A 131,542-nucleotide genomic window follows, 5' to 3' on the forward strand; every position below is an offset into this window, starting at 1 on the left:
AATCAGTAATAGAAATTAGGGTTTTTTGATAACTGCTACCACATATAATTCAGATTTTACCAACTGCTACCAAAGTAAAATTTGTTTAAAAACTGCTACAAATATTGTTGGTTCGGTTTAAAACTAACTACCAAATTAACACGAACCACCTATTTATGCATGAAAAGACAATTATACCCCTATATGACTCCCTCACTCATATCATTCCATTACCCAAACTTATCCCCTTTTAATCAAGGTTAATCTCAAGTGGATTTCTTCAGTTTTATTAAAAGCATCTCTGGATTTCCCTCAATGTAATCAAATTCTATCAAAGTTATCTCCTTTTCAATTTGAGCATATTTTTTGTCAGCTTAGATCATCACATTCATTAATTATATCCCCCTTTAAACTTCTCTACAAACTCCCAATTAAATTGGGGATTCTGCAAATCAGTTAAATCGTCTAAAGTTCTTCCCCAGATCAGCTAAATCCCATATTAGGGTTACATCATATCTAAAGAACCCAATTTGTTCCTATCCCAGGTACGTTGTCAACTTCGATCAACTGCGAAAAATCGTCCATCATAGCATATAACATCATCAAATTGATTCTCCTTTCTCTCCCTGATTTCGATTATCTTCCAATTCTCATGACCCTTATTCCAAATAGCAATTTCACCATATGTATTCAACCCTAATACAGAAAAATTGATCCTCAACAACACCTTTTTTCACAGAAATTGATGAACTAAAATATTCGAAATCAAATCTACTATCTTCAGAAAAATATCAATCAATTTAAGACGATAAGATCGACACACCTCAAGATTTCGAAAACCCAGTAAATTAGCCCGGTTTTTGAAAAGCCTAGATGAAAAATAAAGCTTTTCCTTTGTTAACGGGTTCTAAAGATCCCACCTTTTTTACCAATTTCAGCTACTTTTGCAAGCCATGCCCTTTGTCGTTGATCATTTTTTGGAGAGATGATGGAAATTAGAGTTGAAAAAAGGGATAATTAGAGTTAATTAGAGTTATGAGGAGGGAGAGAAAGAGGGAAAATGTGATTTTCTAGAGCAGATGCGAGTGATCTCCATGATTGGCGGATATATAGAGCGAAAACGACAAAGGTATGCCCTTGTATTAAGTCGTATTATGGTGAGGGCCAAAACGTGATGAATAAATTAGAGGTGTGAATGATCTCCATGAATGATGAGAGGTGTGATTTTGTAGAGGAGATGTCAATGATCTCCATGAATGAGAGGTGTGATGAATGAATGAGAGGTGTGATGAATTAGAAACATACAAGGGAGGGGTAAAGGGTATTAAAGGAAGAAAAAATAGAACTTAAGATGAGATTTTGAGACGGACGGCTGAGATCATCTCTACTTGTTTCCTAACCTGATTTGGTAGTTAGTTTTAAACCGAACCAACAATATTAGTAGCAGTTTTTAAAGAAATTTTACTTTGGTAGCAGTTGGTAAAATCTGAACTATATGTGGTAGCAGTTATCAAAAAAACCTTAAAAATTATACTCCCTCTTATTCTACATAAACTTTTCCCTTTCATTTTTCATCTATTCACAATACCTTCTCTATTTTCTTATTTAGTAAAGTTTTATACTTATTTTAATCACCTTACCCACAACAATAACCCACCTAACCCCACAACAATACTTATTTTAATCAACCTACCCCACAACAATAATTATTTTAATCACCCACCCACAATAATACCCCACAATACCTTTCCTCTCTTCAATTACCAAACCCCACTAAAATACACTTTACCTTATTTTAATTTCTCTCCTTAATTCTAGTGGCTCCCATAAATAGGGAGGTTTATCTAGAATAGGAGGGTGTACTATTTCTCATATATCGAGCTAACCATTTTCGGATCAAAACACAATTACACATCTAATTTATGATTTACTTTATCTAATTTCCACGTTTTCCCCAATTCAATTAACACCTCAAAATTCCACTCGTATTTTGTCAAATTAGGTTTTCCCGAAGAACCCTAATTGGTGCAATTCGACTTCAATTTGGAGCAATTTAGCTGGTTTAATTTGGGGCTTTTGGTATAAAGGTAAATGCGACAACTTCTGGTGAATAATATTGTTGTTCTAGCTCGCCTACAGTGTGCATATTGTTGTTGATTGCATCTGGGGCACCGACATTTTGCTGATTTTAATTAAGTTGGTATGATTATTAGTGATCTTGCGGTTTTGTTTGCTCAATTTGTGTGATTGATGTTAAGTTTCATGCTTTGCGATTGATTATGTTTGTTTAATGTGTAATTTTGGTTAGTATTTAGCTTGATTTTGGTTCGAAAATGTTTAATTGATGCAAAAGGTAGTAACTTTTGGAGTTTTGATAAGTGATTGATTGTTTTTTTTTTGTTAAAATGTTATCTTGTGTTTGGTGGGAATTCGAAAATGTTTAATTGATACAAAAAATGGAAGCTTGTTGTTTCTGAAGTGAGTGTTATTATTACAGGATTGTTCGAAAAAAGGTGAAAAGATGTAAATTGGATGATTTGAAAATTTATCTTGCATCAAGAGAGTTGCCACATTAGCTTTCAATTTACATTGCTCGCGAATTTTTTTTTTTTTTTTTTTTTTTTGGTGGACATAGAATTTCGTTTCCCCCAAAGGTGTGATAAAGGGGATTGCACAGTTGCACTTGCTTGCAAGTTCGATTTTTGATGAGGAACTGCCAAAGGTATAATTGATAGTTGTAGGCATTGGATTTCTTCGCATTGACTGCTAGGTAAACGGTTTTTGAGTGCGCTCGAGTTGTAGCCCTTGTAGATATGGGTGCGAATATGTTGAACAGAGTTGCAGTTCGGTAAGGTGAGGAATCTGGTTATCTAATTCCTTTCTTTGTGGATATTTTCCTTGAGGAGGTATCTCGGGTTCTAATCATTGTCTTGAACTCTCATTAACCGGAAGTGTCTCATTTTCTTTTCTTTTTTACTTTTAGTTATTTGAACTGATCCTTACTTTAAGTAAAAATAGGAACACTGAACTGCTTTCTGCTAGACGCAGGCAGCAGGCTGCAGGTTCCATTAACGTTGTATTAATTTATTGTTTTTGGCAATTATGGTATTAAGAGATTTAATCTCTACCTTAAAAGGAGGTTTCGGTAACTCTGAAAACCTTGATAACTCGGTCGCTGTCTTATGTCTGAACGATACTGAATATCATGCTTGCAATTGCTGACATTATTTCTCTAGTTTGTTTTGATTGGTCATATGAAGTGGTTTTGTAGCTGCACTTTGCGTGATACCTTAAAGGTGTATTTTTTTAATGATAAACGTGTCATGTCCAGACTGTCAAGTCTGTGTTATCATGTAACAGTTCTATTTACGCCCTTTATTCCACGAGGAAATAACTGAGACTACATGAAATAATTTCCATTTGTGTTACTGTAGCTTCTTTACAGGCTGGCACAGATGTTTTTCTTCACATTGAAGCTAATATAAGTGATATAAGGTGTTGTCATGAACTCCTAATTGAAGCTCATGTGACTAATGCATTTACAGGTTTGGGGCATTCTGCCTGTTCAAAATGAATAATTAGGCACACATGTCAGGACAGTTCTCTGGGCAAGTACCTAACCAGGCTGCTAATCAGCTGCCTGGACTGCTGGAGCAGAATGGGAATTCTTTCCACACACAAGTGCAGAACTTTAATGGCCAGAATAATCCATCTGTGATGGACACAGAAGTTCTTAGAATAAGGCGCTTTATGAGAGACAAAATGTGAGTTTTTTTTTTTTTTTTTTTTTTTTTTTTTTTTTTTTTTTTTATCTTCAATATTGTTACACTCACAAACTGTGACGCCCATATACAAAATGAGAGGTGGATAAATACGCTCTCAAAGGTGGACAATTACGTTCTCAAAGTATCATGCATTTTAAAAATAGAAGTCTCATGTTTCTAGTTACTAGTTATGTTCTTTGATGAGTATGGCATGTCAAATCCAAATGTTTTTGTTCTTGTTTCCATACCCCTACCTATTGGGGGTTGGGGGTTGGGGGTTGGGGGTTGTAATGTTACTAGGAGAATGATTTTTCCTCGTACATGTTCTATCAATGGACCGAGTCTTTTGGTTGTGGCGGTGTATGGCTTGTTCAGAAGAACTATCAATGGTATCTAAAGGTGTAAAAATATCAAGTGTGGAAGTAATTTGTGTGTGCATCATTTGTTGGGATTGTCCGCATATAATATGAGATTTGGAGAGGCAAGTCGGTTTGTCCTGTTTCAGTTTCTTGTTACAAGCAATGGGTTAATTTTTAGGTGTATCCCTTCTTTTGTTTTTCTTCGCAAACAGTATCATTTTATTGCACACTTTAGTTTGGATGATAGGACTCAAATGCTTTCTATAATTTCTCTTATTGAATGCAAATTACTTGGCGACTAGCTTATTTCATTGATTTTAAAATGATCATATCACGGATGTGTCTCTGTACTGCTTCAATCATTAAGCTCCTTGCTTGATTGCTTATTACTATGGTTTGTGCTATGCGGCTGTTGCTACATGTTATCGTGATTGCAAAATGCAAACAAGTTGTCTTAGTTGTTAAACATTCACCATTTATGGAGATGGTCCTTTGAATCATTGGTTATTATTTTATACTCCGTATTTAGTTTGATCATTAACGTAAATGATAATGAAATGTAATCTTGCTGTATCCAGCTATGAGACTCTAATCCTGAGACAATCACAGCCCAATGAGGCTTTTTCTAAGAGATGTCATGATATAACAAAACGTTTGGAAGAGGGCCTTTTTAAGTCGGCTACAACAAAGGTATATTTTTTTATTCCTTCCATCTTTTGTTTTGGTCTTGGGATAGTGGGATGTCTTGTGGTATTTTCTACTTTTCTTCTGATCAGGTTTTCCTTTCACTTAATGCGGTCTCTTTTCTAGAGCAGGTTATATATTTACGAAGAAAGCCAGTTTGTTGTATTTTTTTCTTCCATTGTGGTGTCAGTTTTTGAGGATCAATCTTCTTATTAATCTCGTACGTTTCTTATTCACATTGGTTATTAGGAGGAATACATGAACATGAATACTCTTGAGACCCGCTTGCAAGCGTTGGTTAAACGACCTACACCAATTAATCATGCGCCTCAGCATTCACAATTTATAAATGCTACCATTCCTGGTGCTACAATGATGCCAACTCCCGGTATGCCACAAAATGGAAATCCCAATGTTAATGTCTCATCGGCTGTTGCTCCAACTATGATGACAGCTGGCACCGATGGTAGCATGTCATCCTCAATTCCAAACACTGGAAACCTAATGTCAACTGTAAATGGATCATTTTCTGGTATGCGTGGTGGTTCTTTCTGTGCAGGTGAAGGTATTTATATGTTTCTTTATTTTAGGTCTGTTTTGTACTGCAATGAGACATTTCGGACTTTTTCAGACAATTGTTTTTGCAGGATCTTTATCAAATGGTTACCAGCAATCAGCATCAAGCTTTTCCATGAATTCGGGTGGAAACAACATGATGATTGGGCAGAGACCTATGAGCCAAATGATGCCGACTCCGGGATACAGTGGCAGCAATAACCAAACGTTAATTAATGTGGAGAACACTAACAAGGGTATGTTTTCAGGTGCTGATTCTCCTGTGGTATCACAACAGATGCCCCAAAGACAAGCTAGTGGTCAGAACAGCCGCATGTTACAGAATCTTGGCAGTGGAATGAGATCTTTATTGCAGCATCGGTTCCAAAACGGTACTTTGAACAGTGGATTTGGAAATAGTGTTCAAATGGTGAACGGTTCTGGGTCGTCTGATACCTATTTGACCGCACCATCATTTGATGCCTCTTTTAGACCTTTGCTACAACCACAAGATGCACTTCAGCGGCCTGCTGTACAAGGTTCTTCTTATTTCCTTTCCTACACATACTTCTATGAGTTGGTTGGTTGCATACAAATATACAATCTACATTTTTGTTGCTGTACTCAGTACTCCTCATATTATAATCGTATTGATGACTTGTTTGTATGGATACAATCATCTTACACAAGGATTACTGTGCGTTTCCTCTTTGGTGTTCTTGAGGACTGTTGCTTTCATCAACATCCATTGGATGTAACTTGTTTGCCTTGCAGGTGATTCTTCGGGACCTGGAAATTTCTACAATACCGGGGCTTCAGTTGAGTCATTGATTAATAATCAGAATGTAAATCAAGTAAGATCGTCGTCTACGCCTAGATCCAGTCCCCTTGTAAACGTCCAAATGAATTCGCAGCCTTTACAGTCAGCTTCATATATGAGGCCTCACTCGGCTGAACAAGACGAAAAAGTAAATTTTCAGTCAACGCTGACACCGGTAGGAAACCACTCACAGTCTTCTACTACTCAGTATCAACAACATGTTCATCAGATACCACATCAGCAACAGTCTACTACATATGGTCAACAAAGGCAGCCAACTGAGATGACTCAGACTTCTGTAAAAAGTGAGATATTTCAGTCGCAATTTGTATCTGACTATGGTAATCATGTGAAGTCTGAAAATGGAATGGAGCACCAAAATGAGATTTTCCAGCCACAAGGTTCTTCAGGAAACCTTCCAAGGAATTCTCAGTTCCCTTCTCTTCCTTCTGCTTCTCAGGACATGCACTCAACACTCATGCAAATTCATCAGCCAATGATGACTGACGAACATACAAACGAGTTCAGTACCCAGCCTTATGAAGCTCAGTCAGAAGCATTACTTAATAGTCATTGGCATTCTATCAATGACAGAACATCATTGGCTGGAAATTTATCCCATGAACATGTTCAAGAGGAGTTCCGCCATCTAGTTGTTGGGAATGATGAAGCTCCCTGCATTAATTTGTCTTCTGAAGTCTCTAGTAATGGCCAAATTGTTGCTCCTGGAAGCATAGTAGATCAACCCAGGTTAGGTTGTGATGGTAGTTCTTTAAACGAACATCGTGACAGAAATTATCGAAACCAACTAAAGTGGCTTTTGTTCTTACGTCATGCACGTTGGTGCAAAGCTCCGGCAGGAAAATGCGCGGAATCTCGTTGCATTATGGCACAACAGTTGTTAGAGCATTTGGATAGCTGTAAGACAGTTACATGCTTATATCCTCGGTGTGCTCACACAAGGAGACTTCTTGCTCATCAAACAAATTGCAGGGAAATCAATTGTCCTGTTTGTGTACCTTTCAAAAAGTTTATATATGCGCAGAAAAAGTTGCGTACTTGCCAGGATTCGGATGGGTTGCAGCGTTCAATAAGTAAACAAAGCAAATCATCTGAAACCGGAGAACCCCAAACAAAAGTGACTGTACATCCCTCTGAAAAAGTTGTTGAATCTCCAAAGAATCAACCTTTTGTTAAACGACTGAAGTCAGAGCTACCTTCTCAATCTCTTACGCCCGAGTATGGAAGTATGTTTGCCCCGGTTAATGGTATTAGCTCATCTCATGCTCCCCACAGTGTGCAGTCAAATGAATATGAGAAAAATGATGACTTTTTGCATAATAAGTATGAGTATCCAGATTTGAAGGCAGACAATTCCAGTGGGTCACTCCATAATCAAAATGGTACTGAGATTAAAAACACAACTGCTGACATTGGTTCCAGCCACCGGTTTCATAGTGGATCTGCCTTAAATGATACCAGTTCGTTGCCTAAGGAAGAAACTGTCAAACTTGAAAAAGATAATGGCCAGTTCAAGCCAGAAGAGGTGGTTCAGCCTTCTGAACAAGGAGCTGGAACAAAGTCCGGAAAGCCAAAGATTAAGGGTGTATCTTTAATTGAATTATTCACTCCAGAGCAAGTTCGGGAGCACATTACTGGCCTTAGACAGTGGGTTGGGCAGGTCTGTCACTCCCTTGCGTTTATTTATTTCACTTGTTTATGTGGCCAATCTATTCTGGTTGATTTTCACGTTTTCAGTGATATCTGATTACTTGTTAATTTTGATAGTCATTGTTACATCATCTTGCTGCTGAATCTTTCTAGGACAAGTTTGGCTATGATATTCACCCTCCTTGAATAGTTGGACTTTTTGCTGACAGTTTTTCATACTACTATTTTTGAATCATTTGGTTGCTGTAGTTCTTGGAACAATTTTATTTATGGGTCATCTGGAAACAATTTCCATTTTCGCTAGAGACAAATTACTACTCTTGGGTTCCGCTATATGCTTGCATAAATTGTACTCATTTTTAATTGTGAAGTTGCTGCTAGTTGATGCAAATGAAGATCCAATATTTATTATAGGTCATTCAGAAATGTCTCTTTATTTTAAACACAGTGGTAAGGCTGCATACATAGCTTATTACTATTTCGTGACTCTGCTTGAGGCACCACGATATTGTTGTTGGTGGTCATCCAAAAACAACCTCGCTATGTTAAGATTTTACCTTTTACGTGGTCATCAAAGGGCGCCTTTTAGCAGTGAAAAAGGTTCCTTATTGATGGAGCGACTTTGATCTCCTTTACGGATCCTTATATGTAGCTTGAATTTTGAGAATATGAAGGTTTATATTGTTAGATACTTCTCCTATTCAGCTCCAAGTGCCACAAATTCAAAATCCCTCACAAAAAAAGGTGGGACTGGTGCACTTTGATTTGAATGGAAGGAGTGTGAGCCAGATGAAGGTATGGGATTTGGGAAAGCTAATGTAGCGTGAAGCGTTATTCTTGTACATTAATGGCACTGTCACTTGGACATTGCACACCTTAAAAGAAAATCTGGCATAGTCATCTGATCAGAGGTGACATAAAAGGCTCAGAGTAATTAGTTACTTATATCTACCTTTTTCTGCCCGTGTCATCTTGTACAGAGCAAGGCAAAGGTAGAGAAAAACCAAGCAATGGAACAAGCAATGAGTGAAAATTCCTGTCAGTTATGTGCAGTTGAGAAGCTTTCCTTTGAACCACCACCTATTTATTGTACTCCTTGTGGTGCTCGAATTAAACGAAATGCTCCTTATTATACCGCGGGAGCTGGTGATACACGACATTACTTCTGTATTCCGTGCTATAATGAGGCTCGTGGCGATACAATAGTTGTTGATGGAACTGCAATGTCCAAGGGAAGGATGGAGAAGAGAAAAAATGATGACGAGACAGAAGAATGGGTATGTTATTCTTGAATCTTGACTCATTTAGATTCATTTGACTTCTTAGATTTATTTGTATATCAGTATTGAATGTTTAACATGCTCTCCTTTTTTATTTTCTATGTTCATTTTTTCTTTATTATTCTAACTCTGTGTCTTTGAGTGACGCGTTGTTCATTCTTATGCTATTTGTTGCAGTGGGTGCAATGCGATAGATGTGAAGCTTGGCAACATCAGATATGTGCCTTATTTAATGGAAGGCGAAATGATGGTGGTCAAGCTGAATATACATGCCCAAATTGCTATATACTAGAGGTTGAACGGGGTGAGCGCACACCATTACCACAGAGTGCTGTTCTTGGGGCAAAGGATTTGCCAACAACTGTTCTTAGTGATCACATAGAGAAACGACTATTTAAGCGATTGAGACATGAGAGACTAGAAAGGGCAAGAAGCCAAGGGAAAAGTTATGATGAGGTACTCTTTATTGGCACATTGCTGATGTATGATTATTTGTTAATTTGTTTGATCTCTTGCGGAGGGGATGGTATGCTACCACATTCCTGATTAGTACATTTGATTTGTTTTGACTTCTGAGATTAACCTAATAGAAAATTCAACAGAAGTGTAATAGTTCTGTGTGTTTATTAGGTTGGCTTAGTTTATTTTGCGATATTGTAATTTGGAGTCTAGTGCTCCACTCTTTCTGAATTTAAGCATTTTTCTTTTAATGTAGACTTTAGTGCTCCACTCACACTGGAATTTTAACATTTGTTTCTCTTTATAGACAAGATAACTCACGATTGCTCGAGATCTTAATTTTCTTGCTCTTCTCTTGTAAATAGTGTCACCCCTCGTGTCTTTTGCCGCATGGCGTCACTTTCTTTGGTGTCTTTTAATCGATAGCATCTATTACTTAGTAACTTATTTTCTTTGATCTTCTTTTAGCAATCGTGCCATTCTTTCTCGATGACTCATCTATATGAGATTGATTATTAAATATACTCTTTCACGACATAAAATGTTCCTTTTTGTGAATGAGATATGCTATAGAGAATGGTTAAGAAGTGCTAGGACCTTATTCCCAGGCTATAGTGGCCTAGACATTTCTTTCCTAATTGTTGCAGAGCTATACCTTTTGCAGTTTATAGAATGCTGGATGAAAAATGTTATTGGAAAGAATGTATGTTTAGCTATTGCAGTCGTGTCATCAATAGCCCTGTGATTTAAGAATGATGATGTTTTTTGTTTGTTTGTTTCATCTGGTAGTTTTCTCTGATTCTGTATGTGAAATTGTCATTGTCAGGTTCCGGGAGCAGATGATATAGTTGTCAGGGTTGTGTCATCTGTTGATAAGAAGTTGGAAGTGAAGCCACGTTTTCTTGAGATTTTTCGCGATGAGAATTATCCTATGGAGTTCCCTTACAAATCTAAGGCTTGATTCTATGCTCTTATTCTTTTTCTGTAGCTTTTATCATACCTTGCAAAGTCCTGTGGTGTATCAGAGTGTGATTAGAATCTGCTTTTTCAGGTTGTTTTGCTATTTCAGAAGATTGAAGGAGTTGAAGTGTGTCTATATGGCATGTATGTTCAAGAGTTTGGCTCCGAATGTCTTCCTCCAAATCAACGCCGTGTTTATTTGTCGTACCTCGATTCAGTGAAATATTTTAGGCCTGATGTAAGAGCAGTGACTGGAGAGGCTCTTCGTACATTTGTTTATCATGAAATTTTGGTGAGTCTTGTATCTTTGATGTTTGTATCCATTGTGCATTTTAGTTTCAGTTCTAAATCTCATTGATGAAGTATGATTGCTAATTCATTTCACATGCTCATTAAATCATTTCACCATTGAAGATTGGGTACCTTGATTACTGCAAGAAGCGGGGTTTTGCAAGTTGTTACATATGGGCTTGCCCTCCTTTAAAGGGTGAAGATTACATTCTCTATTGCCATCCTGAGATCCAGAAGACGCCCAAATCTGATAAATTGAGGGAGTGGTATGATGATTTTTCCAATAATGTATAGTATTTGTTACCCCTAGTTCACGTGGATATTATTTTATACTTTAGTATGACCCAATCAATAGTTTTCACTTCCTTTTTAGGCATGTGCTGTATAGCGCATAATGAATACGAAGGCTTATTCAACCACTTGCTTCTACTTACATAAAAAACCAATCCAAAGGCAACCGTAAACAAGCAGTGGGAGACACAGAATATTTAGTTACTACTTCGTAACATTTAGTGGCATATCTTGGTTGAACACTTGCTTGCTAAATTAAATTATATGGATGATTCTTGCTCAGGTATTTGGCGATGCTTAGAAAAGCTATAAGGGAAAATATCGTGGTCGACCTTACTAATCTACATGATCATTTCTTCATGAAAACTGGCGAATCCAAGGCAAAGGTTACTGCAGCCAGGCTACCATATTTTGATGGTGATTATTGGCCTGGTGCTGCCGAGGATATCATCAATCAGATTAATCAGGAAGAGGAGGGTAGGAAACTGAACAAGAAAGGAACGATAAAAAAGACAATAACGAAGAGGGTTCTTAAAGCATCTGGACAATTGGATCTCTCCAGTAATGCTTCCAAGGATATTATCCTTATGCATAAAGTAATGTTCATTACACTATTAACACCTATCTACATATGCATAGTTGCTACTTGCTTTTGTCTTGGTGCTACTCCTAGCCATTATCATCTTACAGCATTAATCTCTTTCTCCTTTTAATTGTTGATATTTACCAAGAGCTCGTCTCTTCGTGGACATCTTGTAGTTATCAAGAACTCACATGTTGGGTGAGGGTGGTGATTAAGCTGATTTTTATTTATCATTGCACTGTGGCAAGATACTATGCCCAAGTTTATTGTTCGTATTGCTATAATACACTATGTAAAATAGTCATGGTTGATTTATAGAGTATTTTCATATTACTATTTTTTGAAAGTTTTGTATTGTATTTTGTGAGAAAATATTTGTCAAAGTTGAGAACATTTGGCCGCCAAAGTCAGATTGGGACACTATATTTGGGTTAAAGCGAGTAATTGGCAATCAACCTGTGTTGCTATATTATTAATTAAAATTCTCCCCCCTTTACTTAGGAATTGATCCATTTTCATTTTCTGTCTAATTGATGGAATTTGCCCTTTTCTAAATTTGGCAAATATTTGGATTTTACCCAACTAAAATAATACATATATCTAATGACCCACCTAATGAACCCTCGTTATTCCTTTCTTACCGTAAGTCCGTAACCATTTATCTACTTCGCATGCTCTCTTACATCTGCACGTGTCAAAGCAAATGGGTAGTTCCAAAGAGTAGGAGGATGTAATACTTTACTTGTTTTTATTTGTCCTGCAGCTGGGTGAAACAATTGCCCCGATGAAGGAAGATTTCATTATGGTCCATCTGCAGCATGCATGCACACATTGTTGTGTGCTCATGGTATCTGGAAATCGCTGGGTCTGTGAGCTATGTAAAAGTTTTGAACTTTGTGACAGGTAACTTTTTCGCTTAGCATGGCTTTTGTTTATGTATCACTGACAAGAGGATTTTTGACGGCCCAAATTGAGGAGGTGGTCTTGGAAGGGTGGTTTTCTTACTTTTTTTGGGCACATCATCCTCTACTTTTTTTTTCCTATCCTTTTTGATTTGGTATTCTGACTGTATTTATCTGCAACGTTTTTTTGGTGACCGTAGTTAAAGGGGAGGTCTTGGAGGGCTTCTATCGTAGTAGCTATTCAACTAGTTTTTTGGGGGATATTATTTTTCGGTTGTTTTAGCCTTTCTATTCCCTTTATCCCGTATATAGTTCCCATTTGACTTTGCTTGCCAACGTACGTCAAGTTAGAGTGTTACACTAATAGTTTCTCCAAAAATGTGTGGAGATATTATGTCCAATTTTAGTTATCACTTATTACTATCATTTTTGGAAACTCGTATCTATTGTATTTTGAAAAAAAATCATTAAAGTTGATATGGGTTGGCCACCTGTATTGTCCAAGAGCAACATTATACATTGTTTATAATGCTTGATGTTTGCTTGAATTGATTGTTATGGCAAAATGTAATGTTCTACTGCAGGTGCTATGATGAAGAACTGAAGCGTGATCTCCGAGAAAGACATCCCATCAATCAAAAGGATAAACATGGACTCAAGAAGGCAAGTTAATAGTCTGTGGTTCATCCTGTTTTGAAGATGTCTTGTACATTCTTTGGGTTTTTACTGTTTCATAAGAACAATAATAGGCCTTAATTCCAAAATTTATTTGGTATGAGTGGATCAGCTAACATAATCATCATTTGATCCCGCAAAGGCAAAGACCACAACATACCTGATAGATAGTCATTAAACATTATACATAGAAAGCTAAGACAATCATGAGAATTAGGTCGCAATATGCCGCAAAGACAGGAGGATTTTTTAAGAATAAAAAAGTTGAAAAAATAATAACAATACTCCGTGTAACTCTTTGGGATTGCCACAATTTTTTTTTTGGGCTCAAAGGAGCGCACTATGTCGCGGGTAAGAATCGAACCCCCAAGTTCATGGTTGGGGTAAGAGAGCTTTTACCACTTGAGCTAACTCTTGTTCTTGCCACAATTTTACTTCTGGCCTACCCTTAGAACTGCCCAGTTCTATTTTGGGCATGTTTTTTTGTAGTAAAATGACACTACCTTATTGGTGAGACCCACCGCACCACTCACATACTCTAATATCTGTGTCAAAAGTAAATGAGGCATTTCCAAAGAATTAGAGAGAGCGATAATAAATAATCAAACCTAAAGCGGTAAAGGCGATTCAGAGTTATGGTTCATTAAAACGACTTTTTTCCAAAAAATAATAATAACAAACTTGCTTAACGCTGACCAACAAATTCTTAGACAAATCCTTTTTTTAATAGATTTTCATGTTTGTTGTCTTGCTAACATACGAGTGCTTTTATTCATAGATTGAAATTACAGACGTTACAGAAGACACCAAGGACAAAGATGAGATTCTTGAGAGTGAATTTTTCGATACACGACAGGCGTTCTTGAGTCTCTGCCAAGGAAATCATTATCAATATGATACTCTACGGCGCGCTAAGCATTCATCCATGATGGTGCTATACCATCTTCATAATCCGACTGCTCCTGCATTTGTTATAACATGCTGTATTTGTCGCCTTGATATTGAGACAGGCCAAGGCTGGAGGTGTGAAACATGTCCAGATTATGATGTATGCAATGCGTGTTACCAGAATGGAGTTATTGATCATCCTCATAAGTTGACTAATCATCCTACCATCGCTGATCGTGACGCTCAGAATAAGGAGGCTAGGCAACAACGTGTTGTACAGGTACCAGTATTTGTACTCACTTTCATCTCTTATTCCTACTGAAGTTTATCGATGCGTAGCAGAGAACTATTCTATATAAGTTCTCGATGCAGTTACCTACTCGCTCCGACCACCTTTAATCTTGATGACTCCTTCAGCACAAGAATTAAGGAAGATTCAATAAGATATAGTGAAAAATGCAACTTTAGGACAGTTGTTAGCATGTGGGGTGACAAATCACATCCGAGCAAATTACATAAAAAAATGAAAAGTTTAAATATGGTCAACCTAAAACGGGGAAAGTAGGAAGTTTAAAGGTGATCATATCGAATAAATTTAGACCGTTTTGTTGTCTTCTCCTTTCTCGTCTTCTTACTGTTGAAGCTGTCTTGCCACTTTTTTTTGTACAAAATACTTGTATTCATCAGACAAATATGTTACTATATTCCTTTATTTATCGACTGGTTTGTTTGGAATACTTGTCTCAATATGCAAATATTAGTATTTGTTGTAGTAAAGTTCTTTCGTGATACAAACTATTGGATGAGAATGAGGCCACTGTGTTCCATTTTTTTGGCTTACATTATACGCAAATTGGATTTTGGTTCAGCCCCTTATCTGTTGTACATAAATTGACCACCCTCATTAGTTTTAGGACTTGTAGCTTTGATGACCATAATTTTTGCCGAGTTTGTTTTATGGCGTCATGTTGTGTTCATTTAACCACTATTTACCTTGCGGGAAGTGAGCCTCTATGGAGGAACCAGGTTAATGATGATTAAAGTCTCTTCTTTTAGTAAAAGTTGCAAAAAATGATTCGTTTTTTAGAACAGGTCCTCAGTGGACCCTGCTTCCCTATAGTTTACTATGTTTGATTTTATGCTAATGAGGAGTTTTTTGTTTGGCAGCTTCGGAAAATGCTTGAACTACTTGTGCATGCATCACAATGCCGGTCTCCAACATGCCAGTATCCTAATTGTCGCAAAGTCAAGGGGCTTTTCCGTCACGGGATACAGTGCAGAACTCGGGCTTCTGGGGGATGTGGTCTATGTAAAAAGATGTGGTATCTTCTTCAGCTTCATGCGCGAGCATGTAAAGAATCAGAATGTCATGTACCTCGATGCAGGTTTGTTCCTCAAAACTCTGTTTTTTTGTGTATAAAAAGGAGCCGGCAATTTTAGTGCATGAGTACCGCTATTTTATGTCTTTACCGTCTAGTTCTTGCCGATATAATGCGTGTACCTCAAACCAGTAGTTTTAGAGAAAATTCATTCTTAACTGTTCATCTATGTATTTTTTCGAATATACTGATCACAATCCGCTCATGTTGGAATGTTCTCTATATTCAGAGATTTAAAAGAACATGTGAGACGGTTGCAGCAACAGTCAGATTCTCGTCGTCGAGCAGCTGTTATGGAGATGATGAGACAGAGAGCCAAGGAAGTTGCCGACAATTCTTAGCTGATCCCATGTACATAGTTAGCAGACACTTGGAGATCGACATAGTTGGTGATGTTGGTAATTTTTTAGACTCGACTTATCCGTCTCTGGTTGAAAATCAGGGTATCCTGAGAATGGCAAGACAAGGGACAGCAGATTACACATTTGTACAAAGTTGACTTGCAGAAGGATATCCTGCTTCTCAATCCCTCAACCTCGGAGAAACTGGTGAATAATGTCAATATGTATCATGCTTGCTAATGTCTCATAACACCGGAGCTTGAGTGTTGATTCGATATTTATGTAGGGCTCGAGATGCATAGACGGATGGCAAATGTACTATAGGTTGTCTTCATAAGTTCCTTGATTTTTTTTGTGTAGTAAGAGTCGGAGGCGTCAATGCTTTTCCTCCATGTGTTGTTTTAGTATCCTTCTTTCATTTGGGTAAACGAAGTCGTCTCTGACTGTTCCCATTTCCGCTTCCATGTATTATACGGAGTATAACTTATCCTCGAAAGTTTATTGTAAAAAACATGATAATGTAATCTTATTATCCTTGTAGATTATGTTCAGTGATCATATTACATAATCGATTAAACTTATATCACTAGATTGATGCGGACACTTGTCTTGCTTGTGACGTCTCACAACCGTCTTTTCTTTTCAATGTTATTTCAATTGGGTATTTGGGTGTGAGTCGTTACAAGTAAAATTTGTGCTTTTCTTTAGTTTGCAACTGTTCAAGATCGTGATTGTTTTTTCAGTATTAGCTGCATTTATAGAAATGTTGTTTTGTAATTAATTTCAGTTTTTAGTTCCGTTCAATTCACATTAAAATCTTTAAACAAGTTATGTTCAGATAGTTTCAACCCAAAAGAGCGGGACTTAATTCAGCGATGACGATCATGACACAACGGATATTGTGGTCATTGTTAACAGAATCAACAATAATTAATAATTAATACAATGCTAAATGGTCATTGTTAACAGAATTAACAATAACTAATACAATGCTAAACAATTCCGAGATAAGACATTTTTTTTTGGTGTTGACCAGGAGTATTCCTACCGACAGTTGGGGCAATCTCATTCGGGATAGACATATTTACAAGATATAGAGAGGACAGATATCTCTGGAAATAAGACGAGGAAAAGAAGACGAATAAAAGGTGAAGAAACCACGGCCATCATGATGAAGTATCGACATCATAAACATCTGAAGTCGATTTAGAATTAGCCTCAAGGCAAGGCTTTTTATGGCATGGCGAAAACTCTAGATTGTCGACTTCATCAGCTTGGTGCTTTGTTGGCAACGAAGTTGAGGAATCCGTTTTGGACATAGCCGGTTTAGCTGGTGATTTGGGCGAACGGGGAGATGTTGGCCGTGTTGAGACTAAGGCACAGCGAGTTTTTTGCTGTTCCTCTAAGATCTTTTGCAGGTACCGGGCATGTTCTTCTATGCGTACCTGAAGTTGCCTTTGCACCTGTATGAGCAACAATTTCAGCACACTTTTCAAACCTATCATAAACAGCCTCTATATTATTCATACTCAGCTGCAACGCGCAGACACAGAGTATCAGTTAAGTCAGACACAGTAAATACCTCAAGTTGCTCATGCAGCTGTTTCTGCACTTCCATTTGCATCCGGAGAGCCTCAGTTATACTCCTACAAAAAGTAAATAAACAAAAAAAAAACACAGTAAACAGTTGCGTCAAAAACAAACAGGTCTCGCCAGAATTCAGGAAGCAACACGCTACACATACCCTTTACTTGATCCGTCAGAGGCTTTGTTGCTTGACTGGGTCCTTTTCTCTTCTGAACTACAAGTCTTCTTATCTGTACAACAAAAATTATTATCCATGTGTAGTAAGTACGCGATTATCTATTTATTTTCAAACACAAGACGGTGAATAAACAGTGTATTTTGCTGACCTTCCTTTTTCTCTGGTATATACTTCGCTACTCTGTACTTCTGCAGGAAAGAAAAATTGAACAGACTGAGCCAAAAATAACCGGCAGGAAGGAAAATTGAACAGACCGAGCCAAAAATAACCGACAGGAAGGAAAATTGAACAGACTGCGCCAAAAATAACCGGCAGGAAAGGAAAAGTGAACAGACTGAGCCAAAAATAACCGGCAGGAAAGGAAAATTGAACAGACTGAGCCAAAAATAACCGACAGATGGACGCAAACTTTACTTGAGTTTACACCATATCTACTTCTCGGTGTCTCATACCTGCAAGTGGCTTTTCACATGATAGATAGTGACTCCTTCAACGTTCATCAGCTTTAATACACCTTTTGGAGTCGCTTCTGAAATTTAAGGTACAATAAGCAATGCACAGGAATTTCAAATAAGGTAAAAGCTAAAAGAGATTTTTAATACAGAAGATACATACTTTCAGCACCATCAAGTTTGTTGACAGCATCTACAAAACGTTCATGGAGCTCAGGCGTCCATCTCATTCTCGTCCTATGAGGAGTTGTATTCACAGGTGCCTTGTGACTGGAAACAGCATTTACTGATGGTGGTGCAGATTTTGGGGTGCTATGCACAGCTGCCTCTGCTGGCCTTGATGCCACTGGCGATACCTCGTATATTTCCTTAAGAAAGTACAAAGGAATTCATTTTAGGAACAAAACAATCAGCTATTCAGCTTTCGGGAGGCGCAAATTCTTGTTACAGACGGCCACTTTTCGTCTGAAGCTTCAGACGGGCATATGTGACTATTTTATAGTTAAATGTAACCACAATGGTACGTCAGTGTTACAGTTTTTGGTAACTTGTTTTTCAATAGTGGTCACATTTGTCTGTAAAATGGCTACAAAATCCCGTCTTATTGTTTCAGACCAAAATGGCTCGTCTGAAGCAAGACCAACTGTTCTAGAGGAGCAAAGGGAGTATAAAGAACTCCCGGGTTATTGTTATCAAACTTACATTAATTCCTGGGTTTTCTCCGCTGTCAGTCATAGCAATGTGTAGTTCATCGGACAATAGCTGTAGCTCCAACTGCTCATTTAGAGCGTAAGAGTCGCTTCCACAAGTGACATCATCGTATTCTCCATCAGATGTATCTCCAGGATAATTAAGAAAATCTCTAAATGAATCCTCTGAGTGCCTTTGCTGATCATACAGATTGTCTGAATCATCTTGCGTGAGTAAATCAGTCTTGATTGAATGAATAGCAGGCGTAGATGGGGTTGGCAGAAATGGCAGATTTCCAAGCTGCCTTTGAGATTCTGAACTAGATGACGATGATTGATACAAATTGGTGCAGAACATTGAAGCACGAGATGGGCATTCGTTACTTAGACCAGATTTTTCAGGTAATGATGCAAGAACATGGTTAAGGGGTCTTAATTTTTCAATTTTTTTAAAAGTAGAAGGAAATGAAGATTCACTAAACACTGAACCTTGGCATGTTTCGACACATGACAAGTCCGCGTAAGGCCCTTTTTTAGAGTCATGTATAGTAAGGGATGCTGATGCTCTACCAGGGTGATTCATTGCTGAACACTGTGTATGGCTTTCAGAAATCTGAAAGAGGACGCTTAACCTAAAGCGTCAAGTTTATTGTGGGAAATTGGCTGGCAAGAACACATATCGGGATTGGTTGACAGATTGAAAGAGTGAGCGGTGTACAACTTGAGCACTGTAAATGAAGCTTACAGGACTTTAGTTAAATGCAGGGCGATAAAGAAGAGCTTAGAGAGCCGGAAACCAGTTGATGTAGACTCTGAGCAATACAATTAGGTCGGTTATGCATTTGTTTGCATTGAAATCACCTACTTTACGCCATAGTACTTCTGATAACCTGTGCATAGATACTCTCCTGCACAAAGACAGCAAGAATCAGAAAACAAGAAACTACAGCAAGCAACATAACACGGCCATGTCTTAAGAAAAGTGAATCAAAACTAATCATTTCTGAGAATAAAAATGGAACGCCGCAAGCAAAAACTATAACAGAAACACACAAAAAGATGAAAACTGATCGATTGTCCTTTTGTATTAGAAAATGGTATGAATACTTCTACAAATTTCTATAATGTGCAGAGAGTCTAAGTTCTAAAAACAGTTTCTTCTCGTAGTTCATGTCAGTCTATCCCAAATAACTTTTGGACTTTGAGCAAACATCGAAAACCAGGAATTGAACTGGAAGTTACGATTTCTCTTCAAGTTTGACAGAATGGTTGAAAATTAAGCAAATACTACAAGCTGTAGTTGAAAAATCACAATCTTAATATTCTGTATAAAAAGCTTGATTAAAGTTTCGACCTTTAATAATCCTGCTTCCAAAGCTTCTCTGAAATTTACTAAGCAACTTACCCAGTTCAGTTTTTCATATGTGATAAATTTGCCAGAATCAAGTAAAAAAAATCATTCAAATGATCAAACAACCAACATTTACTCTAATATAAGACCGTTTTACACTAACATTGTGTAGAACGGATTTACATATACAAATATCACGACACATTTAAGATTTAAGTAAAGACAACAACTTTGAAGCTAAAAACAAACAACACAAACTAACATTAAACAACAACAACAACAACAACAAAAAACATATCTCAACAACGACGACAACAGCATTACCCCAGTGCCTCAATGGCTCTCGGAAATTACGGTGTACCAGCAACAAAATAATACAATGAACTAACATTAAACAAACATACCCAGAAAAACATAACAGCAAGTCAGCGATTTCAAAATGCAGAAATTCAGAAAGTTTCAAACTTTACCTGAAAACCAGAAACATTTACTGTCTGATGAAAGCAGTAAAAATGAGCATCTCAGGTGACAGAACAACAAATAAGTAAATGGGTTTTGTTTGTCAGATGATGTAAAAAAAAAAAAAAATCAGACTTATAAAAAATCAAATTATTTAATGTAAAAAGACAAAAAAAACAAGGGAAAATAGAAGCCACACAAAGGAAAAAAACACAAAGATGTAGGAAATAATTGGAGTAATAATGTAATGATTATGAATAAGACAAATGAGACAGTCATGGTCAATATGATGATCATCTTATGGAGTTTTAGTCATATAATTAAACTCGTGTGATTATGTGATAATCAACTTGTAGAATAATATTATTATTCAATTAATCTGTCACAATTATCTACCATGGTTATCTTACTGTCTATGTTTTTTCCTTGGATTTTAGCCACTTCTCACTTGTAGTTTATTTGCAAATTGCAGTCTTTTTGATTAGTTTCTCGTAAGACGGACCTATTCGTCTTAAGAATAAACGGGCTAAATAACATTTCACTTGTATGGTTAGGATAACGTTTTGTTAATTTTTAGACATTCTGTTTTTGTCTTATTTATTTATCCTATTAACCTGTTTAAGCTTGAGATCAATATTTCCGTCTTACACGGAAAAATTTGTAGTGTTTTTAATTGGTTGTAATTTTATCCGTTGAAATTCAAGTTGTTGATTATGAGTTTCACTTTAAGTAAGCCATTTGATTGGAGCAATGAGTGAGTCCATATACAACTAACTAATCCTTGTTGCCCACTTGTTACTTTGTTAGTTCCTTGAATTTGAATATATAGTACACTTGCATATGATGTTATTCAGTTTGTGACTTGCTTCAAACGGATCATTTTGGTATAGAGTAATAAGACGGAATTTTGTAACTATTTTATAACCAAATATCATTATTGAAAAATAAGTTACCATAAGCTATAATACTAGCTGTATCATTGTGGTTACATTTAACTGAAAATGATCACATGTCCGTCTAAAAGCTTCAGACGAAAAACGACCGTTTGAAACAAGAATTTGCGGATGTTATTAGCAGCTAAACCGATTGAATCGTATTGTAACCGATTGAATCGTATTGTAATTACTTGTCAAAACATGGAATTAAGGTAATGAGTGATATTTATGACTTGGGTTTGAATTTCGACATTTTGTTCATATATAACTATGCTTTGTTATTTTTACACAACAACATTAAATCAATGTATTGAGAGTTTTTACTAATAATGATAGATTAACATACTAAGCAAGGTTAATAATGTAAGTCTTATCTTTGTATTAACAACCACGGAGTATAAACATTGTTTCATTGCTCGAAATTGCGATTATTAGATCGTTTTATATCTAAATCGTTAAAAAGAAATTGACAATTCTGATTGATATAAAGTATTGAACATTGGATCCAAGTAGGTAGTGCTTAATCCTACCTAATTAAGCAATAATGTGTAACCTAGTCAAGTATAAATATGATCATGGGAAGATTACTAAATAAATAGATTAACAGCTACTCTTGCTTGTGACGAGCTAATTCCGTCATAATCTTGTGACCTCTCACAAAAAGATAGAGGGAACAAGGTGGGGCACCCTCCATGTACTTCCCACTCACCTTTCAATGAGTATTTTGTGAGAGGAAACGGTATCCGTCATAAGCTTGTGACGGATATCGCCCGTCTTCAATGAAATTTTGTGATAGATTAATTAGTAGTATAAAGTAAAGTGAGGTCATCATAGAATATTCATGGTGTTGGTTTGCTGCCTCTAGTAGCCCTTGATACGGTACTTGTGCAATAATTGTGCTTACGCTTACCTCGCCCTTTTTTTTTTTGAATGATTATTGTTTAAGACGGTTTAAAATAAGACGGATTAAATATTACCATTTTTTTAAAAGAATGTAACTAATTAATGGCAAAATATTATAACTAAAATTGTCACTTTTTACTCTAAAAATAATGGTAATATTTTATCAGAAATCCGTCTTATTTCAGACGAAAAATAACTCATCTGAATTAAGAATTTGTGTTTTTCTATTGGCCTTAAGAGTGAGTGACTAAACTCTTCACAAGTTCAGTGATGTTATAGTGATTAAAAAAGTAGTCCATTTTAGTTTGAATTTGAGTTGGGTAGGACACCGTAACATTCTCTCCTGAACTCGATACCTCTAGGTAGAATAACCCTTACCAGTGTAGAATATTCTCAAATCAAACTAATCCGTATTTTATTTTTGGTTATTTTATAAGATAAGAAAATTAGATTGATACTCTAGGATAAAACCAATCTATTTCATCATTTCTCAAACAGAACTATGTTGGTTTGTAGTTTGGCCCTACTTTCTTTTTCAATTATGATAAAGTTGTAATTTATTCATTTTCAACTAAGTTTTAGGAGCAAGTGTCAATTAGTTTAGCCAGTAAAGTCGTGAGTGGTGATACTCATGATCCGAATTCAAATCCCGTGAGCAATCAACTTCATATTTGCCCTCGTTGCTCCCTTTACACATGAAACAAAAACCAAGTTTTATAACAATTTAATCCTTATAAAAACAAGTTGAGATCATTGTCCCTTTATTAGTCCACAAATTCTCATTTGTAACATGCAATATCTCACAAAGTACCCACTTTTTCTCTCTCTGCAACACTGTTCATGTGGTCCCCTTTCTCCACTAACCCATTTTATTACCATTTTTACTCACAAATTATCCGCCACAAATGGTAACCCGTCACAAGGGAGACCAATTATTATTAGTCTCATCTCATCTTCCACTAGCTTAATACGAAGTATATCCATACATCATCACACTTTAAATAATACTTAAAATAATAGAAAAGTGTAAACCTGTATAAGTGGATCTTACATAAATTTTGTCATAAATATTTGGAATATTCGCATATTATTTTGATCCCACATACAAGTGAAAGTGATCTATAACTCAGGTAGTTGATCATGGCTGCCAAGGACCACTTAGTCATTTTAGTAGGGATTACAAAATAAGATGTGTCCCAATAGTAAATTGTGAGATGTTATTTTTTTTGTGAGTCACTGAGTCAGCAAGGTATGGGACGAGTTTACGCAATAAAAGGAGTTTACGTACAAGTTTCTTTAAAAACCGTCTTTAGATATAAACTAATTTAAAAATAGAATATGTATCACTAATTAATATTGATTATCAATTGGATAAATGGGTTCTTTTACCACATGCCCACGTCAGATAATCGATTTTTTTTAAGCAAAACCCCTTTGAGGGAGTTTACGTACAAGTTTCTATAAAAACCGTCTTTAGGTATAAACTAATTTAAAAATAGAATATGTATCACTAATTAATGTTCATTATCAATTGGATTCTTTTACCACGTGGCCACGTCAGATAATCGACTTTAATTAATAATAAATCACGATTCGCAATACATATGATGTCGGAGTATAGGTAAACCAAGAACCTCGAGAACAACTAAAGAATGAGCGACCCTATTGAATTGCCTACGGGCAAAGGAAAAAATTGCAGTGTCAAAAAAAGAGCAAATGTCGTAAATATCATCGTCAATGAAAAACAAATCACTTCGTCCATGCTTCCTCTTTGAGAGATCTTCTACCACTGCCAGACAATCACGGTCGACCCTCCTCTCATAGTATAAGCAAAAACAAAGATAAACAAATACAGTAGCGAGAATGACTAGCGTAAGAGTTAGCATGGTGTAACAACCGGTAAGATCAAGAACTAAGCCTTCCATGGATTTCATATTGAACAAGACCCAGATTAACAACATAATATCTGTTTACGGGCCAAGTGTCGGTTTATCGTCTAAACTCGGACTATTGAGGAAAAATAATAGCCTCACTGAAATCATGAAGAATTTTTTTGAACTATTTCCCATTTTATTTTATGTAATATAGGGATGTGCACAAGTTTATGAACTATAACTAGATTTCAGGGAGTGGCTAAACATAGAACAAAAGAAATGGGTGGGAGAGCAGCATGCATAAAATTTTCAATGAGTTTCAATCATTCAAAAACTAGACAAAGAAATTAGAGAGAAAGACATGGAAATTAAAACAATGTTGCTTATGTTACATCTTTTTTGTTTTTTCAATAAAACTTTTTCGCTCGAATATGTTAAGAAACTCGGAAAACATGTTTGAATAACATTGTTCTTAACAACAATGTTCCTAATGTGTAGATCTTGTGGTGCAAATATATTATCAAATTAATCGATCACGAGATAATAAAAAAAAAATAAAAAAAAAAAAATAGGATGTGGACAGCAAAAGGGAGTGCAGGAAAAAAGGGAGGCTCAAATGGGGTGGTGGCAGTGGCAATAGACAAGGATAAAAATAGCCAATATGCCCTTAGATGGGCGGTTGATAACCTTGTTTCCCAAGGCCGGCCTATCATCTTAATTCATGTCATCGTCGACCCTAATTTTTCAGGTTTTATATTCCCCCCTGCCCTTCTCTTTCAGATTCTATTTCCTTGAACTTAGAAGGACGGGTTATGAGAGAATGAGTTATGCGGGTGGGAACTAGGAAGCTTAGTATCATCTGGTGGATGCCTAGGGGGTGAAGCCTATTTATCGTCTTATACAGAATAAAATGTGCTACCGAAAAAAAAAAAAAAATAAAAAAAATAAAAAAAAAGGTACATGATGCGCTCAAAATTCTGTTGAACTTCAGTTGTCCTATAGAGAGATTCCTGTCAAAAAACTGTTCAACAGGAAGCAAATTAGAACTTGAGAGAAACATCTCTCCAGGCAACATCTCTAAACACTTGACAAAATTTGGAGAGTATACAGATATATTTCACATGATACTCGTATTATATTTCAAGAATATGCAATGCATCAGCCGATATAGAGTTTTTAGCTTAGGCGCTGATATTTTCTAATATATTACTATACATAAAGGGTCTTTCAAAGGGTGTTGATTTACGCAGTACCTACAGAGTATGTTATACTGATATGACAGGCAACATGTTGCCATCACAGGCTTACTGTCATATCAGTAGCGTCTAATGAGGTGTTCAATGTTTTTACTAAATTGATATTCTGATTCTAGACTGATGTATTATAACCAGTTCTTCCAATGCCCCTCATATGACCATATTGACCGGTAAAAAAAACAAGCCATGCTATCATGATTCATGATAGTTACCCCCGATCATGCCTAGTACAGTAATTGAATACCTTGCAGAAAACGCTTTGTTCTACAATCTTTCATTGTTCAGGGAAATAATTCAGTTCCTTGTTTCGCAGTGAATAATGCCATTACATCAGCAAGTCCAGGAGCATCACCAGACTTCCAGCATGCTGATAAGCTAACAAAAGAACTATTCCTCACATTTCGCTGCTTTTGCACACGCAAGGATGTAAGTTTCTAAAGGTTTTGTACTCATATCTGTTTTAAGCTTGAGAGATTATTGAGCTTATTAGTTTTTTCTGGGTTTTATCAGATACGTTCCTTAGATATTACACTTACAGATACGGATGTCGCCAAAGCTTTATCAGAATATGCCAGCTACGCTGCCATTGAGCATTTAGTTCTTGGTGCTTCAAGAGGTGGACTTATCAGGTAATAACTAATAACTACTCACATTACTTAATGACAATATAACAGCGGAATTCATCCTCTTATGTGGTTCAAAGACACCGGACTGAAATAAAAAAAATATTTGGGCCCGACATGTGGGCCAAAGCCAGGCCCGGCTTCACAAGGAAATTCTGATACTGATGGGTTTGAACCCAGATCATGATTTTCACTAATTGACTTCAGAGGTTAAAGCTAGCTGACATTCACAGAAAAATGTATGATGATGTATTTCTATAATGATGTAGGAAATTTAAACAAGCTGATATACCGGCAATGGTGTCAAGAGGGGCACCTGATTTCTGCAACGTATATGTCATCTCCAAGTCTAAGATCTCATCACTGCGCAAAGCTTCAAGATCAACTCCATTCCAGTCTCCTCTTAAAAGCCAGTTAGACAGTCTAATCAAAGAAAAGCCGAGTGTTGTTGAGATTGTAGATTCACCTCCACGACAAAGTCTAACCATTCCAGGTATGTCTATTGCTGTAGTATTATGCTTTACTACTACTTCAAGATCTTCCTCAAAAAATGACAAAGTACCTGGATTTCCTGCAAACAGGGGAAAAGCCATTTCATAGAGCGCTAAGAGATGACCAGGACATAGGCAGGTAAGTCTGATGAGCTGGGAAATCTGTCTTTTTTTCCTAAGAATGCAAAACAGACAACCGTTTCCACGTTCAATAAAATACAAATACAAATACGAAAAGAAAGACAGATTTAATGACAAAAAAAAAAAGGCATGCACGAAAGTAGAAAGATAGTGATGATGATATGAGCTAAATATTTTACTGATGCTGAATCAGGTCAGGTAGAATAAATGAAAGGCTATTATTCAGTGAGCTTCCAGAAAGTGACACAGACCTCTCCTTTGTGAGCTCTGAAAGAACGAGTATCGACCACTTTTCTCCTTTGCATTATGACTACATGGATTCATCTCGCACGCCAAGGATATCAACCAGCTCAGATCACAGTTTTGGATCACTAAACTTCGGACAAAGAGCCAGTGACATGAACTCCTTCCGTGACTTCTCATTTATATCGCAAGAAAGCGGGATGTCCTCGATTGCTTCATCACACCATGGTGTAAGTAAATTTTAAGTTTCATCATATTATAGTGGACCTTTTCACCATTTCCGTGAATAAAAGATTGTGATATACCCAAGTTTCGACTTGTACACGTTTTCAAAAGTTCTACGCACCCTTAGTCTCTTACTCTGCATAGGTAGGAGGCATTGCGAAAATGTAAGTGTTGTATGGACCTCCACGATACATTACGCTCAACTAATTCTGGCAGTCAACCTATGTCAACTTTGACAGTTAATTTCTCCAACTGTGTGACAAGATACAAAGTAAAACCTATCATGTTTAATTTATCAAATCTATTATTTACATAATAATATTATCGATTTTGAAAATTTGTAGCTATTGTATTGTAAGTTGTTAAAAAATATCAGAAGATATTGTGCCTGCAACTGGTTCCCCATACGTGTAATCACAAAAGCAACTGTCTGTTTTTAAAATGAGCGCAGGAAGACGTGGAAAATGAGATGAGAAGGCTGAGGCTTGAGCTCAAGCAAACCATGGAAATGTACAGTGAAGCATGTAAAGAAGCAGTTACTGCCAAAGAGAGAGAAAGGCAAAGGGTAAGTCATAGTCGTCTGTGTAGAAAAAAGAGGGAAAAATGATTTTAACATATTCACTAGAGTTATTCATGGCCATTCCACCCACTGAGATTGGCCTGTCTGGTCCGTAAAACAACAGAGATAGACAATGCATTTAAAAAAATTTATGTAGGTGGCCTATTACCTTGTCTCAAACCCATTTGTCCAAAAATCCACGTCCAGCTCAAGCCCGCATTTGATCACAGTAATTACCGCTTATATATGCTCTTTATTGACCCAAGTGCAGGCGATGGACCTCCATCGATGGAGGCATGACGAAGATATGAAAATGGAATCAACAGTTAATCTTCAAGAAGCTTCAATGATGCTTGCTGAAAGAGGGAAAAGTAATATGACTTCAGAGTCAGGAAAAGAAAGAACACATGAACAATATACAGAGGACACATCAACATATAGTTCAATAAGATATAGAAAGTATAGCATTGAAGAGATTGAAGCGGCTACGAATCATTTCTCTGAATCTCTCAAGATTGGAGAAGGAGGGTATGGCCCTGTCTTCAAGTGTAATCTTGATCACACGAAAGTTGCAGTGAAAGTGTTACGCCCAGATGCAGCTCAAGGAAGAACCCAGTTCCAGCAAGAGGTAATCAAATCAGTTGCATAAACGTAGACAATGGCAAAACTGACTGGACACGAATTGACACAACCCAAAAAGTACAAACTCAAATTAAACTGAAACCAAAATGACCCCATCGTAGTTAACTGAACCCTAAATGACTTATTTAAAAAATAAACCGAACAATCACGACCCTAGCCATAACCACACTCTAAATGACACAAATCCCAATATGATACATACCATAAATGATCAGGCTTGCAACTAAACCAAATGACTTTGATTGCCAAGTCTACTTAATGCCAATTGTATAGAAAGGGTCCTTTTTTATGATATTTCATTTCCGGGTTTAGTAATGCAAGCCATACTAGTTGGTCATTAAAAAGGCAACTATAAACGCCAATAATACAGTATGACTGTCAGCAAGAACACATTTTCAGTGGAATCCGCCCAATGTGACTACATCTACTCAGAGGTAAACTTTCACAACGGGAAAGATATATAACTAGGCCAGATGAGTTTACCTAAGGGATTCTTGTAAAAAATACTCCCGCCATCCATGAGTTAACTTGTTTCTTTTGCACGAGAATTACGGAGTAAAAGTGTAAGTTAAGATTTGGTATCGCAAGATAAAGGAAGTATTTGAAGTGAGAAGCTTATTCCTGATTTCCTGGACACCGCAGGTAAGAAACAAGGAAGTCTGTCTTTTCATGGACAATGAAATATTAAGCAATTCTCTAACAAAAAAGGATTAATTATGATAGCTTTTAAAAACTTACCTCCTAAGTTGGTTTAATGGAGCCCCCATGCATACAGCACATAAAGCAATTGTAATGTTGTATTGTTCATATCTTACAGATCTACCAGTTCAGACATCGACAATGTATACTACAGTAGAATTCAGAAGCTTTAGAGATCCACATTAATTATGGTTAAAAGTAGATTATATATTTAAACAAATCTATTCCTAAAGTCTTCTTACCTTAACGGTGATGCAGGTGGAAGTACTAAGCTGCATAAGACATCCCCATATGGTTCTCCTTCTAGGAGCATGCCCAGAATACGGCTGCATTGTGTATGAACACATGGAGAATGGCAGTTTGGACGATCGCCTATTTTGTCGAGGTAAAACCCCTCCTCTTTGTTGGCAAGTCAGGTTCCGAGTTGCTGCAGAGGTAGCAACAGGACTGCATTTCCTCCATCAGACAAAGCCGGAGCCACTAGTTCATCGTGATCTTAAACCCGGCAATATACTACTAGACCGGTACTTTGTCAGTAAGATTGGTGATGTTGGATTGGCAAGGCTGGTGCCCCCTACAGTGGCTGATCATATAACCCAATATTGCATGACATCAGCAGCTGGAACATTTTGCTACATTGACCCAGAGTATCAACTAACGGGTATGCTTGGAGTCAAATCGGATGTATATTCATTGGGGATTGTGCTTCTCCAAATTATAACTGCCAGACCACCGATGGGTTTGGCCCACCAAGTCGGGCGTGCCATTGAAAGGGGAACATTTTCCGAGATTCTGGATCCTTTGGTGCCAGATTGGCCAGTAGAAGAAGCCTTATGCTTGGCAAAGATAGCCATTCAATGTGCAGAGATGAGACGGAAAGACCGTCCAGATCTTGGGAAAGAAGTTTTGCCAGAGCTTAACAGACTAAGGGACTTCGCTGATGACAGAACACCGCCTTTCATGTTTTATGTCAATGCAGGTCCCTTCCCTGCCCACCAAACATCCGCAACACAGGTCAGAGCTTAGGGTATGGTTGTAACGGTAAAATTGTGTGCTGGGAAACTACTATAGAACACAAGCTTTGCTTAGACCTGGCACAACTCACACGAGCTAAATCACCCGACGAGGATAACCTGACTGCAGACCTGAACTAGGTTAGAAAGAATAACTCGACATGACTGGAAACCTTAACTGACATATCTGACCGGTAGTTGATATGAGCCTTTTTTGCACCTAATACCTACCTGACCCAAAACCACCCAGCCTGAAAAATGACCTGATGTGATATGACACTGATTGATCCAAAACAACCAATTAGAAACTACACTTAAGTTACTTGCGAAATAAATGTAAAACATCGTCCTAAATGATCCAACCTAGACCCAACCTGACCAAAATGACTTGAACAGTTCCAACCTAACCCAAAATGCACGCTGATTTGAAATGTGAACCATAAAACTAAAGAACATATATCGTATTGTAGGCAAGTGATCCAGCAATGGGGCATTCAGCTGCAAGCAGCATGAACCCTCTCTCGTCTACATCATCACCAAAAGGTAAGCAGTAAAACGGTAGAGCTCAAATGCTCAATTATCATCACAGCTTTTCATCAAGACGACGACAAATATTTATTTTACTTTATCACTTATCTTTTCCTATCTCACCCTACCTTAACTACAGCGATTTCAGGTGAGGCGGAATGAGTTTGGTGCTGAGCTGGTTGCTGATTTTGGAAGCTATCAATCAATTTTACCAACAATGAGTCTTGTATGAGATGCTCTCACATGTGAGGCCAGCCAACATCCTCATTTAGATATAGGGTTAATGGTTCGGTCTCACATCTGAGACCTCTCATGTAAGTTTTTGCCTATTGATGAAGCAAGTTGATGAGTCTAGACATAGATACACCAAGTGCGCTTGTAGATAGAAATCCACATAATCCTCTTTCTTATTCATCACCCCATCTTACGTATTCCTCACTTAGATGTAGGGTTAATGGTTCGGTCTCACATCGACGACCTTTCATGTAATTTTTTGTGAAGCACCAATTGTTGAAGCAATCTGATGGGCGTAGGCATAGAATACATTCAGTGGGCATGTATATAGTAACACAGAATCCTCTTTCTTTTTATTCCCTCACCCACCAGACACAGAGAAAGAAGGAAAGATGTGAAGTATAAGATTTGCATCTTAATTTTTGGTACCCAAGTCCATAGTGAAATTGTACTTGCTTAACCTGGTGGCAACTCTCAAGGTAATGCAAGAAACTAAACCGATATAGGTCAGGCCTTTATTATTAAACAGGTGTAATAACTAATAAGTACTGATGTAACAAAATACATGATACACTCACAAGTTTTGCATGGCATATAATAAATCAGACAAAAGATTGAAAATTGTAGTTACCTAACTATCAGAAGATTTTAGACATAAATGCAACAATGCAAATTCACAAACAATTGAATGCTCCAAGAGTTTTTCTGATCACGCAGCAACATTTGAGTAAAATTCAGCTTAAAGGACCCTATTAAAACTGCAGAACTTCATGTGTAGTACCAGCGGATGGGTTGTTAGCAAAACATCTCTGAACAAAGAGAAGCATGTGAATTTTTCCCCCTCATTCTCTGTTGTTACAAAAATTAAGAGTATGTTCTTAATCGGCATGTGAACATCTACAATATTTTTAGAAGAACCTTCCATTCTAAGAAAATTTCACCATCTATTCTGGTAGTAAAAACTTCTGTAAGGAACAATTAAATTGATCTCACCTTCAGGTTTTTCTTCAGATTAACCTTTCATGTATCAAGATCAAGCAGTCAGGGACATTTTATTTTAACATGGTTGCCTTGTATTAAGGTCTTGCCTCATAATTATATGTCAATATGTAAAGCAATACCAAGAAATATAGACAACATAGGTAAATGCCAACGGTTGAAATACAAGGAAAATCAAGAAATACTTTACTCACAAAGACTTAGAACATTGCCTTAAGCAAAAATACAATGTTGATTTTAACATAAATTCCCCATAAAGAATTGTTTTATAAAGGTATTAGAAAGCCTGCAAATATGTTAGTGGCACAACCGACTAGAGAAGGATAGGTAACTGCAAAATTGGTCCGAATAAAGTGGATAGATTTAAACATACCGTGCCCAATGAGTAAGAAATTCCTGTTGCCGAACTCATACCTAGACCAAGCCTGCAAATGATCACTTGGAACTTGTATACCTTACAATCCCGCAAAAGTGCTGCTATCAACGAGAAAAACCCATTCAAGCGCTAGACCAGAGAGAAATCCAACCCAAACCCTTGCTTATGTCCACCAATCCATTGCTACAGAACCTGTGATTGTGGGTGAATACTTAAATTTGGTAACAAACTTCAGAAAGAATATTTTTTTCATACAACAGAAAAACAAAAAAAACAAGGAAAGCCCTTAAATCACTCACCCCCAGCACCCTCAATGACTCTTAGCAGCATCCTGACCCAAATGATTGTGTTTGTAGCATCAAAACCAGGTGCAGAATTGTATGATCTTGTATACAACCTGCATTGTCTCCTCAAATAAACTCTACAAGCTGGCATATACCACATTACCACCATAAATCGGTTCAGGAAACAGACATCAGAATATGAAAATAGGGGCTCACCATTAGGTTAGGTTTACTATGTCAGCAAGGATCATCCAGCTCCAGACCAAGGAACCATTGCCGACTGAACAACAAATCCTAATTCTGATGATGTTATGTCTCCCTAACATTCTTGATAGCATGGATTAAAAATATTGCGAAAACAAATACAAGACAGTCTTACAAGTCAGAACATCTAATTAACATAGAAGCAAATGAGAAGTGCACAAGTATTCGAGGTGGTCTCACGTCATGTGAGACCGTCTCGTACAAGACCAGTTGTAAAATTACATAGTCACCACAAAATATTGCAATGTTATAATCTCTAAACAAATGCAACAAGAGCAAGCTGATCAGGATGAATACGCCGCCAATATTAATTCCTTAGAAAACTGTCGCAGACATAACTTGCTGCATAATCTCTTGAATGATACAACATCTAACATACAACAAGGAAAAACAGAGAAGCCTAATTTAACTAAAAATCTGAATGACTAATATACATCTACATTATAAATTGTCTGTTTAATAGTCATCAGAAACCTCGTCCAGATCTAGGGGTACGTCATTTTCCTCGTCTGCTGATTTATTTTTGGACTTGGAAGCTTTCCCAGAAAGCTTTGCCTTCTTTACAGGTTTCTTTACCATCTCTGCCTGCATATCCAAGATTTTCTCTGAGGGTTTTCGACGTCTTTTCACACGCCCCCCATTAGTGTCCTCAGCAGAGTTATCAATACCTGTAAATTAGGATGAAAGTCAGGTCAGTAAGGTTGAAATTTCACAATTAACTTAATGTGTGAACTGGTCGTTACCAAATGATGTATGTAGTAATCAAGAGGGCAGTTAGCTGTTGTGAAAGAATACTGAAAGTATCCTACAAATGCAGAGTTTATACTACATATATGCTCTAACTGAAGTTCACAAATACCACCTAATTTTTGACTTCGAGCACATTGAATTATTGAAATACTTCATGCATGCAACTTTTGTAGCTAAATATTTAAGAAATTTCACAACAAATGAGGCCTCAAACATCATCGTCAGAGGGGGCACACCGCACACGCAAAACCAGAAAATTAAAAAAGAAAAAAAAAAGTGGTCTTCTAGAGTTATAGGAATCTAAACCTAGTGATTTCAAGCCTTCAATTTCATAACAGTAGGCCCTACATATTTTGCATTGGCAACTCCCAGGGCCTCAGCTAGGTAAGTACAAGGGGTAAAAACTGCTAGTCTGCTACCCCATATTCAAAATATTGGCTCTGCTGATCTGCTCCTAGTAACACCTTCAGTAGTTCAAAAGGGAAGCAGTGACTTAATACACAGAAGAGCAAAAGAGTTAGCATTACCGTCAATTGGACTTGACTCATGGTTCATAGCATGACCATTCATCAACGCTTCTCCAGAAAGGGGAGAGGCAGAATTATTATTGTCCAACATCTTCACAGAGTTGCCAACACATTTATCTTGCTGCTCAGGAGCATCAGGACAAGGAAATACAGGCAAGAACAAAAGTTCCTTGTGTGAAGACTCTGAGTCACTACAGGATGACTCATTCTCCACTGTGAGAATATCAACCTCTTCATCTTGGTTAACCTCTGACTCTTTCACCTGGCAGAATCAAACAAATTGTCAAAAAGCAGTCCTGAAATAACAGTTACAGCTAAAACTAAACCGTCACCGCCAACAACATTACCCCAATTTCTAGCTGGCTCCTGCTTGTGGGGGTTAAGGGAAATTGGATGTACGCGGCCTTACCCATGTGTTAAAAACACAGACAGGATGTTTTCAAATACGACATATTGCTACTTCCCCATACAAGAAAAATAGTGTGTTTAGTGAACGATTTTTGCTTTATTACATCTTATTCCAAATCCAAAGAAGAGAGTCTCTTTGGCACCGTTAAAAAAAGAAAGTTAAGCAATCATGAAAAGCAGCACAAAAAGGTCAGCTATTGGTAATTAGTTTACCTTTTCGGTTTCAGGCACAATATCAAATTCATCTTCTCGTTCCACATATTCTTCATTCTCTTCCAGCTCTTTGAAATCTGGGGCAAATGCACTCCAGTTTTCAGTGTAGTCTTTAGCCCATATATAGATCAAGCCAGTCAACGAGACTGAGATAACAATAGGACGAACAGGATGCCATGCTAGATCAATCAAGGCTTCTTTTGGCCCTTCAAGAATTTTCACAAGGTGCCCAGCACGGTCCCATATGTATATTTTGTGCTCTCCTTTGCTAGCAGAACCACCAATTACCCAATCACCATCACCACTAAACCCAGGTGCCTTCCAATGGATCCGGGTTACCGAATCTTGAAATTCGCGAAACAGCACCAAACTCTTACATCCAATGGCTTTCAGCTTCTCTACCTCATTAAGATCATTCAACGCTACACACATCTCATCAAGCGCCTTTAAGCCTCCTTTTGGAGGTAGCAAGTTCTCATAAACCCTAATAGTGCGATCACTTGAATTTGTGAGAAGATACCGGCCATTTCTGCAAAATACAATGTTCTTAATCACAGCACCCCCCGGGATGGGGATCACTGCACGAACTTGAACATTGCTGTGATCAATTATGAGGATTTCTCCCTTAGAATTTCCCAAATAAACCAGGTCACCATGCATATTAAAGCACGCAGGAGTCTGAGGAGCAGAATCGTCTGGAACTTTGTTACGTAATGGAGCCGAACGCCCATCTCCCTCTACCAGAACTGACGCAGGCAACACGGTAGTTTTACCGGTCAATAAGTCGACAATCAAAGGAGCGGAATAGACAGGACAGGCCAAGCACAGAGATGGAGTTGGGGAGCTAGGATGTAAGCGAGCATGCAAAGGGGTTTTCTCCAACACTGTCTGAGCTATTTTCTCTCCAGTAGCAACATCCCATAAGATTAATGCCTTGTCAGCAGAAGAAACTAGGATGCGATGACCGTACTTTGACCAACAAACGCTAGTTATAGCATTTGAACAGTCTTTATCCCGCAGCTCTTTTGCAATCCCCCTGGTTTCGAAGTCCCATATAACACAAGTTCCATTGGAGCAACCAGCTGAAAGAAATAAGCATTAGCCACTCAGCGGTAATGCAAAGACACGAAGAGCAACATAGGTTGATATATAAAATCATCCTGGCTATGAAAGTGCTTTAATCAACATCAAGCATATAGTAACACACTAACACACAAAACGACAAGAACAGAAGTCGACCAAAGAACATACATAATAAGCAAAGTTGGGTAGCTAAGTGAGGGAAGAAATTATTTTGTCAAGGCCTTGTTTGTCACTCCCTGCAATCCATTGAATTGTATACCTATTCCATTTGATAGTATATGTAACCTATTTTTCCGCCTCAACAGCATATTGAGGCTTCCACCTTTAAATTTTTTTCAGTCAATACATATCAAACAACAAAGTTCAAAATCATGGTCTTGCACTCCAAACATAAATTATTATTCCAAAAAACTGGTTTTACCGATAATGCAAATATAACCATCAGCAAGATCACACATTTTCGTTTCATAGTGGAAACATAACCTATTCCAAGCTCAAACTCAGGTTATAAACCTCAACGCCACACAGAAGCACGAAAATTATACGAAAAAGAACATTAAACACAGATAATAAGTAAATAATAATACCAGCAAGAAGGGTTCCGCGGCGATTAAAAGCAACGCACTTCATAACACCATGCTCCAAATACTCTTCTATCACCTCCGGAAAATCGCCTTGCAACGGATCTACACCCCCCCAATTAAAAATTAAGTTCAATTAAACAATGAAGAACGTCAAAATATCGAAATTAAACACTAAAATAAGAGAGAAAATCACCTATAATTGCAGAATTCATTGTGCATTACACAGCAACAGCAACAGCAACCTGATAAAGCAAAAGAATCAAAATATAAGAAATACCCAATTCAATACTCTTTAAAGGGTACTCAAATATCAAATTTAATTACGGAAAAAGTTCGGTTATATAATCAAATTCAAATTCTGGGTTGTCTATTAATTGGGTGTTCAATTAGATAAGGTTAGTACTTAATTAGGTAAAAATTCAAAGATTAAGTGTGAGAATTTAAGAAATACCCAGTTCAATGCTCCTTAAAGGGTACTCAAATATCAAAATTAATTAGGGAAAAAGTTGGGAAATGGAATCAAATTGAAATACTGGGTTGTATGTTAATTGGGTGTTTAATTAGGTAAAAATTGAAAGATTACGTGGGAGAGTTAAAGGAAATTACTTACGAAGTTAGCAGCGAAAAGGGTTTTTACCGTTTTTGATTTTGACTGTGGAGAAGCTGTGAATTATATGGGAAGGAGTCAAGAAAGTGTGAGGTTAAGATGAATGAAGAGAGAAGTTATTTGTGTTGTTTATGTGAACCCAGCAACTAAATTACGTAGATCTACATATATATTGAGTCGACTTACCAAAAAAAAAAGGGAAAATAAGAGGGGAGCTAGAGTAAATGAGTTCAACTGTTCAAGATGATCTAGAGTTCAAGACTTCAAATGTTTCAACTCTTGAAGCACTACTTAATCCAAAAGACGGTATCTCAGTAACTAAAACACTACATAAATATATGTGAAGTATTATGGATAACTAAATCCGATAAAAAAGACGTCATCTCTCCATTCTAGTCATTTGTTTAACTTTACTTTTGATACAAACATCAAACAAAGAGAAGAGAACCATTTGTAATACTCCCTCCAATTCACAATAAAACTCCTTATTTCCATTTCCGTCTATTCACAATAACTTCCATATTTCCTTTTTTGGTAAGTGTTTGTGTGGTCCAAATTTAATTGTATGGTGGGTAATGTATTTGTGTGGTTCAAATTTATTTATATGGTGGGATGGTGTGTTTTCTTAATTTTTGTGTCAAAATAAAATGGGAGGTTTATTGTGAATTAGAGGGAGTAATTGTTAATGGATGACAATTAACAAGTACTCCGTACTTCATAATAGTGGTCATAATTGACCATTTTGCCCTTTAGATTTCATCTCTCCTTTTTTTTTCTTAGTTTTGTTTTATGACCCTTTCAACTTCAACCACCACCATCAAACTACCCCCCACCGCCTCTACCCTACCCCACCACCGCATACCTGATCATATTCGCCGGCCAAACACCCCAGATCACCATCCCTAAATCGTTGACCTCATACTCCCACACCCCCAAATCCGCGTCACCCTCGCCTCTTTCCCATATTTGACCACCCCGCACCGCCGCCCCTTCCTTCCACACTATCTCTCCCATCACCCTGCCATTCCTAACCCTTACTTTAATAAATCTTAATCTCCTCAATTCTTAATTTAATTTATCTTTTTAACTTGATACAAACAAAGTTAGAGTCTACATATTAAAATTAGAACAATCACTCGATCAAAATGAGAATACAGGGTAATGATTGACTAATTTAATGAAATCTGATTAATTTTGAAGGAAGATGAGAAAAGGGGATTGGATAGTTTGTGCTTTACACCAAGGGCAAGGTAGGGAAAAAAATTATAATAAAGAGTCCATGAAAAAAAAAATAAGCAATTACGGAGTACGTTTTAAGAGAGTTCTAAGCGAAATCGCGTCACACCGAATTCAGTTCATAAACTATACATCTGAGGGAGTACCTCTTATTTTTTATTTTCTTAATTTTAATTTAAAGTTTTTGAGCACGTTTATTAAAACATTACACTAAAAAAATATAATATTACTAAAAAAACTATATTTATAAATGATAATATGCTCAGAAAAAATGTGTATATGCTCAAAAAATATCAGGTCTAAGATAGTGCCTCAAATGAGTAATCATTTTTCTCCACCGAATTAGCATAAAAACAACAATTAAAGATTTGAAGACATAAGTAAAACGAGTTATTACACTAGAAAAGTAGAAATTGTGTTCGAAATAAAGGGACACTAAAAGAGGGGAGGTTTAATTAGGGTTTAAGGAACTTGCACAGTTCATCCATGGAAGTTAAAGCTCAATTCTTTCTACACTATTAACAACATCAACACAAACAATAATGTTACCATCATCTCCAGCAACAACAACAATGTCAATTACTCCAATTTCAATACCTCCATTTTCACCCTCAATTTCCCACAAAAATCCCCAATTTCACAACACCATTTTCATCAATTTCCATAATTACCACAACCACCATGTAAAGACTATATCTTTTACCAAAATACCCTTCAAATCCCACCCTCCCTACCTACCCACTTGCTCCTCTTTCACCAATTCCTCCCCAATTGAGGACGAGGAGGCAGAGCTATTAGAGGGTATTTCAGAGATTTTACTCGAAGCCGGGGTTTCGAAGGAGGAATCATTAGAAATCGCTTCGAAATCACGTAAATATGGGAAGATGTTGAGGGATGGGGTTAAGGATTTGGATGAGCTTTCTTTGTGGAGTTCATGGATGAGGGAACATAAGAATGGTGAAGGGGGTGAAATGACAGATTTGCCCTTGTTGTCATTGAAAGAGAAGGTTAAGTGTATTGCTAGAGAGAAGGGTGATAATGGGAAAATACCATATTTGGAAAGTGTTGGGTTGAGTCTTTCTTCTGCTGTTCATCTGTCTAGAATTCTTTCTAATCACTCTCTATCTTCCCTTATTCAAAAGGTATTGCCTTTATTGATTTCGAGTTAGTTTTGTGCAAGACGGTTTTTTACAAACATAACCCATATCAGTGGGAAAGTAGTTAATAAAAGAATCGGTTTTATGATAAACTTGTGTAAGGCAGCCTCGTCACAAAGTATTTGTGATTTCTTTTAATTGTCATTTTTGTAAAATGATTGTTCTTGTTTCAGGTAATTTGGACTTACATTGATGTGATTGACTGATTGTATTAATTTGGTGATATTAGTATTACTCATAAGTCATAAGTTACCTTGTATATTATGATAGGGAATTAGTTGCAATTTCGTTGCCGGAAGTAGATTTTGTTGTTAGATTGATTTGAATTATCAAGGACTAAGTTTGGTTTGAAGTTTGAGCCTTGAGGAAGCTTTGCTTGATTATCAATTACGTTTGAAGTGTGAACATGTAGCCTTTGAGCCTTTGCATTTGACATTTCGGGTATGGAGGGTGCTTTGACCTGTCATGTGCAATCCTGCCAGCCCCTTGTGTCGAATTAAGGATTTTGGGGATACTGTTACGGGTCTGGTAATCTATGGTACACGAATTTCTGTTGAACCAACTTAAAATGAATCTTTATAGCTTAGTGGAAATTATTGGTTTAATTGAGATTTGGCTGTAGCGGTATCTTAGGAATGTGGTCGAGCCTGTGTGCGAAATGCTGCCTTAATAGTTTACGTCTACCCGCAAATTTTTGCGGTCTTTCTGATGCTTACTACTCGCAGTACTTGGAAGTGTCAGACTTTCAACAACAACAGCAACAAACAACAACTTTTTACTAATGACTCTAGGTCTCCCTCAAATTGAGAGGTAGAGGAAGGGGTCGAAGTTTGGGCGTACGCTATCTTACATTTGTGTTAACAAAACAAAGAGGCTGTTTAAGAATGACCGACCTTTAATGAAATTGTTTCAAGAATTGCAAGATTAGCTCCTACCTTCATAATGAGAAAAAGTGCGACCTTCTTAATAATATACCATCTTGCTTTATTTCATCAGAATTGAGAATTAAAGAACAGTGACTCTTTGGCTCCATTTGAACTGTAGTATGTGTGTGCTGGCACTATCTGAGTCCTTTCTCAGAGATGAAGTTAATGTTTCTACGTGAGTGTAGTTTGTAAATTCAGGCACAACTTTATCGAAAGTTTGCCATATTTGACTCCTGTGGATTTTCTAAATGGTTCTTATTATGTGTTTCTTTATAGGTTAAATATGTCAAGGAAATCTTCTTTTCTTCCAATGATGAGAAATTAGTTGGTAAATTTGCTCGCCGTATGATGCTCCACCTATCAATTTCAGTGGATGAGGATGTTCAGCAAACTTTATCATTTTTTGAAAAGGTTAGTCATGATCACGAATTCAGTGATTTATAACATTTCATCATCAACCTTATATTTGTAGTTTGTAACTACAATTGCATAATTACCTCCTTCAATTTTGTAAGATAACTTCTTTGTGTGTTCTTATAGATTGATGCAAGACGTGGTGGCTTGGATATGTTAGGATGTTATGATGCTTCTTTTAGGTATCTCATTGAGTCGTTTCCTCGTCTACTTCTCTTATCAGTGGATAACCATATGAAACCGCTAGTCAACTTTCTGGAGAGTGTTGAAGTTCCAAAAGATCGCATGGGGAATGTCCTCCTTTTATATCCTCCACTTCTTTTCCTCGACATTAAAGAAGTCATTAAAGCCAGATCATGGACCCTTGAAAAGGTACTTGCCTCAGTGTTTGATATCGGGACTTGGTTCACAGCATGATGCCAGTAGTCTATTTAGGTTTTCGCCTGTATCTCTTGAAGTTTTGGCGATGCATCTTACGTGGTAGTTACCTATTATCCAACTACATCTCATATTGCTAGTGAAATCTTTCTACCACTGTTCTGCCTGAGCTAACTGGCCAATACATTCCACTCTTCCAATGCAAAGCGATGCTACTGATGTTGGACATGTGTTTTTCACTTTTTTCTTAACTCCGCAAATCCTTCTATCTTCTCGTGGATAACTCATACTGGCATTTATGTTCTTTATTACTACCATACTCCTGAATATCTGATATTAAATTGCCGGCTGTGTTTCTGCCTTATAGACTGGAGCTTTGGACAAAGATTTTGGTAAAATGTTGGTGAAATATCCATGGATTCATTCAGCCGGTGTCCAGAAAAATTATGAAGAAATTGCCGCTCTCTTGGAAACTAAGAAGGTATGGCACTCAATGTGATGTCAGTCTGAGATTGTTATTGTACCTCCTAATTTGATTGGAATAAGATAAATCTTTTTGTTGCAGGTACCAAAAGACAGTATCGATCGAGCTATTATCAACTGGCCTCTCTTGCTGGGCAGTTCAGCTGACAAGCTGAAACCAATGGTCGAAGAATTAGATGAGCTAGTTGTAAGAACCAATAAGTTGGGTAAAGTCATAGCTACAAGTCCTCAGCTTCTACTCCGAAGAAAAGAAGAATTCTGGACGGTAACCTCGTCTTCCTCTCTTTGGCTGTTTACTACATGACTGTCACTTAACTGCATGAAGAGGGGCGAGATGGCCTAGTTTTCCTGCATGACTGTCGCTTAACTGCATGAAGAGGGGCAAGATGGTCAAATTTGTCATTTCGTTTTGTTAAAACTACTATTTTCATGTTATCTTTTTTAGTTTAGTCGAAAACAACTGTATATGTGGGAAAATCCTGGTAGAAATTAAGCAAGTCTAAGGAGGACAATATAAATGGGACGGAGAGAATAATTTTTATGCCTAGTATACTGTCAGTGATTAGTTTTTCTAAGTTTGTTTTTATCCTCGTTAATTGACTATTAACTCCTTGCCATTCAGATGCTTACTTTCTTGCAAGACATGGGATTTGACACGGGAAGTATTGGTAAGATCCTGGCACGCTGCCCTGAAATCTTTACTGTTCGGGACGTTACAACCCTTCACAAAAAACTGGAGTTTCTCGGTGGCTTGGGCATATTTAAAGAACAATACTGTCGGGTTATAAAGAAGTACCCTGAGTTCTTCATGTCGGATACTGACAACACGGTAATGCCAAGGTGAGGCTCATAAGTCATAGTAATTACTATTCGTATGTGAATTATGCATTTTGGTTCGAAGCTGCCATGGCTTGAATAAAGTGTAGGTCGGAGATTTAATTAAAATTTTAAAACTTGCAAGCATAAATACTGCGCTCATGACTCCCTTTACACGAGATAAAAACGAGGTTTTGTGACGATATCTGACGAGTGACAACTGATTGTTTCATGTGCGTAAATAGGCTAAGGTACTTGTTGAAATGGGGGTTATCAGAGAGAACTATCGCATCAATGGTTGTACGTTTTTCTCCACTACTCGGCTACAGCATCAAAGAAGTCCTAAAGCCGAAGTTGGAATTCCTGGTGAACACCATGGGGAAGTCGATCAAAGAAGTAGCGTACTATCCAAGGTACTTCAGCTATTCTTTGGAGAAGAAGATAAAACCCAGATATCTTGTATTAAGAGGTAGGAATGTAGACTGTAGTTTGGAAGAGATGTTGTCCAAAAACGATGAGGAATTTGCTAGCGACTTTTTAGGGATCGAGAAAGTGTCTGTATCTATTAGATAGATGAGTTGAGATGCGTCACTTCAGTAATATTAGTTGTAGCACACCGCAGTTTAGAACTTCTGTAAAGGAATATTGACAATGTCATTGTATATACAGAACCCAATATCTAGCATTAGGGGAATGGTTTTGAGATATCGACTTTTTTAAGCCGTCTCCAAAAGAGTACCTATTATTCGTGTACAAGATTGTTGTTGGAGATCGGGTATGTTTCAATACCATCTTTACATAAATTAGGCCATATTTCTGAACTTTCCAATGATTCGAGTTGCTTCAAATACACCCTACTGATTTCAGAGACGACACTGCTGATCCGACTCAATTTTCATGCAAGATCCAAACAAAGACATTGGAATGCCTCCGAAAGCGTCTTGCGCTACCTAATGTTCCTACGGTCTTCCTATCCTCACAAATCGGCCTTGCAGTCGACAAACTAAGCACATGAAATCGATACACTGTACGCAATATGATACAATCCCTCACTGTGAATACTTGTCAAATGCTATTGTAAATACTAGCTTTTCTGCACTGCAGCTGAACTATACAAATCTAGCATATTGCATTTCTAGAACCGCTTTACCGAAGAGGTCTTAACCATACACGATCAACACTCGGAAGATAATAAAATCAACAATTAATTAACATAAAATAGTCAAACATCCATAAAACTCCAATTCGAAACCAAATTACATGTCGACAAATAACAATAACGATAACGACAACGATAATAATTGAAAGACGATACGATTACACAACACGGAAATTAAACAGGAGAAAGAAGTTGGTAAAGAGTAGGACGAGGCTCAGAACGCATCCCAATGAAAATAATCAAAGGAATATAACCATAATGAACAATAACTTTAGCTTTCTTTAAACTCCAATTAGTCCATTCTTTAACACACTTAATCTTCGATCCTGCTCCTTGTTTGTTTGATCCTCCTCTTCCTTTGATACGAGCCGTGGGCGCCATTGTTGTTGCTGCTGCTGTTCTTCTTTGATCGGATCACTGGTTTTTGTGATTTGTGTGAGTGGCTTAAACCCTAACCCCTAATTTCTCCTCATTTTATAATGGTGGTGAAGTACATTCTAGGGACTTTGTTTTGGGCTGTTTACTCAATTTTAACTTTTCAGTTGCTTTGGGCTTCACAAGTACAACTAGACCTAAGTAATTCGGGGTATTTCGTTCGGGTTATTTTCAGGTCAACAATTTATCGGGTTATTTTAGGTCGGGTTATTTTGAATATGATCGCACCGGTTTGGATTATTATTTATTTCAATTCAGGTTGTTCTAGGTCACTTTGGATCGTTTCGCGAAGTTGGGATTTTTTCAATAATAATTCATTCGAATCAGTTTCGGTTTATTGGGTCACTTTGGGTCGGGGCACTTCGGGACTATCAGCTCGAGTTTGGATCAGTTCGGACCTCGGGTCAATATTATCGGATCGGGTTAGCTTTGTCAAGTCTAAGTACAACTCATTGCCATCTTCCTTTCATAAGAGGCGATTAAATTCAGGTTTTGAGGTCAAACTCAGGCCGGCTTAAATGAATTTTTATTGATATGCAGATTAATGAAGATTAGGTGATCATGTATTACTTGAAAAATACATTATTTAAAACGTTTTTTCCAGTTTGGCGAGATAGCTTCAATGAGTTGTACCATCCATGAAAAACTCTACTTTGGCAAAACGAAACATTGTCACGTCCACAAAATGTGGCCTGAACGCGCGAATCCAACAACTTCACTACGCGAGCGTTGTGCACCAGCCTATGTCAATAACGATGGGGTTTGGTGGGTCGATTGTTAAGCTGAAGGGCCAACTAAGATCAATAACGTTAGGGCCTAAGGGCATTAACAATAGACAAACCTTTAAGAGGTTTGTTCATGCGCACATGTTTAATATACAAACACATTTACCTACAAACCTCATCCCAACAATAGATAAACCTTTTCAAGGTTCATAATGTGGCCCACAATATTATTCCTCCTCTCACACTCTCTCACTACAAATCAACATACAATCTTGTAACTCTTATTAACTACAAACCTCAACACCTATGTCTAGCAATACAAACCTCAAAATTAGAGGACATGTCATCTTACAAACCATTGACAAACCTTCTATTGCTAGTGGGGTATTGGTGGATCGATTGTTAATATAAAGGATTATCTCAACTTTGTTAATTTTAGATTGGACTAGTACTTATAGGTGGTGTTTGACCTAACTTTAAAAGTGTTTTTGCAGTTGAAAAAGTATAAAATAGACCAAACACTATAAATTAGGGAGGATTAAAAGTGTTTTTTAAAAGCCAAAAGTTGATAACTAACCTTAAAAGTAGAAGTAGAAAATTGTTAGGCCAAACATAAATATTTATTAAAAAAAAACGTTTTTACAAAAGTTTGGCCAAACAGCCGGAATTGTTCCGAAAAGTAACTTGTGAATAAACTCGTTTTTAAAAGAAAATTCTATTTTACATAATCAAGGCCAAACAGCACCATAATTTGATTCTGATGCCTTCGAGTTTCTCTAACTCTACTTCGGTCATGTAAAAGTGGATTAACTCTCACATTAACGACGTAATGACTAATATCAATATAACTGACTTAAGCACACATTTATTTCAATGTACTTAACTACTTATTGTATAACTGTATTGTAAATAAAGTGAATGTTGGCAAAACTGTGCTGTTTTCATTTTAGAAATATAATTATTATTTTGGCACTCTATTACACTAATTTATTAACATGGCTACCTAATATCCCGGTTATTGAAATGAAAAAAAAAAAACTTTGAACTCCTGAGTCGAAAAAATCTCAAAATTTAAGTAAACAGCATATAAGAAATGAGAGGGGCATAATCGTCAATAATGTACTGAAATGAGTAAAATGCGTACTGCGAAAATCAACACCCTATTTAAATATGCGAGTAAAAATAATGTTAATTTTGAGTAAGACCTCGTTCGGTTGATGGAGGAATTAAATTCATGTGTTAGTTTGCAATTCATATGAATTTAATTACTACATCACAATTCACATGAATTGCAAAAAAGTATGTTTGGATGTCATGTGGGAATTTCTTTTTCCCATGAATTAAACTCCCATGGGTTGTTTGGATACATTATTTCAATTCACGTGATTTTGATCAATAAATAAAAATATACCCTTATTTAATACTATAAATTTCTATTTTTTTAAGGGCAAATTAGTAAATTTGGTGGGGAATGGATGTGGGAGTTTCCAATGACCATGAGGGGGTGGGTAATTAAACTCCCCCATTATGTAGGAGTTGTAAACTCCAAGGGAGTTTTAAATTCCACCATTTTAAACGTAATGTATTAGGAAATTTTTATGAATTGGTAAAACGTCATATATTAAAGTATGGAGGGAGTAAGATTTAGGGTAACCAAACAAGAATTCAAAAACACAATTTATGGGATTCTAAAACTCCCATGAATTAGAAGAGTAACCAAACGAGGTCTTGTATAAACCTGGATTTATGCGGAAATAAAATATGAAAAGGGTATATAGCAAAGTATAAAAATAGTCTTTATATACAGTATCCAACTAATTTTACGTGTAAATTACTTCCCCTAGACACATGGCAAATTGTAAGTGGAAGCCAACACTTGGATAATCTACCTGGCTAAATTTGATTGGATGACTGACATACAAGTATACAACACATGCACTTGGTAGGCCACTCAATCGAGTAAAATTGTTGATACAATTTTAATTCGCTTAAACTACTTGCTAATCCGGTTGCACTAATTATTTTATTAAAATTTATTTAAATAAAATAAAAAATTGACAAGGAAATTTGATTTACTTAGTTGTGAGAATAATATTATTATTTTACCGTTTTAATTATCTATATATTCTTTTGTAATCCTTTTATTTATTGTTATTATTAATCGTAACTCTAAATAATTATTGAGTATTTCATTTGATACGGAGTACGTGCATGTTTTCACTACAAATATACCTATTTTATCGTAAACTGTGTCAACTGTCGCAATTGATAAAGTCACGAGTGATGGTACTCATGACCCGAGTTCAAACCCGGGCTGCATCAGAGTCGCCCTTATATCTTAATTTACACAAAAAAAAGGATTATTATCGTACTCATTTTATTACCTCTAATACTCCGAACCATTTTCACGTTAAATATTTAAATAAATTGTTTATTGTTTATTATATGTACTCATCCCCTTATACTTAAAGAATAAGAGATTTTCCAAATTTTTCCGTCTAAATGAATTTGGCTATAATTGGGCTTTCATTTTACCATATCTGTAATTGAGCTTTTATTATACCATATCTGTAATTGAGCTTTTATTATATTATATCAATTAAATTATACTGAACTTTCCTTTTTTCACCCATTAATGCAAACCATTAATAATAATAAATTTTACAATTAAATTTCAAATTGAGTTAAATATCAGTTGTATAATTATTATTTTCTTTAATATTTCGATTCATTCGCGCGAGATCTATACTATAATTTTAAGTAATTGATCCCACATAAAATTTATTGAAATACCGTCTTTTGAAAATAAAAAATAAAAAATAAAAAATAAAAACAATGCACTCTCCTAGTAACTGAGACACCAAAACAATTCCATATTTCTACTTTCTCTCTCTAAAACTCTGTGAGGAGTTGCAGAACTGACAGAAGAACCGTTATTTAGCTACCGTATTTCCAACATTCTCACAAGATCTAATCTTCCATTTCATCATTTTCGTAAGTTTTTTCCATTAATTCTCTCAATTTCTTACATTAATCTTTAGATCGCTGTTAATTTTCTGATTTCTGTTGACTAATTTGATCTTTGTTTAATCGAATTGCATTTTTGAATTGATGTTGTTGATTGATTGACGCATGGTGTGAAATTTCATTAATTTGTGTTTTTTAGGGTTTTTATGTTGCTTTGAGATTGTTTATTTTGTTCGATTTGTTCTTGTGAATGTAGTAGCCGTACTGCCGTAGACGTTGTAGTTGAATGTTTAAAATTCTGCGAGACCGTCTCATGTTAAGATAATGTTAGACGGAGCCTATAACTACATTCGAAAATCACTAAAAAAAGAATGGCAAATTACCGATTATGTGAGAGGTCTCAAAATAAGCTTGTCATTTGACCGTCTCATATAAGAATTAGCGTTTTCTTTTTAGAAAAGAAGTGTATTATTCTATTTTGTTAAGCTTAATTTTTTTCGCGAATATTTGTATATTATCTGGTGAAAAGTTGTAAGCTTTTCGATAGTTAAATGACTGCTGATGTTATTTTTGTTTGATTCTTAATTCTTAGTTAGTCTGTGATAGTGACAGTAAAAGTTGTATGAACTCTATAAAGTATTTAAGATAAGATTTTATTGTATCATAAATATTTCACACTCCTATGTTTTTTAAAAAGAAAAATTAGTATTTATGTTTTAGAGAAGCGGAAAGTTCATGTCAATTTAGTATTTTGACCTAACCTAATGAGATTTATTGGGGTGTCATTTTACAGAGAAGTCAGAAAAGTTGGGAAAAATTGAAGTGGTTTGAAGTTAGAGGAAATTTGCGTTTAAGCGAGAACTAAGTGAAGTTACTAGGTTCATAATCGGGTAATGTGGGAGCTTTGGATTTGAAAGAGGTGATATTTCCCTGTTATCCGGACATCTTGGAATTGTTTGGGGGTTTGAGAAACAGCATTTCAAAATACAGCGACCGAGTTCAGGGGGTGAGTTCCCCCAAAGTGGCGAGTTCGGCACAATCCCTGTGGCCAGGAGGGTGAATTCCGTCCATTCCATCATGATGGCTGATATGGAGAGTGGTTCCTTGGGGTCTTACCAAGATAAGCCCCGTACTTTCCCAGACATGCGCACAAAACCTTACACTCCTTTGGTGAGACCTCTTTTTCCTAAGAGTGGCAATTTGGTGGACAAAGATGTTGTGATGTCTGTTTATGTGGGATTGATTTTGGTTTATTTTCAGCTTAGGTTTGTTTAACCTCATGCCATTTGGCTTCAGCAAAGATATCCATGGTTTTGAGTTTTACAGCGTTATACTTGGAAGTCTTGAATGACTAATTTATCCATTAGTCTAGTTTCTGTTTTTTCTGTATGTGTATATATATGAGTGGCTTGGCCCAATCAAGCGCGTCGAGTTGACTAGGTATGCTGTGAAAAGAAAAATTACTACATGTCCTATTTTGATATTGAATCCTGGATTGGATATTGATGGTAAGTTTCTTGGAAGAAAGGTAGAACGGGCGACGAGAGAATTTGAGAACTACAGCAGATGTGAGGAATTGGAATATTGAGAGAAGCTTTATTTGATTGGATACTCCCTCCTGGTGAAATTTTTATGTTTTCCATTTATGGATGTCTTAATCAAGTCTTTACATTTCCTTTCTTAACATATTTTTATTATATTACCAACAGACCCTTACAACACGAATGTGCAAGTGGGTCTTTAAAGAGTAGAAGAGAAAAAGTTACGGACAACTTTGTACTTTTGTTTTACACCTTCGACTTCATGCAAAAACCAAACGTAAAGAATTCACTGGGACGGAAGGAGTATGAAAACTAGGGGCTTGGGGGATCAAGAGATCTAATAAATACATATAATTGGTACTAAAGCTTAAGACCCCCCTTCCCTCCCGCATGCAACTACGTCCTTAAAGAGTAGAAGAGAAAAGTAAGGTTAACTTTATACTTTTGTTTTACACGTAGGATTTTGTGCAAAAAGAGAATGTAAAGAATTCATTGGCAAAATATTGGCTTAATATTTAGGAATAAAATGCTCTTCATTTTTACAAATGATTACTAGCACTATGAAGACCAAGACTTACGTGAGCGAATGTCATGCTATCAATTTGGACATTTGTACAATATATACTTCCCCCGCTCCATTGAATTATATACATTTTTCGAATAGCCCTCACATATGTTGAACAACTCAATGAAATGGAGGAAGTAGCATATTAGAGTTCATTTAGCTGATTCACATAGGTCTTCCTCTTATGCTTTCCCTCTCTCTCAATTCTTCCCTCAATATCTGTATAGTTGTCTAAAGAGGTGCCTGTGTTCCGGGTTGCTGTTGGCCTGTTCGAGGCCCTTCCGGTGAAGAGGATCTCTGGTTCCCCCGATGTTTATAGCTTCAAATATCAATACCCTGCTATATGGACGTATTTGGATGTGCATCATGTTTGATTATTGTATTAACTAGCGGCTTTTGTGCGTAACAATTTTGAGCATGTCTTTGAATGTACATGAAATGTGTTTCACAATACTGAACAGCTGTGTTTTGTGCAGGTTTTTCGCATCATTATGGGGTTAAACACTCGTGTTCTTTTTGTACTTATGCTTTTAGCCTTTGGAACTGTCTTCTATCTTGGAGCGCGCACATCCCCGATTATTGTATTTGTTTTCTCCATCTGCACCATTAGCTTTCTTTTGTCAACCTATCTTACAAAGTGGGTACTTGCGAAGGATGAGGGTCCTCCAGAGATGGTTCAGGTACAGGCTGAGCTAGTATTCATCCTATTTTTTCGCAGAGTCCACAATGTCCTTAAATATTAGTTTGCATGTAGCAGCTTAGCTGTTAGCTATGGGTTAGCTATGGTTTCTGTTTGATCGTTTCTATGAACTTTCTGTTCAAGAGCAAACTTATATGGCTGCTGCATTTCCTACATGATCATCATTAAATCAAAGTTTTCCCTTTTCAATGGAGCCCAAGACACATTATTTTTTTGGTCTTGTTATGATAAAACAAAGCAAAATGACTCGCTAAAATAGTTGCATTTTTTTTTCTATTACTGGTTTCAATTAATGTCCTGGATACCTACCGTACCATCTGAACTTGGTGAGCAAATTGGTCATTAGGTCAATATATGTTGATAGGACGTTTGGACCTCACTACTAGGCTCTTCCTACTAATTTTTCAATGAGACTTGAGTTTGTGTTGTAAAAGCTATGGTACTTGTCTTAACATTAATTTGGACTACCTCTTACAAATCAGTAAAATTATTGTTTGGATAATTCCGAGGGAGGGGAATGGTCCGGATGGTGCAGTACCTTTGTTTCTCTCACTTGAGAGTTGATCCTGCTAAGGGCCAATATGTCGTTTCTTCTCTTATCCTATTTCACCATGCTATTCAACTAGTGAAATATCTCATAAAGGCATCCACTGAGGCCATTTGTTATTTGGTTTGTATGTCAATTTTGCGGTCTTTTGTGAAGTATTTGGTTGATGAATGTCATCTGTCTCTTAATTTTATTTGCGGGTCTATCAACGTTTGATAAGCTTGTAATATTGCCAGATATCATATGCTATACGTGATGGTGCTGAAGGGTTTTTTAGGACTCAATATGGGACTATTTCCAAAATGGCAGTCCTGCTGGCAATGGTTATTCTCTGTATATATTTGTTCCGAAGTACTACTCCTCAGCAGGAAGCCGCAGGCATTGGAAGGTAATTTTATCTCATGCGCTCTGTTCATCTGCTGGCATACCTTTAATCACTAAATTTTAATTTCCAATATGTGTTACTCAACTCCTGCTGTTAATTCATGTGTGCTTATGCAGGGTTACATCTGCATTTATTACTGTTATTGCTTTTCTGCTGGGAGCATTGTGTTCAGGTGTAGCAGGATATGTTGGCATGTGGGTGTCTGTTCGTGCGAATGTTAGGGTTTCTAGTGCAGCAAGACGGTCAGCTAGAGAAGCCCTACAGGTTAATGATCTTTGTAATCTAGTAGCTAAAGTATGTCTATGCGTGTATCTTATACATCAACATGAAACGGCATGTGCAGATAGCTGTTCGTGCTGGTGGATTCTCAGCCATTATTGTTGTAGGCATGGCTGTATCTGGTGTTGCCATTTTGTATGCTGCCTTCTATGTTTGGCTGGATGTGGATTCACCGGGTTCAATGAAAGTCACAGACCGTATGTCTACTTTCTTTTCTATCTTTTTGGCGTTCTCTGTTTGAGGTGCTGCACAAGCCCGTCAAAACTTCAAAAGATGACCATACAAGTTATGATCTCATGATGTTTGTGTAAAGTTCATGCTTTTGTCATATTACCCTTTTCGTGAACTTGATACATTCTAAAGTCTTCAAGTGTTAATCAGTTTACAATCCCTTGTTGATACTATGGAAATAACTGTTTTGATTAATATATAAGTGACACGTGTAGCCTAGTAGCGCCAAACATATCAGTATTTCTTCATTATTCACCAATTGTTTTTTCCTTATGGCTACTGTTTGTTTTTATCTCATCGAATCTAGAGGTATATTCCATTTACTTGAAATGGGGATCCCCGTTTTAGCAGCAAAACAGTTTTACCTTGGTGTCTGATGTTTGAAATGATTCTCAACTTTAAGTAGCCCTATATTGATAAACTATAGCTGTATTCTCTGGTGACGCATCAAGGCATTATGTCTCTCATTTACCGCATTTCTAAACTCTGTTTAAATCCTGGATTGTGTTGGCGTAGTTATTGATTTCTTCTTTTTTGATTGATTTTTCTGTTTTTGAAATTTAAGGCCGTGGTGCCATGCCAAAAGAATACCTCTTGCCGGAATCATTATTTATGCGAATAAAATCATTTGTGCTGCTTCTTAGCTCACAAATAAATTCACATTTAACTGTTGGCATGAGGACTGACCTTTTAAATTATTCAGTGCCTCTTCTTCTGGTGGGTTATGGATTTGGTGCTTCATTTGTTGCTCTCTTTGCTCAACTCGGTGGTGGCATCTACACAAAAGCAGCTGATGTTGGAGCCGACCTAGTTGGAAAAGTTGAGCAGGGAATACCTGAAGACGATCCTCGTAATCCGGCTGTCATTGCTGATTTGGTATTTAATCCGCTAGTGTTTTTTCCCCATCTTTCTCTATCTGAAGTTTTATGTATGGTATCTATTGCCTTTTCTAATCTGGCCTTGTGGTGGGATTATGCGTCATAGTCCAATTTCCGTCTAAGAATCTTACATTGTGTGTGTATAAATACAAGTCCACTATAGCTTCTGGTCCTAGTATGATATCATTGCATTTCATGTGTTTGGTGGTTTAGTGGGGTTGTGGACTTGTGGCTGGAGACAATCAACAATTCAACATAGGCACATATTAGTTCGTTGAAAGAGAAGCTACCCGTGATGTTTAAATGTTTGCGGAATCACTTATTTTTCCTGCTATGTGAAGTCTTGTGGATGAGTCATTTTCATAGTACGAGGCACCAAGTTTCAGATATGCTGAAGAAGAATATATCTGCTAACTGTGTTGATTGTTTTATATTTTGATATTATCAGCAAAAACCACCTTAAGTTTTATGTCTTCCAATTTGTGTAAACCAACAGCAATAAAGTAACCTGTTTTTAAAACTAATTTGTTATGTATGGAGTATTGTTTACTTCTATTAATTTAAGATTACGTCCACTTGTCCAGTACTGATGTTGAATTGCTGCCCTGGACAGTGGGGCTTATAGTTCTATGCTATCTTCTCTTGTCATTGCTTGCTCATTGTGGAGCACATACTGCTTCATTTGTTCTTACATTTCAACCTTTATGGCTGAAGACTGAAGTATCATTCTGAAAGTCAAAATGTGATATGATATTACAGGTTGGAGACAATGTTGGTGATTGTGCTGCTCGTGGTGCAGATCTATTCGAAAGTATTGCTGCAGAAATTATAAGTGCAATGATATTAGGTGGGACAATGGCACAACAATGTAAAATTGAGGGTAAGTGTCATCTTTGCAGATTTTTTATTTCTACCAGTGTCTAAGATTACAAGAGACTATTACAAAACAACTGCATTTATGATTCTATTTTTTTTGCCTCTTGTTTTCTTATTGACCAACCACATTTTGTTTACGCAGATCCATCTGGCTTTATCTTGTTCCCTTTGGTGGTTCACTCCTTTGATCTTGTCGTTTCATCTGTGGGTATATTCTCAATAAGAAACACTCGCGAGACTGGTATAGGCATAGAAGATCCAATGAAAGTTCTTGAGAAAGGATATTCTATCACCATAGTGTTAGCAGTTTTGGCCTTTGGCGCGGTAAGTTCAAAAATCGGCCTTCCGAAATCTACTTTATGGGCTAGTCAGTAACTCAGTAACTTCAGCCTTCTGATGATCTCACTGGGCCCAATTAGTTGGATCTTATCTGACTATCTGGTTTTGATTTCTAAATATTCCTATTGTCCGTGTTTCTTGGTTACTTTTGCAGTCTACACGTTGGTTGCTTTACACGGAGCAGGCACCTTCAGCTTGGTTTAATTTTGCCCTATGTGGGTTGGTTGGGATTATAACAGCATACATCTTTGTGTGGATCACCAAGTACTACACTGATTATAAGTATGAGCCAGTTCGTACATTGGCTCTTGCAAGCACCACTGGCCATGGGACCAATATAATCGCTGGTGTGAGCTTGGGACTGGAATCAACAGCTCTCCCTGTCCTTGTTATCAGTGTAGCGATTATATCAGCTTTTTGGTTGGGCCGCAGTTCTGGATTGGTGGATGAAGCTGGAAATCCTAATGGTGGGCTATTTGGAACAGCAGTGGCTACGATGGGAATGCTAAGCACAGCTGGCTATGTCCTGACTATGGACATGTTTGGCCCAATTGCTGATAATGCTGGTGGCATTGTGGAGATGAGTCAGCAGGTTAATTTTAAAGCATCGTTATGCGTTTATCATTATCATAACTACATATATAGCGATGCCTGTGATCAGCTTATATGCTAAGTTAGTTGTTATATGCTTCTTTACAGCCTGAAAGTGTTCGAGAAATTACTGATGTTCTTGATGCTGTTGGGAACACGACAAAAGCTACAACCAAAGGATTTGCTATAGGGTCTGCAGCGCTTGCCTCCTTTCTTCTTTTCAGTGCTTACATGGATGAAGTGTCTTCGTTTGCCCGTATATCTTTTAAAGAGGTAGGAATACGTATAGTGTTGGGCGGATATGGTTATCCCTGTGAATTGGTGATGTTCTGCTGTTTGACTTAATTCTTTTCACTTTTTTCTCTTACAGGTTGATATTGCAATACCCGAAGTCTTTGTTGGTGGCTTACTAGGCTCTATGCTTATTTATCTCTTCAGTGCATGGGCCTGTGCAGCTGTTGGCCGTACAGCTCAAGAGGTGGTAACTGAAGTGAGAAGGCAATTTATTGAGAGGCCAGGTATCATGGTAAGTAATCATCTTCACCAACTTTATTACAATTTACAAACATATTCGGTGCTAGTTATTGATTATTGTCGTGAGTCGTGACTGCAGGATTACAGGGAGAAACCCGATTATGGTCGTTGCGTAGCTATTGTAGCATCAGCCTCGTTGAGGGAAATGATTAAACCTGGTGCTTTGGCCATTATTTCGCCAATAGTGATAGGTGGGTGCTACTTCTTTGATTGCGGTACCCAATGCGTTGTCCAGTATGCTTTTTTGATGAACACTTATATGAGACTGTTTCACATGCGAAACAAATCCATTAACCCTATATAACTAAATTACGATTACCTCAAAATTTAAGTTGGTCATACCTGTGAGACCATCTCATTCAAGGCTCACTAATGAATGAAAATTCCTGGCTTTTACAAATCACTGTCAAACTTGTGTTTTTACAGGTCTTGTGTTCCGAGTTCTTGGACATTATGTTGGGCATCCATTACTTGGTGCAAAAGTTGTAGCTGCCTTCCTGATGTTTGCAACTGTTTCCGGCATCCTTATGGCACTATTCCTGAACACTGCCGGTGGAGCTTGGGACAATGCAAAGAAGTATATTGAGACAGGGGCCCTTGGAGGCAAGGGTAGTGATTGCCACAAAGCTGCTATTACAGGAGACACGTAAGTTTATACGATTTATATTTGTCATACATCTTGACGATTCCCGTCTCTTACTGAAGTGCTCATTGTTTCAGTCATTTGGATTGGGTGTTTATCTATTACTCCCTCCATTTCATTGATTTCTCCCACTCCCAAAACGACAGAATACTTCAAAAGAAAGATACTTTGATAAACCCATTATGAGGATCTAAATCCGATTGTTAATATTTTGTTATCACTTGTTTACTGCTATTTATAATCAGGCTATTTTGCTATGTTACTCCGACACTTCACTTAAATGCCGTGTCGCGTGTCAGACACGTGTCGGTGTCCGACACGACACGACGCTTCGACACTTCAATTTAGACCACAGAACAGGAAAATTCACCCCAGATAACCGTGTCCGACACGCCGACACGTGTCGGTCGGTGTGTCTGAGTAACACAGCTATTTTGGGTCAGGTCTACTAGAATTTGTATTTTTCGGGTTTGGCTCAGTCTAATTATCAACAATGGCGAATATTCATATTCTGCCACTTGACTCACTATTATTCGGTTGCAGGGTGGGAGATCCGTTCAAAGATACAGCTGGACCTTCGATTCACGTCCTGATCAAAATGCTTGCGACAATTACTCTGGTTATGGCGCCTGTTTTCCTGTAAACTTGTCCATATCAATATTGCAGATTTAACTAGACGAGCACCATTCTCCTACCTGACATATTTGATGTAGTTTGAGGGTTGCTAAATTTGCGGAGATACTTATATTTAGTCACAGGAATTTTTGTTTCTCTTATATTTTGAATAATCAGCAGTCTCTTTTGCAGCAAATTACTACCTTATAAGTTATAAACTTATAATCAATCTACTCACTTTCTGAATACTTATTCTCAACACTTGAAAGGTAGATCCAGATACTAAGAAACTACGGTTCTGCTAATAGTTTATTTCGTCTTATAAACCTATTTGACATGAAATAACTCAGGCTAGATCTTTGCAACTGTTAATCTTTCAAGTGATCTTTTGTTACAAACCAGAAGAAAAACTTGTCAAAGTATTTGGAGATCTTAGTGAAATCTGCAATCACTGCCTTTCACCTTGTGAAACACCAGGCGAAAGTTTTCTGCATACTCGATAAGTAAATTGGTTAGCTTTTTGTCCTTTCACATTTTAACCATCGATATATTTACGTAACCGGCGAAAACTTCACAAGAAAAACTTATGATCTGAATTTGAATACCATCAATCATCACACTCTCCTAGTGCTCAATCAAATGATCACAAATTCTCATTTGTGACGGCCAATATCCCTCACAAGCTTGTGACGGGTCAAATAAAATCTACATGGAAGGATAAAGACAACTCATTTGTGATTCCCTAGGCATTCTACTTTTTGTCTTATTTACCCACATGAAAACTTCACAAGAAAAACTTATGATCTGAATTTGAATACCATCAATCATCACATTCTCCTAGTGCTCAATCAAATGATATTCGCAATCCCCTATATCAGTGGTATCAGAGCCGGCCTCAGAGTAGGTGGCCTGGAAAAGCCAGCCGTGACCCAACGAGGACGTTGGTCCTGCAGAAGGGACGAATGTTACAGGACTATGCCATTGCATTGTCCCACATCGATCAAATGGGGGGTTGATGTGGGATTTATATAGGACAAGGGCTCTACCACCCTTTGAGGTGGGTTCTCCTTTGTCCTATATACTACGCATATCAGTATATGCCAGTCAACTTAACTTATATATTTAAATATGTTAGTTTTCATTATAATTTTATCAAAATAAAATCAAAAACTTAATATCTCAATGTTTTTGCTTTGACTTTTTTCCTATTGAACCAGTCCTATACTATAAGACGGTCCTATAGAAGACTTGCTGGCTGAACTTTAATATACTTTGCTTGCATCCATAACCCATACAAACACCAACAAAAGCCCAAAAACCCAACTTTTAACCCAAAACACACACAATTCATCTTCTCCTCAACAACACAATTACTACATACACTCTCTTATCCTAATTTCTCTCTTCATTTCACCCCCAATTCATCCCAAATTAAAATCTAGGGTTTAATAAACTCCCCCAAATTTCCCAAAAATGGAGCAACCCAATTTCTCCAACACCTCTCAACCCCCACAACCACCACCATTACCACCTTCAAATCCCACCATTAACAACAACAACAACAACAACAACAACAAAAAGCAAAAAATAAAGATACCAACACCACAAGAACTAATAACACACTACGAATCCCAAGGCATGAACACACAAGAAGCTTCCATTAAAGTAATTGATGATCTCCAACACACTCTTTTTCGCGTAATCACTTCTAGAAAGGGTAGAAAAGATAAGTTTATGGGTGAAGCTTCTAGAAAGCTCGACGCAGCTTGTAATCGGCTAGCCATTGTTGAAAAGAAGGTTGATTCCAAACCAGGATATACTGAGAGTTTTGTTATTGGTGTCGCGGGTGCGTCTGCTGCTCGCGGGGTTTTTGCTGTTTGGCCGCAGGTTGCTGGCGGTTTTGTTAGTGTTTGGAATTCTGTTAGGGGGGTTAGTCAGACTTGAGTTTGGGTCGGGTTATTTCGGGTTTATTGTTAGTTCGAAATTGTTTGGAATTCTGTTATTGAGTCGGGTTATTTCGGGTTTATTGTTACTATACTCGTACTTTGTTTGGAATTGTTTAATTTTTAAATTGTACCATTTTAATAGGTCTTATCCTATGAATAAACTTAAATTGTTAACACAAAATCTCATTGAAGACGGCTTGTGACGGATACCATTTCCTCTCACAAAATATCCATGAGAGGTGAGTGGGGAAGCCCATGGGGAGTGCCCCACCTTGTCCCCTCTCCCTTTTTTGTGAGAGGTCTTCAGCACAAGCAAAACGCTTTGAATTGTTAAAAAGTTCGTAAGTCATTCTGTTAAATCGACATTGGAAAAGTATATTAAAAACTTGGTAGCAAGAAAAAGAGGGGTGAATGTTGTCATCTATCAGTTGATTATGCCGTTATTATGAAAACTCGTTTTACAATAAACTTGGAAGGCCGCTGTACACAAATACTCATATTCCTTTTAATCCAATTCAAATTATCCACTCGCTTTTTAAAGTTAACCTTGTTAAATTTTTTTAACATCGATTATATTTAGTCAAATTTTTAAAATTTATACGTAAAATTGACATATTTACGTTTGTTATAAAAAGAGGTTTTGGAAAATTATATTTTCGACGACAAAAAATAATACTCAATCTTATTCAGCCTATAGTTCCCTTTTCTCTAATATATGTGAGGAGTATTATAATGAAAGAGGAACTATATAGGCTGAATAGGAGGGAGTATATAAATGATGAAAAATGTGGTCAAAGTAGTGTCTCGTAAACCATGAAAAGTCAAATGGTAGTTTGGATTGGATTAGAGGGAGTATTAGTTATTTAAAGTTACGGCCAACCTTTGAAAACATATTCGTATCAATAACGGCATTGGTACGACCACTTAGACTAATTCACGTGAGACCGTCTCATATCAAAATTTGTAATGACAAAAGTCGAAAATAATTTGTAATGACAAAACTCGAAAAATACAAATGGCGACGCATAAAAAAAAAAAACACTATCTGCACAACTGAGGGTAAGGCTGATCAGTAACATCAGGAGAGCAACATTCACTGAAATCAGAACTAATAGCATCAGTTTCATCACCATTGTGAAAATGCAAGACTTTCAAAATCTTGTCGAAAATCGCAATTTCGCAAGGAAGTTTAAGAACACCTTCTTGTTGGAATCCAAATTCTTCCTCAGCTTCATTCAGTAAAATCTGAAATGATTGATGAGACAAGTAATGTGTTGGGATGACATATCTCTTGAGTTGTTCTTTCCCTACACATATTGCTAAGTACCCTTTTGGTACATAATCTATTGAACAAACCGAGTTTTCCGAAAATGATAGTGTTTTTTTCAGGAATTTTATGCTTTTGTTGTTTGTTTTTGCACTTGCATTAGCAAGTTTTCTCCATTTTTTGAGGATTTGATGAAGTTTTACTATTTGAATGATCTTGTTTGAGCCTTTTGAATCCATAACACTTCTACTTTGTTTGAAGTTTTGTTATGTATAACTTGATTGACAACTTCTTGTTTAAGACGGATGTATCTGTCTAACTGAATTCGATTAAGGGACCATATTTAAGGAGGTGTGAAGGGGTTAGGGGGCTGAATTAATAAAATATTTGTGTTGAATTTTTTAGGTACCATTATAGGTATACCTTCTTCATTTTAAATTGGTGGGCAAGTTGAAGTTATAATTTAGTTTTATCAATTGTTTCAAGTGCCCGAAAATTTTTTCCAGTGACTCAATGATTTCCGCAAATTGCAGGCTAAGGGGAGCTAGTCAGATGTACGCAGTCTTACCCTTGTGTTAGCAATATAAATAGGCTGCTTCCGAATGACCCAAGATAAAAATTGTACCAAGTATTGCATCGAAAGACCACTACATCACAATCACAAGAAAAAGAAGTGCAGCGTCTTAGTAAACCATTTTAATTTATTCTATCATGATCCATAAACCAGCAGATGCAATCTAGTAAGTAACAATTGAAGAGCATTTGCAGGCATGCAGATGCAGCATTCCAGTTGCATTCACTCCCATTGCTTTGGTATTTGTATCCATTATTGTACCACAAATGACATTATTAGTCCATGTTGGATGTTATGCTACTTGTTGCAAATTAATACTCTAGATAGCTGCCTTATTACAATGAGGGAATTTTATCAGCAGGAGGGTTATAACGTAATTTAAGAACCACTCATAAAAATAACGGAGTCTTACATAGTAAAAATCTGCATAACTTTAAACATGCTCGCTTTTTATATAGTAAGACTACAAAAACCTGTGGGATCTCGAGACAGCACTGCTTAGCTATCGGTTTTATGGCATCCATATGCATGCTACTTGCAAATTAACTTCGGTATATACATACAACGTTCTAATATGAGTTTTTAGTCTGATCATAATATTATAATCGACCAGTTTACTTTTGAGCTATGTCATTGTTAGGACAGAATTGCCAGCAAACTGTACTAAACTAGGAAATCCTGCAACCAAATCATGGATTAAAAGAGGCATAAAACAAAATTAATCAAATAAAGTAATTTAAAAAGCAACTCTTTATTTGTTTATACAACCATAATAAGTCCATAACAATCATTTGGTATCAAAATCAATGATTAGCTATGCACAAATGAAAAATAATAAATTAAATATTATGTGCAAAAGAATATGATCCAAATTAACAAGTCAACTAATCAAAAATAATCATTGAATAAATGTTGGTGTACAATTAAAAGGAAAATGAAGAAAAAACCAACATTACAGAAGGGCTTAATTCTGCAAGCTAAGACCACCTAAATCATAGATAATGACATGAAGCCTAAACCGTAATCACGATCGTCGATTGAACAATTAAAATCGATACCCTATTAAAACGCGCTAGCTAAAAGTTCTCAAACCTTTATAAATCGGTTGTGATACAGGTCACAGCCACATGAAACAACTTCTAAAGTTTGCAAAAACAACTAAATTGACATAAATTCAATTTTATCAAAGAAACAACGGAATGTGTAATGCGTTTTTAACTCATAGAGACGGTGTTTATTGATCCAGAATGAAGATTATTACATCGAAAAAAAACATTAAATTATACTCAAAATTGATACACCGCATTTGAATATATTACCCGATTTTTCTCCGATTGAGAACCTTTTTAAGAAGCGTCTCTCTTCCTGGAAACGGATTATAAACACCCGGCACCTCAACCTCTCCACCAGCACGGCTTCCAGCACCGCCTTTTCTCCCTTCTTCCTCGTCGTCCACATTTCTTACACTTCTCCTCATTCTCAACCTCTCTCGCCTCTCATTTCTCGTCTCTTCAACACTCAACTTCGCGTCATTCTTTTTACCAGAATCTCGACCCTCTGCAGGCCTAGTACTCCCTTCCTTAATTCTCGGAATCCTCCCACCTTTCGACGTCCCAAGCATCTGAAAATCAACCCGGCCCCACCCAGCTTTATCCTCATTATCCCACCCAAACCTCTGACTCAATTCAAGCAACTCATCAACCGGGCGTACACGTACAGACACAGAATTCAAGCCTGACACATTGCCATTCAGTAGCTTATCAGCATACTCCCACTCGACACGGTCATTGTAAACCGGGTCTTGGAGAACCTGATCAGCTAGGTGGGCCCACTCCTCAAAGTCCCTAGCTCTGAGATTATTAGAAACCCATTTAAGGTAAGTTGAGGGAAGCGTTCCGAGCATTCGGCCTTTGTATTTGCCAAAGTCTATGACCCTGTCCCTTGCTGGCAGTGATGCCGAAATGACTGAATTTCGCCATGGTTTCGGTTTTGGTACGTTGGGGAGGCTGAGATGTGTGTTTAATGGGTGTTTGCCAAGGAATGAAGACATGGTAAGGAAATGAAGAACAGATACGTACGTGTGGTTGATACTTGATAGCTATGTATAAGAACACTTATCTTATCCTTAAAACATCGAAGAACAATCATAGTTGGCTGATGTGACTGGTAAGAGCTCTCATCTCTTAAAGAAGTAGTCAGGGGTTCGATTCCCGACTCTTGCGAATGAAGAAGCCAAATTTGGAGGGATCAACCCATTAAATTGCCTTTAATACCCCGAAAGAGATTATCCGACCTGTCGGTAGGAGATACTCCTGGTCTAACACCAACAACAACAACATCAGAGCCTTAATCCCAAAATGATTTGGGGTCGGCTGACATGAATCATCTTTTCGAACCGTCCATGGGTGAACGCACGCCTCAAAATGCGAATAAAAAAAGGGAAAATGAAAAACAAAAAGGAAGAACGAAAATGTAATGGAAAGTCAAGGTGAACTTAGGGGTTTTAAAATCGATTCCGTCTTTCTTTTATAAAAACTTAAAATTTAAATCGAGAGAAAAAATTAAAACGATTTTTAAAAACCGAAATAGAGTTAAGGATCCAGAATGAACCAGGTAAAATCTATAAGAAAGTGGTTGGTGAAAAAGTGTAATAAAGGGGAGAAAAATAAATAAATTAATTTCTTTAAATTAAATAAAAAAAACACTAAATCTGTCAAAAAAAATCAAATACTACAACATTTACGAAATTCAATCACAAAAAGTCGAGCAGGAAGATTATGGTGAAAATGAGACAATGTTTTTTAGATACTGTATAGGGTTTTAGTCTCTTAAGCGCGCATTTGTTGCAAAAGAGCAACATATACAAAATCCACTTGCTTCAACTGTCTTACATACATAACGCTTAAACCATGCAGTCGCTCGCTCATCTAAGTATGAAAAGTAAATAAACTGTACAAAACGGCTACAAGTCTACAACTGTTGGGACTCTACATCCAGCAAAATACAGCATTGTCCATGATACAACTATCGGGTTCCATAAGAAGCTGCGCTAGATAGACGAGTGTGAACAGAAGAGACTTTGATCGTACAAAAGGGAACTCTCAGTAGATTCCTGGTATGATCCTGTACGGAACCCTCGTGCAGTATAATTTCCAATACTTGCCATACCTGCAAAGTGCAAACAGTCACCCTTCATATTAGGGGTTTTATAGACATGAAACATGTCTATTACGGAGATTCTTTGGGAAATTGCGACAATGAAACTCTCGGTTTTGAAAACAAGTACACTTTTGTAGTTTTTTTTGGCAAGATGGCCTAACAATAACTTCTCCCCTTTTGTTTTTCACTTTTTCTTTTCTATTTTTTCGCATTTTGAGGTGTGCGTTCACCCATGGACGGTTCTAAAGGATGATTCATGTCAGTCGACCCCAAATCATTTTGGGATTAAGGCTCTGATGTTGTTGTTGTTGTTGTGGCCTAACAATAACTTATTATCGCACAAGCCAAGTACTCATTTAGCAAACACCAAATCATATTTAATGAAACGAGTACTCATTTTAGGTTTTGTGTAAGACGGTTTTAACAATAACTTATTGTCAGTTTGTCACACCGGCATAGTAGTAATTTAGTGATCACCGAATCAGTTAATTAAATGAGTACAAAAATTAGGTTTTCTGTAAGAAAGTTTAACAAATAACTTATTGTCATACAGTCTTATACAAAGCAGGTAGAGCAATGCATTGTCAATTGACTTACTTGGATCGGCATCGATCATCATCCCTTTTAGCTCGGTCGACAAGGAGGATGGCGAGGAAGATCAGGTAAAAGTAGGGAAGAAACTGTAGAAAGTAAGCACAACAAAACACTTGAAATACATAAAGATAGAGAGAAATGGCAAAATCAGGACAGTTTTGAGGGGGATAAAATCGAACCACAACGCACAAAAAAAAAAAAAAAAAAAAATCCTTTAAATTTGCCTTACATGATTAAAAAGAACTGGGACTGTCCAGAAAAAAGCGGCCAAAATTTCAGGGAGGTAATGAAAATGTCGAGACAAACCCCACCTGAGAATGAATATAAATCAAACAGATAAGATATATGTGGAGATATAATTTAAAAAGGGGGAAAAAAGTTTGATTTATCAAAATGATAATTTTCATATTACGCCCTCTAATTCACAATGTTCGCCCACATTCCTTATTCTCGAAGGCTTTATATATTCACAAGAATATAATTACTTTTTTTCTAATTTGACATCTTTAGACCAGCAAGGTCAAATGGGGACGCTATAAATGAGATTACGGGAGCAAGTATAATATAAGACTCACCAGCCTGATGTCAATAGAAGGCTGTTTTTGGTCTCTCCGGACGTTGTAGTATACGAGGCTACAATCTGTACGCGATTTTCAATATATACCATTACTGTATTATTACTTGAACATGGAAAATAAAGTAGATGGAGAAAAAACAAGGGAAGCCAAGATATGTGGCGCACCTTAGATGGAGCTTTTCCCCAAACTAAGCATTTGCCATTGGTCCTACGGAATTCCTGTCTCTGTCTATCGCAGTCGTAATTGATAAAAATGCACAAGATTCCAGCCACGAGAATGGAAACTGAAAGCTGAAGCAGTAATCAGAATGTTAGGCCTCAGAGGAACCAAAATAATGTCTGCTTTAAAACACGATAATGTGAGGTATATTTTTCAGTTACTTATGCCGCAATTCCCAGGTTTTTACAATAGACAATCCCAATGACTTAACGAGGAACTTACTTGGGTTCCGAGATGCACAGGGTGTTTGACCAGATACATGCCCGAAGAAGTATAAATAGACGGAAGCCATGCCAGACAACCCCAGCATATGTAGAAGCCAGCTGCCAAAATCAATTTCAGAAATCACAAGATAGGTTCAGACTTCGGAACTAATCTAACATAAATATATCAAAAAGTCGCAAGAACCTTTCGTGGTTAATTGGTTATAATGTGATGGGACAAGAAACCGATAAGCAAGACTGCAAGACACTATTGCTCCAATTCATAATTCATATGACTACTAGTATAGATCCCGCACGAATGCGCGGTATTTTAGATAGAAACATTGAAGAAAGTAATAATAAAAATGATATTTAACTCAATTTGAAATTTAATTGTAAATTTATTATAATTAATATTTTGTATTAATCTGTGGAAAAGGGAAAGTTCAGTATAATCCAATGTAAATAAAATATAATGAAAGCCTAATAACAGATAATATATAATAAAAGCCCAATTACAGATATGATATAATAAAAGTCCAATTACAAATATGATATAATAAAAGCCCAATTATAGCCAAATTCATCTAGGCGGGAAAATTTTGGAGAACTCTTATTCTTTTAGTATAAGGGGATGCAAACTAGGCCTAACCTATTTTCAGATTGGATTTGTCTAGTATCCGCATTAATAGCCTACTATCGGTCAAATATCGGCTGTATTATTACTATCATTTAAATTCTACTATTTTTAGCAATTCTTCATAAATTGGAAAATATCGTCATGAAAAGTTGAAAATCCTTTACGTAAATGCCGATACATTACAGCCGATGTTGGATACCATGATCTCAATCCCAACATGCATGGCCTAAAAAGTTAGAGACACTGCAATCCTACATGGAGACACTAAACAAACAATGTAAAGCAAACTAATAACCTCATGAAACAAAAAAGAAGCAAAGCACAAAGGTAGCAAACCTCGGTCATGAGCAATGTCCATGGTATTCCAATATCCATCTTCCCACCAAAAGAACTTTGCGACGTATGCAATCATTAAGATAGCATTTATTGCCATGGAATCAGCAACCTTACCATAAAGGTCATACTGTTGCAATTGCATGAAAATAAAAGAGCGGGGTATCAGTACCAAGATAAAGTTGCTTACTTGAACAAAAAATACATCAATGCGATTAAATAGGCCTATACAAAAACCAGAAATGTTGACCAATGGAAGTTAATACAGTATTGACAAATGACAACCATGAAGTTAGTCTAGTCGTAAAAAGACTCGTAATCCTTATCGATCTCTCAAAAATCGATGAACCAAGCTCCAGGAGAACATCAGATCTCTCGTCAGGTCTTCACTCTACCTACTTACCAGAGTCCTCTCCTTACTATCCAATGGTGATGGTCACCCTCCTCTGCTTCTACATCAATGCGATTAAATGCTGACCACGACCCCACCGTCACAAGTCACTACATATATCCACTATATTATTTGAATTCTCTAACTATTTTCAGCAAAGAATGTTAACCTGAGCGTTAGGTTTCAATCTACAGTTTCCATATCATCTCTGTAGACAGAAATAATAGATAACTCGCAGAAGAACATGACTTCATGGCTGTAGCGCAAACTAGTTACACTAGACACATAGTTAGGCTGGACTCGAGTTTCTAGCCAAAAATAAAGAATATTAGGGATCATGATGTGAACAAGGAATCAAGGATATTATATAGCTGTTTCAATTCGTTAAGAAAAGTTTTCAATAAAACTGAAATGAATAAACAACCATTGTACTTCAATAATAAAGCCTCGACCTTAAATACTCATAGAATCAAACAGCAATTTCTGTACCAAATGATCTAGGATATAGTCTAGCCCCGACTATGGTTCATGCTATTTATAAGGTTACTCACTCCTATTCTGGGATACAATAACCAGATCATCTAAAAGAAACTTCTAGGCCGCATTCAAATTCCTAAATGTATTGGATAGATAGATGCATAGAATTCAAGTATACACGTTGATAATCAAATTATGAAAAGTGATTAACCTGCTTAAAGCAGTAGGTCAAAGCAAGAACTGCCCAGGACATCATCCCGAATCTGCAGTTTGTGAAAACTTTAATATCAAAGTTCTTACCAATTCGTGGATAGAGCTCCATCCCCTGTTAAAAGGTGCAAGCATTATCAGCAAGGCTTGATAGGCTATAGGAAATGAACTCTACGGACTACAGTTGCGTACATGCTTCTACTATGTGGTTCAATGAAACTCACCCAATAGAAATCGATAATGAAGTTGCCAGAAGAACCAGAATCGGTGGAGGACGGTGCAACATGCCCCTACATGCAGACCAATATTGTGTTAGAAGTTTGAACCACAAACATGGTTTGTATAAGAAGGAAACCAATGGTCAATTGAATTCTTTAGTAACCCGCACTTTTATGTACAAGAAAATGCAGAAGATGAAGCTTCCAAATATAAGTGTGGAGAAAATCTCGCCCAAATGATCATACACAATGGCTGGATTGAATATATTAAACCTGAAACCAGATCAACAAAATTAGGTAAACACTATAGTTCATCCTGATATTACATGAAGCCTTTCGTTCAAAAAAACAATATATTCATAAGCATGAAAGTTCGCAGAAAACACGGAAAAATGTTAAAAAAAATAAAAGCTTCATACAGAGAATGACATCCATCATAGAGGGTACACAATAACATTATTACCCTAGCGCCTCAAGGGTTCTGGCAAATAGTGAAAATTGCTAAATAAGGGGGATATCTCATTGCATCAACTGACAGCCATAATGTAATGCAAAGAAACGCAAAACGTATAGTACAGCAGAAAAAATTACAAGGATGTGCAGTTCACTTTCAAGTAAAACTGTGTGCGACAAGAAAGAGGGAGGCAGCTGGTGCATAATATTTGACTTTGCTTAGCTGGTTAAAAAAAAAAACAAGATATGAAGGTATGTCCTGCACCCATAATCTACACAAAATTGGGCGTATAACTATACAAGTATAACTCTACAGAAATGGACAAATCTTAAGTATAATTTTAACAGTTAACACTTAACAGCCATTTTATGGTCCATCATAGCATGAACGCTGCAGAGAGCATTAACCAGTTAGATCAAATAAGAAACTCCCTCCATCACATTTACATTGCGCCCATTTGAAATAAGTGGTCAAACAACGCAAACCTTAACAATTTTCTCACAACAAAGTTACTAATGGTTGACCACAAGTCAAATGGTAAACCTGGGATGGAGATAATACTTTTGATTTTAAAACACCACGCAACAATGACAATTGACATGTTCATACACAGGAACTCAGAGCACCCAACTTCTGATTTCTCCTTGCACTTTACACCAACAATCGTTAACAAAGATACTGCACTATTTTGGCACGTTCAAAACATTCAAACTATTTAATTGATGTATAAGGATAATACAAGAAGCTGATAATAAATAGATTAGACCGTGTACTCACCACCAAAGCCCAACGTAAGTGGCCAACGTGATAATGAAGGCTGCAATGCCATTTGCCTGCAATAGAACCAAGATCAACATTATTTCAGTATCTGCTACACATGATCAACCAGAAATAAATCTGGTAGCATAAGAAGAAACAATATCAAACAGAAATATCTGTACATAACGAAAATGAAAAGAATGCCGATATCAAGCGGTGCATATGGCTGACCTTATAGATAGGACGATTTCCTTTGGGAGATATAGGGCCTTCTACTCTCTTCCCTGGTAAGAGTAGCTGAAGGGCCGCCTCAAAAGCTCCATAACAAAAGATGATTTTGCACGCAGTAACTGAGGGTTTTGGCCATATGTCATTAAAACCTTGTATCCCATGCTCCCTCAAGGTTTGCCATGTTTGTAAGACGGAACCATCGGCATGCACCATTGTATACCATCTGCATTGGACGAAAATTGTAACTTAGGTGTGTTGTAAAAAACCAGCATAGCATCTCAGATTCTATAACTTCAGGTAGAACATATAGATTAAAGTAACCATAATAATTTTCACATAACAATATAGTACTTTTCAGTTTTCAGCACTTGGAAATTAGAATCTATCATCATTGTGAGACGCTGAATGAATTTATTCTTTTCATTAGAGTCACTCGCCACAGTGGCACAGTCCCTATGTAATGTTGCCCTATTCCTTTGCCAAAACATATATTATTGGCCTAGCAGTAATCAGCCGAAAGATGATTCATTGCTTCTAGACCCAAGCGTCCAAGAACTTTCCAAAGGCTTGCAAGTTACAAGAGTGAAGTATTGCAAAAAACGAGATATGATGGAATATGACTTTACACACCAATTTTTCTACATAATAAAGATCACTGGCAGTAGCTTACAAGAGTCCGACTCTACAATACACATGCACTTAGAAGCCGAGTCTAAGTGTAACATAGTTTCTAGGTGTTCATCAGATGACAAAACATTCTTAGTTGACATCATTAGGTACTTCCTATTCATAAAATCACAAAAATATCAGTTTGTACTGTGTACATGGACAAATTACGCATCTTCGTGGATCGTAACATTTCTGCACTTTTATCTCGTCCCACCTAGTATTCTTACTAGATTTCATGTCCTCCTCAACAAGATTCAAAGCTGCCATCAAGCAAAATTACGTTTTTTCAACGCACATGAGACCAAAATTCACAAGGAGTCCACAACAACAAATAAACAAACTTGTAGGATAAACAAATACTTCAACTGTTTTAAACTTATAAATAAATTGATTAGTGGAGCATTAAACTCCACTATAACTTGCACTGACAAATTCCCTCAGACTTCCAAACAAAATTATACACTTTAAAAACAAGTTGTAGATTGGCCAACACCAAACCCCATCAATAAGATTCCGAGATCACAAATCCATATTTAACACGGTTGTAAGCGTAAAACAGATCAAAAACACCCCATATACCCGATTAGTAATGAACATCAATTAGTCAGTCCAAGAGATACTCCAAATGTTATCCGATCAATTTCATATTCAAGACGGTCTTAAGAAAGACCCACTATTCCAAGATACTAACTTTAATCACTAACCAAACACCCAAATCCCATAAATCAAATTGCCCATTAATATCTAAAGTTCTAAACCAAATATATCTCAGATCAAATTCATCCAAACCAATAAAAAAATCAAACTCAATTTGCATCACCAACCCACATAAATAAATACTCAATAAACCAACAATCACACATAAAGAGTTAGTCTGTACACTATTATAGTTGTAAAACGGATCCAATCACAACCCTAAGTAATAGTGGTTACTAAAAGATCCAATTTTACGATAAATTTGTGTAAAACGGCCTCACACAAGTATGCGTGCAACAAACAAAAAAAAAACAGATAGAAGTGGCAATACTTACAGAAGAATGACAAAAGGAGGACAAAGAGTGAGAAGTGACAACATTGAAACATAAGTAACCAAAGGAGAATGCACTGTTTTTGAATCCCCCATTGTTGTTTTTTTAACTCCAAAGTTTGTAACTTTTTGCTCAAATTTTTTCTGGATATTTCACTAAAAATACAACCCAGAAAAATCAATGTAGATAGGCGTTGCTTTCTTGAATCTACCCTTCAATCTTAAAGACAGTGTGATAAGTTTGAAAGAGATCATCGTTTACGTGCATAAAATTGGACTTTTCTAAATGGGGACAACATTCTACATTCATAATATTTGGTCGATTTTTTCCCCTGAATACCGTTTATTTCCTTTGGACAATGACTACTCACCAGTCACTGTTTGACTCATCAAAGTCTCCTACATCTATTTCTTTATTGTCTATACTAGGGTGTTAAAGGGACGAGATAGCTCACGAGCTATTTGAAATCGGCTCGGGCACGGGCTCGGCTCGAGAGATCAACGAGTCAAGTCGAGCAAAAGCTGGCTCGATTCGAAAAGCTCGTGAGCGGCTCGAACTTGTGTGATTACATAAGATATTGCTCATGTTTTATAAAAAAAAAAAGAAAAATCATGATTATAATTTTTTATTATTTAGACTCAATTCAAATTCACATCAAACTTCATACATTATCAGCAAGGCAACTACTAACCTTGTCCAGTTCCAACTTCACTTAATTGTCTAAACTACCAGACGGCACTTGGGCTCTTTTCCAATTCCCTGACTCTGACTCACCTCAGATTCTTCTTTTCCATTTTACTTTCTTTTATTACAAACTTGAAAAGAAAAAGGGAAAAAATGACACATGAGATCTACTAATTGGAAAAAATTTTTGAAAGTGGTGTCAAGATTCACCAAAGTCTTGAGTTGAGTCTTCGATTTCCAATACTCAACTTAAGATTTTGTTAAAATTTTGGTAGATTATTGTTAGTTTTGAGTGAGTCTTATCTTAAGACTTACCAAAATCTTGACTCGAGACTAGTTTTGTAGTAATTTGTTATTGAAGTGGTCACATATTAGTCTTTTTTTGTTAAAATTGTGTTAGTACTATTTAATCTGAAATTGTTAACATTTAATTAAAACGATATATACACTCTTAAATGCTAACAATCTGCTCTGACATGGTAAAGTTATATGCTCTCTTATGGTCAGAAAAATGTGGCCACCTTAATCTGGAAATGTAATCTTTTAATGTGACCACCTTAATCTTAAAATAATACTCCCTCCTATTCTAAATAACTCTCCCTATTTCCTTTTGTGTCTATTCACAATACTCTCCCTATTTCCTTATTTGGCAAACTTTTATATTTATTTTAATCACCCACCTCATAACAATACCCCACAAAACTCATACTTTATCTTATTTTAATCACTTTACCCCAACAACAATACTTATTTTAATCACCTTACCCCACAACAATACTTATTTTAATCACAATACCTTCCCTCTCTCATATATTCTACCCCACTACAATACTTTACCATATAATACTACCACTCCTTAATTCTCGTGCCTTCCATGAATAGGGGGTTATTAAGAATAGGAGGGAGTAACATATATGAATACAAATGGTGACATTTGTACTCTCTTATGGTCAAACTAAATGTGACAACCGCAGTTTGGAAGTGTAATAACTTTTCACGTGAGCACCTTAGTCTTAGAGTTTAGTGGTTAAAACTTGAGTGAAATTCTAAAGAAACCCAAGTTCAAGCCTCCCTAAGAGCAATCTTGTGGAGTATTTTTATGGCCCGAGTCCATGTCTTATAGACTTCGAGTTTGTCACTCTCGGGTGGCTTACCTGGTTTACGGGGTTTCCAGGCTATCTCGTATACTCGAGGGTTTACCTAGTGCGCACCGAAGGTAGCGGCTAGGGGGTTCCCTCGTTACAAAAAAAAATAAAAAAAAAATGAAAACATATAGTCTGTTAAATGGTAACATTGTATTCTCGTATGGTCACATGCATGAATTTAAAGATGAAAAGTATTGTATGTTATTTATAACTGAAATGATAACGTATTCGACAAAAATTATAACATTTTTAAATGTTTATGGTGACAGTTCAAATAGAAACAAAATGACACATTTGCAAAAAGGGTATTGCTCTTACCTAGACACCTTTTACTCTTTTATGTATATGATTTTCATTTCAATTTATCCTATCAACTTACTCATCCACCTTTCAAGCATCACCTCTGCCGCCATCACCTAACCACCATCTCTCCCCCTCATCCGCCTATACGAGATGGCTTCACTTCACATAGTCCGACCCCACTTCCAGATCATCAAAACTATCACCGCCTCTGATGAGAAGAAACTTCCGAGCGCAAAAATCAAGTTTCCAATGGTCCAAGAGGGTGATATTTAATAGTAATACCAATATGTATAAGTCCTTAGACCATCCGCATCCATCATCATATATTTTCCATCATTTTACTCTTTTTTATCATTTCTCTATCCTAATCACCTATCCACCTCAGCTTTTCTTCCATCACCAAATTTTACTCATTTCCCCCAACATCAATTAACCATCGTCACTTAATTATCAATTATTTCACTCCTACAAAATTACTTTAAATATTATCAATATTAATCTCTATTTGTAGAGAAAAATAAAATAAACATTTTGATATCATTTTTATAATATTTTAACTAATATTTTAATACTAAATATGTAAGATATGTAAAAAAATAAACATTTTCTAGCTCCTCTGTCCACAACTTACCAGGTGTAGCATTTTCATTGCATGAGACTCTAACAATTTGCTTCAACTTTTCCTTCGATACAGTGATGGCCTTCACCATCAATTTACAATGTGATGATGGATGTGTGTATTTACTATTTAGAGCATGTGCACTCATGGGGTGCCCCAAATCTTCTCTCTCTTTTCCACATCATTTTCCACTAACTATTTAATATACCCTTCCCATTTCACAATTACACCCTACATCAATGGGGTTCCTCAAAGTCATTTTTCTACCTTTTCATGGCCCACAAAAAATTTTCGACTACAATATTCGATGATTAAAATACGTAATTGTTTGTTCATATGCATGGTTTTTGCCTTTGGGAACCTACCCTATATAGTGGGCAGCCCCAATAGTTGGGACACTAGAAGCATTCATGGGGCTCCCCATAATAGGAGAGAGGTAGCATTTGGGGAACTAGAATCCCACCGATGCACATGCTCTTAAGACCATCAACTCTATATTTTTCCATCACTTTTTTGTAAAATGATGGTGGATGTGGATGGTCTTAGACCATCCCCAAGTAAGGTCACCGACTGGGTCGTGACCTTGTTGGGTCACCTTAATGAAACCTTAAATTAGGATTAAGGGGATAATTTTGGTGACCTTGAATTACTCAGGGTCACCGGGTGACCTTGAGTTGAGTTGGTGACCTTGTTGGTGACCCGATAGGTGGCACTCTCTTATTGGCTGGAAACAGAAAAAAGGGACAACCATCAAAACATAGGGAGGTGACCTTTGGTTGAGTATGGTGACCCGGTAGGTGGCACCCTCTCATTGGCTGTAAAGTGGAAAATGATTGGGTTGGTGACCTAGATCGTGACCTTTTGCTTGGGAGGGTGAAGGTGGGTCAAGATAATTAAGGTGTGATTAAGAAAAAAAATATTGGTGACCCAATTAACTCGACCTTCTGCTTGGGGATGGTCTTAGCACTTGCCAGAAAACCAATCCACTAAATGAAACAACTTGGGGAATTCACCATGGGACTTGACAATTATGACAAACCCACGAATTTGGTTTGTTCAATTTGCCCAATTTAAACGTTTGAAATCCACAATGGTAATTGTAGCGATTTGTAAATTTACTAGTTTAGACCCCGTGCATTATATGCACGGTATTTAAAGTTTTTGTTCCGGGTGTAATTCCGGAGTAGGATTTGTTACCACATAAGCTTGGTGAATGATGTCTTTGCTTGACTCTTCCTTTCGCTCTTTCCTGTTTAAGATGAACAAACTGAGGGCTCGGCTTGGTACCGAGCGTACTCACTCCGACGCTCAAGTCAGTAAACTTAAAGAGATTAAGTTGTGTGTTACTTGGCAAAGTATATTGTAGAGAGATAAGGGAGTTTATACCAGATTAATGGTGATTTTATGGATGAATTGTGGATTATTGGATCGTTTTCTCAATGAGGATTGAGGAGTATTTATAGACTTTCACCTTTTGTCACGTAGTGGCCAAGTGGCCAAGTGGCGGAAGCGGTGGAAAGATCCATTCTACCCTCGGCCGAGGGACCCATGGCAGGCCGGGCTGGTTGACTCCATCCGAGGGGACTTGGATGTGAGTACGCGGATATGCCTCCCGACTGGCTAGTTGCCCGACCGAGACCCAGTGACAGCCGACGGTGCGTCGGTTAAATTTGTCTAATACGTTGACTTAATGTCTTTTGGCTTTGACCTTGCTCAATATGTTGACTCGGTCAGCGGGTGCAGAATATGCCCCATCAATTTGCCCCCAGCGTAGTCTATGCCGTGGTATGGACCTTCGATGAGTGTTGAGCGTATTCTGCGCAAGTTGAATTTCTTCCCCGGCTTCTTCTTCCTCGGCTTGGTTCTGTTTGGGCCGTACCATATCCCCCCTCCACATGGATGTGTAATGGACATCCTATGTGGAAAAGAAAGTGGCGATGGCCGAGACCAAGGTTGAGAGTGCCGTTTGTACTTTTGATTGCCCCCGGCCAGTGCTGTCTTTGTTTTGTTGATTAGTTGGCCGTTAGCAAGTAATACCAAGGAGCGTGTTGAAGAAGATTTGTAACTGTATATCGATTAACATTCCATGGCTGCATGCTTGACGCGTGGCTTGGTATTGATTGGTCGATGTTTCATGTGCTTTGCCCTGATTGGTCTGTTTCATGGGCTTTGCTCTATAAATAGAGCAGTGTGCCCCGTTATTTGGCCATCAAACTTCATTTTCTCAAAAAAAAATTCCCCTCTCTTAGTTTTTCGAAGAAGCTTATCTCTAGTCTTCAAAGCGTTACTCGGCGTAGCACTTTTCCACGGTAAACAAACAAATTTTTCCAACTTTTTAATTGTTAAGTTTTTGTTGCTACTATGTCTTCTGCGGATGCTCAACCAAGTACCTCTGCGCCGGGGGGCGAACCGTCGCATCCTGATGAGCAGGAGCCACTTGCCGTCACCCCGATAAGGTTCGGGGGCCCCAGGTCTCCTTCTCCTGAAATTGATGAGAGATATTTGGAGGGTATTGATGATGACGATGATGAGGCGACCCCTTATGTCGTAAGGAGGCCGCTTATTTCGTGGCACGGTGATGCCTGCTCGATCAGTCCCGACCGTGCCTGGACGAACAAGTTCGCCAGTTGTTCCGGTTCTGAACTTTTTGAACACCACTACTCCTTCGGTAGGGGGTATAGAATTGTTATCCCTGAGGAGGGTCAGGCCGTCTGTTGCCCTCCCAAGGGTTGTATTGGCGTATACATCAGACACCTGGAGTATGGGCTCCGGTTTCCTCTGAATGAATACGTTGCTGCCATGAATGTCGATGTGGCCCAACTGCATCCGTTGGCCATCAGGACGATTGTTGGTTTTGTATGGTTGTGTCTTTTCAAAGGGGAGGCCCCAACGGTGAACCTCTTTCGCCGGCTTCACCACCTTCGACAGACTGTCCTAGGTGGCCCGGGGTGGTATAGCATCTGACCGAGCGGATTATATCACCGTCTCTAAGCTTACTTCTTGCAAGGACCGGAAGGGGCGGTGGGTATACGTTGAGGTTCCGGAGGACTACTCGCTGCCCGGTCCTTTGAGCCGCGTCAATTTGCGGTGTGAGAACCAAGGGGAGCATGACAAATATGTCTCTCGGAGTAAGCTTAAGATGGACGCCGGCAGGTCTATCTTAATGAGGACGAAACGCGGCAATGAGGCATTTGAGGTCGAGAAGGATGGCACGCCGAAGGGACGGATGCCCCGACGCGGATCGTTCTTCGAGGATGAGCCGCTCTGCCACGTCGCCTCATACCGGCCTTCGAACGGGGTGAGTGGGGTCGGTGTGAGGCCCATCTTTGCTTTTTATGTTTCTGTATTTGAATTTTGGTTTATTTCTTTTGCTTAACTCCTGCTTCGTTTCTTTTGCAGACCGATTTGGCCGGAATCGCTCTGTCTCCGTCCTCCGGAGGTTGGGACTTGACGAGAACGGAGAGTTGTTGAGCCGCATCCTAAGGCCCCGCCACGTGATCATGCACCGGCTCCTCACGAACTTATGGAGCAGATTGAAGGCACTTTGGATGTGACGGCGGCCGAGGCGCAGATTGCCGGTAACGTGCGCGCGCCGAAACCAAAGACAAAGTCTACGGCGCAACGGCGTCAACCCAGACTCAACCTTCAATCCCCGTAACCCAAAAGGAGCGGTGGTCATCGTTGATGTTGAAGAGGAGGTCACCGTTGCGGAGGGTCCTCCTCCTTCAAACAAGAGAAAAGAGGCAACGCCTTTCGCCGCATTCTTTATTCCGATCTAGGGAAAGAAAAGGGGTCGGCCGGCCCTCCAACCAAAAAGGCCAAGGCTGGTACGGATCTAACCTACGGCTCGGATTTAGCGGGCTCTTTAGGCATTCCTGATGACAGGCTCTCTGACATGTCAATGAATGTTGACATGGATGCTTTGTCTGAATTTTTTGTAGATCAACCGCCGCCGGCTGCTGGTCCCACTGAACGGCAATTGGAGAAGCGGTTTGTGCAGACGGGCAATCAAAATGTCACCGTCGACTCCTCATCCCTGAAGGTTTCCTCCGCTCAGATTGCGGCGGAGGGTGCAAGGTTGTCCAAGAGGCTGGCGAAGTGGACTGACATAGCCGACGCTCACATTATGGAGCAAGAAAAGCTTATGGCTGAGGCAGCTCATGCGCTCGAACGGCTTAGGCTTGAGCTTGCTGCTTCCAAGCAAGAGGCCGAGAAGGCGAAGAAGGACTTCGACGCCACCATGGAGAACTTCCTCACTCAGCGAAAGCTTAAGGAGGAAGCTGAGAAGCGGGTCCTAGCCGAGAGAGCCAAGGTTGAGGCTGCGTTGGCTGACGCCGCTAGGCTGCGGGAGGAGAGAGAGAAGCTTCAGGACGGTTACGATGCTATGGTTGAGCAGAGGGAGAAATGGAAGTCCCTGCATCTGACCGAGGCGAAGGAGCACGGGAACACAAAGGCCATCCTTGCTCAGAGGGAGAAGGACATTGAGACGCTCCAAACTGTCATCATCCCTAACATGTGTGCCCAGTACCGGGACCAGGCCGAAGATGCTACCAGAGAAGTAATCAAAGAGCTCTTTCCTAAAGACCCCTTCCCGTGGCAAGATTTTGACCGGCTTCTTGATGAGAAGGCGGTGCTGCGCTGAGGCAAAAGGCGCGGAGAAGGCGGGCGGCAAAGGCGGCCGCCGAGGAGGCCGAGGCCAAGGCGGCCCATCTTTGAAAAGGTGAAGGCGGCCAGGGAGGAAGCGAGAGGGCAAAGGCGGTGAAGGCCGCCAAGTCGGCTTCGGGTCGCCCATCGATGGTGATCTTTGCCGCTGCCGGTGGCAGCGTAAACAAGCATAGGGAGACGGGCGGTCGTCACCAGATTCACCCGGCCCTTCGACGGCCTTCACTGCTCGGGGCCAACTATTGAGCCTTTCCTCCCTGCCATCCTTTTGGCGCTTCAAGTTTTATGTCTGTAACCTTTTCCTGTACTTTTTGTTTTTGTTAAACTTTTGGTAGGTTGTGTTTAGGCTATCCCTATGGGGACGGCCGTCGACTTTGTTTTGCCTCATCCTGTAAACAATTTTAATAAAGTTTGTTTATTTTGCCTCCATTAAGTTGTCTTCTTACGTTTCAACATATTGAGTGCTTTTTCGTTTTTACTTCCGGCTTGGCCGAGGCAGTTAGAAGGCGCATCTCAATTGTACTTAAACGTTTAAACATGTTGGCATGTCGGTCGCTTCCTCCACCACCCCCGGTCTTAGCCGGGGCGGTCAGATTTGCGCTTCCCAACCACCGTTGTGATCATGTTAGCGTATCGGTCGTTGTGTCCCCGTCGCCCCCGGTTTTGGCCGAGGTAAAACGAGGTTACGGCTCGACAGCGTTCGTATCTGTAGACATATTGATCGCTTCCTCTGCCGGGCCTTCGGTTGGCCGAGGCGGCTAGATTTGCGTCTCAACTGTACTTATACGTTCCTATTAGCGTATCGGTCGTTGTGTCCCCGTCACTCCCGGTTTTGGCCGAGGCAATCGAGGTTACAACTCGACAGCGTTCGTATCTGTAGACATATTGATCGCTTCCTCTGTCGGGCCTTCGGTTGGCCGAGGCGGCTAGAATTGCGTCTCAACTGTACTTATACGTTCCTAAGCATGTTGGTCGCTTTCGCGAGTATCAACTGCATTTGGCGTGACTGCCCGGCTTTGGCCGTGGCGTCTATTCTGGCATGACTATGGAGGGGACAAGTATTTTGATGGAGAACTTGGATTATTCTTCATAAGGTGTAATCATGCGTTGGGGTGTCCACAACGGTCTCGGATACCTCCGCTGCTACACAAAATATTTCCTTAAGTTGTCCGTGTTCCAGTGGCTCATCAAAGGAACACCCTCCATGTCCGTCCCAGTATGTCCCCGCCTCATTTCTTGACCACCTTGTAGGGTCCTTCCCAGTTGGCCGTCATTTTTCCATGGACGTTTCCTTTGTTTGTGGCGGCCGACTTTCTTAGGACTAGATCTCCTACTCTTAAGTCCCTTTTGTGGACCCTACGGTGTATGCTCTTCTCATCCGGATTTGATACACTGCCAAGTTGAGCCGTGCCGTGTCTCGACTTTCTTCGACCAGGTCTAGGGAGGCTCTCAGGCCTTCCTCATTTTCGACTGGGTCAAAGGTTTGCGTTCTGAATGTCGGCACCGCTGCTTCAATTGGCAGGACGGCCTCAGACCCATAGACTAGGTGGAATGGACTGTACCCCGTCGCTTCTTTCTCCGTGGTTCGAAGTGACCACAGGACGTCGGGTAGTTCATCAGCCTATCTTCCCTTTAGATCTTCGACCCTCTTTTTTAGCCCGTTCAGGATTGTTTTATTAGCTGCTTCCGCCTCCCCGTTGCTCTGAGGGTGGCAGACGGAGGAGTATGCAAATTTGATTCCGAGCTCCTCCAACCAATTCATTACCATGTCGCTCCAAAACTCTCGGCCGTGGTCAAATACCATGACTTGGGGCAACCCAAATCGAGTTATGACGTTCTCCCAAATCACCTTTCTTACGGCCGCCGTGGTCTTGGCAGGTACCGCGACGCTTCGACCCATTTGGTGAAGTAGTCAACGGCGACGATCAGGTACTTCCTTCCTCTCAGGAGGCCGTCGGGAAATGGCCCTAATAAATCCATCCCCCCTTTGTGCAAATGGTAGGGGCTAATCGGTTGCAAGTCTCGGGAAGGTGCGTGTATCATCGGAGCATGCATCTGACAATTCTTGCACTTCTTGGTCTTAGCTCCGGAATCCTCAAGCATGGTAGGCCGAAGTAGCGGCTCGGAGAGCTTTGTGGGCTAGCGTTCTTGCCCCATGTGATGTCCACAGATGTCTTCGTGAATCTCTGTCACAAGATTAGCTCCGCGTCGGCTGGGCCGACACATTTCAAGAGTGGCCTTATTACGGACCTTCCGTATAACTCTCCTTCGAACACCGAGTACCTTGCGGCGATCCTTCTTATCTTCATGAGAGACTGCGGTCCTCCGGCAACTCATTTGTCGTTTGTATTTCATTATCGGAGTCATCCACGTCGTCTCGGCCGATATCGCCCACCATGCCGACGGTCTCGGTGATCTTGTTAGCATTCCCGATATCCACCGCACGGTTCGATCGACATTCTTGATGCTTGAACGGCAAGTTTTGAGAGAGCGTCGGCTCGGTTGTTTTCGGACCTGGGGACACATTGTATTTGGAAAGATTTCAATTTTGCAGTGTTAGCTTTGACCCTTTCCAGGTATCTCACCATCCCGTCGTCTCGAGCCTCATACTCTCCTCTGATTTGATTAGCCACTAAGAGTGAATCTGTCTTCAACACAACATGCTCTGCCCCGGCAGCTCTAGCTAACTCGACTCCAGTTATCACCGCCTCATATTCGGATTCGTTATTTGAGGCCGAGAAGGTAAACTTCAATGCGTACTCAAACTCGTCCCCGTTAGGGCTGATGATAAGGATGTCGGCTCCTGAGCTGTTTGCCGTGGAGGACCCGTCGGTGTATACTTCCCACACCCCGGGATGTGATTCTTCTTGGTATGTGCACTCGGCTAGGAAGTCTGCAAGTGCTTGCCCCTTTATCGAAGGCCTTGGTTTTGTCGAATGCCGAAGCCGGATAGCTCCACTGCCCATTTGATAAGTCTGCCCGATTTTTCGAATTTTTCTAAGGCTTTCTCCAATGGCTGGTCGGTTAAGACCGTCACGGGATGTGCGTCGAAGTAGGGTTTTAAATTCCTTGCGTAACAACGACGACGGCGAAGGCCGCTTTTTCAATCGAGTGGGTAATTTCTTTCGGCGGGCAGAGTGTATGGTCGATAAAGTAGATTGGGTGTTCTTGCTTGTTTTCTTCTCGACGACATAAAGATCGACCGTGGCCGAGGTAATGACTAAGTATAGATATAGCGTCTCCCCGGCGTCGGCTGGGACGGGGTCGGGAGAGTTAGTAGATGGGCTTTCGAGTTGTTTGAAAGCCGCACTCTGTTCCTCCCCAAAGCCCAAAAGTCTTTATTCCCTTTCAAAGACCGTAAAGAACGGAGTGCTCTTGTCGGTGACCGAGAGATGAAGCGGGCAAGAGCCGCCATTCTCCGGTCGGCGTCATAACCTCTTTTCGATTCCTCGGCTCGGTAGGTCCAGATTGCTTGGACTTTCTCTCGGATTGGCATCAATTCCCCTAAGCCGACAAGCACGCCGAGGAACTTACGCCGGACACCGAAGTTGCATTTCATTGGGTTAAGTTTCATCTTGTATTTTCTTAGTGAACAAAATGTTTCGCTCAAGTCGGCCAAGTGCTCGCTGTCAGACTTGCTTTTTACAATAGCATCGTCGACGTAAGCCTCGATGTTTCGCCCTTTTTTATCTTGAAACACTTTGTCCACCAGCCTAGTGTAAGTTGCGCCAGCGTTTTTCAAACCGATCGACATCATTTTATACATGTATGTGCCGTGTATGGTGATGAATGCGCACTTAGGCATGTCTTCCTCGGCCATGAATACCTGATGGTACCCCGAGAAGGCGTCGAGCAGGCTCAGCATAGTGTAGCCTGCCGTTGCGTCAATTAAACTATCTATTCGAGGCAAGGGATAGCAATCTTTAGGGCATGCTTTATTAAGATTTGTAAAATCAACACACATCCTCCACCCCCGTGACGACTTCTTCACCATTACAACATTTGCTAGCCACTCAGGGTAAGTACAAGGCATGATAAAGCTCGCCTCTAATAGTTTATCTACCTCGGCCTTGATGGCCTCGTCCTTTTCGGCCGAGGAGTTCCTCATCTTCTGCTTGATAGGGCGAGCGGTGGAGAGTACGTTCAGCTTGTGAACGATCACCTCCCGGCTCACGCCTGGCATCTCGGCGGCTGAGTACGTGAAGACGTCTTTGTTCTTCCTCAGCAGGTCTAGGAGATCGGCTCGAATTTTGGCTCCAGCCGACACCGCGATTACGGTGCGCCCGGGTCAATTTCCACTTCCTCGGTCTGGGCTCCTTCGACCATGCCGACGTTGTTGGTGCTCATCGGATCACCCTCCTGTTGTAAGGATGGGCTCTTCCCTTTCTCGGATTTTTTCGCCACTTTGAGGGATTGCATGTTGCACCCTCTGGCAGATATTTGGACATTGACAATTTCGTCTCTTTCGTCCTTTGAGACGAGCTTTTGCGCTTCCCCACGGTCCGAGACATACATCAATGTCAGGGCCCGGATGGACATCGCTGCATCGGCCTCGCTCAGAGTGACTCGGCCTATGAGAACATTGTAGGCGACGAACCATCAATGACCACGAACTCGGATAAAACATTCTTGGCCGCATCGGCTTGGCCAAACATCACCGCGATCGATTGACCCCGGGGTACCAGGCGGCCCGGAGAAGTCGTATAGCGGGTTGGTGCGGGGCTCGGTCTTCAATCTTGAGACCGAGATTGAGAAAGCACTCCTGAACATGATGTTTGTGTAGGCGCCGTGTCAATCGGGCACCTCTTCACCAAGTGGTTGGCTATGTCTAGGTGGACTACGAGAGGGGTTGTGCGGGCGATGACTCCTTCGTAGTCCTTCTTTCCGATGGTTATATCGGGGACGGTGGAAGCGGGGTCATTGTTTTGGGCACAAAGTTGATGGCTTGGTATAGCTCATTCATGTGCCGTTTATGCCCATTAGTCGACCCACCGTTCTCGTTTCCTCCGATTACAACCTGGATCACTCCCATCCTCCGGAATACCGATTTTCTATTCGCCCGTCGGAGCTTGTTTCGGGCCTCCACCACATACTTGCCGAGGGCCGCCTTTCGGATCGCTCCTCGATGGCGTTCCTCGATGCCGACGCTTGGTTGTCGGTCTTATGGCCGGGTTGGCCGTGGTAGTCGCAGAATCGGCTAAAGGTCGCGTCCCCCCTCGCCTTCGGGGGGCCTTACCCATTTCGCCCATCGTTTTGCTTAGGGCAAAGACTTGCCGGTGATTTAACCGGGGGTGAGGCTATGCTGTACCGCATCGCCGCCGGGTGTATGGTCCCGAACTCCCCAGCGCCCGTCGAGTTCTCGTTTCCTATTAAATCTCTCGGTAGCCGTGACCTATTCATGTCACGGCGTCCTTCGTCTACGTTGTCCTGGCGGCTCCTCCTTTACGGGTGCCCGGCTTCACCGTGGCCTACCCAGGTCTTGTGATAGTCCTCCACCTTTATGGCTCGGTCGGCCATCTTTCTGGCGGAGTCCAGGTTGAGGTCCTCGCACTTGATGAGCTCATTTTTGAACTCGCCTTTCGGCGGAGCCTTTCATCGGTGCGAAGGCCGCGATTCGGTGTTCGGACTCACGAATCTGCGAACCTTAGCGTCGAATCTCTTGACGTAGCTCCGGAGGGACTCGTCCTCCCCCTGTCGGATAGTCAGGAGATCTAATGTCTCCACGGCCCTTCGTTTGTTGCAAGTGTATTAGGCTATGAAACTGTCCCTTAGGTCGGCATAACAGTACACCGAGCCATTAGGTAGCCCCTTGTACCAACTCTGAGACATGCCATGGAGGGTCGTTTGGAAGACTCGGCACCACACCTCATCAGGCTGCTCCCATACCGACATGTACGACTCGAAAGCCTCGGCGTGGTCGGTTGGGTCGCTATCCCCTTTGTATGATAGGGGCAGCAACTTCAGTTTGGTTGGCACCGGGACTTCGAGGACAAAGGCATTGAGGGGCTGTCTGACCACGTGCCGAATGACACGCGGCGATCGGCTCCTCGCAATCCTAGTCCGGCTTCTCTCCCCGTGGCGGGAAGGGCTTCTTGTTGTCCGACTTTGGAGAGTCGGACTTCTTTCTTCATTTCTTCGGGGTGGCCTCGTTGTTTGCGCGACGGCGACGCTGTCCTCCCACGGGTGGGGAAGGACTTTGGTCTGCCACTGGCAACACGGGCTCCGCCGGCGTCCTTGCATGCCCAGCTACTTGTATTACTCCGGTCAAGTTGTTCGGAGTTACTTTGTGGGCCCTGGTCACCAGTGGAGGCGCTGCCATCACCGTCGTCGTGACAAAGGTGACCGGCGTACCACCCATCGAGTCCAGGAACGATTTCGGATTTGGTCGCATCGACCACATGTCCCATGACGATGACTTGGGGTCGGCAGCGGTGTTCCCAGCTCTCTTGGCATCCCGTACTTCACCGGCTCAATCACTCGGGCGGTGGGGGCGCCCGATCTCAGAATTAAGGAATGTCTCATCCTGGTAGAATTCAGTTTCTACACTCACAAGTTCTGGCTGTTTTGACATCTTCTTAGCTCTTTGAATGGTTTTTTTTTTGGTGGTTTTTTTTTTTTAAAAGGTAGGTGACCAGCTTTTAGTATGGTTCCTCACAGACGGCGCCAATTGTTCCGGGTGTAATTCCGGAGCAGGATTTGTTACCACGTAAGCTTGGTGAATGATGTCTTTGCTTGACTCTTCCTTTCGCTCTTTCCTGTTTAAGATGAACAAACTGAGGGCTCGGCTTGGTACCGAGCGTACTCACTCCGACGCTCAAGTCAGTAAACTTAAAGAGATTAAGTTGTGTGTTACTTGGCAAAGTATATTGTAGAGAGATAAGGGAGTTTATACCAGATTAATGGTGAGTTTATGGATGAATTGTGGATTATTGGATCGTTTTCTCAATGAGGATTGAGGAGTATTTATAGACTTTCACCTTTTGTCACGTAGTGGCCAAGTGGCCAAGTGGCAGAGCAGGTGGAAAGACTGTTCTACCCTCAGCTGAGGGACCCATGGCAGGCCGGCTGGCCTGGTTGACTCCATGCCGAGGGAACTTGGATGTGAGTACGCGGATATGCCTCCCGGCTGGCTAGTTGCCCGACCGAGACCCAAGTGACAAGCCGACAGGCTGCGTCGGTTAGGCTGTCTAATACGTTGACTGTCTTTTGGCTTTGACCTTGCTCAATATGTTGACTCGGTCAGTGGTGTAGACACCTCGTTTCTGCACCCCTCGCAAACCACCCGGTGATGATTGGGCCGCATGTTTGATTCGCGGAACGATTTGTGACAGTTCGTAAGATTATCGTCAAGTGATTGCTCAAATATTAATGTCAACCTCTTAGTTGTCATCTACGTGCCGATACGGTCGTTTTGGCAGTAATTAGAGTACATTCGGAGTCCGGGTCAAAAAACCGTCTCCATTTTCTGATAACTATTAAATCCCGAGTCAGAATGTTGGAATGTTCGGATATTTCTATTCCATATTTCTCAAATTTTATCTTTTGGCAAATAATATCCCGTAATATTCAAAAGATAATCGAATTAAATCCGTCCTACCATAACTTAAACACGGAAATCTTTCTTAGCGGGAGGAAACCTCCCCGGGAATAGACGCAAGCAGTCTTTGCGCCTCTTCCAAGAGACGCGATGTCGCTGCTGCGCCTCTTCCCAGGCCCTTCTTTGCATGATTTACGTATCTTTTTTATATCTTTCCGAGATTCACTTCCAAAGAGTCTCCGAAACCCTATTCCTCCGTGTGATTAGTATAAATAGGAGCTTTCGTTCCTCATATTTCTCACGCGAGTGTCCGCCCTTCTCTTCTCCCTTTGCATTCTAGACTTTGTTCTTACTAATTGGCGCCTACGTGCTTGAACCTTCGACCACGTAAGCTCGGATCCTTCCGGGTACCAGCCTCTCCGTTGCATGACCGACCAATTTGACCACTACACTTAATCAATCTAATTAATCAATTAATCAATTGTTTTCCTCTTACGAGGGCATTCTTTCCTTGCATTCGCGTCGAGCATTCACTAATCGATCTTCTTAGTTCATCTCGTTCCGTCAACATGTAAGTCTGAGGGTGTAATTCCTCTTTTATTTATTGTATTTATTTTATCGTATCATCGTTGTAAGGTTTATGTCGAAAACATCTATTAAAACCGATTTCTAAAGCCGTCTTTAAAACCTTTTTGCGGATTTCCGAGAGACAGACGTCGAGAAAAGACGCAAAGAATCGCGCCTCTTCAAAGGAGCGCAGCACCTGCTGCGCCTCTTCGTGAGGCTGCCGCATTTCCTGCTTCTTTTCTTCTTCCTCCGTCCTCTGTAATTCGTACCAAAAATATTTCTTTTGTTTTGTTCATCTGTTAATTCTTCATCATGATAGTTAATAATTCATATGTATATTATTCATTCATTAATTCACATGTTTAGTTCATCATCATTCCGACTTAAATCCCTTATAACCAATATTCGCGGGTTTTCGTCATTAATATTCAATTCGAGTTTTAGAAGTTCAATTTCATCATATTGAGTTTCTGGAATTTATCTTTGATATATTTGCATCCATATTCGTTGTTAATTCGCCATTAATTCATCATGTTTAGTTATTAATTTGTTTAGTTTGTAATTATTAATCGTTCATTAACATCGACCCTTCACATAATTAATCCGTCTTATTTCCGTTTCATCCATGTTTTACTGTTTTTATGACTTTAATCATATGTAAATAATTCATTAAATCACTTTCATCCGAGTAATTATTATCAATCAACCATTAAAATTAACAATCAACATTAACGGTTTGCAGTTCCGGCTTCACAGCCAGAACTCACCTTTGGAACAGACGCAGCAACTGCTGCGCCTCTTCCAAAGGGCGCAGTGTCTGCTGCGCCTGTTGCAGGGTGATTTCTGTCCCTGAACTCCTTTCTGCCTTGACGTAGTTTAATTAGTTTTCGTAATTAATTATCTAATATTCGTAATATCGCTAATTTCAATTCGTTAATTAATTTCTTTTATCTCTTTAATTTCTTTTATTTCTTTTATTCCTTTTTTATCAAATTATCCGTTTTAAAGGTATTTTCGACGTAAATCGCCTAATCCAATGTAATTAATGTAATTTATTAGTTATTGTATTCCATTTATCATTCGTATGTTTCCACATGTAAATGAGCATTAAATCCAACTTCGACCCAATTGTGTGCTAATTACGTGTCAACCGACTTAGTTAATTCTCACATGTTAGGATTAATCTATGGATGTTGCATTGCATGCATATAGCCGACAGTATATCAAGTACGAATAACTTCCCTAATCATTAGTAGAGGCCGCTATCGAGGCGGGCGGGATTAGGTGTTCGATCAAAAGAGCTTCCTAATACGTGCCCTCACCCCTTACTCCGGATCTCGTGAGCACCCGTGTTCATTGGCATCCACGAGAGTCATTCTAGACATAGAATGCTAAGGGTAACGATTGCTTAGTGTTCATGTCACTACTTTGTGTCCTGACATGACATGAGGTATTCGAACGGTTCCAATTTCCCATAAAAATTGGTGGCGACTCCTTACAAAATGCAAACGCTTGTTGTTTCCGAGCTCCCCCTCGTCCCAAGCGCCCCCGTGGGCGGCCCGCTGTCCACAGTTTGGCGACTCCGCTGGGGACATACACTTACGTGTAGCTAGGGTGAAACTTGAACAAGGTTAGGGAATAAGTTTGTACAAGACAATTGTCGGTTTTCATAACTCGGTCTTCCTAGACCGTTTTAAGCGGCCTTCCTAGGCCCAACCCAACCCATTCGACCAATCGTCCCGTCTAAACGGTCCTAATTCTTATTTGGGCCTAAGGATGGATAGCGATTGACGTCATCCATACCATGATGCTTACTCTTGTTTGTATCAAGGGCCTTCACTACTTGAGGAAATGGACTAGGAATCGGCCTTACTCTTGTTTGGCACGAGCCTCTCCACAGACTTCGGGTTTGATGGTTCGGTATGGCAACCCACCCTTTAAACCAAAACCCTTCTAAACGCACTCAGCATCCCGTTATAATGCTTGTATAAATATGCAAAACCTTATGTGATCACCATTTCAAAACAAATCATGACGAATTTTCAAAAAATCAAAACCCGTTTTCAATCAAGAATTTCGAAAATAGGGCCTTTAATTAGTACAAAGTCCGGTCAAAACTCTGTCCGTTTGTCAAGTCAAAATTCGGGCCACAAGCCCATTTCAAACCTCACTTCGAGTCCACTCCTACAACTACACTACAGTTGGCTAGGACACACATTTTCAAAGACCTTGTCTTTCTTCAAAAACTCACTCAACACAAGTGGCACACACCCACTTCACGAGTCAAAACTTTTCCTCTTTTAGCAAATGTGATAGAATGGTCGATCGTGTTTTGATTCGTCGCCGGTCTCTTATCCAGTTTCCAAGATGCCTGGGTCAAGTGATGATACGAACCTCCAGCAAATTCAAGAGAGTAATGATCGAATCCTGGCCGCGATAACCCAAATGCAACTCACTCAAGAACAAACCTATGACCGCCTTGAGCTTATCGAAGGCCGCATCTTTGATGTAGAGGGAAAGCTACCTCCCATTAAAAGTGAAGTACTAGGTTTTTCCGATGACGAGTCCAAAGATGAGAATCCTCTCATGGGGACAAGCATGGTGAGAAAAGACTCCAATACCTAGAGGAGCAATTGATGTACCTTAAGGGGGATGACATTTACCGGGAGAACAATCGTAAGTATGAAGCCGTCAATTCCAAATTGCCCACTAACTTTAGCATGACGGATATCCCTAAGTTTAAAGGACATGAGAACCCTTTGAACCACATCCGCGCCTTCAAGGACTACATGTCTATCAAAGGCATCAAACCCGATATGTTCTTAAGGATCTTTCCTTCATCTCTTGACACCATCCCAAAGCAATGGTTCTACACTTTAGATCACAAAAAGGTCGCTACTTGGGAGGACGCCGCCATTGAGTTCTCGAAACAATACGCGGATAATGCCGAGATCCAAGTCAACATGCGCACTCTAGAGGTTCTTACCCAAAATGACAAAGAAGGATTCACCGACTTCCTAAGTAGGTGGAGGAAGACTAGTACTCAACTAGTAGAACGTCCAGATGAGGCCACTCTTGTGGAGAAGTTCGTGGACAATCTCAAGCCCATATATGCCAACCATTTGAGATATCAAAACATCAAGACTTTCAAAGATTTAACCGTGTTGGGGACACGAATTGAAGATGACATCCGCAAAGGGCTCTTGTCCAAAACGGTAGGTCGAGGATATCAAGGGTCCACAAGTCGTTCATACGGCTCTACTAGCAAGACCGACGAAGTTAACCTTCTCGAGCCATCCAAGAAAACTAGCCCACCAAGGAAGTTCACAAACCTTGGGGATACGTACTCCAATGCTCTGAAAAGGCTAATGAAGCAAGGCAAACTCCAACCCATTGGACCTACTCCCGAACCCGAAAGGAAGTCAAGTTTTGGGATGAAAACTCCTACTGTGAATACCATAGGGGCAAGGGGCACGACACAGAAAAATGCTACAAATTGAAACATGTGCTTCAAGATATGATTGAAGATGGTCGGCTCCCAATTCCACCAGGAGGTAAGCCCAACAACACTCAGAATCCTCTTGGAGTTCTAGTGATTACAAGTGACGAATCTATCATAGATTGCTCACATCTCATTTCTCCCACCGAAAATGAAATTCATGCAATTGAGAAAGAAAGACTCTACTCTACCATCTCCCCTACCATTTCCGACTTCATCGCATGGGCAAGGAGTGTAGATAGACAAGTGTGGGAATTAGAAAACATGGTAATGATCTTACGCGATCCCAAGGTAACGCCTAAAGAACGCATACCATTGACCTTTTCTCAAAATGCCACTATGCAAGAAGTAGTCGCCGTGGTCGATAAGCTAGTCGATCAAATCATACAACTAGAAAGTGACATCATGAGGATGAAGGAACTAGCTGCAATCAATGGGGTTTGGGCCGATGACGATGAAGACGAATACCTCATTGAAAACTCTTTGGTAAGAGAGATAGTCCAAAATGGCGAAGACCAAGATGTGGATCACCTAACTCGCTCGGGCCGTCCATACCAAAGTACTACTCAAAACAGTCCAACCAATGTCATCACACCAAATGACAACGAAGACGATCCCACCGACCATTTGCTCAAGCAATTACAGAAAACCAAGGTGATCTTTCGAGTCGGCAACTAGTGGCAAGCTCATTTCCGCATCGCCAAGCTTTACTACAAGCTTTGGCCAAATTGAATGTAGCGCCTAACTCTACTCCCGAAGATGTAGTCAACTTGGTCTTCCAAGAATCACCGAAGTTAAGTAATCCTATTACTTTCTCAGATGAAGACTTGCCACCTTTTGGCGCTAGTCACAACCTTGCTCTATACATCACTGTCATCTGTCTAAAGAAGAATGTGCCAATGACCTTGGTAGATGATGGCTCCGCGGTCAACGTCATACCCCTCAAAACGGCATATAAACTAGGCATGAAAGAGTCGGATTGGACCCCTACAAGTCAAGGTGTACGCGCATATGACGGTACACGACGAAAAGTGGTTGGACTTGCTAGCCTAACCATAGCCACGGGACCAATCGAGCGAAAGGTCAACTTCCAAATAGTGGACATCGAAGCTTCATTCAACATACTTCTGGGAAGGCCTTGGATTCACGCTTCCAAAGCAGTAACATCCACCCTTCACCAAAAGATCAAGATCCCACTCAATGGCAAAGTTGTGACAATCACTTCGTCGCCTATCAAGGCAATAATTGAGAAACAATCAAGCAATCAAGTCCTTGCGGATCCCATATACGAACTTGGGGGCTTCCAAAGTGTAAGTGTCATAGAAAGCGAGTTGGCACCCTTATACTACAATCCCTACTCTAACTTAGTGGTCAATCACATACTCAAGAATCAGGGATACTTCCCTGGAATGCCTTTGAACCCAATTCGGAAGAACACCTTCGCACCATACAAGAAAGGCAACTCATCAAAAATACCACTTGGACTGGGGTACAAACCCCAAAGCAAGAAGTTCTCGAAATGCTTGCTCAAGTCCAAAATCGCAAGTATGTAGGAGTCCAAATGAAGCCATATCTCCCCACCTTAAATGGATACTTCGTTCAAGAAGGAAGTTCGGAACTCTATCACGGATTTCCCGAACCTTGGCATTACCTCGAGAGGAAGTTAGCCGGAATCGAGATCTTTCACGATTGCTACTTTATCCCTCCAGAAACGGTTCCTACCGTCAAAACCCGTCAAGCACCTTGCTTAGACGAACAAGCTGTTAGCCTCCTATTTGGAGAGGACCGATTTGTTAGGGCCCGCGCAGATGAGATCATTACTACAATACTTCAAGACGATCGCTTCAACCCCACCGCGTTAATCACAGAAATCGATACAAAGCAGCAGAAAGGATGGAGAAAATCAATCAAATGGACCAACAATCAAGGAAGACTCTTCAAGCTCACCACTGGAGAAGGAGAGATGTTCAAGGAAGAGCCGGAAGACGACGAGTTCGAATCAGAGTCGGAGTCGGAGTCAGAGTCAGAGTCTAGAGAAGTCATTAGAGAGTCTACTCCTGTCGTCATCCCCACTCCTTTCGTTTCTCCTAGCTTACTTTCAAGTAGTCACAGTAGTTCGGGAAATGCCCCAACCATCGTTCCTTTGCCACCACTGTGACCATGGATCGGTTGGCTTCTTTGTTTCAACTTTACTCAAATCTTAATATGAATAAATCGGGTTCGCTTACTCTTCGCGTTATCTTGAGTGCAATTACATTTTTATGATGCGAGGATGACCAAAACCCGGACTTGACCGAAATACCTCCCTACGTAGCCAAAGAAATACTACAGGAAAGGGAAGGGGGACCGTAATGGTGAGGACACCGAACCCATCAATGTAGGAACTGAACTAGAACCCAAAGAACTTAGGATAGGGACTACCTTGAGCTCTGCCGAACGGGCCGACTTCATAGACCTCCTAAATGAATTCAAAGACGTTTTCGCTTGGTCCTACAAAGACATGCCAGGGATCGACGGGGACATTGCAGAACATAGAATTCGATTAAGCCAGGTTTCAAGCCTGTAAAACGAAGCTTGACGGATGAGAACAGAATGGGCCCTAAAGATCAAGGAAGAAGTAGATAAGCAATTCAAAGCCGGGTTCATCAAAGTTTCCGAGTATTCGATTTGGGTGGCTAACATAGTACCCGTACCCAAAAAGGATGGGAGAATTCGAGTTTGTGTTGACTTTAGAGATTTGAACAAAGCAAGTCCGAAAGATGACTTTCCTCTACCTCACATCGACATATTGGTGGACAAATCTGCGGACCACGCATTACTATCCTTCATGGATGGATATGCGGGTTATAACCAAATCAAAATGGCCATGGAAGACATGCACAAGACCGCGTTCGTCACCCAATGGGGAACCTATTGCTATACAGTAATGCCGTTCGGATTGATCAACGCCGGAGCTACATACCAACGCACCGCAACTACACTCTTACATGACATGATGCACAAAGAAGTTGAGGTATACGTAGATGACATGATCGTCAAATCCAAAGAGAGAGAGGGACATATTGCGAACCTTCGCAAGTTCTTCGCAAGACTACGAAAGTACAACATGAGACTCAATCCTCAGAAATGCACATTTGGGGTAACATCTGGCAAACTCCTAGGATACGTCGTTAGCCAACGAGGTATAGAAATAGATCCTTCGAAAATCAAAGCTCTGATTGAAATGCCACAACCTCAAACAGAGAAAGAAGTCAGAGGATTCCTGGGAAAAGTTCAATACATAAGTCGATTCATATCGAAACTTACAATGATTTGCGAGCCTATCTTCAAGAAACTCAAAAAGACAGACCACACCATGTGGGATGATGATTGTCAAAAGGCGTTCGACCGAATCAAGGAGATATTAGCTAAACCACCAGTGCTCATGCCACCACAACCAGATCAACCTCTTGGTTTGTATCTCACAGTAACTGAAACTGCCATGGGTGCTATGCTAGCTCAAACCGTAGGAAGTGAAGAAAGAGCTATTTACTATCTAAGTAAGAAGTTCTTGGAATACGAGTGCAAATACTCACAACTCGAAAAGACATGCCTCGCTCTTGTGTGGGCAACAAAGAAGCTACGCCACTACATGCTTAGCTACTCCGTCAAAATATTCTCCAAGATGGATCCAGTCAAATACCTCTTCGAGAAACCTGTCCTCAATGGACGCCTAGCAAGATGGACCATGATGCTCTCAGAATTTGACCTCAAATACGTGCCACTAAAAGTAATAAAGGGTCGCGCCGTCGCCGAATTCTTCGCAGAAAATCCCATCAACGACGCACAAGCCATAGATACTTGGTCATTTCCCGACGAGGATATACTTCAAACAGATGTAGACTCCTGGGACCTATACTTTGATGGAGCATCAAACCTAAGAGGATTTGGGATAGGAGTGTTGCTCATTTCTCCTGAAGGTGAGCATACACCGATCGCTGTCAAACTCGACTTCGAGGTGACAAACAACGCCGCAGAGTATGAGGCTTGTTTAATTGGACTACAAGCGGCAGTAAGCTTAGGCATCAAAAACCTCCGAGTGCATGGAGATTCGTCACTAATCATCAACCAAGTTACAGGATCCTGGAAAATCCGAAGCGAAAGCCTAGCACCCTATCAAGCTAGGATTGACCAAGTCGCTCAATTCTTTGATCACGTAACCTACTTGCACCTACCTCGGGAGGAAAATCAATTTGCAGACGCTCTTGCGAAACTTGCATCTTTGATAAACATGCCAGATTACATGATGGAAATGCCTTTGTGCATCGAACGACGGTCAGAGCCGGCTTATGTCCATCAAATTACCGATGAAGAAGAAATCGCACAAGAACCCTGGTTCCAAGCAATCCTGAACTTCAAGCTTAATGGTACCTATCCACCAGATATGGATAAGAGGGGACAACGAGCTATACGCCTACTAGCTTCACAATACGTCCTCATGCAAGGAGAATTATACAAAAGAACACCTCTTGGTGTAGTCCTGCGTTGCCTTGATCATTCACAGGCACGAAAAGTGATGGAAGAAGTCCACGATGGAGAGTGCGGTCCTCATATGAGTGGACCTATGATGGCAAAGAAAATCACACGTCTAGGGTACTATTGGACCACAATGGAATCCGATTGCATCAAATATGTGAGGCATTGCCACAACTGTCAAATCTTCGGGAATGTACAGCATGTCCCTCCTTCGTTGCTCTATACGATGACATCTCCTTGGCCATTCTCCGCATGGGGAATCGACATAATTGGGAAAATAACCCCAGCAGGAACAGGAGGTCACTGTTTCATCCTAGTGGCAATTGACTACTTCACCAAGTGGGTAGAAGCGGCTTCCTACACCGCTCTTACGGCCAAAAATGTAGCCAAATTCATACAAAATAACATCATCTGCCGATATGGTTGCCCACATGAGATCATCAGCGATAATGGGTCCCACTTCCAAGCCGAAACCGAACAATTGCTAGCCAAGTACAAGATCAAGCATCATCACTCATCGCCCTATAGACCACAGACTAACGGCGCAAAGAGAAGCGGCTAACAAGAATGTCGTCACAATCCTCAAGAAAATGACCGACAATTACAGAGATTGGCCAAGCAAAATACCCTTCGCTTTGTGGGGGTATCGAACATCCGTCAGGACGCCCACTGGGGCCACTCCTTTCTATTTGACCTACGGCATGGAAGCCGTACAACCAGTCGAGCTAGAAATACCATCCTTACGTATTCTACTCGAAAGTCAAATCCCCGAAGCCGATTGGAAGAGGGATAGGTATGAAGAACTCATCCTCCTGGATGAACGTAGGCTTCGTGCCTTACATAATGTCCAAACATATCATGCACGTATCAAACGAGCTTTCAACAAAAGGGTTAGGCCAAGAAACATCAAAGAAGGAGATTTAGTTCTCAAATCGGCCGAGCTCTTTTTGTCGACCCAAGGGGAAAATTCAAACCTAATCGGGCCGGACCATATCTAGTCAAATCAATACTCCTGGGGGTGCGGTTAGAATCACAGACCTAGATGGGAATGAGTTTTCAAACCCCACAAATCTCGACCAACTGAAACGGTACTATGCCTAGGATAGAACAGAAACGCGCCTCGCGTAAACCTACGTGTCGCTCTTGCGGCACTAAATAAACGGCCCCTGGCCCATCTGAATGTCACTGTGCTCTTGCATCTTGGCAAACTTGTCATCCTCATATCACCAAACAAACTAAATTCGCACCTCCCGAGTAAGCAAAAGCTCATGCTTATTTTCTATGTTCATTACAAGCTCTTGCTTCGAACAATTATTTCTTTTACATTTACTCGAACTACGCGCAAGGGTTTGATTTCGCTTTTTTAAGTGAATACGTAGGCAATCCTTCACGGGATTCAACCCACCATTTTATTTAAAATGTAAATAGAAGGACATCTGCATTGCATTTGAAATTCGACAAGAATAATTAAAAGAAAATAACAACGGTTTCATAACCACTTAACCTTTTTATTTCATTCAATTTCTAATAATAATAATACGGCAAATAATAAAAGTAGACTAGGCTAGGATTCTAAAAATCCCTCCTTTTATTACAACAATAATAAATATAATCAAATAATAAATAAGACTTGGGCTACTCCTCCATCTTTCCCTTGCCCTTGTCGTTCTTGTCATATTTCTGGTCACGACCTCGAGCCGGGCGCTCTTGCACCACTTCAGACCTAATCACCAACGGTCTTTCTCGAGGCCTGACTCTTCCGTTCTTGCCAACCACCACCTCTGCGACAGGAGTAGTCTTCGATTTCTTCGAAGGATGAATGACTTGAAAGCCGGCTTCTTCTTCTCCTTCGGTCAGATGCTTCTCTTTCTCTTTCTCTCCTTCGCGCACCTTGTAGTCAACGGGCTCACGCTTCCTCAGTCTTTCGCGCTCTTCCGAAGTTGCGGCCTTCCTCCACCTCAGATAAGAATCCGACACCCACAAGGCATTGGAGGAGAAACTCAGGAACCACATGTTTCTTTGGGCCCACTTCATAGCCCACTCTCTTCGGCTCTCGGTAGTCAATGCCATGGCAGTCTGCGGGACGGTGTCAAGCCTAGGAATCATCTGCTTCAACCCGACTTGCCTCATCAACCTCTCAGGAAAGATGCATACCATAAACTCCAATCCAGGGAGGCGCACGGACCTAGTAGGATCCAAAGTAGACACTCCAGGATGCGGACTTGAGATGCCACCACGGTACAACCCACCGATCAAAGGGCCATCGTCATTCTTGACTTGTTCTTCCAATAGTCACGGACCGGGTGAAGTCCACCATGTACAACCTCGTCCTCATCGAAATCATACGGGCATGATAGGAAAGTGCATGAACTGGGGGCTCGAGCAATCGGAGCCGTTCCATAAGCCAAACCTACCAAAACAGGTATTAGACACCCAAAAAAAAAAAAAAAAAAAAAAAAAAAAAAAAAAAAAAAAAAAAAAAAAAAAAACAAAAAAAAAAACGAAAAAAAAAAAAAAAAAAAAAAAAAAGGGGTGTCTTTTACCTGTAAGATGACGGGACTCCCCAAGAATGGAAGATCGCGATTAGATTTCCTGTTATCCAAACCCAAGATAATCTCCCCTAAACACAAGCAAGCTGGGCTCCTGCGCAGCTCCATTTGCTCAACAAGACCCATTAGGCGGGGATCACCTCTCAAATCTTCATCAACATGTCCCTGAAAGACGTAAACGTGAAGCAAACAGAAGCCAAATGCCCTCCTCCTAGCAACATAAGAGACAGTAGGGTCGGCCCTGTTGATGAATCGATCCATAAAATCCAACATCCGCACGCCTTTCGGAGTAACAAGACGATCTACCTCAAGCCTAGTAAGTCCAAGCAAGTCTCTAAACTTGCTCTTATACCCTTGTGAAGTGGAGGGGATGGCAGGTAAATGTTCAGGGTCCCACCCGCCGATAGCAGCAATTTCCTCCGGAAAAGGACAAATATCACCTCCTGGGAACGCGAAAACATGATAGTTTGGATCCCAATAATCAAGACAAGCATCCAAGAACGGCTTTACTACCTTAATGAGCTTCAAACTCAACAAAGATCCAAGGTTATAAGCACCCATGTCATGTTTCTCAATATTCGAAAACTCGTTAGTCCATTCCTTCAAGCGAATTTCTAGGGTATTCATGATGATAATTTTCTCTTGAAAATTTATGGGGAGTTTTATATGTGAATCAACGAAGAAGAGAAGGAAGAATTGTATGATTGAAAGCTTCATCGACGCTTCTATTTATACTAATTCTTTGTTTCCAAAAATCGTCGAACCGCTGCTTGGGAACAGCGCGGCACTGGGCCGCGCCTCTTCAAAGGGACGCAGACTCTGCTGCGCCTCTTCCCTAGCATCATTCTTTGTGATTTCCGTGTTTGGATCTTTCCTAATTCTATAAACGAATAATTTCCTATTCCTACGGGATTTTATTTTGGTAAATCCGCGAAATTTACCATGCTTCAGGTTTCCTTGATCCAGGAACGCGCATTTCGAGGCGACGTCAACATTTTCGGCCATTTTTTATATTTAGTTCTCATTTTAATTCTTTTTTTTAATTCTTTTTTTTTTTATTTTCACTTTTATTTAGTCATTTCATTTCTTCATTTTCTAACTTATATATTTCTTTTTTTCTTTTTTTTGCGGGGGTAACCCTCCCTACCGTCCGGTCATTTCCGACAAAATTTTTGCATTTTCGCGTTCTTTTCGAGTCTCATTTTTTTGCACTAATTAAAGGCCTTATGTGTATATAAAAATGTAAATGAATGTGTTTTTTCTATGTAAATTTCGGCAGCATGACGGTACAAACCGTTGTCTACCAAACTTGTCCAAAAGCTAACCTGCAGTACAAACAACACAACCCCAAAGAAAGACAAAAGGCACTCAGGCCGTCGTATATACAACAAAAAGCAAATGTACAAGCAAACTGGGGGCTTCGCCCCAAACAAATCCAGATGTGCAACTGGGGGCTCCGCCCCAAACAAATCCAAGTCTAAATAAACTGGGGGCTTCGCCCCAAACAAAATCCAAAAATGTTCAAAATCAAGACTACAAAAACCACGCAGACTACTCCAACTCGGCAACCCTCGCCATAAGAGCAGCGATCTCGGCATCCCGAAACTCGAGCTCCCTCGACAAACGAGCCGTCTCCTCCCGGGACTGGGCTAACTCTCGCTCCAGCTCACGATCGGCCTGAGAACAGCAACAAATTGGCTCATGTCAATCGATTCAAAACAAAACAAAATAAAACAAAATAAAAAAAAATCAATCAAAAGAGATCAAATAAGGTTCATACCTGACGACCTCGACCACCGACGAGTGCCTCGATGGCGGTAGCTCGCAACCGGTTGGCCACCCTCCATAGTGCCACAAACCGAGATGGCGCAACCTGCGTTTTCAAAAGAAATTCTCAGCAAATTGAGCAAGTTTAATCCAATGTGTTCTTACGCAAAAGGTGAATAAGCCAGAGGCTCACCCTCCGAATCAGATGCTGCCAGTCGTCGAGGCCAGCATCCGTCACAGCCACGTCAAAATCACGCAACTCGGAGATCGTCGTCCTCCCGATCGCGTCGGTGTACTCGAGAGTCTCGGGATACACTGGGGGCTCGATGCCCGCCGCCTCAACCTCCTGCAAAGACAAACGACTCTCATTAATCGGTGATCTTTCATCGAAATTCCCAAAGTCAATCAAAGAGAAATAAAAGGATACTCACCACTATCGCCGACGCCAACCTCCCGTAAAGGAATGCCGAGTAGTCCTCACCGAGCGAGAAGGAGGTCGTCACCACGGCACCGCCAAGTCCGCCTCCCTCTCGGCCTCGGAAGGCTCCCCGAACATCGTCCTAGGAGGATCAACAGAACCGTCAACGCGCCCGAGAGCACCGACGAGCCAAACGCTCGCCTAAGTACCACACCGGACCCATCGACGTCCCCACAACAACGGCCCGACTCGGGCTCCTAGGTCGAAGGACCTCAGCAACAAAAGGAGGTGCCTCGGCATACTCCGCCCAAGGTCTGGGCACCCACTGCAACAAGGTAAAGACAGAGATCATTCCTATGATCAGATGAAAGTACAAGAGATATAAATGCATACAAACGGGATACTCACGCTCGGTGAAGGGCGTTCACATCCCGCCGGTAGACATTGTGAGAAGAACGCTTGCTCTTCGTCCGGCACATGACCCAATCCCTCACCACGGGATAGGCCCTCTCCAACGGCTCCGTCCTCTTGGGCGCGAGGCCCGGGAAGTAAGAGTACACCCACGCCTGTAAAACGGAATAGTCAATGACGATCTTTCGATCTTGATGAAAGAAAGGAATTTATTTCGCTATCAAAGGGAAGGTTCATACCTCCAACAATAGCCTGGTCCGACGGCGCCAGGAGAAGTCCCCTTCTCCATCAACTCCGGACGAACCATGGCCCTCATAAAGCGGATGAGGACCGCAAAACCAAAGAAAGATGACCCAATCCCAACGCCCTAGGGAGCTCGGTCGGCAAGAAAGGGAAGAAGCTTCGTCGTGACCTCTCACCCTTGTCTCCGAGGTAAATCGAAGACAAGAACCACCAAAGCCACAAGCGAGCCCTCCGCTCACCTGTACAAGGAGGAGGAACCGTCTCTCCTCCCGTCGATCACCACCGATGCCGGGGTATTCCCGCGAAGTAATCTCGAACATAGGTCGGGTACCAAACCCAAGACCGCAACAGCCTTCGGCGACGGGTTCCAGCCGATCAACCTCCTCGCCTCGGCCGAATCCGCTCTCATGCCGGTCTCCGGCCACACCATCTCCTCGATCCCGCACGGCGGACCGGAAATCATGCCGTAATCCTCAAGGTGACTCCCACCTCACCAAAAGGCGGGTGAAACGTGGAAGTCGTATCCCAAAATCGATCCAAGAAAGCGCGGACCAGGCTAAGGTTGGCCCGCAACTTCCTCTTCACGATATCCCTCCGGACTGAACCGGGAGGACCGAACGCTCCACGCTCGATCATGGCCCTCTCCTCCTCCGACAGCCGCTCGTAGTGCTCCATCGCCGTCGTGTACCCCGAGAACGACCGGATATTCCCGGCCTCCTATTATGATTCGAAATAAAGCTATCTTTAATTTTGAAGTAAATTTGAAGGAAATTTGAACAAAAAAACAGAAAGAGGATAAGTAATGAGTTAGGGAATTCCTATTTACCAAGCTCTTCACCGTCCTGTAGGACAAGTGACCCTCTGCAGCCCACACAAGGTGCCTACTCTCCCAGGTCTCAGCCCACGTGGGAGCTCCTCTCAGCTGACGACCCCCTCGTCCAAGGTGGGCCCGTCGCGGAATCTCCTCCTCCTCAGCAGCCTCCTCCTCGGGAACCTCGTCTGCGGTAGCCATCACCGCAGCGGTGAAGGCCTGCTCCAAAGCCTCCTCAACCGCACCAGCGTCCATGTCCATGGGGGTCCTCCCCGAAGTAGAAGCATCATCACCTGCAGCATTAAAGTGAATTCAGGCCGCGTCACGTGACGACAAGCCTTTGATTAAGAATTTTTCGAGCCTCCAAGGCCCGGGAATTCCCCATTTCTGGCCATCCTTGGCCATGTTCTCGCTAAACCCGATCACTCATGTGACAAATTGGGTCAAGTCAAGTCAAAGTCAAAGCCTAGTTCCGAGTTCGAGTCGAAAATTCGGCAGCATTTCGCTATAATGGCGGTTATGCCCTAGAAAGGTGCCCTGCAAAAGTTGTCACCAACCAAAATTCCGAGATGACAGGAAGTTTACCCATCACCCAAGGGTCCCAAATATCAAATTTCATCACGAATGGGCAATCCTAAGGTCGTTTTCGAAGCTATTTTCGATCTAGCTGTGAAACCGTCTCAAAATTCGCTCAAGGGCTCAAAACTCGATGAAAATTCAAAGTGAATACATGGTTATGTTCCTAACATTGCCCACTATCCATTTCTAGCATCAATTTGGCAAGACAAATCCATTTGGGGGAAAAGCCCCAAATTTTCGAGTAAATGGGTCGAAAACCCTAATGTTTGCGGCTCAAAATTCGACAAATACGGATGATTAATGCAAGATTAAAACACATACCTCGATTAGTCATATTTCAAGCAAGCTTTTGAATCCAACCTTGACGGAAATGGTGAAGATTTGAGAGAGAAATTGAAGAAAATAAGTTTCGAAATAATGAACATAAACCTTTCTGATTTCGCGTTTTTTTAGACCGAATTGCCAAATTGGGGAACAGACGCAGCAGGTGCTGCGCCTCTTCCAAGAGACGCAGCTCTTGCTGCGCCTCTTCCTTTTGTTCCCTCCATACGAATTTTCAAAAATTCGTTGTGAGTTCGTTGTTTGTGGGCCCATCTTTGGTGCGCCTCTTCTTCGATGCTATTTTGACATTTTGGTCCATTTCGACGATTTTCTTTCGTTCCGGCCCATATTTATCCCAGCGCGACAGTATTTTGCAGTATTGTCCAAACCCATTTTACCTCGCGCAGCAGTATTTTGCAGTATTGCTCAATTTATTTTACCTCGCGCAGTAGTATTTCGCAGTACTGCTCACTCGAAGTTTCTCCCCTGACGATCAAGATGTTCCTAATCGTCAAAATAATCACCCAACGAGAGTTTGCTTGAGGACAGAGACAAGCAGATTCCCGCCAAAATCATCGGTATATTCCCCAACGAGAGTTCGCTTGAGACCGACGCAAGCAGACTTCCCCAGCAGTTTCTACCGACGTCCTGCTGTTATTTTTTTATATATCTCTTGTTCCCCGCAGAGTTCGACCAAAGTTCCCTGTGACCTCCTAATGCCTTCAGACACCAAGTTATCTTCAGACCAAAGAGTTTTTGCCGAAGCGTCTTCAGTTCCGCTTCACCCAGGGGTATCTCAGGTATGATCTCTTCTTATGGCTGGCGAGCCTCCTTACGTAGTCTAATGGACTTTAAACGACCCTCCCCGATAGTCGACAGACTCTAAAATGTTCCCGACGACAGGTCCTTGGCTCAGACCCCTTGAGCCGCCTCGCGTCGCCATAGTCGTCAGGTTGTAATCTTCGATTGACCTGATGGCTATACTTTGACTTTCGCCTTGTCCAAGCCTCAGTCAAAGTGGGGCTCTGAGACACCTCGTTTCGCACCCTCGCAAACCACCCGGTGATGATTGGGCCGCATGTTTGATTCGCGGAACGATTTGTGACAGTTCGTAAGATTATCGTCAAGTGATTGCTCAAATATTAATGTCAACCTCTTAGTTGTCATCTACGTGCCGATACGGTCGTTTTGGCAGTAATTAGAGTACATTCGGAGTCCGGGTCAAAAAACCGTCTCCATTTTCTGATAACTATTAAATCCCGAGTCAGAATGTTCTGGAATGTTCCGGATATTTCTATTCCATATTTCTCAAATTTTATCTTTTGGCAAATAATATCCCGTAATATTCAAAAGATAATCGAATTAAATCCGTCCTACCATAACTTAAACACGGAAATCTTTCTTAAGCGGGGAGGAAACCTCCCGGGAATAGACGCAAGCAGTCTGCGCCTCTTCCAAGAGACGCGATGGCTGCTGCGCCTCTTCCCGAGCCCTTCTTTGCATGATTTACGTATCTTTTTTATATCTTTCCGAGATTCACTTCCAAAGAGTCTCCGAAACCCTATTCCTCCGTGTGATTAGTATAAATAGGAGCTTTCGTTCCTCATATTTCTCACGCGAGTGTCCGCCCTTCTCTTCTCCCTTTGCATTCTAGACTTTGTTCTTACTAATTGGCGCCTACGTGCTTGAACCTTCGACCACGTAAGCTCGGATCCTTCCGGGTACCAGCCTCTCCGTTGCATGACCGACCAATTTGACCACTACACTTAATCAATCTAATTAATCAATTAATCAATTGTTTTCCTCTTACGAGGGCATTCTTTCCTTGCATTCGCGTCGAGCATTCACTAATCGATCTTCTTAGTTCATCTCGTTCCGTCAACATGTAAGTCTGAGGGTGTAATTCCTCTTTTATTTATTGTATTTATTTTATCGTATCATCGTTGTAAGGTTTATGTCGAAAACATCTATTAAAACCGATTTCTAAAGCCGTCTTTAAAACCTTTTTTGCGGATTTCCAGTAGACAGACGTCGAGAAAAGACGCAGCAACTGCTGCGCCTCTTCAAAGGAGCGCAGCACCTGCTGCGCCTCTTCGTGAGGCCGCGCAGATTCCTGCTTCTTTTCTTCTTCCTCCGTCCTCTGTAATTCGTACCAAAAATATTTCTTTTGTTTTGTTCATCTGTTAATTCTTCATCATGATAGTTAATAATTCATATGTATATTATTCATTCATTAATTCACATGTTTAGTTCATCATCATTCCGACTTAAATCCCTTATAACCAATATTCGCGGGTTTTCGTCATTAATATTCAATTCGAGTTTTAGAAGTTCAATTTCATCATATTGAGTTTCTGGAATTTATCTTTGATATATTTGCATCCATATTCGTTGTTAATTCGCCATTAATTCATCATGTTTAGTTATTAATTTGTTTAGTTTGTAATTATTAATCGTTCATTAACATCGACCCTTCACATAATTAATCCGTCTTATTTCCGTTTCATCCATGTTTTACTGTTTTTATGACTTTAATCATATGTAAATAATTCATTAAATCACTTTCATCCGAGTAATTATTATCAATCAACCATTAAAATTAACAATCAACATTAACGGTTTGCAGTTCCGGCTTCACAGCCAGAACTCACCTTTGGAACAGACGCAGCAACTGCTGCGCCTCTTCCAAAGGGCGCAGTGTCTGCTGCGCCTGTTGCAGGGTGATTTCTGTCCCTGAACTCCTTTCTGCCTTGACGTAGTTTAATTAGTTTTCGTAATTAATTATCTAATATTCGTAATATCGCTAATTTCAATTCGTTAATTAATTTCTTTTATCTCTTTAATTTCTTTTATTTCTTTTATTCCTTTTTTATCAAATTATCCGTTTTAAAGGTATTTTCGACGTAAATCGCCTAATCCAATGTAATTAATGTAATTTATTAGTTATTGTATTCCATTTATCATTCGTATGTTTCCACATGTAAATGAGCATTAAATCCAACTTCGACCCAATTGTGTGCTAATTACGTGTCAACCGACTTAGTTAATTCTCACATGTTAGGATTAATCTATGGATGTTGCATTGCATGCATATAGCCGACAGTATATCAAGTACGAATAACTTCCCTAATCATTAGTAGAGGCCGCTATCGAGGCGGGCGGGATTAGGTGTTCGATCAAAAGAGCTTCCTAATACGTACCCTCACCCCTTACTCCAGATCTCCGTGAGCACCCGTGTTCATTGGCATCCACGAGAGTCATTCTAGACATAGAATGCTAAGGGTAACGATTGCTTAGTGTTCATGTCACTACTTTGTGTCCTGACATGACATGAGGTATTCGAACGGTTCCAATTTCCCATAAAAATTGGTGGCGACTCCTTACAAAATGCAAACGCTTGTTGTTTCCGAGCTCCCCCTCGTCCCAAGCGCCCCCGTGGGCGGCCCGCTGTCCACAAGTGGGTGCAGAATATGCCCCATCAATTTGCCCCCAGCGTAGTCTATGCCGTGGTATGGACCTTCGATGAGTGTTGAGCGTATTCTGCGCAAGTTGAATTTCTTCCCCGGCTTCTTCTTCCTCGGCTTGGTTCTGTTCGGGCCGTACCATATCCCCCCTCCACATGGATGTGTAATGGACATCCTATGTGGAAAAGAAAGTGGCGCTGGCCGAGACCAAGGTTGAGAGTGCCGTTTGTACTTTTGATTGCCCCCGGCCGGTGCTGTCTTTGTTTTGTTGATTAGCTGGCCGTTAGCAAGTAATACCAAGGAGCGTGTTGAAGAAGATTTGTAACTGTATGTCGATTGACATTCCATGGCTGCATGCTTGACGCGTGGCTTGGTATTGATTGGTCGATGTTTCATGGGCTTTGCCCTGATTGGTCCGTTTCATGGGCTTTGCTCTATAAATAGAGCAGTGTGCTCCGTTTTTTGGCCATCAAACTTCATTTTCTCAAAAAAAATTTCCTCTCTCTTAGTTTTTCGAAGAAACTTCTCTCTAGTCTTCAAAGCGTTACTCGGCGTAGCACTTTTCCAAGGTAAACAAACAAATTTTTCCAACTTTTTAATTGTTAAGTTTTTGTTGCTACTATGTCTTATGCGGATGCTCAACCAAGTACCTCTGCACCGGGGGGCGAACCGTCGCATTCTGATGAGCAGGAGCCAGATGCAGCCTGAACACAATAACGAGCAATATACCTCTAATGGAGGACAACCTGGACTTAACGGAAGAGCTAAGAGATGCAGCCAGCATTAGATTGGCAGCATATCAGCAAAAAGTTGCAAAAAGCTACAACAAGACCGTCAAAGCTAGAGTATTCAGGGTAGGAGACCTTGTCCTCAGAAAAGTCTTTCAAAACACAAAAGAGAAGAACGCTGGCAAATTGGCCCCAACCTGGGAAGGTCCCTACCTGATTGACTCAATAGTCGGCCAAGGAGCTTATAGATTACAAACCCTGGACGGTGAAATGATCCCAAGAGCTTGGAATATTGCACACTTAAAACTATTTCACATATAAAATATATCTCCCAGTCCAGGTATAATTTTCATCTTAACATTTCTTGTCTGACCTGATATGAAACTAAATGTATGATACCTGCCATTATATGAATAAATGCCTTATATAATTTCTTCCATTATGTGCCCAAGTACTTGTCAATATTCTCATATTTCCTTTTACCGAGTAGAATCTTCAATATCTGTTTTACATACTGCACTTTACTTAAAACAAATCTTAAAGATTGGGGGCCACCCCACTAATATCCAACTGTTACCCAACTTTCAGTTGCAAAAACAAGCCTTAAAATATTGAGCTCAATTTAATATACAAATCTAGAAAACCTTTTCCTGGCTTGTATAACATAGATGGGTCATAAGCCCTCCAGACAGGCAGGGGACATAAGCCCTCCAGACAGGCAATAACCCCACCCATAACACAATGAACTGGTCAGATCCAGCACAAAAAACTGGCCCGATCCAGTCGAATAACTGGCCAGATCCAGTACACATCCAACACTACAAATGTACCTTATCAAAACACAAAAAGAAACCAACAAAAACCAAATATTTATTCATCTATTTATTCATCCAAAATAGCCGGCCTTACCACATACCTAATAATTATCCATTCCAGGAACATACTGTTAGTTATATAGACCATATTAATACTCATCTTATGATATTAAAATTACAAATTAATTTAACAATGGTCTATATCTACATGCATGCAAATAAAATGTATAAAAGATGGTGTAAAGCCATCTTAAGACAAAAGTTCCTTACATTGTTATAAGGCAAATTGGGCACAACTCAAGGACTCCTTCCTTGATGTTGTTCTTGAGCTAAATCAACAAGGATGATCCTCCAAGAACACAAATTACCAAAATAGGTAATCTCCAAAGGTGGCACCCAAGATTAACCCAAATTACTACTATAATTAATAACTAGATAATAATAGTAGTAACCTTGTAATATAGTATTTTTGATGTACTAATAAATATTATTACTACGATAATATTATTAGTTAGTTTATATGTGTTTTTAAGATGGAAATTATGAACAAAAATAAGAAGAAAAAAATGGTCTCTAGACCATATGTATAAACCGGCCAAAGAGAGGAAGAGACCAAGGTTTTCTTCAAAAAAATTTTCCCAACAATAAAATGATGTGAATAAGTGGGTATTTATAGCCAAATGTGGAGACAAAGCTAAGTGGAATTTGCCACTTATAAGGACACTTGGTGTCCTCTAAAAAATCGGTCAAAGTGGACTTATTTGAGTCCATTTCGATTTTCGACATTTGCCCCACAAATGCTTATAAGTCTTATATTTAATTATCTTACATAATTAAATATTAATTTAATTATTTAACCCTTAAATAATATAAATTAACTACCAATAACTACTTAACCATTAAGTAATCATAAGACCATTTTATCAACATACAATGTGTCAATATTAACCCATTTAGCTAATTTTACAACCTCTTGTAAAATATAATAGCTAATTAATTCCACCTCAAAACATATACACATATCGTATAAAATTAATTAATTAACAATTAATTAATAAATTCTAATTATTTATTATTTAAATATCTCATAATTAAATAATAAATCTCTTTATCCCGAGTTCATAACCCGTCATCAAATAATACATTTATGTGACTAACTAAGAGTCAAATAATACAAGGAATTAATTATTTCGTATCTCATACAAACAATTAATTTATTCTATTTGGGCGTAATCCTATAGGTGTGACCTAAAGGGATCAGCTGATCACCGCCGTCACACGACAATTAATGTCAAACTCTAGTCGACCAATCATTACCGATTAACGATGACCGGTGACAAATAAATAAATAATCCCTGATATTCCTTTTACGAGATTTATTATGTAAACGCACTTATTGTGGAGGACATTACTCCAACAATCTCCCACTTGTCTGACACAAGTGTGCGTTACCAATTCTCTTGTCCAATAATATCTCCCACTCAATGCAAGATGTCTTTCAGGTCGTTCTTGCACGTGATCATATCATAAAGTGGTTTCCTCGATCGGGAGAATGGTATCGACCGGATAATCTACTATAGATCTCATCCGAGCGTGGCCACGCATTTACAGTCATCTCTCCTCGAGTGGCCTTGAGATAGAATATGACATAAAAGGACAATCCCGTTGACCTATTTTCTTCATTCGATATAGATCACAATGACCCAGTAAATGCTCATCGGCCTCCTTTTACGGTGCGACCTAGAACAAAAACCAAAGCCACCGGAAAACCATACCAACTCAGACAAATAGTCACCAGTCTAAAGAATTGACTCGAAGGAATAAATAGAAGTCCTCGCCACGACCCAGCAACAAAAGGACTCTATAACGGTCCTTTGTTCGACAAATTGTCTCACAATATGCCTATGTAATCGACCAGTCATCACTATGACCATATGACGATCGAACTGTCATCTATCGCCTTACAATCTAGTCACTCCGAGACGTCACCTCATTAAGTAACTAGGGACAAAATACAATGTTAATCCAGTTCACTTAATAGGGTTCGACATTGTCTTTACAACCTATTTGGAGAAAAACAAAGTATATAAATTCAGACATAAAACTGAATATAACGATAAATGCAACTATCATATATGAAATAATAAATACAATATTTGATTATTACATATCATATAATTTACAACAGTTCTGGCATTCGTCTCAACCCCATAGAAACTACATGACTATCATGTTTAGCTTGAGACAATGGCTTGGTTAAAGGATCGGCCGATGTTGTCATTTGTCCCAACCTTACAAATCGTAATTTCTTTCCTTTCAATTAAATCTCTAATTACATGAAATTTCCTAAGTACATGTCTAGACTTGTTACTAGACTTGGGCTCTTTTGCTTGAAAAATAGCCCCACCTTTGTTATCACAATATAAAGTGATAGGATCTCTCGATCGGAACTACTTTGGTCCCTCTAAAAATTGCCTAATCCAAACAGCTTCTTTTGCAGCTTCAGAGGCTGCAATGTACTCAACTTCCGTTGTAGAATCAGCGATTCTGAGACTCTTTGAAACTTCTCCAACAAACCGCCCCTCCGTTCAACAAAAAGACAAAACCAGCCTGGGATTTCAAATCATCCCTATCGGTTTGGAAACTGGCATCCGTATAACCTCTTATACGTAATTCAGATTCTCCTCCAAACACTAAGAATGAATCTTTAGTCCTTCTCAAGTACTTCAGAATATTCTTGACGGCTATCCAGTGACTCTCACCGAGTTTTTCAAAACGACTCGTCATACTCAAAGCATACGAGACGTCGGGACGAGAACACATCATAGCATACATGATCGATCCAACATCGGAAGCATAGGGAATCGATTTCATGCGTTCAATATCATTAGGCTTAGTAGGACACTGTGACTTACTCAAAGTGATCCCATTGCCCATAGGTAGAAAACCTCTCTTGGAGTTTTTCATATTGAATCGGTCAAGAATCTTATCGATATATACTTCTTGACTCAATGCTAATATCCTTTTGGGTCTATCTCTATAGATCCGGATACCCAAGATGCGCTGAGCTTCTCCCAAATCTTTCATTTGGAAGTGATTTCCCAACCACTTCTTAACAGAAGCTAGCATATCAACATCATTCCCAATGAGTAATATGTCGTCCACATAAAGAAGTAAGAAAACAACTTTACTCCCACTAAACTTCATGTATAAACATGGTTCCTCAACACTTCGAGAAAAACCATTCTGTTTAATAACATGATCAAAACGATGATTCCAACTCCTTGACGCTTGCTTAAGACCATAAATGGATCTCTTAAGTTTGCATACTTTGTTAGGATTTTTAGGATCCACAAAACCCTCAAGTTGTGTCATGAACACTTCCTCTTCCAGAAACCCGTTCAGGAAAGCGGTTTTGACATCCATTTGCCATATCTCATAATCATGAAATGCAGCAATCGCTAACATTATCCGAACAGATCTAAGCATAGCAACTGGTGCAAAAGTTTCATCATAGTGTAAACGATGAATCTGAGTGAAACCTTTTGCAACCAATCTAGCTTTGTAGACATCTTTATGTCCATCCATGCCGATTTTAATCTTGAATATCCACTTACACTGAAGAGGTCGAACATCTTTAGGTAAGTCAACCAGGTCCCATACCTGATTATCGTACATGGAATCCATTTCGGATTGCATGGCCTCGAGCCATAGCTTAGAGTCATAACTCATAATAGCTGCTTTATAGGTCTTTGGTTCATCACTTTCTAAAAGTAAAACCTCATAGTCACCATCTTCCTCGATAATACCAAGGTATCTATCAGACTGGCGACTAACCCTTTTCGACCTCCTAGGTTCGGAAGGAACAATAACCGATTCGGACGTAGAAGGAACATCTTCCTGTATTGTCATATCAGTTTGTGGCTCTTGAACTTCGTCAAGTTCAAATTTTCTCCCACTCTGTCTTCTAGAAATAAACTCTTTTTCTAGAAAGACAGCTTCACGAGCCACAAACACTTTGTTCTCGTTACTATTGTAGAAGTAATATCCACAAGTTTCCTTAGGGTAGCCTACAAAAATACACTTTTCAGAACGAGGTGCAAGCTTATCGTCAGATTTGGTCTTGACATAAGCATCACAACCCCATACTTTCATGTATCGCAGATTCGGGACTTTCCCTTTCCATATCTCATATGGAGTTTTGTCAGTAGCTTTAGTGGGACTTTTATTAAGTGATTGTACAGCAGATAAAATGGCAAAACCCCGGAATGACTTAGGTAATTCTGTTCGACTCATCATCGATCGAACCATATCTAATAAAGTTCGATTCCTCCTTTCAGCCACATCATTTAATTGTGGTGTGCCAGGAGGAGTTAACTGAGATACAATACCACAGTCTTTAAGGTGATCTCTAAAGTCATTGCTTAAATATTCCCCACCACGATCTGATCGTAATGCTTTAATCTTCTTATTTAATTGGTTTTCTACTTCATTCTGAAACTCTTTGAACTTATCAAAAGCTTCACTTTTATACCTCATTAAGTAGATATACCCATATCTACTCATGTCATCGGTAAAAGTAATGAAATAGTCATAATTACCTCTAGCAGTGACTGTCATTGGGCCACATACATCGGTGTGTATTAAACCCAATAACTCACTAGCTCGAGATCCTTTTCCTAGAAAAGGTGAACGAGTCATCTTGCAAAGAAGACAAGATTCGCATGTACCAAATGATTCGAAATCAAAAGGTTTAATTACACCAGTCGACACTAGTCTTTTAATGCGCTTCTCGTTGATGTGTCCTAATCGACAATGCCATAAATAAGATAGATCAGGATCACCTGTTTTGAGTCTTTTACTATCTAAATGATAAACATCGTTGCAGGTATCTAGAATATAAATTCCATTGATCGAAATAGCTTGGCTATATACAATCCCATTAAGGGAAAAAGTACAACACTTGTCTTTAATTACAAAGGAAAACCCTTCTGTGTCTAACACAGATACGGATATTATATTTCTAGATAGCGTTGGTACAAAATAACAATTATTTAGATGTAATTCCAACCCCGAAGCTAAACTAAGTACATAAGTTCCTACTGAGACGGCAGCTACTTTAGACCCGTTTCCCATTCGGAGATCGACATCACCCTTGTTTAGCTTTCTTATGGTTTTTAGGCCCTGCAAATGATTGCACAAGTGAGAACCACAACCAGTATCTAATACCCAAGTTGTATTTGAAGCATAATTTATGTCTATCATAAAAGATTCAGTTAAGAAATTACATGTCGGCTTCACAATGCCAGCTTTTATGTCATCCAGGTACTTTGTGCAATTACGTCTCCAATGTCCCTTGTTATTACAATAATTACAAGTATCTTTAAGAGGATTACCCTTTATGGATTTTGGCTTGGTAGAGCAATTCGCAATTGCTTTACCTTTGCCCTCCACCGAAAGGGCTTCTTACTGCGTTCCTCTTAAATCGCTTCTTCCCCTTCACGTTAATCGCAAGCACATCCTTCCTCGTACTCCCACTCAATCCCATGTCCTTCTCTGCTTGCACAAGCAGAGAATGGAGCTCATGTAAACTCTTTCTCATGTTTGTCATGTTGTAATTTACCCTAAATTGGGTAAATCCCTTGACGCGCGAGAGAGAGTGGAGCACTCGGTCCACCACTAGTTCGTCGGGGATCTTGCATCCCAACCCCTCTAAAGTTTCCACGTACTCAATCATTTTAAGTACGTGTGAACTTACAGGTTGACCATCTTTGAGGTTAGCCTCAAAGAAACGGACTGCGGTGTCATATTGAATTATTCTCGGGGCTTGAGAAAACATGGTTGAAAGCCTCGAAAATACTTCATGTGCATCACGAAACTTAACACATTGCCTTTGTAAAGCAGGATCCATTGAAAAAATCAAAACATTTTTTATTGCAGCGGAATCCTTTTGATAATTTGAAAAAGCCTCCCTTACATCGGCAGTGGCCCTAGTACTAGGCGAAGGGGGAGAGGGATCGACAAGGTAGCGTAATTTGCCATCACTGCGGCTAATCGAAGTTGTTCTTCCCAATCTTTAAAATTACTACCGTCGGCTTTTAATACATATTTGTCCATAAAAGAACGTAGCCATGAATCTCTAGCTATTGTGGCGGTTTCACTAGTAGAAGTCATCGTGATTACTACAAAGGAAATAAAGGAAAGATTAACATTTATCGTCTAAAATATTTAACTTGTGAAACTATTTAACAAGTTCCCATTTATATAATGATCTCCCACTGAATTATATAAATGATTCCAAGATCCAATTTTATATAAACACGGGCACGGTGGACCGATTCAACCCATATTTATATAAATTTGGTGAGTCAACAACTTTGACTGATTCTACTACTAGAACTCTTGGTTGACGGATTTTCTTAAAATCTATCTTTTAGCCCCAGAATAAATATGGGCACGGTGGACCGATTCAACCCATATTTATCCCGTTGAGTCCAACCAATTTTCACGCGTAATAACTTTTATTACCCTACTTACCCAACGTAAAAAGTGTGTACCTCGGTGATCCGAACCTACCTCTAATGAAGAAGGGATTCATAGGTGCTATTATTTGGTAAGGCTTAATCTCAATTTTAAACAAATGTGAGAGATCTTATCAAATTAATTGTCTATCACTTTTAAGTGAACTAAATTGGTGAATGCTAGACAATTAAATCGATAACAAAAGAAATAAAACATGTAGTGACGATTTGGCATGAATGCATAAAAGAATTAAAACAAACAAGTCCTAATATGGCCACCTAGTTAATCTAATTAACTAAAATTATTACACTTCGGAAACCAACTCCTTGGTCCCTTGAGTCTTCATAAATAGGCCTCCTTCTTTAGGATTTCGGAACACCTTTCCGAAAACACCGTCTTCATGAAAACTCCGTAATTAGATGCATCAAGGAAGGAGTCCTTGAGTTGTGCCCAATTTGCCTTATAACAATGTAAGGAACTTTTGTCTTAAGATGGCTTTACACCATCTTTTATACATTTTATTTGCATGCATGTAGATATAGACCATTGTTAAATTAATTTGTAATTTTAATATCATAAGATGAGTATTAATATGGTCTATATAACTAACAAGTGGTATCAGAGCCAAATGTGGAGACAAAGCTAAGTGGAATTTGCCACTTATAAGGACACTTGGTGTCCTCTAAAAAATCGGTCAAAGTGGACTTATTTGAGTCCATTTCGATTTTCGACATTTGCCCCACAAATGCTTATAAGTCTTATATTTAATTATCTTACATAATTAAATATTAATTTAATTATTTAACCCTTAAATAATATAAATTAACTACCAATAACTACTTAACCATTAAGTAATCATAAGACCATTTTATCAACATACAATGTGTCAATATTAACCCATTTAGCTAATTTTACAACCTCTTGTAAAATATAATAGCTAATTAATTCCACCTCAAAACATATACACATATCGTATAAAATTAATTAATTAACAATTAATTAATAAATTCTAATTATTTATTATTTAAATATCTCATAATTAAATAATAAATCTCTTTATCCCGAGTTCGTAACCCGTCATCAAATAATACATTTATGTGACTAACTAAGAGTCAAATAATACAAGGAATTAATTATTTCGTATCTCATACAAACAATTAATTTATTCTATTTGGGCGTAATCCTATAGGTGTGACCTAAAGGGATCAGCTGATCACCGCCGTCACACAACAGTAATGTCAAACTCTAGTCAGCCAATCATTACCGATTAACGATGACCAGCTGACAAATAAATAAATAATCCCTGATATTCCTTTTACGAGATTTATTATGTAAACGCACTTATTGTGGAGGACACTACTCCAACACATACCCCCTGGATGGGCCAAAATATACCTAATAAATATTCATTCCAGGAACATCCCCCCTGGATGGGCCAAAACGAAAAGGAAAAACATAAATCTAAGCAGGTTTCGAGCCAGTAACCGACTCACAACCATCCACCATTTCCTGATCACCAGATTTTTCCTTGGAAAGAGGAGAATCCACTTCTTCTTCTTGACCCATATTGGCCAAATCAGGATACTGAGTGTCCAGAGCTGTCTCATCCCTATCCGAATCCCAATTAGCCCGGTCAGATTCCGTATCCCTCATAGCATCAACCCGACCTTTCCCAAAGAAATACTGAGCAGCAGCAGCAAGCCGCGCCTCCACTAGCTCCTTTTCAGCACCAAGCTCTTCATTTTTCCTCGGTGATCTCGCATTGCTCGCTTCTCGGCAGCCGGCTCTTCCCGACAGTCTTGACTCTTCCTTCTTGACCTCCAACTGTTGCCTGACAACCTTCTCAGCGTTTTTTGCAGCCACCTCACAAACCAAAGCAGCCCTGGATGCCTCTCTAGCTGACCCTAGTTGAGATTGAAATACTATCTCATTACCCCTGGATGTGTGCAGCTCACGATTAACTTTATCTAATTTCTCTTCCAAGCTAGAAATCCTAGCCTGGGCATCCCTGAGCTGACAAGCAGTAGCCAACCCGGCATCCAATCCCTACAAGAAACAAAAGAAAGTCAATCAGCCAAATATAAAGCAACACAAAGAACACATAACAATTAAAATATCCCTTTACAACTAACCTCCTTAGCTTGAGAAGCAAGTTCAGCAGCCTTTATCACAAGAGAAGACAAGATAGAAATCACTTTAGTAGAAGACTCAAGGGTATTAGCAGATAAAAGTTGGCCGCTCATACTAGCAGAAAATTCATTTATCTGTGCCCGGGCAGCATCCATATCGTCCATCCTAGCAGACACTTGCCTGACACTCCTGATTGGTTGAGCTTGAATAGGCTATTTCTCTCTCCCTTCCTCTTTAGGAATAACATCTTCCCTCCTCCTTTTGGAAGCCTGAACAACCTCCGGTAATACTAGCATGGGTGGATCCTGGGGAGGCTGACATCAGAAACCAAAATGTCAAGCCTCTTGTCACTCCCACTAGCCTCCTGGCTCTTGGACTGTTCAGCAATTCTAGCCACCCCAACCTTTAAATCTTTTGCAGTAAAGCTGGCCAACCTAGCAGAAGACCTTAATACTGAATATATAAAGAATATACATAAATATCAGAAGAGAAGTGATAAGAAGACAACAATTGACATAAAGACATATATAAGACATACAGGAAAGAGCAGTGGAGCTAGACTTGCCTTTGGGTACTTTGACCGCACTCAGCTTGGTCTTCATATACCGGGGCAATAAATCCTTGCCCGGACTAGCAGGCCAAGCCCTCTCTTCCTCAGGAATAGAAAGAAAAGCCTCTATCCTTGAAATAGCCTCCTCGTTAAGAGGGTCGAAGTTCCAATCAGGAGCTACAAATATTACTGATGGGGCATATTCTGCATCCGCTGACCAGTCAACATATTGAGCAAGGTCAAAGATATCCACAGCAAGTCAACGGCTTAGACAGCCTAACCGACGAGGTCTGTCGGCCTGTCAGATGGGTCTCGGCCGGGGCAACCAGCCAGCCGGGGCACACATCCGCGAACTCATATCCAAGACCCCTCGGCGGTGAGTCAACAGGGCCCGCCGGCCTGCCATGGGCCCCTCGGCCGAGGGGTAGATCAGTCTTTCCACCTGCTAGCCACTTGGCCACTACGTGACAAAAGGTGAAAGTCTATAAATACTTCTCTACTCTCATTGAGTAGAGGATCCACAATTTAACCTAAGAATCACTATTCATCTGGTAATATCTTCCTTATCTCTCTACAATACGTACTTTGCCAAGTAACAACAACTTACCTCTCTAAGTTACTGACTTGAGCGTCGGAGTGAGTTCGCTCGGCCCAAAGCCGAGCCCTCAGTTTGTTCATCGTTTCAGGTGACCGCAAGGAGGATTCAACCAAAGACGTCATTCTACAAGCACGGGTGGTAACTTATAACTGCTCTGGAATTACACCCGGAACAATTGGCGCCGTCTGTGGGGAAGGATACTAGAAGCTAGTCACATTCATTCCCAAACAAAAAAAAAACAAAACAAAAACCCACCCAAAAAGCTAAGAAGATGTCGAAACAACAAGAGGTGTTCGTGACTGACGAAACCGAATTCTGCCAAGATAATACCGTCCACAGTTCTGGAGTTGCGCAGCCCTCCACCGGTCGGGTAATTCAACCGGAGTACGGGATGCCAATAATACCAGATACGCCGCTGCCCGCCGACCAGGTCACCATCATGGGACATGTGGTTGATGCAGCAAAGCTGAAGCTACTCCTGGACATAATTGCTAGTACGCGGCCACACTTTGTCACACCGACAAGAGCGGCGGAACCCGTCCAGGAGACCAGGGCCCAGAATGTGAGTCCAAGAGACTTGAATGGAGCACTGGAAGAAGCTGGCCCCGTCAAGACGCCGGAGGAGTCCAGAGTGCCAGTGGTAGACCTAAGTCCTTCCCGCACCCGCGGGAGGACAGCGTCGCCGCGACACCGACGAGGTCTGCCTCAGAGGAGTGAAAGAAGTCCGACTCGTCAGAGTCGGAGAAGAAGCCCAACTTACCATAGTCGGAGGAGGAGCCCCACCCTGTACGAGGAGAGGAGCCGGACTAGGAATGCGAGGAGCCGATCGCCGCGTATCATTCGACACGTGGTCAGACAGCCCCTCAGTGCCTATGTCCTTGACACCGCCGTGCCAACCAAACTAAAATTGCCGGCGTTCACATACAAAGGGGATAGCGACCCCACCGACCATGTCGAGGCCTTTGAGTCGTACATGTCGGTGTGGGAACAACCCGATGAAGTCTGGTGCCGAGTCTTCCCAACGACCTTGCATGGGATGGCTCAGAGTTGGTACAAAGGGCTGCCCGACGGCTCGGTATACTGTTACGCCGACCTAAGGGACGCCTTCCTAGCCCAGTACTCTTGCAATAAGAGGAGGGCCGTGGAGACATCGGACCTCCTAACTATCAGGCAGGAGGGGGGCGAGTCTCTACGAAGCTATGTGAAGAGGTTCGATGCCAAGGTTCAGCAGATTCGAGAGATTAATCCCGAGCTGGCGGCCTTCGCGCTGATGAAAGGCCTCCCAAGGGGAGACTTGAAAAACGAGCTCATCAAGTCCGGAGGCCTGGGCTTAGACGCCGCCAGGAAGATGGCCGACCAAGCCATCAAGGTAGAGGACTATCACAAGACCTGGGTAGGCCACGCGAGGTGGGCACTCGGAGAAGAAGAGCCACCGGGAGGACAACCCGGATGAAAGACGCCGTGACAATAATAGGTCACGGTCGATAGATCTGCCGGAAGCGAGCTCGGCGGGCGCCGGGGAGTTCGGGAACGTACCACCAAAGGCGTACAGTGATCACACCCCGGTCGTATCCGCCGCCGAGGTCTTCGCCCTGAGCAAGGGCGAGGGCCAGAAATGGGAAAGGCCCCCCAAGCCGAAGGGAGACGGTGACACGAGCCAGTACTGTGAATACCACGGCCACACCGGTCACCTTACTGACAACTGCCGGCATCTGAAGAATGCCATTGAAGAGCTAATCCGGAAGGGGAGCCTCGGCAAGTATGTTTCCAAAGGCCACAAGACTGAGGCCGGCGGTTCAAATAAGAAATCCGTCTTTGAACGGGTAGGAGTGATCCATGTTGTCATCGGAGGCAACGAGAATGGTGGGTCCGCTCATGGGCACAAACGGCACCTGAACGAGCTGTATCAGGCCATCAACTTTGTGCCCAAAACAGCGGTCCCCGCTTCCAACATCCCCGACATGACTATTGGGAAGAAGGACTACGAGGGAGTCATCGCCCCACACAGCGACCCACTTGTAGTCCACTTGGACATATCCAACCACCTGGTCAAGAGGTGCCTGATTGACACAGGCGCCTACACGAACATCATGTTCAGGGAGTGCTTTCTCAACCTCGGTCTGAAGGTTGAAGACTTGAGCCCCTGCACCAATCCGTTGTACAGCTTTTCCGGGGCCGGCCTGGTACCCCTGGGGTCGATCAGACTGTCGGTGATGTTCGGCGAGGGGAATGCGGCAAAGAATGTCCTATCTGAGTTCGTAGTCATTGACGGCTCGTCCGCCTACAACGTCCTCATAGGCCGCGTCACTCTGAGCGAGGCTGATGCAGTAATGTCAATCCGGGCCCTGACACTGATGTATGTCTCGGACCGGGGGGAAGCGCATAAGCTCGTCTCCAAAGACGAGAAGGACGAGGTGGTCAACACCCAGATATCCGCCAGAGGGTGCAACATGCAGTCCCTCAAAGTGGCAAAGAGGTCAGGGAAGGGGAAGAGCCCATCCTTGCAGCAGGAGGGTGACCCGATGAATACCGACGTCGACATGGTTGAAGGAACCCCGACCGGCCAAGAGGAGCCGCGTCCCGGCGTATGGGAAATAACCACTGACGGGTCCCCCACGACGAACAGCTCAGAGGCTACCATTCTTATCACCAGCCCAAACGGGGACGTGTTTGAGCACGCCTTGAAACTTACCCTCTCGACCTCAAACAACGAATCCGAATACGAGGCGGTGATAAATGGAGTCGAGTTATCTAGGGCTGCCAGGGCGGAGCACGTCGTGGTGAAGACATGCTCACTGTTGGTGGCCAGCCAAATCAGAGGAGAGTGTGAGGCTCGAGACGACGAGATAGTAAGATACCTGGAAAGGGTAAAAGCCAACACCGCCGAATTGGAGTCCTTCCAGATACAGTACATTCCCAGGTCCGACGATCCCTCGCCGACACACCGGCTGACAGACATGGAGGGTGCACCTTTGATGAGCCATTAGGGCACTGACAATCTCGGGAAAATTTTGTATTAGCGGCGGAGGTGCCCAAGACAGCTGTGGGCACCCCAACGCATGTTTATATCTAATGAAGAATCATCCAAGTTTTCCATGAAAGTGTTCATTTCCCCCCATAGTCACTATCAGAAACAGGCAACGGCTCACACTGTCATGCCGACAAGAGCGACAGCCATCATCAAGAAACAGGCACCGGCTCACACTGTCATGCCGACAAGAGCGGCAGCCATCATCAAGAAACAGGCACCGGCTCACACTGTCATGCCGACAAGAGCGGCAGCCATCATCAAGAAACAGACACCGGCTCACACTGTCACACCGACAAGAGCGGCAGTCATCATCAAGAAGCAGGCACCGTCGCAGTCACCCCAAGTAGTAGACGCTACGGCAGTCACCCCAAGAGGTAGACGTCGCAGCAGTCACTCCAAGTGGTAGACGCCACGGCAGTCATCATCAAGAAGCAGGCACCGTCGCAGTCACCCCAAGTAGTAGATACTACGGCAGTCACCCCAAGAGGTAGACGTCGCAGCAGCCACTCCAAGTGGTAGACGCCACGGCAGTCATCATCAAGAAGCAGGTACCGTCGCAGTCACCCCAAGTAGTAGACGCTACGGCAGTCACCCCAAGAGGTGGACGTCGCAGCAGTCACTCCAAGTGGTAGACGCCACGGCAGTCATCATCAAGAAGGTGTACCGTCGCAGTCACCCCAAGTAGTAGACGCTACGGCAGTCACCCCAAGAGGTAGACGTCGCAGCAGTCACTCCAAGAGGTAGACGCCACGGCAGTCATTACCAGCACAGCTGATACTCGCAAAAGCGGTCAACGTACCTTGGGAACGTTAAACGCAGTTGAGATACGCACTCTAGACTACCTCGGCCAGGCCGAGGCGAAAACAAAAGAGGCGCTCAATTAATAACGTAAGAAGACAACTCAGACGAAGACGAGAAAAGACCTCGGCCAAGCCAGAGGCAAAGTGAAAACGTTTACAGTTAAGATGCTCAACTACTAGCGCAAGAAGACAACTCAGAAAAATGGGGTAAAGACCTCGTCCAAGCCGGAGGCAAAAGAAACGAGCTCTTATTAAAAATGTTCAACAGATTACAAGAAATGCAGACGACGGCCATCCCCATAAGGATAAGCCAAAAGACAACCTCCCAAAGTTTGTGCAAAATACAAGGAAAAGAAAGGCAAAAGGTTACAGATATCATTTAAGCGCCAAAAGATGGCAGGGAGGAAAGGCTTAATAATTGGCCCCCGAACAGCTAAAGCAATCCGAGACGCCGGGTGAGCCTGGTGACGACCGCCCGTCTCTCTATGCCTGTTGCTGCTTGCCATCAGCAGCGTTAGCAGCATCGTCCTTAATGGGCGACCCGAGGTCAGTCGCGAGTCTCGGCTTTTTCAAGAACGGCCACGGCCTCGGCGGCCTCGGTTTGCCTTCATCCTCTCGGCTTCCTCCTTGGCCGCCTTAGCCTCCTCAGCAAGGGCCGCCTTCTCCGCGGCAGCCTCTTCCTCCTTCTTCACCCTTACCTCCTCCTTGGCCTTTTCCTTCGCGGCTTCCTCCTTAGCTTCGAGCTTATCGTCAAACAGCTCGTCAAATTTGTCCCATGGAAAGGAGCCATCAAGAGGGAAGAGCTCCTCAATCACTTCCCTGGCAGCTTCTTCGACCAGGTCCCGGTATTGGGCGCACATGTTGGGGAGAAGAACGGTTTGAAGTCTCTCAATGTCCTCCTCCCTTTGGGCGATGATAGCATCCTTGTTCCGGACCACCTTCCCCTGGCACTGGAACAAGTCCCTAAACTCGTTCCTCTGCGTAAGGTAAAGGTCGGCGTGCTTCTGAACGAGGTCACGCATCTCCCCCAGCTTAGCAGCTTCAGCTGCCGCAGCCTCGGCCTTGGCCCTCTCAGCAAGGACCTCCTTTTCAGCGTCCTCCCTGAGTTTTCTCTCAGCACGGACTGCCTCTTCAGCCTCAGCCTTGGCCCTCCTAGCCTCCTTGTTCACCGCGTCGAGTTCCAGCCTTAGCCGCTCGAGTCATGGGGCGACCACCATGGTCCTCTCTTGCTCCATAATGTGGGAGCCGGCTAGCTGAGTCCATTTCTCCAGCCTCTTGCCTATTCTCATCCCCTCTGCCACAAGCTCGGTGGGGGAAACCTTCTGAGGTAGGGGATTGACGGCGACATTTCTATCACCCACCTTCTCGGGCTGCTTCTCCAATTGCCGCATAGTGAGAACGGCGGCTGCCGATGGTTGATCTACAAAAAGACAATTAAAACATCCGTGTCAGTATACATGGATGTATCGGAAAGCCTGTCATCAGGAACGCCTAATTAACCGGCTAAACCTGGGCCACAGGGTGTACCTGTACCATGCTTGGCCTTCTTGCTCGGAGGACGCATCTCCTCGCCGGCAGCAGTTGCGGCAGTAGCAGCAGAAGTATCAGCAGCAGGGGTGGGCTCTTTCCTTTTACGGATAAGGGGAGATCCCTCCGCATCGGAGTCCCCCCCATCGGTAATATCAACAATCTCCACCGTCTCCTTCTGGACTGAAGGGATGGAAGGTGGAACGGATGTCGATGCCGTCACCGCCGAAGATTTTGTTTTCCGCGTTCGGCGCGGCATGTTACTAGCAACCCTCGCCTGGGCCGCCTCCACATTCAGGCCTTTCACCGCCGATCCATCGATCGTTCGGCGACGCCCCTGCGATCACGGGCCGAGCCTTAGGGTGCAAATTAGCAACGGTCTTGTCTTTGTGCAGCCCCATCCTCTTAAGAATATCCTCGGACAGGTCCGCGCCAAAATGATCTGCAAAAGAAGCAAAGCGAGAGTTAAGCAAGGAATGAACCAAAATTCAAAACGGACAGAAACATTGAGAGCAGTGATGGGCCTCACACCGACCCCACTCACCCTGTGCTAGGGCCGGTATGAGGCCGACATGGCAGAGCAGCTCATCCTGAAGAATGATCTGCGTTGGGGGAATCCATCTTTTCGGCACCCCACTCTTGTCCGCCTCAAAAAGCCTCATCGCGCCTTTCTCATCCTCGGTAAGAGGGACCTTCTTTGGCGTCCATCTTAAGCTTTTTCCGGGTGACCCATCCGTCGTGCTCCGCCTTAGTCTCGCACCGCAAATTAACTTGGTCTTTGGAAGGACGGGGCAGCGGATAGTCATCCAAGCACCTCAATATACACCCACCGATCTTTCCGGTCTTTGCAAGAAGAAGACGACTTATCAACGGAGACGTAACCCGGCTCCATTTGCACGCTGTACCATCCGACACGACCAGAAAATGACGGCCGAAGGTGGTGAAGCCGACGGAATAGGTTAACCGTTGGGACTTCCCCCTTAAAGAGACAGAGCCAGACAAAGCCGACTATGGTCCTGATAGCCAACGGGTGCAGCTGGCCCACAACGACGTTCATGGCCCTAATGATGGTCATAACGTAATCATTCAGCGGAAACCGGAGCCCGTACTCCAGGTGCCGGATATATACGCCGGTGCAACCCGGTGGAGGGCAACAGATGGCCTGACCCCCCCTCAGTGATAACAATTTTGTATCCCCTACCAAAGTAGAAATGGCCCTCGAAAAATGTCTCGCCGGAACAACGGGCGAACTTATGGGTCCAAGTACGGTCAGGGCCGACCTTACAGGGGTCGCCGTGATCCATGACGTACTGCCTCCCCTCATTAGGATGAGCCCTTTCGGCATCATCACCGAAATCGTCTCCGTCATCATCAACATCATCATCATTATCCTCCCATTCCTCCAAAATTTGAGGATCAACTTCAGGAGAAGGAGACCTAGGGCCCCCAGACCTTAGCGGGATGGCGTCTAGCATCTCCCCCTCATCAAGACGCGACGGAGAACCCCCCGGCGTCGGTTTGCTAGTTCCGGCATCAGCAGAAGACATGTTTACAGCAAAACTCACAAGTTAAAAAGAGAAAAATTTGTTGGTTTACCTTGAAGAAAAGTACTAGCCGGAGTAGTTACACTGAAAAATAGAAGAGAAAAGCCCTTGAAAGTCTAGAGAAGAAAATTTTTATGAAAATGAAATTGGTGCCCAATTTCAGGGATTAACAGCCCTATTTATAGGAGAAAGCCCATAAGGAAGGACCAATCAGGGCGCAGCCCATGAAACGCCAGCCAATCAGCAAACAGACACGTGTCGGACATGCAACCACGGAATGTCAATCGTTGCAACAGTTGAATGTCAATCAATGCAACAGTGATCAAGCGTCTTCAACACGCCCCCTTCATATCTCTCTGCCTGTTTATCTTCCTCAACAAATTCCTAAGTATCCGTTTCTCCGCCGGTCACATGATCAACCAAGCCAGAAAGCACCGGCCAGGGGGCAATCAGAAACAACCGGCACTCTCCACCCTGGTCTCAGCCAACGTCATTGCCTTTTCCACATCGGATGTCCATTACACAACCATGTGGAGGGGGGATATGGTACGGCCTCAGCAGAGCCACGCCGAGGTAGAAGAAGCCGGGGCAGAAAATTTTGTCTTGTGCAGAATATACGCTCAACATACATCGGAGCCCATACCACGGCATAGACTACGCTGGGGGCAAATTGATGGGGCATATTCTGCACCCGCTGACCAGTCAACATATTGAGCAAGGTCAAAGATATCCACAGCAAGTCAACGGCTTAGACAACCTAACCGACGAGGCCCTGTCGGCCTGTCAGATGGGTCCCGGCCGGGGCAACCAGCCAGCCGGGGCACACATCCGCGAACTCATATCCAAGACCCCTCGGCGGTGAGTCAACAGGGCCCGCCGGCCTGCCATGGGTCCCTCGGCCGAGGGGTAGATCAGTCTTTCCACCTGCTAGCCACTTGGCCACTACGTGACAAAAGGTGAAAGTCTATAAATACTTCTCTACTCTCATTGAGTAGAGGATCCACAATTTAACCTAAGAATCACTATTCATCTGGTAATATCTTCCTTATCTCTCTACAATACGTACTTTGCCAAGTAACAACAACTTACCTCTCTAAGTTACTGACTTGAGCGTCGGAGTGAGTTCGCTCGGCCCAAAGCCGAGCCCTCAGTTTGTTCATCGTTTCAGGTGACCGCAAGGAGGATTCAACCAAAGACGTCATTCTACAAGCACGGGTGGTAACTTATAACTGCTCTGGAATTACACCCGGAACAATTACCAAAAAATGCACAGATAAAACTTAAATATCCTAATTTCGTTTAATATAAATTGCAAATTAAGAGTACAGGAAACTTACCACTCTCCAAAGGAGGATATCTCAAATAATCAAAGCCTGGCCCCAGACTCTCAGTCCGGATAAACAGGAAAGTCTTCGCCCAGCTTTTATCATCTCCAGAGTCCAGGTTAGTAATTAATGGAGACATTTTTGACTTAATTCTCAAATTAAAACGACCAGTAGAAGGATTTTTCATATGATATACTGCCTTTATATCATTAATAGTAATTACAAGTTTATGCTTGGCACATAAATTTTCAATAGAGTGGATAAGTTTCCAAACCATTGGCATGATTTGGAAAGGTGATACTTCCATAGCACGAATAGTATCGATCATTAAAGGAGTAAAAGGTAACTTACAACCTGCCTTGAACGCCCATTCAAAAATACAGAACCACCCAGGTGACACCCAATTAGCTCTGACGGGACAAGACTCAGGAATCCAAACCTCAGTTGAATCAGGAATTAATTTTTTCTCCCTTAAAACCCTATCATAGTTCGTTTTCAATAAGTTCTCTTCAGGGAAATAAGGATCCAGAGATTGAAGAGCAGAAAAAATGGAATCTTGATATTTAAAAGCTATAGCACGAGCAGGAGGATCAATTTCAACCACCTCCTCCTCATGGACATCTTTGGGTTGGCTCGAAGACTTTTCTGGGAAGCGGGACGCTTTTTGGCTCCCATATCCTTTGTTGTTTTGGTTATCGTGATGAATTTTATTTAATGAGAAATTATAAATCAACAAACTAGAGTTCCTGGGAAATAGGGGAGAATTTTAGAGAAAATTTAGTAAGGAAAGTGGAAGAAATTTGGTGAAAAGTAAATTCATCACAAATACCGTATTTATAGATGGGGAGTAACGGTGCAAAAACCCTAGAAAACGCAAAAATCACAAAGATGACATCATACGATTAGCCGTTGCAGTATTTAACGGTAACTAGGAGTCTAAGAGTCATTGAGCAAATATAATTCTTTTTATTGTTTAACCCGGTAAAATTGACATCTCACCCATGGCCTGATTCAGCACGGGTAAAATGTCAAGGGGCAATTGTTAGGCCCAATTCAGCCTGGTCTGACTCTAACTTGGCCTGACCTTACTAGGCTGATTGAGGCAACCGGGGACCGGACAAATCTAACTACTATTTGGCAGATGAAGAGTATTACAGGATAAGCAGGCTACTAAATCCTAGAAGAAAAGCCTGATGGTAAGTGCAGAATAGCCTGGCAACGCACTTAGCAAAGGTGGATTAAGTCAAGAGCAAGAAACGGTTATATGAAGATAAATGCTCATGTCCTATTCTCAAGGAAGACCAAGTCTAACTATAAGACTACATCATCCCCATGAATCAAGACGTGCAAAAGGAGAAAAGCTAAAGATTAGTTAGAGAAGAACGAGTCAACCAGATTAATAGGGAATGTGCCCTATTAATCGTGCAATGTGACTCCGACAATTGAGAAGAACGTTGAGATTGAATACAATGATGGGGCATATTTCGCACCGCCGACCGGTCAAAGATATTGAGCAAGGTCAAAGATATCCACAAAGAAGTCAACGGCTTAGACAAACCTAACCGACGCCACCGTCGGCTGTCTCTTGTGCCTCGGCGGGGACAACTAGCCAGCCGAGGCACACATCCGCGAACTCATATCCAAGACCCCTCGGCGGCGAGTCAACAGGCCCGCTTGCCGCCACATGGGTCCCTCGGCCGAGGGTAGATCAGTCTTTCCACCTGCTAGCCACTTGGCCACTTGGCCACTACGTGACAAAAGGTGAAAGTCTATAAATACTTCTCAACTCTCATTGAGAAGGGGATCCACAATTTAACCTAAGAATCACTATTTCATCTGGTAATATCTTCCTTATCTCTCTACAATACGTACTTTGCCAAGTAACAACAACTTACCTCTCTAAGTTACTAACTTGAGCGTCGGAGTGAGTTCGCTCGGTCCAAAACCGAGCCCTCAGTTTGTTCATCGTTTCAGGAGACCGCAAGGAGGATTCAACTAAAGACGTCATTCTACAAGCACGGGTGGTAACATATAACTGCTCCGGAATTACACCCGGAACAATTGGCGCCGTCTGTGGGGAAAGATACTAGAAGCTAGTCACATTCATTCCCAAACAAAAAAAAACAAAACAAAAACCCACCCAAAAAGCTAAGAAAATGTCGAAACAACAAGAGGTATTCGTGACTGACGAAACCGAATTCTGCCAAGATAATACCGTCCACAGTTCTGGAGTTGCGCAGCCCTCCACCGGCCGGATAATCCAACCGGAGTATGGTATGCCAATAATACCAGATGCGCCGCTGCCCGCCAACCAGGTCACCATCATGGGACATGTGGTTGACGCAGCGAAATTGAAGCTACTCCTGGACCTAATTGGTAGTACGCCGGCTCACACTGTCACACCGACAAGAGCGGCGGAACCCGTCCAGGAGACCAGGGCCCAGAATGTGAGTCCAAGAGACTTGAATGGAGCGCTGGAAGAAGTTGGCCCTGTCAAGACGCCGGAGGAGCCCAGAGTGCCAGTGGTAGACCTAAGTCCTTCCCGCACCCGCGGGAGGACAGCGTCGCCGCGACACCGACGAGGCCTGCCTCAGAGGAGTGAAAGAAGTCCGACTCGTCAGAGTCGGAGAAGAAGCCCGACTTACCATAGTCGGAGGAGAAGCCCCACCCAGTACGAGGAGAGGAGCCGGACTAGGAATGCGAGGAGCCGATCGCCGCGTGTCATTCGACACGTGGTCAGACAGCCCCTCAGTGCCTATGTCCTTGACACCGCCGTGCCAACCAAACTAAAATTGCCGGCGTTCACATACAAAGGGGATAGCGACCCCACCGACCATGCCGAGGCCTTTGAGTCGTACATGTCGGTGTGGGAACAACCCGATGAAGTCTGGTGCCGAGTCTTCCCAACGACCTTGCATGGGATGGCTCAGAGTTGGTACAAAGGGCTGCCCGACGGCTCGGTATACTGTTACGCCGACCTAAGGGACGCCTTCCTTGTAACGCCCGTAAATTCCGGACCGTTAATATGTTTCGAAAATAATTAATTAATCAAGTAAAATTTGACATTATGTATTTAAAGTAAAAATAATTCAAAGAAATATAATTATATTATATTTTGAAGAAAAGTATATATTTTGATAGTTTTGAAAGGTTTAAAAATAGTTTAAACCGTGTAAAATCTTTTATTTCGAAATAAGGGTGTATCGGGGGGAGAATGACAATTCGTTTGAACGTTGGGTAAACGAATTCGGTAATGGGTCGTATGAATACTCAATTTTATTGTAATCTCGTGTTTAAAGACTTTGGACTTGACGGAATTTGCGTTTGACTTACGGATTTAATTATTATTGAAACGAGTCAAAACCGACTCGTAAAAATCCCGACTAAAAATCGCGCACTTCCTTTTTCCTCCTTTCTTTTCCTCTTACACGGCTTCCCCTTCCTTTTCTTTCTTTTTTCTGGTTTTTCCTATCTCCATCATCTCACAAAGACCAAAACACCATTTTTGGTAAAATTAAGCTCAAATTCACCATATCTCCTTCGTTTCTTGTCCGTTTTTCGCGAAATTTACCTTTCGGAATCCCCGCCACGATCTACAACTTAGTATGTTCTAATTTCAGTTTTCATTAAGTTTTTTTTAGACCAATTTTCGGAAATTCGGTATTTGTGCTTAATTATTGTGTTTTTATTGTTTAATTAGGTGAAGATTTGGAAGACGAGTTCGGGGACTCGTATATCGTAGAGGATAGCGGCTAGTTGTTGTTAGGGTTTGGGTTTTGAGGTGCTAATTGCTCTTTTTCTAGCTTAAGGTAACATATTTCGAGTTACTCGACGGATTATCGTCACAATCTTTGTTGTTTTGGATGTTTTGTGATTTTTGGTTTAAGTAATAATTTTCACATGTTAAAATATGGTTGCATGCATGCTTAATTTAAGCCTTTTGGTTAGTTTAAGTTAGGATATGAGTAATGGAACGATTAATTAATGATTGGATGATGTTAAAACGAGTTAAAATGAAGAAAAAACGGAAAATTAAGAGGTATAGGGTGACGGGCAGGCCAGGCAAAGCAGGCCGTGGCAGGCCCGTGGCAGGCCCACGGCTAGCCCATGGTTGGCCCGGGTCGGTCCGTGCTTGTTTCGCGGGTTTTCGTACAATCTTGGTCTTTTCGGGCTAATTAATATTAGAATAGAATAAGTAACAAAAGGGTAGTAATTTGAATTGAATCATTCTAGTAATAAAAAAAAATATGTTAATGGTAAAATTGTGCTTATATTAATAGTTATCACATGTTAGGATAGTTTACAAAATGAATTTTATAGCGATAATTGTAATGTTTTGTTGATTGTGCCGAAAACTGAGCCTTAGTCCCTTTGATTGATGCAATGTCGGTTAATTGAGTGATTGGTCACCGCAATTTGACCCGCACTGTCGCATGTGGTGGGGTTGCGGGTAAAAATTCGGTTGAATGATTTAGATAATCGGCCTTTTTCTTGTTTTAGGCCATTTATTATATCTCTATTTCACATGTGTAGTTAGTTGAATTTAAATAGCTTCTTATTTAGTTAGTTGAATTTAAATAGCTTCTTATTTTGTAGTAATGGCCCTAGATTCCCCTAAAGCCTTTAATATTGTTAAAATTGCTAGAATTGGAAGTTAGTATTGAATTCTTATTGAGGAACTGTTGGGATTGTATCTTTGTAAATAGACATTTATATAGCTTTCACATGATAGAATGTTAGAATTTATGTTGGTAAGTAGGACTTTTTGCCCTCTTAAGGTTAAGTGGGTGTCTTACTTGACTTATGTGGTGAGTCTTGGGTGGTGTGGGCTAAAATATTCAAGCTGGGACTAGCTGTGACTAGGTCCTAGGTGAGTATTTCGGCCTTCATCATAGATAGGTCTTTATAGTCTTTGACGAGTATATGTTCACTGCTTGATAGCCTTTGTGTTCCTGACTAGTGGATGTTTATCCAAGTTGGGGCATGACCTCAGGTACTTATTTTGATAGTATGGGGTCAGCTTAAGTACTAGCCGACCCTTCGGTGGTGTCCTTAGGGTACTCACTTCACTTTGTTTTAAAAAAAGTTGTGAGTCTTGGGTGCGGTGGTGTGTATCCGCATGTCTAGGTCTGCGCAGATTTTAGGCTAGGGTTGTGTTGTCTCTTGGCCATGTTTTCTTAATAGTAACCGCTGAGCCAAGATACCGGTTCGATTACCTTCCCTACCTCGTGGTATAGACTTGAGTTACAAAGTGACTATTGACGGGACTAAGAACTTATGCCTGTCTTTGATATATTGCCCTTTCTTGTTTGATGATTCTATGAATCATAGAGGGTGAGATGCAAGACGGCTATGGTTGATAGAGTTTGGATTACAATTTGTTATATGATTCACATGATAGTTAGTTTGGTCAGTTTAGGGGTCATTTGTTAGAATACATGATAAGTAAATGGTTTATCAAATTGTTTACATGTTACATTAATTTTGACGATTCGTGGCTGGGAGGACTCGAAGTTACTCCCCACTGAATTGTGGCTTTCGTGTTTGTATAAAATGCGATTGACAGGTTGTTGATGCTTAGTTGGGGTCACAGACGGCTAGTGAGCAAGGAACCTTGGACCTAGTTTTGGCTATTTTATTAGTAAATCTTTTACACTTTTGGTTTGTATATTATTTGAAGGGACATATGTCTCCCTTTTTCTATTTTGGGTTTGTATCATTCTACTTTCTATTTAGCTATGGCATGTAAATTAGTTTATCAGTTGTTGCAGGGTTTTTGACACTCTTCTTGAGTTGGAATTGGTTGTGAATGGTTTAGTTAGAAAATTTTTTGAAATTGCAGGTTTTTGGACTAGTTGAACCATTTACAAATATATCCTACCGCTTTTTTAGAATTTACGTATATAACTAAGGCTAGATTTAAGGGTGTCACAGTTGGTATCAGAGCCTATTGCTCCCGATGCACGTTTGTGCACCCCACTTAGGATCACTTGACCTTTAAATAATAAACTTGAGAGATGGGTAGGATGGGTAGAATTAGGATTTTATGTGGTAGTCTGTTTGTGATTGCTAATTGTTAGGTTTGTTGATTGTTAGTTATTAGTTTTGGTGCCACTAAAGGTTGGTTATGCCAAATGTAGAATGCTTCCACTTTCTTGATATTTCTTTTCGTATTCAGTGTATTGTAGACACCTCGTTTCTGCACCTCTCGCAAACCACCCGGTGATGATTGGGCCGCATGTTTGATCCGCGGAACGATTTGTGACAGTTCGTAAGATTATCGTCAAGTGATTGCTCAAATATTAATATCAACCTCTTAGTTGTCATCTACGTCCTGATACGGTCGTTTTGGCAGTAATTAGATTACATTCGAGTCCGGTCAAAACCGTCTCCATTTTCTGATAACTGTTAAATCCCGAGTCAGAATGTTCTGGAATGTTCCGGATAATTCTATTCCATATTTCTCAAATTTTATCTTTTGGCAAATAATATCCCGTAATATTTACGTAAGATATTAAAGATAATCGAATCAATTCCGTCCTACCATAACTAAAACACGGAAATCTTTCTTAAACAGGAGGAAACCTCCTGGGAATAGACGCAGCAGGTGCTGCGCCTCTTCCAAGAGACGCAGTGGCTCCGCGCCTCTTCCCAGTGCCCTTCTTTGCATGATTTACGTATCTTTTTTATATCTTTCCGAGATTCACTTCCAAAGAGTCTCCGAAACCCTAAACCTCCGTGTGATTAGTATAAATAGGAGCTTTCGTTCCTCATATTTCTCACGCGAGTGTCCGCCCTTCTCTTCTCCCTTTGCATTCTAGACTTTGTTCTTACTAATTGGCGCCTACGTGCTTGAACCTTCGACCACGTAAGCTCGGATCCTTCCGGGTACCAGCCTCTCCGTTGCATGACCGACCAATTTGACCACTACACTCAATCAATCTAATTAATCAACTTGTTAAATCGTTTTCCTCTCACGAGGGCATTCTTTCCTTGCATTCGCGTCGAGCATTCACTAATCGATCTTCTTAGTTCATCTCGTTCCGTCAACATGTAAGTCTGAGGGTGTAATAATTCCTCTTTATTTATTGTTATTTATTTTATCGTATCATCATTGTAAGATTCACGTCGAAAGTACCTCATTAAAACCGATTTCTAAAACCGTCTTTAAAACCTTTTTGATTTCCAGAGATGACGTCGAGAAAAGACGCAGCAACCGCGCGCCTCTTGAAGGAGCGCGCAGCACTGCGCGCCTCTTCGTGAGGCCGCCGCATTCTCTCGCTTCTTTTCTTCTTCCTCCGTCCTCCGTAATTCGTATCGAAAATATTTCTTTTGTTTTGTTCGTCATTAATTCGTTCATCATGATAGTTTAATAGTTCATATGTATATTTATTCATTCATCATTCACATGTTTTAATTGTCATAAATCCGACTTAAATCCCTTATAATC

The 131,542-nt window shown here is 40.7% G+C and overlaps 11 protein-coding genes and 1 long non-coding RNA gene across 17 annotated transcripts; 5 read left to right on the plus strand and 7 right to left on the minus strand.

The window, feature by feature from the left end:
• The first annotated feature begins 1,717 nt into the window (after window positions 1-1,717).
• On the plus strand, window positions 1,718-16,449 carry LOC141622600 (histone acetyltransferase HAC1-like). 2 transcript variants are annotated; one of them, XM_074438621.1, is made up of 17 exons: window positions 1,718-2,066; window positions 3,525-3,743; window positions 4,681-4,792; window positions 5,036-5,351; window positions 5,434-5,880; window positions 6,116-7,842; window positions 8,813-9,109; window positions 9,290-9,568; window positions 10,398-10,526; window positions 10,623-10,823; window positions 10,946-11,088; window positions 11,397-11,709; window positions 12,460-12,599; window positions 13,183-13,261; window positions 14,052-14,441; window positions 15,329-15,546; window positions 15,770-16,449. In XM_074438621.1, exons 2-17 carry the CDS (start codon window positions 3,568-3,570, stop codon window positions 15,879-15,881), a joined length of 5,079 nt encoding a protein of 1,692 aa, XP_074294722.1. In that variant the 5' UTR covers window positions 1,718-2,066; window positions 3,525-3,567; the 3' UTR covers window positions 15,882-16,449. The 2 variants fall into 2 exon arrangements, with proteins under 2 accessions (XP_074294722.1, XP_074294723.1); XM_074438622.1 differs by having other exon boundaries at window positions 1,839-2,066; window positions 5,036-5,345.
• Window positions 16,450-16,919: 470 nt separating this feature from the next.
• Window positions 16,920-20,856, minus strand: LOC141622602 (myb family transcription factor PHL6-like). Its single transcript, XM_074438623.1, has 8 exons — window positions 20,609-20,856; window positions 18,801-19,695; window positions 18,262-18,466; window positions 18,099-18,175; window positions 17,795-17,834; window positions 17,626-17,698; window positions 17,464-17,527; window positions 16,920-17,344 (listed from the first exon to the last, which is right to left on the minus strand). The coding sequence occupies exons 2-8, from the start codon at window positions 19,368-19,370 to the stop codon at window positions 17,048-17,050; spliced, it is 1,326 nt and encodes a 441-aa protein (XP_074294724.1). The 5' UTR covers window positions 19,371-19,695; window positions 20,609-20,856; the 3' UTR covers window positions 16,920-17,047.
• Window positions 20,857-24,502: 3,646 nt separating this feature from the next.
• LOC141622603 (U-box domain-containing protein 52-like) lies at window positions 24,503-31,319 on the plus strand. Its single transcript, XM_074438624.1, has 11 exons — window positions 24,503-25,057; window positions 25,879-25,991; window positions 26,076-26,194; window positions 26,458-26,681; window positions 26,770-26,818; window positions 27,014-27,293; window positions 27,740-27,853; window positions 28,119-28,475; window positions 29,447-30,202; window positions 30,672-30,744; window positions 30,869-31,319. Exons 1-11 carry the CDS (start codon window positions 24,883-24,885, stop codon window positions 30,889-30,891), a joined length of 2,283 nt encoding a protein of 760 aa, XP_074294725.1. The 5' UTR covers window positions 24,503-24,882; the 3' UTR covers window positions 30,892-31,319.
• On the minus strand, window positions 28,121-29,518 carry LOC141622607 (uncharacterized). The gene is made up of 3 exons (XR_012533032.1): window positions 29,431-29,518; window positions 28,973-29,336; window positions 28,121-28,203 (listed from the first exon to the last, which is right to left on the minus strand). It is a non-coding gene; the product is annotated as an uncharacterized LOC141622607 (long non-coding RNA).
• A 1,850-nt stretch (window positions 31,320-33,169) lies between the features above and the next one.
• LOC141622604 (protein RBL-like) lies at window positions 33,170-37,237 on the minus strand. 5 transcript variants are annotated; one of them, XM_074438628.1, is made up of 6 exons: window positions 37,089-37,237; window positions 36,645-36,693; window positions 36,455-36,553; window positions 34,785-35,866; window positions 34,164-34,425; window positions 33,170-33,554 (listed from the first exon to the last, which is right to left on the minus strand). In XM_074438628.1, the coding sequence occupies exons 2-6, from the start codon at window positions 36,661-36,663 to the stop codon at window positions 33,343-33,345; spliced, it is 1,674 nt and encodes a 557-aa protein (XP_074294729.1). In that variant the 5' UTR covers window positions 36,664-36,693; window positions 37,089-37,237; the 3' UTR covers window positions 33,170-33,342. The 5 variants fall into 5 exon arrangements, with proteins under 5 accessions (XP_074294729.1, XP_074294730.1, XP_074294728.1 ...); XM_074438629.1 differs by having other exon boundaries at window positions 36,645-36,685; window positions 37,087-37,219; XM_074438627.1 differs by having other exon boundaries at window positions 37,062-37,219.
• A 1,500-nt stretch (window positions 37,238-38,737) lies between these two features.
• Window positions 38,738-43,173, plus strand: LOC141622608 (uncharacterized). The gene is made up of 7 exons (XM_074438630.1): window positions 38,738-39,436; window positions 40,654-40,788; window positions 40,918-41,163; window positions 41,537-41,650; window positions 41,735-41,917; window positions 42,275-42,492; window positions 42,714-43,173. Exons 1-7 carry the CDS (start codon window positions 38,837-38,839, stop codon window positions 43,039-43,041), a joined length of 1,824 nt encoding a protein of 607 aa, XP_074294731.1. The 5' UTR covers window positions 38,738-38,836; the 3' UTR covers window positions 43,042-43,173.
• Window positions 43,174-43,676: 503 nt separating this feature from the next.
• LOC141622609 (mitochondrial import receptor subunit TOM7-1-like) lies at window positions 43,677-44,107 on the minus strand. Its single transcript, XM_074438631.1, has one exon. The coding sequence runs from the start codon at window positions 44,006-44,008 to the stop codon at window positions 43,802-43,804; it is 207 nt and encodes a 68-aa protein (XP_074294732.1). The 5' UTR covers window positions 44,009-44,107; the 3' UTR covers window positions 43,677-43,801.
• Window positions 44,108-47,573: 3,466 nt separating this feature from the next.
• On the plus strand, window positions 47,574-56,724 carry LOC141622610 (pyrophosphate-energized membrane proton pump 3). Its single transcript, XM_074438632.1, has 15 exons — window positions 47,574-47,781; window positions 48,548-48,924; window positions 50,337-50,540; window positions 51,344-51,495; window positions 51,609-51,756; window positions 51,836-51,968; window positions 52,706-52,878; window positions 53,640-53,760; window positions 53,899-54,080; window positions 54,250-54,687; window positions 54,795-54,959; window positions 55,057-55,212; window positions 55,300-55,411; window positions 55,647-55,866; window positions 56,407-56,724. The coding sequence occupies exons 2-15, from the start codon at window positions 48,832-48,834 to the stop codon at window positions 56,504-56,506; spliced, it is 2,397 nt and encodes a 798-aa protein (XP_074294733.1). The 5' UTR covers window positions 47,574-47,781; window positions 48,548-48,831; the 3' UTR covers window positions 56,507-56,724.
• A 1,063-nt stretch (window positions 56,725-57,787) lies between these two features.
• LOC141621169 (uncharacterized) lies at window positions 57,788-58,575 on the plus strand. Its single transcript, XM_074437852.1, has one exon. It carries the CDS (start codon window positions 57,952-57,954, stop codon window positions 58,420-58,422), a length of 471 nt encoding a protein of 156 aa, XP_074293953.1. The 5' UTR covers window positions 57,788-57,951; the 3' UTR covers window positions 58,423-58,575.
• An 890-nt stretch (window positions 58,576-59,465) lies between these two features.
• LOC141623442 (auxin-responsive protein SAUR23-like) lies at window positions 59,466-59,930 on the minus strand. Its single transcript, XM_074439550.1, has one exon. It carries the CDS (start codon window positions 59,928-59,930, stop codon window positions 59,466-59,468), a length of 465 nt encoding a protein of 154 aa, XP_074295651.1.
• Window positions 59,931-61,299: 1,369 nt separating this feature from the next.
• Window positions 61,300-62,395, minus strand: LOC141622612 (uncharacterized). Its single transcript, XM_074438634.1, has one exon. It carries the CDS (start codon window positions 62,313-62,315, stop codon window positions 61,581-61,583), a length of 735 nt encoding a protein of 244 aa, XP_074294735.1. The 5' UTR covers window positions 62,316-62,395; the 3' UTR covers window positions 61,300-61,580.
• A 688-nt stretch (window positions 62,396-63,083) lies between these two features.
• Window positions 63,084-70,796, minus strand: LOC141622611 (7-dehydrocholesterol reductase-like). Its single transcript, XM_074438633.1, has 13 exons — window positions 70,432-70,796; window positions 68,732-68,954; window positions 68,519-68,574; window positions 67,458-67,560; window positions 67,294-67,359; window positions 67,071-67,184; window positions 65,995-66,121; window positions 65,038-65,138; window positions 64,761-64,886; window positions 64,594-64,658; window positions 64,248-64,329; window positions 64,022-64,104; window positions 63,084-63,433 (listed from the first exon to the last, which is right to left on the minus strand). Exons 1-13 carry the CDS (start codon window positions 70,521-70,523, stop codon window positions 63,367-63,369), a joined length of 1,305 nt encoding a protein of 434 aa, XP_074294734.1. The 5' UTR covers window positions 70,524-70,796; the 3' UTR covers window positions 63,084-63,366.
• Window positions 70,797-131,542: the final 60,746 nt, after the last annotated feature.

Source organism: Silene latifolia, chromosome X (assembly GCF_048544455.1).
Source record: "Silene latifolia isolate original U9 population chromosome X, ASM4854445v1, whole genome shotgun sequence".
NCBI classification, from domain to species: Eukaryota; Viridiplantae; Streptophyta; class Magnoliopsida; order Caryophyllales; family Caryophyllaceae; genus Silene; species Silene latifolia.

Bases quoted from the DNA above. Each gene is read 5' to 3' on its own strand.
- LOC141622600 (XM_074438621.1), top strand. From the start codon at position 3,568: ATGTCAGGACAGTTCTCTGGGCAAGTACCTAACCAGGCTGCTAATCAG. The intron at 7,843-8,812 runs GTCTGTCACTCC...CATCTTGTACAG, and splicing joins TTAGACAGTGGGTTGGGCAG to AGCAAGGCAAAGGTAGAGAA. The intron at 10,527-10,622 runs GCTTGATTCTAT...CTGCTTTTTCAG, and splicing joins AGTTCCCTTACAAATCTAAG to GTTGTTTTGCTATTTCAGAA.
- LOC141622602 (XM_074438623.1), bottom strand. From the start codon at position 19,370: ATGAATCACCCTGGTAGAGCATCAGCATCCCTTACTATACATGACTCT. The intron at 17,528-17,625 runs GTATGTGTAGCG...TACTTTTTGTAG, and splicing joins TCTGACGGATCAAGTAAAGG to GAGTATAACTGAGGCTCTCC. The intron at 17,345-17,463 runs GTATTTACTGTG...TTGCTCATACAG, and splicing joins AGCTGCATGAGCAACTTGAG to GTGCAAAGGCAACTTCAGGT.
- LOC141622603 (XM_074438624.1), top strand. From the start codon at position 24,883: ATGTGGACAGCAAAAGGGAGTGCAGGAAAAAAGGGAGGCTCAAATGGG. The intron at 25,992-26,075 runs GTAAGTTTCTAA...GGGTTTTATCAG, and splicing joins GCTTTTGCACACGCAAGGAT to ATACGTTCCTTAGATATTAC. The intron at 30,745-30,868 runs GTAAGCAGTAAA...CCTTAACTACAG, and splicing joins GTCTACATCATCACCAAAAG to CGATTTCAGGTGAGGCGGAA.
- LOC141622604 (XM_074438628.1), bottom strand. The intron at 35,867-36,454 runs GTATTATTATTT...TATTTCTTTCAG, and splicing joins CCGCGGAACCCTTCTTGCTG to CTGGTTGCTCCAATGGAACT. The intron at 33,555-34,163 runs GTAATGCTAACT...CCTAATTTACAG, and splicing joins TGAGTCAAGTCCAATTGACG to GTATTGATAACTCTGCTGAG.
- LOC141622608 (XM_074438630.1), top strand. From the start codon at position 38,837: ATGTTACCATCATCTCCAGCAACAACAACAATGTCAATTACTCCAATT. The intron at 41,918-42,274 runs GTAACCTCGTCT...CTTGCCATTCAG, and splicing joins GAAAAGAAGAATTCTGGACG to ATGCTTACTTTCTTGCAAGA. The intron at 42,493-42,713 runs GTGAGGCTCATA...GTGCGTAAATAG, and splicing joins GACAACACGGTAATGCCAAG to GCTAAGGTACTTGTTGAAAT.
- LOC141622609 (XM_074438631.1), bottom strand. From the start codon at position 44,008: ATGGCGCCCACGGCTCGTATCAAAGGAAGAGGAGGATCAAACAAACAA.
- LOC141622610 (XM_074438632.1), top strand. From the start codon at position 48,832: ATGATGGCTGATATGGAGAGTGGTTCCTTGGGGTCTTACCAAGATAAG. The intron at 50,541-51,343 runs GTACAGGCTGAG...TAATATTGCCAG, and splicing joins GTCCTCCAGAGATGGTTCAG to ATATCATATGCTATACGTGA. The intron at 52,879-53,639 runs GTATTTAATCCG...ATGATATTACAG, and splicing joins CGGCTGTCATTGCTGATTTG to GTTGGAGACAATGTTGGTGA.
- LOC141621169 (XM_074437852.1), top strand. From the start codon at position 57,952: ATGGAGCAACCCAATTTCTCCAACACCTCTCAACCCCCACAACCACCA.
- LOC141623442 (XM_074439550.1), bottom strand. From the start codon at position 59,930: ATGGATTCAAAAGGCTCAAACAAGATCATTCAAATAGTAAAACTTCAT.
- LOC141622612 (XM_074438634.1), bottom strand. From the start codon at position 62,315: ATGTCTTCATTCCTTGGCAAACACCCATTAAACACACATCTCAGCCTC.
- LOC141622611 (XM_074438633.1), bottom strand. From the start codon at position 70,523: ATGGGGGATTCAAAAACAGTGCATTCTCCTTTGGTTACTTATGTTTCA. The intron at 67,561-68,518 runs GTGAGTACACGG...ATCTGGTTTCAG, and splicing joins ACTTACGTTGGGCTTTGGTG to GTTTAATATATTCAATCCAG. The intron at 67,360-67,457 runs GTGCGGGTTACT...GTCTGCATGTAG, and splicing joins GCATTTTCTTGTACATAAAA to GGGCATGTTGCACCGTCCTC.